General features: G+C 34.4%; 10 protein-coding genes, 3 long non-coding RNA genes and 5 pseudogenes across 15 annotated transcripts; 10 read left to right on the top strand and 8 right to left on the bottom strand.

Annotated features, from left to right (window-relative positions):
* Window positions 1-8,751: 8,751 nt before the first annotated feature.
* Window positions 8,752-9,851, top strand: LOC145564530 (ethylene-responsive transcription factor ERF017 pseudogene; annotated as a pseudogene).
* Window positions 9,852-13,301: 3,450 nt separating this feature from the next.
* Window positions 13,302-14,933, bottom strand: LOC145564529 (uncharacterized). The gene is made up of 2 exons (XR_014094849.1): window positions 14,608-14,933; window positions 13,302-13,805 (listed from the first exon to the last, which is right to left on the bottom strand). It is a non-coding gene; the product is annotated as an uncharacterized LOC145564529 (long non-coding RNA).
* Window positions 14,934-16,612: 1,679 nt separating this feature from the next.
* Window positions 16,613-20,509, top strand: LOC145564528 (uncharacterized). Its single transcript, XM_081624815.1, has 4 exons — window positions 16,613-16,749; window positions 16,990-17,133; window positions 17,953-18,068; window positions 19,845-20,509. The coding sequence occupies exons 2-4, from the start codon at window positions 17,026-17,028 to the stop codon at window positions 20,149-20,151; spliced, it is 531 nt and encodes a 176-aa protein (XP_081480941.1). The 5' UTR covers window positions 16,613-16,749; window positions 16,990-17,025; the 3' UTR covers window positions 20,152-20,509.
* Window positions 20,510-27,809: 7,300 nt separating this feature from the next.
* Window positions 27,810-28,301, top strand: LOC145565679 (bZIP transcription factor 53-like). Its single transcript, XM_081625602.1, has one exon. The coding sequence runs from the start codon at window positions 27,810-27,812 to the stop codon at window positions 28,299-28,301; it is 492 nt and encodes a 163-aa protein (XP_081481728.1).
* A 9,164-nt stretch (window positions 28,302-37,465) lies between these two features.
* On the top strand, window positions 37,466-40,613 carry LOC145562849 (uncharacterized). Its single transcript, XR_014094462.1, has 2 exons — window positions 37,466-37,645; window positions 40,106-40,613. It is a non-coding gene; the product is annotated as an uncharacterized LOC145562849 (long non-coding RNA).
* Window positions 40,614-41,581: 968 nt separating this feature from the next.
* LOC145562847 (putative ubiquitin-like-specific protease 2B) lies at window positions 41,582-44,729 on the top strand. Its single transcript, XM_081623257.1, has 7 exons — window positions 41,582-41,732; window positions 43,017-43,263; window positions 43,346-43,513; window positions 43,640-43,771; window positions 43,939-44,020; window positions 44,121-44,231; window positions 44,316-44,729. The coding sequence occupies exons 1-7, from the start codon at window positions 41,678-41,680 to the stop codon at window positions 44,472-44,474; spliced, it is 954 nt and encodes a 317-aa protein (XP_081479383.1). The 5' UTR covers window positions 41,582-41,677; the 3' UTR covers window positions 44,475-44,729.
* Window positions 44,730-44,807: 78 nt separating this feature from the next.
* On the bottom strand, window positions 44,808-46,686 carry LOC145562848 (bifunctional TENA-E protein-like; annotated as a pseudogene). The gene is made up of 3 exons (XR_014094461.1): window positions 46,291-46,686; window positions 45,516-45,733; window positions 44,808-45,278 (listed from the first exon to the last, which is right to left on the bottom strand). The product of XR_014094461.1 is annotated as a bifunctional TENA-E protein-like (transcript).
* A 9,725-nt stretch (window positions 46,687-56,411) lies between these two features.
* Window positions 56,412-60,637, top strand: LOC145564526 (ubiquitin-conjugating enzyme E2 32-like). The gene is made up of 5 exons (XM_081624814.1): window positions 56,412-56,643; window positions 59,021-59,152; window positions 59,236-59,320; window positions 59,739-59,902; window positions 59,991-60,637. The coding sequence occupies exons 1-5, from the start codon at window positions 56,530-56,532 to the stop codon at window positions 60,402-60,404; spliced, it is 909 nt and encodes a 302-aa protein (XP_081480940.1). The 5' UTR covers window positions 56,412-56,529; the 3' UTR covers window positions 60,405-60,637.
* Window positions 60,638-61,396: 759 nt separating this feature from the next.
* Window positions 61,397-63,934, bottom strand: LOC145565678 (pentatricopeptide repeat-containing protein At4g39530 pseudogene; annotated as a pseudogene).
* A 1,867-nt stretch (window positions 63,935-65,801) lies between these two features.
* LOC145564525 (uncharacterized) lies at window positions 65,802-72,497 on the bottom strand. Its single transcript, XM_081624813.1, has 7 exons — window positions 72,372-72,497; window positions 67,979-68,476; window positions 67,213-67,717; window positions 66,802-66,896; window positions 66,623-66,709; window positions 66,423-66,550; window positions 65,802-66,268 (listed from the first exon to the last, which is right to left on the bottom strand). The coding sequence occupies exons 2-7, from the start codon at window positions 68,381-68,383 to the stop codon at window positions 66,124-66,126; spliced, it is 1,365 nt and encodes a 454-aa protein (XP_081480939.1). The 5' UTR covers window positions 68,384-68,476; window positions 72,372-72,497; the 3' UTR covers window positions 65,802-66,123.
* Window positions 72,498-74,513: 2,016 nt separating this feature from the next.
* On the top strand, window positions 74,514-76,126 carry LOC145564524 (albumin-2-like). Its single transcript, XM_081624812.1, has 2 exons — window positions 74,514-74,806; window positions 75,089-76,126. Exon 2 carries the CDS (start codon window positions 75,118-75,120, stop codon window positions 75,838-75,840), a length of 723 nt encoding a protein of 240 aa, XP_081480938.1. The 5' UTR covers window positions 74,514-74,806; window positions 75,089-75,117; the 3' UTR covers window positions 75,841-76,126.
* Window positions 76,127-76,269: 143 nt separating this feature from the next.
* LOC145564523 (putative carboxylesterase 7) lies at window positions 76,270-77,593 on the top strand. Its single transcript, XM_081624811.1, has one exon. It carries the CDS (start codon window positions 76,546-76,548, stop codon window positions 77,488-77,490), a length of 945 nt encoding a protein of 314 aa, XP_081480937.1. The 5' UTR covers window positions 76,270-76,545; the 3' UTR covers window positions 77,491-77,593.
* A 608-nt stretch (window positions 77,594-78,201) lies between these two features.
* LOC145565677 (putative carboxylesterase 5) lies at window positions 78,202-79,120 on the top strand (annotated as a pseudogene).
* Window positions 79,121-81,462: 2,342 nt separating this feature from the next.
* Window positions 81,463-82,709, top strand: LOC145564522 (uncharacterized). The gene is made up of 2 exons (XR_014094848.1): window positions 81,463-81,719; window positions 82,413-82,709. It is a non-coding gene; the product is annotated as an uncharacterized LOC145564522 (long non-coding RNA).
* Window positions 82,710-88,722: 6,013 nt separating this feature from the next.
* LOC145564521 (protein EXORDIUM-like 3 pseudogene) lies at window positions 88,723-90,047 on the bottom strand (annotated as a pseudogene).
* Window positions 90,048-116,505: 26,458 nt separating this feature from the next.
* LOC145562846 (putative disease resistance protein RGA1) lies at window positions 116,506-120,971 on the bottom strand. Of its 2 annotated transcripts, XM_081623254.1 has the most exons (3): window positions 118,111-120,971; window positions 117,315-117,913; window positions 116,506-117,069 (listed from the first exon to the last, which is right to left on the bottom strand). In XM_081623254.1, the coding sequence occupies exons 1-2, from the start codon at window positions 120,756-120,758 to the stop codon at window positions 117,850-117,852; spliced, it is 2,712 nt and encodes a 903-aa protein (XP_081479380.1). In that variant the 5' UTR covers window positions 120,759-120,971; the 3' UTR covers window positions 116,506-117,069; window positions 117,315-117,849. The 2 variants fall into 2 exon arrangements, with proteins under 2 accessions (XP_081479380.1, XP_081479382.1); XM_081623256.1 differs by lacking the exon at window positions 116,506-117,069 and having other exon boundaries at window positions 117,875-117,979; window positions 118,111-120,970.
* A 1,166-nt stretch (window positions 120,972-122,137) lies between these two features.
* Window positions 122,138-126,095, bottom strand: LOC145562845 (transketolase, chloroplastic-like). Its single transcript, XM_081623253.1, has 7 exons — window positions 125,588-126,095; window positions 124,739-124,829; window positions 124,455-124,560; window positions 124,071-124,353; window positions 123,699-123,847; window positions 123,470-123,623; window positions 122,138-123,392 (listed from the first exon to the last, which is right to left on the bottom strand). The coding sequence occupies exons 1-7, from the start codon at window positions 126,059-126,061 to the stop codon at window positions 122,433-122,435; spliced, it is 2,217 nt and encodes a 738-aa protein (XP_081479379.1). The 5' UTR covers window positions 126,062-126,095; the 3' UTR covers window positions 122,138-122,432.
* Window positions 126,096-127,311: 1,216 nt separating this feature from the next.
* On the bottom strand, window positions 127,312-129,422 carry LOC145562844 (small ribosomal subunit protein uS10y). The gene is made up of 4 exons (XM_081623252.1): window positions 129,269-129,422; window positions 129,054-129,187; window positions 128,133-128,246; window positions 127,312-127,703 (listed from the first exon to the last, which is right to left on the bottom strand). Exons 2-4 carry the CDS (start codon window positions 129,160-129,162, stop codon window positions 127,561-127,563), a joined length of 366 nt encoding a protein of 121 aa, XP_081479378.1. The 5' UTR covers window positions 129,163-129,187; window positions 129,269-129,422; the 3' UTR covers window positions 127,312-127,560.
* Between the last annotated feature and the right edge of the window lie 8,458 nt (window positions 129,423-137,880).

Here is a 137,880-nt window from a genome sequence, read left to right as displayed (position 1 = left end):
ATATAATTACTCCCGATTAAAGAGTACTTCGTATTGCATAATTTATTTAAATTTATATTCTTCTTCAAAATTAGTTAGATCTAAATAGCATTGCAATTAATGGTTATGTTTTTATAATTTATCTCATACGATAGACATATGTAAAATAAATATATATTTCAAAGAAATTTTTTATGTCGTGCATAACACGAGGCTTATCTTGTATATCATATATGCACTACCGCCAGCCTTTTGGTTGATGGTAAGCCTTTTTTTTTTACCAGTTTGTACTTCTTATTTACAACAAAACTCCATTCTCTCTCCATTCAAAAGTCTACCTATTCTTAAGTTATATTAATGATTACTCCTCCATGTTATGTTTTGTGCTTTCTTTGATAAATGATAAAATTAGTAGGAATTTAAGGGCTTGTTTGGCATTGTTTGGTTTTCAGTTTTTTTTTATTATTATTTTTTTTTAACAAAAAACCAAAAACAGGAAACAAGAAAAAGGTGTTTCCACTTTTTAGTTTTTAGTTTTCAAATTTATCATGATTTTAATAATTTTGATTGATTACGGGCAAATTTGTCAAAAAAAACCTTTCAAAAGCACCATTTTGAAAAAAAACCACCACGTTCATTTTTTTTGCGAGAGGAAACCTATTTCTTTAATTAGACTCTAATTTCCTCCCATTTCTTCTAATTAACCACTAACCCACCCAATTACTTAATAATTATATTTAATTTACACATAAAATAAAATTAAAAAAAAAAAAAACCACCACCCCAACCACCCTTCCCCTTCTTCCTCCCTTTCCCCCTCCCGTTGAAGCAAACCCCTCACCCACCAGACCCGCCGCCTAGATCCCCCCACCTCCGGCGACCTACCTCCACTGCCAGTGGACCATTCCTTTCCCCCCTTATCCTCGTTGGCGACCACCACCTCCCTTCGAATTTTTGGATCTTATATACTCAAACATGCTCAAATCAGGTCCAAATCAATTCCAATTTGTTTCTAAATCACCCTAGCATCACATACATACATAATCAAAGCCAGAACAAGCATCAATTGCAAGAAAGGTGCACAAATTTAAAAACCCTCAAATCAATTTTCTAGGGTTTTTCAAAATCAAGGAGATGGTTGTTGGGATGTGATTAGGGGAAAAGGGAGGGTCGTCTGGCGGTGAAGGAGGTCGCCGGAGGTGGGGGGATCCGGACAGCGGGTCCTGTGGGGGAGGGGTTGATTCCATGGGAGGAGGAAGGAGGAAGGGAGAAGGAAGGAGGGGGTGGTGGTTTTTTTTATATACGTTAATTAAATCTAATTATTAGTAATTTGGTGGATTAGAGGTTAAATAGAAGAATTTAGAGTTTAATAAAGTTAATTAGAGGGTAATTAGGGGAATAGGTTTCCTCTCGCAAAAAAAGTGAATGTGGTGGTTTTTTTAACCAAAAAACTTTTAAAAGGTTTTTTTTGACAAAATGGTGCTTTTAAAAGGTTTTTTTTTTTTTTTTACAAATTTGTCTTCATTATAAGACATATATCATATGATTTTCAAAAACAAAAAACCAAAAAAATAGAAAAGTACAGTAATGCCAAAACGAACCCTAAGATATTACTTCTGTGGATTATGGTGGTAAATCCAACTGTATTAAGTGGTTTTGTTTAAGGCTAATCCTCAGTTTTAAAGGTCAATTATAACACAATTTATATCATGCACTTCATATAATTTATTGATTGGTATTTACCGATGCAGAGAAAATTTGAATTCATACAAGTTGCAAATAATGTAAACGAAATTTGATTAATTTTTAAATATTGTCCATTAAGAGTATAATCAATCAAGACAATTGGCATCCACACCAATTGGTTTTTTAAGGTAAACAATAAACGATAAATATTGGAAATGATAATAGTATTATAAGAGCTAAAATCTAATTTGATGATCAATGAACAGCTTTGCTCACCAGTTTACTATGATAATTCATAACTAGGAGTGTTCTATGTTATGGTAACATCATCCTCATGCATTGCTCAAAGATGATAAAATCCAAAAATGTTCCATATTCATATATGTTTAACCCGTGTTTTGGGCATGTTTTGCAAGCTAATTAACTCTTCACATTTAGATATTGGTTGAAACTAGTAGTTGAAATTTAATAGACAATCAATCAATTAAAAGCTAACGAGTGCCCCGCAAGGTATAAGGTAGTTAGAAGTGAAAATAATTAATTAGAAACTAGTTTAATTTTTGGGTTCGGGCGATGCCCTGAATTATTACATGGAACTGATCAGTAATATATGTTGTAATTTATGATTCAATTTTCTTCTAATTAAATTTGTTGTTCATATGTCATATGTCATATGTTATATATTAATATTTTTTATTCAAAAGATCACATAAAAAATCACATACCTTTGTGGTAAAAATAATTAGTTCTAGAATAAGAGGTTTTGAGTTCAAATCTTGTGGTGAGCTATTTTTTTTATGGAAGGGAGAGTCACATGACATTATGAGTAGTTGCATGGGTGACGTGGCGTAATGAGGAGAGTTTACATGACACGTAGACGTTGTTAGAAACGCCTTTTAATACATTAGTATAGATTAACGCGTATTAATTACATTGATCGAATCATGAATTTTTCATGCATTCTAAAGTTTATATCATTTTGGTTGGGGTAAATATGACGGGGTGGATGTGTATACACTAAACATCAAGCCTAACATGAAAACTACCTCCAATGAACATGTATGTACTCCGATGAAGATAAAGCTATAAGTAAGATGATATTATTTTTATTAGAGCTTATGTTCATTGGCATTTATGTTCTTTGAAGTTACGCTAGATATACAACGTATGCGCAATGAGTATAGTGTATACCCCTAAACCATTCAATATTCCAATTATTAATATATTGCATGCTAATCTAAAATTTTTGGACATTTGTTAGCAAGATCCAATTTAATATTGGTACATTAGATTAAAAGGTTATCGCCAACCTTTCAAGGTACAGAAGCCCAATTATTTTGTTTTTTGATACAATTTGTGTGTGTGTGTTTTCCAATCTCTCTCTATGAAATAGTCTTTCTATTCAATGAGTGCGGTTTTGAAAAAGGCAAGATGTTGTTATAAAATTATACACAAATACTCAGAGCTAGTAATGGCTTTTGTTTCAATCCATTACTTTGACAAACCTTTATCTTAACCCTGCTCTCTAGCATGAGGTTTTTCATAGTTTTCAAACCGGATACTTATTCTAAAGAGGTTGTACTAGTGTTTCTTTTGTACTAAAGCTTCTTTGTATAGTTCACCAAATCCTCCATAGCTTGTAGTAGACTCGTTTTCATCTATAAACATATGTTAAAAGATTAATTGAACTTCTTTTTCTTCTACGAACAAATACATAAGATTTTTTTTTTTTTTTTTTTTTTTTTTTGACATCATAATCCATGCTTACTTACCATAAAAAAATACGAAGCAAGTGAGTGTAAAATAGACAACATGAGTCTTTTATAAATGAGTTGACCTACTTTTAATAATATGTGCATAGATAGATATGCGACTTTTCAAAACAAGTTCACCTAAGTTTTAAAATAATACACGGGTGTATATGATTTACATGACATGGTGTATAATATACTAATAATAATAATAATACATGTATTAGGGGCATGTTCTCATTGATTGAAATGAGCTGAACTGAACTGAACTGAACTTATTAGAGCTGAATTGAATTGAACTGAACTTATTAGAGCTGAATTGAACTGAACTGAACTGAACTTACTAGAGCTGAACTGAACTGAACTGAAATAAAATGAATATTTATAAGAGAAGGAAATTAGGAGCTGAACTAAACTAAACTTATTAGAGTTGAGCTGAACTGAACTTATTAAACCTGAACTGAAGTGAACTGAACTTATTAGAACTGAATTGAATTGAACTGAAAATAATTGTATCAAAACAGGCCCTAAGTAAAGTCTTGACAAAAGTATGCGAGTACTCTATATTATATGCCAAAAGGCGGCGTTAAGTTGGAACAAGAAAGCAAAATTCCACGTTTATTATTGCTTGGGTCATAATGTCATATTATCATGCCACAATTCAATTATTTTTGATGCATGATTATATTATATGCAACATGTGTGTTGTGGTCTTGAGGGTCATTTTCTCAAGACATTGTAGAGTAGTACATTATTTTTTACTCCACTATTTTTGACTTATTGTTTGATGTCATGGGATGTATTTAATATTTATGTATCCACTATTCAGGGGAATCCGTGGTCCAACAAACCGTGTAAGCCTTTAGTGCACCATATTTAAAATTTTCACTTCACTCGATCTTCTTCTAGCTCTTTATACTTCACTCCTCTTTAATGTTTTTGTCATAGTATATCCAGTCGTTAGGATTGAAAATAAGAATTAATTATATATACTTCTCAGTATTTTTGTAAAGTAAAATGTTGTGACTTTTTGCACTATTATTATCACAAATGGAGATCTTTTATCTAGGCCATTTGGAGCCCGATCTTTGGTATAATATTGTAATTAATTAATTAATTAAATAATCTTATTTTACTTATAAAATATTTAGACATAGTGATTAATTTTGAGCGAGAGGTAAAATATTTAAATCCCAGCCCCTCTTATACTTTCGGCCAAGATTAGCCATTGATTTACCTAATTGATCACTTTGACTAATTGATACTCGTATAGGTGATTTATTACATTAGATAAAATATAATCTTATGCCCTACGGGTACTTATTAGAATCGTTTCAATGAGTAATTTATTGAAATTCAATTATTACGTTGATGATTAAAGGTATTAAATTTTGCATCGACATAAGTGCCTGTGAAAAATGTTTCACTTATTAAAAAAAAAGGTATTTTCTAAAATTGTAAAAAAAAATTGAAACACGTGTATGATGTATAATAATCGTTATTATTTTGTTTTTTTAGCTTCTTATATACATGGCTATATGCCTATATGTATCATTATTTTTTTTTCACAATACATACAATAATAAAAGAAAAAAGAGATCTCTTGGAGCAAGCAAGTTTATAAGTGACTCATACTAAGGATGGATAATCCTACACAAAAAACATACAGATGACATAGAAGTATGGTTTATTACTCAACAATGATATAAGGACGTTGACACATGACACATGACACATACGAAGTACTTGGTATCTATGATGCGATCATTTGCAATGACGTAAGGGGGTTTTGCATGGCTATATACTCATGTTTCATGTACGGGTTGAATTTCAACCAACCACGCGTTAACGAGAAACGACTTCACCTTTTGACTTAAACTCTTTCTCCATATTTAATTTGTCTTATAAATTAACTCTTTATTTTACTCAACATTTGAACTATAATTAAAAAAAAAACCTAAAGTTTGAGGGTAGAAAATATGCGAGTAGTATGTATTTTTCTTCCTTCAAAAAAATGTAGTAGTTGATGAAAAAATGGCTGAATTAATTTGACAATAACGCAACTATGTTTTGGCGGCGTTCCTTAGTTTACACCAATGAGTGCGTGGTAGTGGTCAAGGAGGTAATTATTAAAAGGAACATTCTCTTACTATTAATTGTGTGTCGAGTTACATGAGTTAATTTGATGTTGAATAATATTTGACTCTTTTTATTCTTGATGGTCTACGGTCTTTGCCACTAACCGTGTAAGAAAAGGGTACATATGGGTACACCGTACCATCTCACATTCTCACTAGTTCATAAATAAAAAAGACACTATGCTATATTAAAGTAAAAGTCTATATTTTTATTAATTACGATAGTAATATGAGGATCAATCCATGCCAAACCTCAATATGTCAATGTATAAGTCACTATGCTAAAGTATATATGTGACATGTACAATTCATGTGGTAAGTTTATCATGTATGTGTACAATGTACGCAAGATTTTATGTTTTGCTTTATGAGTTCGAAATAGAATTTGAACTAAAAAAGAGTACGTGGAAAATTCTTAATGTATGTTATGTGAAAGGCTGAAAGCCCATGAATGATTTTCTCATTCTAATCTAACAAATTCCATATATATGAAGTGCGCATTAGGTATAACTCTTTGGGCTTGTTCTGATTTACTGAAATGAGATGAACTGAACTGAATTGAGCTGAAATGAATTGTTTATGAGAGAAGGAAATTAGGAACTTGACTGAACTGAACTGATTGGAGTTGAAGTAAACTGAACTGAAATTAAGCTAAAGAGAACAGGCCCTTATTTGGGTAGTAATATTTTTTAAAATTTCTAAAATTATTTAAATAAAACCTTTTTTCAGTACACTTTTAAAATATATATACTTTTTACTAAACAATAAATTAAACAAAGTTAAGTAGAATAAACATATTCTTAATCACGTTCTAGGAAGAGGGAACATTTGACCACTTGTTATGTTCTTAACAATTGTTCTATGTCAATACCGTACCGTACCATGAATGTAACAAGAGTCGTTATAAAAAATAAAAAAATAAATAAATAAATAAATAAAAAGGGTATGGTGGATGTCATAAAGTAAAAGGGAACCAAATAAACTGACTTGAAAAAGGGTTTGACATACATGAATCACATGAATAGAATAATGGTGAAGCTACTTACGAAGCAGAGGTCATCTTTATTTATCTACAAAGGACAAATAATAAGGTACATAAATTTTGACGTAAAGCCATGATATCATTAAACTAAGCATCTAATTAGTCGTTAAAACGTGCTTGAATATATTCTTCATTCGTACAATGCCAATACTAAATTACTAATGTAATATGGAGTAGTAGAAAGTGGGAACATGTTGCTGACATACAGAGTTTTATAATACTGTAATATGGTATAACTCTTACAAGTATGTAATTGTGATTATTTTTTTTATTATGAAGTGGGAACAAGGTATACTTTTAAGAAAAAAAATATGTGAAATAAAGTGACTAATATAAATTAATGAATAATGATATCTATGTTACATAGTGTATGTATGGGCAAAGTATACTTTGTACGTATGGATTATATAGTCCTCAAATTTAGTATGATTTTCTATGGTTCTGACTTATACGGACTATATATAGGAGTACCTAAGACAAGTCGACAACAAGATATATAAATACCAAATACATTAAAGTGTATTAAAAAAATATTGTGGAAGTTCTTAAATTTATTTGATGATTAATTTTTTTTATGAACTATGTATTAGATCGGGACTCCTGAATAAAAAGAAAGGTAATTGAAATTACTAATCCTCAAAATGTTCAAATTATATGCATATGATTCTTTGTAAAATGTACTCATAATATACATATTACCACTTATCTGATTTTAGGAGGCCGAGGCCAGAGCCACTTTAAATTATATACTATGTATATGTTCATTTCTATTGGGTAATAAACTCAATTTGGTTTTGAGAAAAAAACAAATACTTGTATATTGGACAGTTATGATTTGTCCAAATCACCTGGTCCATTAAGGTCCTTAGTAAAAGAGAGCAATATATACTTTCACAAACAAAAAACAAATATATTGTGGGGCAAAAACAACGAAGATAACACGTACTCCTTGCCAAAACCGGTTTTAATTTGCTAGCTAGCAAAATAGTAAGGTCATATAAAACTATGCTTTGGAGGATAGGATAAGCACAAAAAAAAAAATAATAAAAAAAAAAAATCTACCGAGTACATCCGTTTCTTATTAGTTGCAACAAAGTAATATTTCATGTCTCACAGTTAATACCTATTTTGTGCAACTAATTAGAAACAAAGGTAACATATATACAAGCTGATTAACAATGAGTAAAACCATGATAAACTTGTTCATCCATGTTTTTTAATCTAATACAGTATATGACTTTGAAACTCGAGCACTCAACTTAGTATAAGAACTCTAATATAATCTACGCTCTTCTTCAACAATCGTTTCTCACTTTTTCACCGTTTGAAAAAGATGAAAGTTTGCTACGAAGAAATTGCACTAGTAGGTTGTTAGTTGTAACTAAAGATACAAACCATGCTATATTGACTCATGTGTCGCGCTAGCGCGTCTCATAGTCAAAATAAGTTATGTATAGAACGGGATAAGAATGAAATACTTCGTAGTTTGTATCGACGGGCCACCTAATAAACATATACAAAGTTTATCTTTTGATAAATTGGTAAGATAGATTAGAAAGCCAAAATAATGGTCATTTCATCGTGCTCGTGCCAAATTTTCCTAAAAATAAAGTTCATACACAACCCAAACCTACTTACGTGGCATCTCATAGACCCATACCGTATCAGATCGGGCCATTTTTCGTTCCGACCTGGCTCATTTTCATATTGTTGTATATCATCACCAGTGAAAAAAAATAAAATAAAATGTACAAGTAGTTTTCTATGGTGTTTCTCGTACTCTTTAGAGAATTTGCTGCGTGCAGTCCCTCACCCCTTTCAAGTGGGGTCCACTTTACGGCTTTACGGCCCTTTCCAAGATAGTGCTACTTGATTATTCTATACACGTGGCAAATGTATAATATTTTAGTGATTATTTTAACAAAAAAATCACTATCACGTGGTTCTTATTTATTTTAGCACAATCACAAATTCAAATCAACCGCGTAATATTTCCCTTATTCACTAATCCCTTGTCCACGTGCGACTCTTCTCCCCCCATTGACCAACACGCTTCTTTTTAATGTGTTGACTTATCTCACCTCAAAAAAACACACATATATATAACCACCTCAATTGCATCACTCTCTTCATCCAACTTAAAATACGTTACACTCTCAATTCTCAACTCAATTCTGCCAACTCGATCATTTCAAAATGGTAAAGAAATCGCCGGAGTACCAACCAAACGATAATAGTAGCAACGTAAACTCGATAAAATATAAGGGTGTACGCAAGAGGAAGTGGGGTAAGTGGGTGTCCGAAATCCGTCTCCCTAACAGTAGGGAGAGGATTTGGCTAGGGTCGTATGATACGGCTGAGAAGGCAGCACGTGCATTTGACGCGGCACAATTTTGTTTACGTGGCAAATCCGCTAACTTTAATTTTCCTGATAATCCACCTGAAATTGTTGGAGGACTATCGATGACTCCGTCTGAGATCCAAGTTGCGGCCTCTAGGTTCGCTAATAACTTGACAAATGAGGATGATCGAGGCGGATTAGTGGAGAATCCTATGGTGGAAGAGTCGGGTGAGGCGTTGTCATACTCACCATCTATCTCGGATGGAACAACAACAACAACAGCAACAACTCAAATAGATGGTTATACGTATAGTAGTTTTGAGGTTGCAGGGGTAGAAGCGTCATTTCAAGATCAATTAAGTTTGAGTAATGCACTCGGGTCGGGTAATTACGTGTCAGATTTCGGGTACTTAACCGGGTTTGATGATTTTACCGGGGGTGATTATTTTGCAACGCAACATGAGTCTAATAATAATTTTGATTACGCTAGTCAAGTGGCCGAGGACACTTATGATGCTTCACTTTACCAAGACTCTTACCTTTGGAACTTCTAGTTGATTGAACATACGACTAGTAAATTACGGAGTATGGGGTAGTAAAATACGGAGGGAGTAGTAAATAGAGTAAAGATGTGGGAATTTGGAATCATTTTTTTTCAAGTTTCAAATTCTGATAATCGGTCCATAATTATTAGATTAATTACTTGGACAAATAAGTAACTTTTTAGGACACAAATTGTAATACAAGTATGAGATTTTTTAGCATTTTTGTTGACCTTCTCAATCTTTTTTTCTTTTTAGAGTTTTTATATTGGAATTTTTTGTGAGGCAATGGCTTCATTAACATACCAATTACAAACATCCATATTCTATTTCCCAATTTATAATTAATTATGTAATTATTTATTTTCTGCATTTATATTATTGTTTAATACTGTATTAACTATTTACCACAATAGTTATTTTATTTATTTATTTATTTTTATTTTTTATATATCATCTTCAATTCAAGCTCACTCTCTATTTCGAGAAATTCCCTATTTCTCATGGTGAGAAACGAAATTTGTTTCTCATGAGGGTATTTTCGTGAATAAATCAACAACTTTTTCAATATTGTGGGCTCCACAGTTGAATAAAGTTGAAAAAGTTGTTGATTTATTCACAAAAATGCCACCATGAGAAACGAATTCGTTTCTCACCGTGAGAAACTGGGGCATCCTCCTCTATTTCAATGGTGATAAGTGAAACTGTATAGTATTTTGGAAGAATTTCTTAATTAGTCCATATTTACATTATTTTGCTTCACATATGAAAGTCTCAATTCAATTTGCTACGTTCAATATAATATAGGAATGAATAATTAATATTAATCCCAGATCATATTTACGGAGTACTGTATAAGATTATAGTTTTCAGAGTTTTGAAAACAAAAGTTAAAATGAGTGGTTATTTTAAGGAAAAGTTAAAATGAGTAGTTGAGTACAGTACTTTAGAATTTTTAATGATAATAATTTGTTACTTAAAACTGTGTTTTTATTTGCCTTATCTTAATTTTTTTGGTTGAATTATGTTGTTGGTGGCGCCACCTTATAGTAGTTGTGCAATCGTTTTCGACTCCAATGGCCCCACCTTCTATTATCGCTTTCCGTTGATAAATTAATATCTTAATTAACGATAAAAATATTTTTCAAAAGTAAAAAAGTCGATAGTATTTAAAATAAGTCCGATTTAGAATTAGATAAATATATATTACGGAGTATTAAATTCAAAGATTGAAATGATCGAGTAAAGTAACCCTCTACTCTTCCCATTTGCTTCTGCTTTTGGTGTTATCTCAAAATAGAAAACTTTTTATAAAGGGTTTATCTCAACTGAAAAAACGAAAAAAGAGAAAAAAAAAGGTGTGGAGAAGAAGGGATTAGCATTAACTCGTTATAAATAAATAAAAGTATATGAGAATATAGACATGTGATGAAATAGGGAGAATGGTAGGGGTAATGGAGACCCATCAAACATAGCGACCAAAGTGCAACAATGATGTGTTAAGGACAAACATAAACAAAAATTAATACGAGTAGATAATTTGGAGTACCGTGATGTGATGCACCACAAGAAAGCGACTTTTACAAACGCTTTATTTTTTACCACCTGTAAAACTCTCGGTAATTTTAAAATTATCAACAATTTAAAGTTTTAAACATTTAGTGTTATTTACCAATGACAATAAATTTATACCGATAATTTACCATCATTGGGAAAATTCTATCTTTGTATATACTAGAGTGCCTCCATGCTAACGTACGGGATGTATGTAGTATGTATAGTTAGAAAGAAGAAAATAATAAAGTGAAAGTTATAGAAGTTTTGGAGTTTTGGAGGAATTTGGTGAGTATACAGACATGTAATGATTTATATAAAAGATGCTCGCATTATTGTTAGGAGCTTAAATTATTTTTTACTCTGTAATTAAGAACTCAATTTTATCTTAGATTTAAAGAGTGAGAGAGAGAGGAGAGAAAATTCAAATTTCTTAAACATTTTAAGATGAATGATATAATAAAATATGAACAAAATTGGATTTAAAAATTAAGTACCGTGAACTACAGGATGGATGCAACCAACGCTCTGAATTTTGACTAGTCACTGACACACCATCAACTATGCATTTGGGTGTAACTCGCACCATTAGTGAGTATTTGAGATGACATTTCTCATGATTTAAGGGTAATTAATGGCACATATTGTACCCCCACTTAATAATTGGTGCTATTCCAACGACTAGTCAAATTTCAAAGTGTTGGGTGTTGATATTTTTGCCCAAAAAGGAAAAATTGTCATGATTAATTCCAATTTTGCCTCATCCGCCAATATTAATCCCAATTTTAGTTTATTGTTTATTAATCCGAACTTTGTACCCTTTCCGCCAATAACACACCCAGGTGACCTGCTGAGTAGATAGTTTTTTATTTTTTATTTTTTATTTTTTTTTATTTTTTTTTATTTTAAATTTAATATATACATGTCAACTTGTAATAGGTCGAAAAATATATAAAAAGATTAAAAACAAAAAAAAAAAAAAAAACCCAAAACCAGTAACCCACCAACCCAATCACCCACAGCAGCCCGTTGCCACCAACGGCCACCCCGCAGCAACCCACGCCACCGCTGCCCGCCACCCAATCCTCCTTTCCCTCCCCCGGTGCCGGCGCTGCCAACCACCATCCCTTTTCCCCTTAAAACCTCTTGTAACCCCTCCCCTCTAAAAACCATTAAATATCCTCCCCGACCACCGAAAAGTCGAAAACATCCAGCAGCATCTCCCCATCGCCGCTCTAGCCTTTTGCGCGCTCCTTTTCTTTTTCTCTCTCTCCGCCCTAGCTTTCCGCTGCCGGAAGGCTATGTATGTTAGGGTTTGGGATTTGGGGGATTTTTCTAGACTTCGTGGTGATCAAGGGGGAAAGGGGAGGTGGTCGGGGAAGCACCGACACCGGGGGAAAGGAAGGAGGCTGACGGCTGCCAGCGCTCCGGGGGGAAGGGGGTTGGGCTGGCCGTGGTGGCAGCGGGTTGGGCATGGATGATTTTTTTTTATTTTTTTTAAGCCAATCATACGCTGACACATGTCTTGTAGCCTGTAATATTAGATTGGATGACCGGTTGGGGGTGATAAAAATTAATAGGGTACAAAGTTAAGAGTGATAAGAAATAAACTGAAGTTGGGATTAATATTGACGGATGAGACAAAGTTGGGATTAATGGTGAATTTTTTTCCAAAATATAATCATTTATGGAAATTTGTCTAGCAGAAACAAGTCAGCTAGAAAAAGATTTGTTCCAGTAATAAAGATGATAATACATTGGTTCTGAAAGATGATAACAGATTTCAGCTCATCCTTCTCCAATTTCTGATGGAAAGAAACTGGGGTTAAATCAAACTAAGAAACTGGCCAGTCCCCAGGAAGTGTAAAACTGGGGTTAATAGGGGAGACCGGGAGAGAAATAGTAAAAGAAAAATAAAATAATACTACGTAAATAAATAAAAATAGTGGGTTCTTATCAAATAAGGTGCAATTATTACGAAACAGATGAAAAGGGAATGTGTTGCAATTATTACACAACGAAGGAGTAATATCATCCTGGAATCACACAAATGTATATTCTGACATTGATTACTCCATCTCACATCTCTAACATTGAGAATTTGAAGTTTACCAAAACCAAAGTATGAAAATAGCTGTCAATATCTTCCAAAAGACAAGCAAGAGGCTGGAAGCTCTAGTGTAAGCATTAATGAATTTGCACAAAATATACTCTCCAAAAGAGCATTGACAGCAGGATACGGATGATGAAGGCAAAACACTGATGGCATTAGACCACAAACCTGAAGTTCCAGTGCCTTTGACATAAAAATAGATGAATGATAGATAGTTGATTATTGCCAAAAGTTAACACAGAACAGATTCGTCAAGTTTTGTACCTACAATGCTCTCCGAAAAAGAACCCATAAAGAGTAGAGATAGCCTGATCAGTACAAGCACATGAGCTCTGTTTCTGCATTAACGCATCAAGCATGGCAGTCATACAATTATACTCCCCTTATCATAGCCATTGAACTAAAATGTCCACAACACTTTATATCGACCAAACCTTCATCAACTAGGCAGTGTGAGTCAGACAAGAAATCAATCAGCAAATAGAATGAAAGAAAACAAAAAAAAAGCCTTTTCAAAGCAAAATTTTAAAAAATTTATGCACAACCCGTTCCGAGTTAGGAACCATTCAGAGATAAAGAAAAGGCCAACATAAATGTGATGGAGACAATCGATTCTCTTGTGCTTCATTTGTTGAACTCCCAGATAATACCTCCATCCTCTGCAATCATTTCAAAGAAGTCAACTTCAGATGTAAAAAATCACTTTATAGAGAAAATAAAGAGCACCACAAAAGACAAAAGTGAAATTCTAGCAGCAATTTACGAGTTCCAGTAATAACATCAGTTTCATATTTTTATGCCAAACAAATTTTCATAATTTGTCTATGAGAGTGCAGCAATATACAAGGAGTATCTGCAGAGGTGAACAAACTAAACAATCCAAGACTTGTAGGGTCTAGGATAAAAGTCACAACTCACAAGGAAGCAAACTCGTAGAATTTATAATCATATTCATCTCATTGCAGGTTCAACATCTACATCAACATTACTCCAATGCCACAAAGAGCCACCCGAGATAAGATAAAGGGAGTCGTCAGTTAAATTACATAACCTTACCAATCAGCAATGAAGAAGCATTACCCTTGATACCAAAAGCAACAAGCCAACAACAAAGTGCTACTTCATAAGGAGTAATTAAGAATCTTAACTACCATTTTGATTTAACCCATTATTCTTATTACCCAAACAAACCATTCAGCTCAACTGGAATTCACAACAATTTCTTCTCATTTACCAAACTTATAAAGAGCAAAAGCAAATGAGTGGTTCCATCATACAATATCGAGTGATAGAACAATACCATAATATCAACCGTGCATTCATTAGACGACCATCAACCACAGTCACAATCAAATTCGCTTTTACTATGTAACTAATTATTGCAATGTAATCTATAAAAAAACACAAAGATAAGCACTCATAGTCTCATACATTGCAAGCTAATCTTAACAAACCCCATACCTTTAACTTTCTTGTTGATCCAAACTTCCCAAAGCATGCCAGCACCAACTCCAGCTACAATAAAGGATCCATAAAATGCAATTGCAGAGGGTATAGATTTCCTGGGAAGGAAATAACATTCTGGGATCTGCCTAATTTTCTTCGGAAGCCGTTTTTTCGTAACTGGTTGGCCATTTTCCACCTTATCATTGGTAGTACTCATGTTTTTCCACTCCACATCTCTCAATGGGTCCTTCGCCTCTTCGGCGAAGGCCCGTCCCTGAGCCGGGGCAGGAGTGGCGCCTGCCCTGGGCTCAGGTCCATTTTCAGAGTTCCGCTCTAACATTAAAGGGAAGGCCTGCAACATATTCGCAACCAAATTTGATTCAATTATCAAAGTAGGCTCACAAAAAAATTCTGCTTGCATTGGTATGTTGAGTGTACATATCAAAATTCTACCAACAAAATTGTGTATTCTAATCTAACCTAACTTTAGTGATTGTAATTGTTAGTTCAATAATCCACAAGAACCCTAATTTGACTATTTGACGATAAACCCTAGATTGTGAACCTGATTTCAATGATCTGAAAAAATAAAAAGAAAAAACATCTTACCTCAAAAGTTGCTTCAATTGAGAAAAGAAAGCAGAGAGGCCGGGTCAATCGATGAGAGAAATCTCAGAAGCCGCTTCAATGGAGGATTCAGAGTACGGTTCAATGGAGGTGGAGCTGTAGAGGAGAGAAGTTGCAAGCGTAAAAGAAATGAGCTCCAAAAGGAAAGCACAAGACTTATTTTTTTTTTCAAAACTAGAATTTTTTTCCCTTTATTTTTGAAATAGTACTCAATATGAAGTACGCAATACATGACAAAATTACGATTAGTATAATAATGTTAATTTTTCTTTAACTAGAGAGTATCTGGAATAATGTACGGAATATGTTTATTCACAAAAGAAAACAACACACTGTTTTGGAGGATTGTGGTAAAGTGTAGTAAAATGACTTAAATTATATGAAGTACTTTGTTCAAAGTATAATACAAGTAGATACGGAGTAGTATTTCAGCTATCTCCACACTTCTTCAAGCTCAACTTTAACAAATTGATTCGTAACAACTCCGCACTAGCAGGTGTTATCGTTAGAAATAGCAGCGGAGCACTCATCAAGGTATCTACGTTCAACCTCGACAACACCGAAATATTTGTAGCGGAAGCTACGATTCTTCATAAAGGAGTGTAACTAGCTCTTCAATGTGGCATTCTTGACATTGAAATTGAAGGCGATAACTTACTAGTCATTAACTCAATAAAAAGCATTTGGGGCAGCACCTTGGCAGATCGAACATATTATCGAAGACACTCGTTCTTTCCTTTTTCGGTTTCGCAATTGGAGTATCTAGAACATTTAGTGAGAGACAAATTGTGCAGCGGGTTGGATAGCTGATGTAGGTCATTTAATGTATAGTAGTATGGATATTAATGGTTGTAATATCTTTAGTTTGTTTTCTATTCTTTCTTCTGACACATTAGGAATTTCCTTCGCGAGGAGGGCTTCCTAGTGTTTATTTGTTCTTACCTTTTAAAAAAAATAAAAAATAGTTCTCTTATTAAACACTCTGTGGCTAAAGATGGCACTGGGCCGGGCCGAAACCTGGCACACCCAGCACGAAAAAAGCACGACACGACACGATCTCGTGCGTGTGGGCCGTGGGTCACCTTTATTTGGGAGAAACACGATAAGGCACGGCACGACCGGCTTCGACAGGACAAAACATGTTAAAATCAATGCAATTTTGCTTAGGCAAGCAAGCCCAACACGGACCAGCACAATGGCACGTGGGCCTGAACCGTGTACGGGCCAACTTTTTGAAAATTTCAAGCCAGCATAGCTTGACACAAAACTTATGAATCGGGCCTAACCCCAAAAACACGCGGGTCTGACACGAGGCACAACCCGGCACGGCTCAAAGCCATCTTTACCTGCGGTGGTCGTTATCTTTTGCCATTCCTAAAAATAAAATACTACGTAAAAAAAATTGCACCTTCAGCGCGAGCATTAAAAAGGGAAAGAGCACTCCTTTTGCTTGGTTTCTTCGGGCTGACCTGCAATCTCCTCCGGCGTACGGCAGCAGCAATTTCCCAGTTTTTTCTCTCCTCTTCAAAGGTAACCCTAATTTCTTTTACAATTAATTCCAAATTTCAAAAAACTAAACTAATTTATCTTCAGTTTTAGAATTTAGGGTTAAAATTCGAATCGTATAAATTAGACAGGATTTTATGTTTGCACTTGAACTATCATATTCTTAACCCAGATAAAGAAATTATACAGGTACAAAAATAAATAAACTTTGTGTAAATTTATGAATTTTATTTTGATCAATTGTATTTTATGTATCAATTTCAGGTGTGCTAATTAAAGATTCAGCTGAAAATTAAGATAATGGAATCATCTTCTGTAATCAGCCCGAATGATGTTTTGGAGTCTTTGATGAATGATGGTACTATTGACGCTTTGCGGTTGAAGATTATCAATCAGCTAAAAGCTAATGTAAGTGAACCTTTAATTTTCAAGAACCCTTTATTTATTTATTTTTTTTTTTTTTTATTCATGGGGTTGGGTTTACATTAAGCTTAATGATTTCGCTGCACGGTTGTTTTTCGAAAGGTTTATGTATACTAGGATATTATTATGAGCTTATTGTTGGATTGGTGGCTTCTATGATCATGTTAGGTTTTCTGTGTTAGAAGCTAGATGATCATTGATTCATTTCTATGTTAGACTTAGTAATGCCATGTGTTAAAATTACAATTTGGCATGGTTTGATCTGCGGAAAGTAATTAAAGGAGGGAGTGAATGGCTGCATGACCCTGTAGATGGATTGTTTGACATTCCATTTAGGCATTTTGAAAGATTGAGTTGTGGCTAAGCTAATAAAGTGTGTATCCGAAAACCACCATTTGTTGTCTGCCTTTTTTTTAACCCTCTTTTTAAGTGTTCTTGGTTTTGCTTTGCTTGAGATGATTGGATGGTGGTGCCTTGGCTTTGCCATCTAATAACCCGCCAAATGTTGTCAGGCTCTATGCCTCCTTGCTGTTATTGTGAAGTAATACACTCTGTGGACCCCGACTTAGTTTCCCTTTCCAATGGTTGTAATACTTGTAAATCTTGTGGTTTAGATGATAGCTTATATGCTTCATGAGTCATGACTCTTTGCTCTTGATCTTATCATCATTATTAAAGCTTCCCTTCTATATGGAGGTTATCATCATTATTAATGCTTCCCTTCTATATGGGGGTTATCATCATTATTATTGCTTCCCTTCTCTATGGGGTAATGGGGATTGATGAATGTATATTCTCTTATAGGAGGAGTTAAAGAAAACAACAATAACAATGGTGGAACAAAGCAAGGTTCTCAACACACCTGGAGCAGAAAAACAGACCAAAAGGGAGCTTTTTGATTCTCTTCGGCAGGAGCTTGAGTAAGTTGTAATGCTAATCCTGATGGTCTACTTAAGTCGTAGCTCAGCTTTTAAGTTGCTTTTCAGTTTTTTATGAGCAGCCTTGGTTATGGGGAAAGGTAGTTACTTCTATGAGGATGTCTACTTTCACAAGTCCTAATAGCTCAGCTTCACCTGAATTGGAATTAAAATTTTGAGTTTTGTGTGTAATTAGGTTTAGCTTTATAAGCTGTTGGCAAGCTTGATGATTTTTTACTCTACAAATTGGACTTGATCAAGATAGTGTCAAGCTGTCAACTAATCAATGTGATGAGTTGTTTCTTCTTTTGTGGGCTTCAAAATTATATGACTTTTAGTCTCACCATGAACCATAACTTTACTTTCTTTGAGAGCTAGTGTTATGTTTCTCACTCATCCTTTTAGTCAGTCTTTGTTTCCTTTCATGTAGTCAGTCTAGTATGTGCTTCTTCTGCAGAGTTGGTACAGTGTGTATTTATCTGAGTACCTTTGCTGACGTCCTACACAAGGTACCCATTACCTACTAGTCCTTCTACTTGGAGTGCCACTAAAATTTATATGCATATGAAATTTTGAATTTTTTTTTTCCTTTCTCTTTTAGGCAGTCAAATTTCCTAGGGCTGTAATACATATTGGAAACTTAGGAGAGCTAACTTGTTTGCCGTTGATTGAAGTGGAAGAAATGGGAAAGAAATTAATACCTCCCCATTATTAATTTTGTTTAGTTTGAAGGTGGAAAGAAATTTTAAATTCCTTTATAATACCAAGGTTCCAACCATTCCAATCTTTTTCACCTCCCTTCCTGGATTTCAACACACTTGTTCATCCTCTCCATCAATGTCACAGCCTCTTCTTGGCTTCAGTTCTTTCTCATCTGTAAACCACCATTTTCCTCACTCTTCCTGCCACAGCTGACAATGCTGCTCCTCTGCTGCTTATCTATCTTCAATAGTTGCTACAGTCAATTAGTCATTGCATCTGTTTGTCACAGTGGCTTGCTGCCACCCAACTGCCTTCCCTTGTTGTCTCCTTACTCTTTTGATCTGCCTTAAACTTGACCTTAGTAATGGATGGGAGTTATTTATTTGTAGTAGTATGGGAAATTGTATCGGATGGGGCCTATGGGTGAGAGAGAGGTTTTGGTTGTGGTTCTGGACTTCTGGTGGGTGATTCAGGATTTCAGGGTGAAAGAGGGGTATGGTTACTGTTGTGTGTTTAACGAAGAGTAGGGTGATGCAAATGTGGGACAAGGCAATAGAGACCAGAATAGCGGAGTGGTGGTTCTGGTGAGGGCCTGAGGGGTAACAATGGTCTTAGTTGTAAGGAAAGCTGGTGAAAAGTGTAAAATGGAGGGCAAAACCAAACAACCTACGTGGAAGACCATTGACACAAAAATCTCCTCTTGCAATCCTGTAACCAAACAGTCCCTAGGAATAATAAGGTTCAGCTTCAAATAGCTTGAATACTAGTGAAGTAACTGTTGACATGTAATTTTTACAATGATCAAGGCTATGTGAGCATTCTGTCCTATGCGACATGGGCTTATGAGCTTTTAAAGTATTTGGTGTTTCTAATATGGTAATTGGTTTCCTTAGAAATTTTGTTGGCAACATATTCTATTGTCAAAATATTGCAGAGCAGAAATTTTTTGCTCTGTTAGTGATGATCTCTTTGCTCTTGTATTTTGATGAATGCTGGTTGTCTTAACCTGTTGATGTTATTCCATCTTGTGCCGGCAGTGTGTAATTGTGTAAACATTGTGTCTCCTTGTTTTGGCAGAGCCCCTGTGCTTGAGAAGGCCTCTAAATCAGTGTGGGACTTAATTTTAGATGATAATGGTTTGGGGAAGGAAATTAGCGAAACCGTTGAGAAAGTCTTTTGCCGATTAAGTGGCCGTGAACCTCCTTTGTATCCTGCTTCAACCAGTGAGGCCCCGCAACAGGAGAGAGAACAGGATGAGAATCCGGCCTCTTCTTCGAAGAAAAGAAGTTTCAATGAGATAAATGGAGTAGAGAAAGTAGAGAGATCTGATGATGCCCCACCTGCATCTGAGGATAGAAATCCTGTTACTGACATAAAAACTTAATCAGGGTATGATTCGGATTAGTGTTTCAGCTTCTAATTGTTAGAAAATGGTTAGGCATGTAATATTTACTTGGTCTGGTGTATACTGTCTTATTGTAATTGAAGAGGGTTATTCCTCTAAGGGATGATCAGCAATTCAGCATTGTTTGATATAATAAATCTGATAGCTACATTTGTAACTTGATCTTTTTATCATAGTGCCACTACTGGATTGTATATGTAGGAAAATTTATACGTACATAACCCGTGAGGTAGGCTTATTACTGTATTGCTAGGTTGATCTGGATTTAAATTGATTTCAGGGTTAGCCGGATTGGTGCATTCAAGATACTGAATATAAACGACTCAGCCAATCTGGCCATTTGCTCATGGAAATTGAACTCTAATCTTGGGCCTATCATTTCAAACTTGGTTTAAGGCCAGTTTCGGGTCAAGTTGCAACTGAACATTAAGCAGATATGACCAGACTTGAATGGAGTTTATTCTAGGCCTTCTAGCCTCTAGGCAAGCTACCTCATAGTCCATAGATCAGATTTATCATCACTCATCATTGAGGCTTAAAAGCCAACATAGAACCTTTGCCATTTTTGAGCTTTTATCAAACATAGTGTTGAAGGTTTGATCTCATTTTCCCTCATCAACCCTCACGGTTTTTTGATTCAGTATTTGCAGGCCAAACATTAGTAACGGATTGTGAAATCATCGTCTTATGTTAAATAACAACCTTCAAGAAATCAAGAGATGAGATCATATAGTCCTCTGTGCTGGTAATGGCATAAAATGGTTAAAAGGGGCATAGAATAATGTAGTTTTTGACTTGACAAGCCAACTTAAAAGATGTTATCAAATAGTTTGATCTAGTGGTGATAACCTTAAGGTTGTGAAATTAAATCCCACTAAAGGCACTTTATAATTGAAGAGTCTTTTACTCTCTAACATTCCTCCCTAAGGGATCTTGCAAATCTAACAAAATATTTCAAGAATTTTTTTTTCCTTATATACGAATAATATAAATTACTGCATCAAACATGGTAAAAATTTCTAAATTTGATCATCAGTAAACATGGTAAGAATTTCTTGATCAAAAATTCACAATATTAAAATTTCATCACTAAAGGTAATGTCGGCTTGTTTTCCAAAACATAATTTTAGTGCACGATTAAGACCACGTCCAAAACTTTTTAATTAAGGAACTTTTACAAGAATTGCAACTCAAGTGACGATGGAATCGCACAAACTCGTAACATTTTGTTGATTCTTTGATTTTGTTAAATTACGGTACATGTCTCCCTTATATACCTTTTGACATTGGGTCGTCACTGACCATATGTAAACTTTTTTAATGTTTGAATGTATCATCTATTTGTATTTTCACCAAGCAAGGAGTAGTAGAAGTTCCAATCCCCTTGTTCACTTAATGGTCTAAAATTTCGAGAATAAATTATTAATCAGTTTATGTAAGCTTAGAGTATAAAATATATTTATGACCTTTAACCATCAAGTTAAACTTTTGGTTGAGATGATCTACTAATATGGTATCAGAGACACCGTGACACAAAAGTCATGGATTTGAATCCCATACATCCCTCCCAATATAAAACATATTTTTAGACCTTAACCATCAGCTTAATTCTACAAATGTCACGGATTCGAATCCCATCCATCCCTCCCAGTGTAAAACATAGTTTTGGACCTTAAGCATCAGCTTACCCTTTTGGTTGAGATGGTCCATTAACATAAGCCATAATTTTAGCTTACTGATAGAGTTTGTCGTTATGTTACAAGGAAACAAGAGGTAGGATTAGTGGATTACTCTCCTTTCAACTCTCACCTATAATAAGTAAAAGACTTATTTGTGAAAAAAAAAATACACCAACGTTTCTCCTCATACTGAACACAACCAAACAACGAGGAACAAAAAATAAAAATTACTATTTGTGAAAAAAAGCAGTAAATCTGACATAAATGACCTAATTCTACAAATGATGTAAGCTTTTACCTTAAAAATGAACATATATTTTTCCAAATAAAAGTGGAACAAAAACAAGCATAGTCATTCAACCATTGTGATCACGGAACTATCTCTTGTATTATTGTATATTAAAATGATTGCTAGTAGAAAGAGAAAGTAGTAAATTAGTAATGTGACGTTTTTGAGGAAAACTTTCCAATTTTTCAATGGATTGACTGTGTTGAAGTTGACAACTTGTAGTTATAATTTTAAAATAAGCTTTTTGTATAAGAATATATTCTTTCTAGAATTTATATAGGTGAATAAGGGAGTGTATGTACGTAGACAAGAAGAATCCATGGTTTTGATTGTTCTTATCCCATCACTTTTTAGTACATCATTCAATGGATTTGATGCAAGTTATTATTTAATTAACGGTTCAGATAAGAAGATATAGTAAAATACTATCATAATGTTCTTAATCAACTATACTAGTGCTAATCATTAGCCAAATTAAACATTTTGTAATTCACATAATGGAATTAGTTTGATGATGTTTACGTACAATATATTGTATTTTAATGAATTGGGTGAATGTCAACTAAATCTGTTAATAAAGTTGTATAGAAGTTATGTTAAAATTTTCGATATCAATTAAGCAGCCTAAAGAATAAAATAAAAAAGAATGAAATTTCTTGTGAGTGTCCTGAAGCCTGATAGATTAGAATGATGTTAAATTTATATATATTTATAATCTATGTTATAAATGTTATCGATAATCTATTTGTTTCTTATCTTCTAAACAATATAAGAAATGTGGACATCTATCTACACTAAACTAAATTATGAAAATAGCTAGACATGGTAACTTAATAATATTTATTCAAAGAAAGCAGATAAATAGTGTATAAGTCAAAGTTAAAGTGATGTAAATATTAGAAACAGAGGGAGTAATCGACAATAGTGAACGTGGGCAATTTTTGTTTGCATCATGCTTCTATTATAAAATGCAAAGTAGCTAGGTACATCACTCGAACTATCGATCTTCATCTCTTAGGAAATCATCGGGTTAAGATAAAATTATTCTAAATTTTTATCTATATACTGTTGTAGTCTTAGGCTGCTCCTAATTGAGAGGACTAATAAGTCTTTAATGTATCACGGTCTTTAATTTGTGCATAATGTACTATTATACTCCTGGAATTGTTGTCCACTTGTAATCATCACAAATACTTATTAGAATGTTAACTTGTTTTAATTTTCTTAATTACACCTACTTGTATACTATAATTTTCATTATTGTATGATTTTTCTCTAGCGTATTTAAATCTACCATATGTGTTTAATTTCAATTTAAGTACTTAAACTAATAGTATACTCATAATTTGAATAGGGTAAGTCTGAGAGATTGAGACCAACAATTGCTTATATGAAGAGTGAAAAAACAACGGTAAAAAAATTAAAAAACTAATTTAAGAAAAACATGAACTAGTCATAAAAAAATTACAAGACTAAAAAACTTAAAAGATAGTAGAGATACCAACTCAAATTTCTCTAAGTTGGGGTGAGCTTTTTTTTGAACTAATTTTTTGTCAATTTGCTACTCCACAAGGTACTGATTACTAGACAACAATATTTTGTTACAATATAACAATAACTTAACAATTTTATGGTTTCAAAGTTTCCAACGATTTTGTCTTTGTTTTCCTCACATCCTCAAAGAATGAGTAGTTGTTGTCTTGTTGAACACTGACGGAAAATAATTAATTAAAACAATAGTATGAATGGTATTTCACATACATATATGTATACTGAGAGGGGGGGGGGGGGGATAACACACAACAAGGTACACAAGCACATATCAACATATATAATTAATAAATTAAGTTTTAAAATAACTGTAAGCTTAGATAAAAAAAAAATAGCAAAAAGTAGAAAGATTAAAATATGATAATTGCCGCTTGGTTTCAAAAAAAATGAGGAAGGGGTGTAGAGGTTTTTCAATTCTTTCCAAATGCAATGGTCAACATGTTTATGTAACTTAACAAGTGTCTACGAATAGTCGTGACTTGTGAACACTTGTTAGATTATACAGTGTTCTGGTCAAAGTATTTTATAACTTAACAAGTGTATAAATTAATAAATTTGTTTTTTGAAATCCAAGGAATTCTTTTTAGACAAATGTAAAATCAGATTAAATTTTGTATATAAAAAGATAAATAAAATATTTGGCAAATTAGAAGACTTAAAGTGGTTATCCTTTCTTTGCATTGTAAGTTACGAGTAGTAATTCTTGTAACTCTTATGTTTATGTATGAACTTATCTAATCATGCTACTCACGCAACTATGAAGCTAAGTAACAATTTGTTTGTTGGATTGGTATATTAACATTAAACAATACAAAATTGTCACAATTTACATGAACAAAAAGTCAATTTATTAATTAGATTAGGATACAGACAAAATAGGTCGTCTCTACTAGTATAATCCACACTTTGCGTTTTAAAATTGGTTGTTAATCATCATGATGCACAACGTCAGATCTTAATTTTCTAAAATTGTCTCTATATTATTATTTTTAATTTTTTTTTAGGAATTCTTAATATTGTCCTTGTTAGTAGTCTATTACTACCATTAATTAAGATGTACTCTGTATTACTAGTTACTACGTATTAAACAACACAAATCCTAGAGAAACAAAATTAACAAAGTCTAACCAATCATTGTCATTGAACTAACAAGATATACCGTACAATATTGTACGTCAAAAGTTTAAAATTAACAATTAGGAAGTTTGTTGACAATAATCATTTTATTTTAGTATGGTAAAAGTAAATAGTTACTAGCTAGGAGCTCGGGGTATCAATGAATAAGATATTCTATTTAGAACTAGGTGGTTAAGGGCAATCAATCATTAATAATAACAATATACTAAAAGACACACATCAATGACACGTGTCATATTCTGGTGTGTCTTTAGATTTTTTTTTTGAAAAAAAAATTCTATTTATAAAACAAATTAAATCTTTCTACAATTGCATACAAATTAAAACAAAAGATTTTGATACAAATTTTTTTTTTTTGGAAAAAGATTTGACATAACTTTCCACAAAAAACATATTGACAACTATGACTAAAGCAAAAAAAAATAATATTCTTAACATAATTTGTGACATATGGGCGATATGGCCTTTTTTTTTGGAAAGACATATTATATACTACATATGTTTATTACAACAAGATTATATATTATTTTCCTGATTTTTTTGTAAAATTATGTAATAGAAGCTACAAGCTTAAGTAATGAAATACGAATATCAAATCAACAAATGATACTTTTGTCATTTCTTTGAATAATTTATGATTAAAATTTCAATCAATTAATACTCTAAAGATACTTTAATAAGATTTGCCAAAAAAGACACATATTGATTATTCTTAGTGTGATATTTTCCTATCATTTTTGTTGTTCTTTAGCATTTAATTGATATGAATATAGCATATGAAAGTCAAAAGAATTAATAGTGTTAATTTTAAAAATATTTATTAAAAATTACCGTGCATGGCAGAGGACCTAATCTAGTTAGCTGTTTAAGAGCTTGCCCAAGTTACTCAATTTAAGTAACAAATTGTGTTACTTAAATTAAATGACATTTTATGTAAATATTGCTTATTCTTCCTCCTCCTTCGCTCATTTCTCATTTATAAACACAGGCCCCAACCACCATAATTCCCGGCAGATCTATCTAACCATCACCATCATTTCGCTGCCACTACCGTCACCATCATCTCGCCGCCACCACCATCATCTCAGTCTTCTTCTTCCCGTCTTCTTTCCTCAACAACGACCCCAACGCCGCTCACAAGCCTCGACTCCATCATTTTTAGCGTCCTTGCCGATCGATCAAACCACAACGACCCTAGTTGTAAAGGTGTAAATTAGGGCCATATCAACCCCTTAGGGAAAGCTTATACTTTGCAGTAGCACTTTTCAGCCACCATAGGTGGTGGTGGTGGTATGCAATTATGTTCAGCGGCGACAAAAGTGTGATGATGGTGGTGGTTGTGATGACGACGGTGGTGGTTGGATGGTTGAGGTAGAAAAGGAGTGAGGAGAGAGAAAGTTGAATGGGTTTTATGAAAAAGTCAAAAGTACCCTTAATAATGCTAATACAAATTACCAACTTGCCCTTTGAGTAACAAATCATGTTACTCAAATTGAGTAACTTGAATTTCATCGTCGTTTAAGGAATGAGAAATGATAGAGTTAGACAGAGTGAGAACTAGGGGTGCTAATTGCCTAATCGAGTTGGGCAGCTCGCGAGAACTCGAACTCGACTCGAGTTTGCTCGTGCTCGCTTGAAACAGCTTGAAACTCGATAAGTGTACAAGAAATTCATTAATTTTCTATTCTTCTATCTTTAAAAACAAAAAATTACATTGGCACTTAATAAATTTAAATTAATACACTTTAATTGAAAAAAAAAAATTATATAAAGAGAAGAAAATATATAGTCAACAAAATGCTTGAAATTCAAGTGACCTAAACCTTTTAACGAGTAGAACAACTCGTGATCGGCTTGAAACTTAACGAGCACGAGTCGAGCATCCCTCTGCTTGTGATCAATTCACTCGATTTGCACCCACTAGTGAGGACCATTGATGGGTACACTTATATTGTATTATAAAAATTTAAGAGATTTCCAAAAATAAAAGGAAGTTTTTCATTAATAAAAAAGGTTAATAAGGCATTTGTAGCATTTAAGGAGGGATTATAACAAACATATTCTCATAAATCAAGGTTTCACGGTTCTTGAAATGTCACGTGTGCTCAATCATGCGCAATAAATTAAATAGTTACCGAGGAAATGTTAGCTTGTTAGGAAACATAATAAAAAATATCTATAGTTGTCTCATTTGGAAAGCCATATTAGTTCCAAATGAAAGATATTCACAAATCAGCCTTACATTTGTCCAAAAATGAATCCCTAATATCTAAGAACTGAGATCAATAATAAAAATGTACATACGTACATGAAATTACTAGTAAAGAATATCTAAAACCATCTAAGTGTAAAGTCGATAGTAAACCTTTGAAACATTTTGGGAATTAACTTTGATCATACAACTTCTATCCATTCATAATTCGCCTTACACCATTTAATGGTACTCCGTATTATTTATTTATTTATTATTATTTTTTTTAAGAATATTATTTACCTATTATAGAACCCTTTTTTTTTTTAAAGGATAAGGAAAAAAAAACAAGGGGGCAAAAACGTCATATTATTGTTCCTAAGAACACCTAAGGACTTGCCCATGGACGATTTTTTACCATTCTCATCCATTTTGTTTCTCCTATTTATACCCCTTTTTCAAGATAACTTCTCACCAACTCTCCCATTTTTCCTTCCTTCTTTCTCTCTCCTATCTCATCCATTTTCTCTCTCCTATCTCTTTCGCTCTCTCTCTCTAAAAAAAATAAAGTCCCATGAATATTAACAAAACCCATGAAATAATCATCTAAAAATCTCTCTATATGAAACACATAACCTTATTACGACGTGTTCGTCTTGCTCAATCTTTCTCCGTTGTTTTTCTCTACTGGTTTTACGTTTTCTCAGAGATAAACTCGTTTTAAAACCCCATTTTTTAAAATAATTTTTTTAGATTTTTAAAACTTTTTTGTGATTTCTTTTTTTAAAAAATGAGAGCGTCGAAAACCAACATAAAAAGCGACGGGAAAAGCTCGTCGAAAGCAGTGGTAAGTTCAGGATCGTCAGGAGGGTGTAACAGCATCGACGAAAAAAAGCGTCGAAGATTGGATTCAAACCGCGAATCGGCTCGAAGATCAAGGGAGAAAAAGCAGAAACATTTGGACAATCTGCTGAAAGAGGTTAGCGGATTGGAATTACAAAACAAAGAGATAATCAACAAAATTGATGGGATATCTAACGTTTTAGGTGGGTTGGATGATCAAAACAATGAGCTGAATACGCTGAAAGATAAGCTCGAAACGCGATTGGATGCATTGGAATCAATCATAGAGATTGGAAAGGTTGTCAGAGGATCGTCTTCTAATATTAATTCAGCAGAAGAAATTAATAATTGTCATCCAATGATGAAGCCTTGGCAATTGCCTTGCCATTACCCTTCTCTCCCAATTTTTGCAACTTCTTTTAAGAATTTTAATGTTTAAGGGTACTTTTGGGATTTCGTTGTTGTTATCTTAGTTTTATCATTTTAGGGGGTTAAGTTTTTTTTTTGGTTGTTTTTTTAGGTCTTGGACCGTTTTTATGTGTTTTTTTTTTTAATTAATGTACTTTTTATTTAGTCAAAGTTTTTGTTAAATGAAGTTATCTAATTTTCTAGTTATATTTTGTGTTTTTTTCCTTTCTTTAGTTGCTTTATTTTACAATTTACTCCGATTCGTATTAATTTGACTATTAAATTGTTCTCAAACTAGTCACGTTGTATACTCATACCACCAATTTATAATACTCGTATATGTTCTCACCTTTTGAATTCAAATTGATAAAAAAAAATATAAATAATGATTATCTTCAAAACAATGTCCATAAGTTTATTTGTAGCCTCTTAGGTCACACTCTTTTCATTTCATTTTGAACTATTTTAAATTAATATATGATCCTAATACAATGAAAATTAGTTCAGACTCACTTTTTAACAAATTTATCAATTTAGTGATAACATAAATTCATATTATATATAAGAAAAGTTCTATTTTTTTTTTTCAAAAATGTCAAATACTATATTTTGTACGATAGTAGAAACTCTAGAAAGAGGTACGTGAAAAGAGAGGGAAGAATCCTCGAACACTATCAAGGGATCGCAGAGATAGAGAGAGAACATACAACCAATTGGTTCAATTCATTAGTTCATCTAAAATCTCGTGTGTCATATTAGAGGAAGAAAAAATGGCAGCTTAAAATATGAAAGCTAGCTCATCGTATAGTTTAATAAGTTGATTATATTAAAGCTGTCAAAACATATTATGTGAGGTGAAATACTCTTGAACAATTTACAATCTTTTTTTTGGTGAGGACGCAATTTACAACCTAAGATATTATTGCTGGCATGCTTGTGAAGATAGAGAATTTAATGTAGGTTGATTTGATTTTAGAATATATTTAGGTAACAATCTTGCAGAAATAGAAAAGAAATAAAAAGCACAAAAGAAGAAAGCTGAGTAGGCTAATTATTATTAAATATTAATAGTATTAATCTTAAGAAAGGTTGTTTTTAATTAAATTTTTATGATAATGTAATCCTAGAAAAATGAGGTAAGAGGCCGAAATTCTACGAAGTATGTCATATAATTTAACCAACCTCTAAAGCATTATTTATCGATCTAAAATTAAACATTTTAAAGTATTTAATTTTAGGCCAATCTATTTACCTTGATTTCACTCTTGTTATAGGATTAATAAGTTTGGAATAGCAGATAGGTTAAGGAAAATGAGTTTTTGATACAAGTAATTAAGTTAACTTTAGTAAACGTAAAGCTATTTAAGGTTAATTTTAACTGAAATACGAAGTAAGATCTAATAAGTTTTGTTACATTGAGATAAATTTAAATTAACTAAAGTAATCACACCTTAGATAGCCTAGCTGTGTTGGATACTTGTATGAGAACAAAAGGCCCAAAATGTATTGATGCAAAGTAGGTCAATATAACTAAGCAAAGCTTTGCTGGAGAATTTTACTTGTGTGGACGGATTTGGTCGAAACTTATCTTGTGACTTTTCGAACCTCACCAATTACACTTGTTTGGGGAGTTGGGGTAGGGGGATTCACTTAACTCCCCTCCTTTACGCTAAAACGTTGACCTACGAAGTTGGACTGACTTAACGTGAGAAAGGTGCTGGTTAATACGTAGGGTCTTTCATCTTACTTTTTTTATAAAAAAAGTAGGCAAATAAAAATTACTAGGTCACAATCCTCATAGACAGAGGAGGACTGGGCCTGATTCTTGGTAAACTATTATAATTAATTAGTTAATAAACTTAAATAACCTTGTATTACTTATAAAATATTAGAACATAGTGATAGTTTAAAGTGAGAGGCAAAAGATTCAAATTCCAGCCCCTTTAATATCTTTGGTCAAGATCCGCCACTGCTCATAGATACCACCAGTCCACCACGGCAAAAGTTTTAAATTGGGTGGTAATAATTTCCCTTATTATTTTTAAAAAGATAGTTTTGACAAAATTTTCTATTTTATTTAAAAGTGGAAGATGTGGGATTTATTACTATAAATCGAGATTAATTGTGAGGCCCAGAAATATGTCTTATACTCTATTATTAATCAAAGCAACTATAGAAAATCAATCCATTAATTTTACAAATTTGAATCACTCCATATTCTGTATCATAAGATCATAACTATGCCTCATGCGCACACATGCAATAATAAAAAAATGGGAAATTATCAATGGTACACCCGAGCTTTTGACTTTTCTCAATGGTACCATTACTATATTTTTTATTATCAACGGTACACCCGAGGTTTCGACTTCTTAACTAGTGTGATTAGGCTGTTAATGAAACGTTAATAACATTCTAATTATACAGATTTAGGTCATTAAATGCATAAAATGTCTAAAATACCCCTTTTTTTTTAAATATATCCCACCAACTTTTCCCTCACAAATTCAAAATCTAAGCACTATTACCCACCAAAACAGGTAATTCTCCATCTTTTATATAAGCATCCGTCACAGTACATCTTCATTCTCAACACCTCCCTTATTTTTTATTTAATTTTTTGGTTTTGATTATATGGGGGGTTCTTCTGGTTTGGCTTTTCTTCTTTTGGCAGCAAGATTGGAAGGGGCATGTGGATTAGGAATTGTTGTTGTTATGTATTTGATTTTGATAGTTGTTGCATTAAAGTGAAGTAATCTGTGTTGGCATTTTATGATATGTAATGGAGTTTCGGTTAAAGTACTGAAATAGAATAAATTTGGTTAAAGTATTGTTACATGTTGCTGCACTCCCAACAATGCCTTCTAACAGAGTGTTACCTACTGGCCGCTGCTATGAATGCAAGAAAATCTCCCAATCCTGTTCTTAGATAAGCAAATGAACCACCTGCAACAGGAATTTCTACTGCAAATTCTGTGTAGCTGAAAACATAAAGCATTGCGGAGAAACCTGAAACCAAATAATAAGACATGACAGTAGCAGGTCCATCATCATCATGAGCTTCTTTGCCTGTTAGATCAAAAATTAATGATATAAATTTCATTTAATTTGAACATATTTCCACCTGTAATAAGGCAAAATTGAAAGAAAATTTCTTTGAAACCCAAACATTGTCATTTCCATACCAATATCAATCCAAGTACTAGGCTTACATAAAATTCTGACAGCAAACTAAACATAGTTTTAGCAAAAAAAAAAAAAAAAAAAAAAAAAAAAAAAGTTATAAAAGCTAACAGAAATGTTGAAGGTGGTAATAGTATTTTAAATAACAAAAAAACTTGCTAGAAGTTCAAACATTTCGGAGCTATTCAAACTTGAGATTCTGACTGAGATAAGCTAACTGGCTGACTCTGCAATTGTGAGGCTGTTAGAATTGTCTGAGTAGCTTCCTTAGCTGACTTTGATGCATTGGATTGATCTCTTACCCTTGGATTCTGTATCACAACAGGCTCACTTGCCTTTAACTCCTTCCCAGTGAGCCCCCCTTTACATGTTCTTAAGTTGTGTCCAAAGCACCCACAGTTAGAACATTTCACGGTCTTTGATCTTTTTCCTGGTTGTTCCTCACCTTCTTCTCTTCTTCTGTTCCTACTAGGTCTTCCAATCCCCCTCTTCATCTTTGGTGGCTCTATAATTCTCCCATCTTCACTTTCTGGCCACTGGTCTTGATCAGGAACAGGGTTTATTCCAACACTGTAAGCTTGCTTGTATGTTTTAACTGAGTACCATGAACTTACGTACTCATGTGGATCTAACTTTCCATCCACTAGTGCTCTAATTGCATGCCGACATGGGATTCCTGATAGTTGCCAAGCCCCACATGAACATATTCTCTGGTTAAGACTTAGGGGGAATTGAGACTTTCCCTCATGTATTTCATATTCCCCGGGCTTTGACTTATAAGCCTTGCAAGTTGAGCTAGCTTTGCCAATTGCCTTCACTAATTTTGCAATCTTCGGGCATATGTCATCATTTTTCCAACTCATGGCATTTTCATGTCTTGTTGCAAGCCTAACCATGCATACTCTTCTGATCCCTACATTGGAAAATAAGAAATTGGTTTAGTTAAGATCAAAATAATTGGTAACTACAAGAATAGAGAAGTATTTTGACATACCTTCAAGTAGAGTTAACACAGGTCTGCACCTGTCTATCCCAAGTGTTGAGTTGAAGCTTTCAAAAAAATTTGAAGTATTTGAGTCATTGCACACATTGGGATCAAACTTGTGCTTGCTCCACTTTGATTGCTGACCCAAGTCTGCAAACCATTTCATCAAATCATCCCCTCCTTCCTTTTGAAGCCTTTCCATGGCCTTCCTAAAGGTGAAAAATGAAGTGGCATTGCAAGCCCTCCAGAATAATATGTACTTAAGTGGACCAGGGAAAGCCTTTTTGTAATTCCTACTCAAATGCCTACAGCAGTATCTCCTGTCTGCTTCAGGCCACACTTGAGTCAAAGCCAAGTCCACTCCCTAAGACCAAAAAAAAAAAAAAGTGATCAAAACACTTGTGTGATAACAATGAATAAAATGAAATTAAATGTTAGGCTAAATTTTTACCTTCTGCCTATCTGAAATTATTGTCCAATCCTCCCTTGAAGACTCTTTGACAATGTTTAGCAAATGCCAGAAGAAAAATGACCAGGTCTCTTTATCTTCTTGGCCCACTATGGCATAAGCTATTGGAAATATCTCATTATTTCCATCTAATCCAACAGCTGTCAGAAGGATACCTCCATAGTTTCCTTTCAAATGTGTTCCATCAACACCAATCAAAGGTCTGCAACCCCTAAGAAAGCCCTTCCATTGTCCAGTGAATGAGATGAATATGCTACTGAATAACAGCCTCCTATCTATGCATTCTGTCTGAGTCCAGGCAACAAATGCTTTTGACTCTGGGTTAGTATATTTCACAACTACAGCATACATTGGCAGCTTAGCATAGGACTCATCATGTCCCCCAAACAACATATTAATGACATAATTCTTCAACCTGTATAGAGTAGCCTGCTTCATATAAACACCAAATCTCAGAAACAACAATTCATTTAAAGCCTTTCCTGGAATGTTAGGATTAGCTCTAATGTCCTCCATCACTTTATTAGCTGCCCATTTCACATTACATATAGGGTTATATGTCTCTAACCCCCTGCAAGTATGAACATTGGGCCATATCTTCTTAATAGCCCAGGTTCTACCATCAGGCAACTTGCTAGCATGCAACCGCCAACCACAAGCCTCAGAGTAGCAAATAATAGTGTATCTTTTGTTGTCCGCAGCCTCAACATTAATAGCAAACCCCTCCTGAATAGCATAATCCTTAATAGTGTCCTTCAAATGTATCTTGTCAGTGAATATCATCCAAGGCCTTAACTCTATTTTGCCGAAATCCCTTTCTTCATACAGCTCTCCATTTTTATACAAATGCTGGAAATAATCATCATCATTATCATCATCTATGAAACCGTACCATTGAGAAGGTTTCCAGTTATCCTTCACCTTAGGAACTTTCTTTACTCCCTCCAATTCATCTGCAGGAACTGGACCTGTAGGTATTACCTCACCATAAGAATCTGAACCCTCATTTACCCCTGATGCAACATAGTCATCACCACTCTCATCATCATCATCATCCTCCCCACCAGAATTAAAACACACCTTCCTCCTAACACTGACATTAGTAGGCTGAACCTCACTCAATGTATTAACAGGTTGCTTCTTAATACCCTTCCTGAAGGCAGTGCTTCTAGGAAGTCTTCTATTAAATACAGAGGATGAAGTTGGTTTTTTAGCATTAGGGTCAATCTCAGTAGGTTGGGAAGCAGAATCGTTTTGCTGAATTGTTTCAATGGGGGAGAATCTAGGGCTTCTCCTAAAGGGTAAGGATTTAAATGCTGTGTTTGGTGAGATAGGAGAAGGGGGTAATTTCTCTCCGGCCCTTGCGTTACATGGTGCCTTCCCCTTACTTGATTGCCCCTTACTAGACTTCCCCTTTTTCCCTTTAGAGCTATATATCTTCTCTAAAGACTTTTCAAAGGCTTTTCTACCTTTAGTGTACTCCTTACTAGTTTGCTTAGCACTCTGATCCTAAAATTCTGCTTGTAGTTCTGACCAAGTATAATCGGTGCTAATGTAAGGATCATCTTCCTCTGTTGGTAGGTCATCAAGAGAAGTGGATTTAGGATTGCTATTCCTCCTAGGTGTTAGTTTATAAACTACAGATTCTGGTACTGAAGGTGGTACTTGATGTTGATTACCAGGTGATGATGGAGGTGGTGGTGGGGGAGGAAGATGAGGAGGAGGAGCTGGGTGACCACCTGCAACAGCTTGTTTGTTCCTGAACTCAATTACTAAGTCATTGATAAAATCTGGTTCCTTAGCAGTGCCAACCAAGATGCATATTATGGGGTCGTTAGGGAAAGTTCTAAACAACCTAATTAAGCCATCATCATCTCTAATAGGCCAATGTTTCTTTTTATAGGCATAATTAAAGGTTGGGTTCACAATATCTACTGGAGGATCCAAACTACGTAATCGATCTTCAAATTCAATACACAAATCCATTATGTTACACATATCAACATCTACTTCAATGTCAACATCATGACCCTTATACTGAAATCTCAACACTTTTTTATCATCACTCATTCTGCAAAATCACAAAAAAAAAACCTATAATCTTTCAACATGCACCAAAATTCAAACAAAAGTAGCAACATGCAGTTAACTAAAACACCTAACACATCCACAATACCTCCGGCAGCAATCAAGCATTGTAATTCCAACAAAATACTCATCACTTATACCAAAATTCAACCAAATTGCATAATCCATACCACAATTCAACCAATTCGCATAATTATACCAAAATTAAACAAAAATCGCATGATCCTACCTAAAATTCAACCAAATCGCATAATTCATGCACATAATTACACTAAATATTGCAAGATAATCAAAATAGTTGAATATAATTTGCATAATCATGAAATTCACATAATTTTGCAAATATGTAAAACAATTACTCAACATATTCACTCGAAACATGAAAAACATACAACCTTTTTGCTTTTATTTAATAGTGGAAGTGATACATACCTGATGATCCACACTTATCCCCTTTTCTTTGCTTGTAATTGAAAGATTTCTTGCCAAAACACCCTAACTATCTTCTTCTTTAATTCAACGCAAGAGAGCTGATTGAAACAGAGGTGAATGCAGAAGATGGGAAGTCCAATCAACATAAATACCAAAGGAAGGGATTAATTATGGCAGGAGGATATATGAGGTGTTTTTAAAAAAAAGGGGGTATTTTAGACATTTTATGCATTTAATGACCTAAATCTGTATAGTTAGAATGTTATTAACGTTTCATTAACAGCCTAATCACACTAGTTAAGAAGTCGGAACCTCGGGTGTACCGTTGATAATAAAAAATATAGTAATGGTACCATTGAGAAAAGTCAAAAGCTCGGGTGTACCATTGATAATTTCCCTAAAAAAAATTAAGAAACTTTAAGTTTTGAGTTCCTCCTGTTTAGTGAAGTCGAACAAATGTATTAGCATTCATAATCAAAATCTCATAATTATATGCAAGTATATATTATAATTATAATTATGATCTCGTACCATTTTGTACTCGGCCGGTCCAAAATTTTGACTTAAAAATAGTAACACCGTATTAATATTCGATTGCATGCTAAAAATACGGCGTACCATATAACTTTTCTAAGCTGTTTTTACTATAAAAAGAACACCAAATGTTAAACCTACTACCCATAAAATTTATAATCTCATTTGATTTAAACCTTTGTTAATTACCCTACTTCAAAAATGGTGAGACTAAGCAATAAGAAGTTGATTATAGTCTTTTCTTTAGCTATGCTCTTGATAGCTAACACCCTTATAGCCCATGCTGATGATGAAGACAACGATGATGGTAAGAAGCATCATAAAAAACACAAGAAGAAGCAAGATGACGACGACGACTGTAAAAAGAAGAAGAAGTCGGCTTCTTCATTAATCACACCTTTCTCTCCGACGAAGACGGTTTTTTACGGAGTATTGACTTTTGCTACTGGAGCTATGCTAATTTAATTAGTTATCTATATATTCTTAGGGTTCGAGATTATGTCATTTAGATACCATGTTTTTAACCATATAAACTATTTCAATCAAAAGTTTAAATTGATGGTTATATGTTATATAATTTATTACGTATTTATACATATTTACAAATTACAATTGTGTTTTTCCTTACCAATTTTTTAAATTAAAAATCATACTAGTATTTTCCTTGAACTATCTTCATTTTTTTGCAGTATTGCTTATTTGCTTTTTTCATAATCCAAATGTCTAATTTGCACTTTTGACTAATATTATCATTGATGAAGTTAATTTCATTACACTATTAAAAAAGCTAAACATTGATATCACTCAAAAGCACATTGAAACTTATGTAACAAACTAGCAACTTTTTCTGAAAAGTCCAACACAAAATATAGCAAATAAAACGAGACTAGCAAGTAGCAAATTCCATTGTTCCAAACTTCCAAATTTCCAATGCAAATGAACTACTTGAACATTGGGCCCCGTTCAGCCAGATTGTTGGGCTGCACACTCATCCTAATTCCCTCATTATTATGATATTGTTCCATTTGAGCTTGTGGCTTGTTCCGATTTATTGAAAATAACTAAACTGATTGTAGGCTTAGAGCTGAACTGAAATTAAACTGAATAGAACAAACTCTTAGGCCTTGTTCACTTCACCTAAAAGAATAATATTAAGTAAAAATTATTTCAGTTCAGTAAGAATAAGTTCAGTTCAGTAAAATTAATTTCAATTTAGTAAAATTCATAGAAAATCAGTAAAAATAATTTCAGTTCAACAAAATAATTTTAGTTCAATAAAATTAATTTAAGTTCAGTAAAAATAATTTAAATTCAACAAATATAATTTTATTTCATTAAAAATAATTTCAGTTTAGCAAAAATAAGATGAAGTGAACGGAGCCTTGTTGTGTTCAAACAAGTTGAAATTCGATTTTGGTGTTTTTTCGGATTGGTGTTTGACACTTGCCTACCCAACTATAAATCCAAGCAAATTTTCCAATAAAAATAAGAATTGGATAAAAAAAATTGGTTAAGTGGACCCAGTTAGATTTTCGGGAAGCATCTCCATTAGTCCTCTATAGTCTATCCTCAAATCAATCAGTCTACAATAAAGGGCTCTTACATCTCATATTCCTTCTTATCCTACAAACTACCCTTCTCATTTTCATTTCTCTTCGCCTTTCAGATCTCTCTTCAATTTCAGGTACCCACTTTTCCACTTAATCAATTTCTCCTATTAATTCTGTTTCTGCATTTTCGATTTCAATAATGCTCATATTTTTATTTATCCACCATATTTCTGGGTGATTTAAGCTTTGTTATTGTATTTTTGGTTTTGTTTTGGAAACTTTAAATATTATTTAAAGGGTCTTTGTTTGAATCTACCTATCTCTGAAATCATTTATTTTACATGAAAGTTTAATGGGTAGCTGTTAGATTAATCTTGTTAAAATGAACTTTATTCTGAAGCTCGAATCGGCTAATAGTAGTTGAATTGGATTATATGATATGTATACTAATAGTCAAAATTGTATGTTGTCAAATGTGAAAGTGTTAACGATTCGTAAATACTGTGTTACAGGACGAGTAACATGATTTTACTAGGATAGAACATACCCTTAAGATGTGCAAATGTGGAACTTTGTAGTTCTTGCTATTTGCTATTAGGATAAAAGAAGACATAGTTGATCAATGTGGATCCGCATGGTGCATCCCTTTTAAAAAAAAGCGGAAAGAACATTGCATAGAAATGTAAAGAACATTTAGTTAAAGTGAAAAGAAAATGTTATAGGATTGTAAAGAACATTGTATAGAAATGTGAGGAACATTCTTTTAAAGTGTAAAAAACATGTTATAGAATGTTAAATAATGTTTATTATCTTCATTTTCTTTGATTGTGTATATAATGTACTTTTATTTATGACATAATGTTAATTGTTTATTTTGAAATATTCTTTTAATTTTGTCATTAGATTATGTTGGTTGAATAAAAATAATGTTCATTACATTAAATTATCATTATAGGAGATCAAAAATTAGGGTCGGGCCGAGCCTTAACATAATATCTCGTGCCCAAACCCGGAAAATATAGCGGGCTTTTCGGGCTTTTTCGGGTCGGGTTTGGATTTTTAACTAAAAATACATTTTTAGGCTTGCCTAAACCCGCCTTATTTTCGAGCCGGGCTGAAGTTGACCACCTCTAATTATCATGTTCTTTATTAATATTACGAATGTTCTTTAGATATATATAAAGAACATAAAGTTTGATTTTTTTTTTTTTTTTACAATAACTATATGTTTTTTACAAAACTTTTATATGTTCATTACAATACAACTATACGTGATGTTCTTTATAAAATAGTTAGATGTTGTTTGTAAAATAATTATATGTTCTTTACTGAACAACTAAATGTTCATTCCGCCATTTTAAAAAGAAAACGGATGCACGGAGCATTGTGCATCCGCCTCCATGAAAAAATTTCAATAGTTTATCGCATTATAAGCTTAATGGGTTACTTCCCTTATTGTCATATGGTTTTACGGGGATTTTTTTTTTTTTTTTTAATCGTCGAGTGGGTATTTTTGCGTGAATCATTTGGATGATACTCTAATTCATTGATATCGGTGGTGTGCTTATTTAAGCAGGATATATACATATGGAGTAGTTGATAACTTGATACAAACGTTGCTTGAACTTATTTCCTTGGAACAGACTATTGTCGTGTTAGATTTGTTACCTTGCCTTTGGTTGTCTAGGAATGAAAATTCACAATTTTTGCTAATGTTGATAGCAAAAATCGGGTTTAAGTCACTTTTTAAGTAAGTTAAATCTCGTCTTTTGGTCATAGCTGTAACTCAGTAAGGTAGAGTGTTCTGTAGTCATGTAGAAAATTAGGATTGTGAGTTGATTATAGGTTCTCTTTTAGCCAAATGGAAAGGAAATAGTAGTGGTAAAAGATACGAAGTATATGTATTCAGTGATCTTATACTTGTTCCTTTTGGCACTCCTGGTGTATTATGGTTTTGACTTTTGATATGATTGTGGATTTCTAAATTTTGTTTATGTTGCTGATTACAAGTGATTATTTTCCTTTTGGCATTCCTGATGCATTATGTTCATACATTTGAAACTACAATCGCTTCATAATTACTTAGGCTGTAGTGTACTCCAACTTTCCTTTAAATGAGTTTAACTGTTAGATAGATTTGCCTTGGCCAGTGTCATTGATGTCTGATTGTTAATCTCTGACCTATTTGATTGCTACCTTACTATATGTGTGATTGGATGGATTGCTGAAAGTCACCTCTCTAGGGAGGAAGCGCCGATTAGATGGAGGCTTACTGCACTACTCTTAACGAAATTAGTTGTCACATTGCATAAACCCCTCACAGTAAAGCTTAAGGCATGATTTGCTGCATACTCTTTATGGAAGTAGTTGTCACATTGCATTAACCCTCACAGTGAAGGATATGGCAAGATTTACTGCACTACTCTCTTTCATCTAAGTTATTGTTGGCATATTAGAAATTCTGATAATTTACTATTGCATGAAATTTGTGAATTTTATTTTGTATTTCTAGAGAGAGAGTATTATAATTCCTCTTAATTTGGTTTATGATTGGCTCTGCTATATGCTTCTAAATAACATTATTCTTTCCTCAGGAGGATTCAGTAACATTTTATGGCTATAAAATCCTCGGGTCAAGTGGTTTCGTTGGATCTATTCAGGGAGTTGCTCATTGCTATTTCGCAGTCTGAACCTGAAAAGCTGTCTAGTTCAAGGTCACTGTATGAGCATTGTAAAGGCTTAAATGGTGCTAATAAGGTGAGGGACGAGGACATAACTGAAGAGTTAAGGTCAAAATTGATCTCGATTTCTTGTGAATTGTCTGCAGATAACATCATTCCACCATCAGTGGGCATGCAGGAGGTTTAATGTTGATGTCTTTAGGAGTCATTAGGTCTGCTGATACTCTGTAATTTGTAATTTGTTGTTGTAACATTGCCATTTTAGCAGGGATGTATGGCTCAAATGTAAACATTTTCCTGCCGTTTCATTTAGTTCTCTTCAACTCTATGGCAGTCGTGAAGTTCAAAAGCATAGAGTGATGACGTATAGACTATCACCTTTAAAAATTAAATCGAAGAAATTTGATGCCTTACTGCCAAAGCTTTTGCAATAAAAAGACCTGAAGTGGAAATTTGGAATCAAGGTAGTAACAATCAAACCCCAAAGTCGAGCTTCCATTGGATGCATTGAACTTTGAACCATCAAATTCAATCTAAAATGAGTTTGTAAAGGAAAATCCTTCAAGGCTATTACTACTTGCTTATCAACTTTATGTTTTCACAAGGAATGCTAAATAAGCAATTAAAAAAAAATTCTACATATATTACAAACTTAAGTTTTTATTCTCTTCTTTATGAACATCAAAGCACTTTTGGATTTCAAACAAGATTGTTTTTGATACACCCATTATCTCGTTAAGGTTATGCTCATTTCACTTAAATTAGAAATCTAATGTGTATCTTTTTATGGTTATTGAATGTATAAAATTGCTTTTACACCCCCTCAAGTATAACGATTGTACATGTTCCTAAAAAAAAAAAAAGCATTGATACGTGTATACTCATTTCTTGGGAGCATATGGAGTGTCATATAGTTAGTGGGCTTGAATTCGTAACCTTAAAATTACAAAGTGAATTCCTCATCAACTTCACTAAACTTACTTAGTTATATAATTTTAAATATTAATAAACAAACTTAATTGGTTAAATATTACTAATACGAGTATGATTTTTTTGCAATTATTAGAAGGATTTGAAACGAAATTCGGAGTAAAAATTTTGCAATATTGATAAAAGGGAGGAAATAATAACGTATATGCATTTTTCTCTTCCTATGGAGAAAATTCGGACTATGGATAGAAGATAGAACCAGTGAACCACTCTACGTGAACTCAACAGAGAAATGATTAAAGTCCACCACAAGTGACCTTTCAAAAAAAAAAAAAAAAGTCCACCACAAGTGAAATTACCAAAATACCCCGCTTCCATAAAACGGTTCATTTTTAAAAAAAACAAAAACGGTTCACCTTTCTCCACTTAACTTATTTATTGAAGATATATAAATAGAGTTGTGAAGTACGAAGTATTTCTCAAGTACAAATTGGCAAAATTGCATAAATTAAAGAGGGAAAAACAGTGAAAGAGTTGAGCAGAGCAATTTTTGTGATGAGACGACGAACGAGAAAGCCTCCTTCCAATGAATTCGACTTTACAATTGCTGGTATCTTTCTATTTCCTCAGCTTTCATCTTTTTGCCCAATTTTCAATTTATGTGCTACTATATTTTATTAAAAATGTATTCTTTTTGGGGTGGGTATTTAATTTTGGGTTGTTGGGGTTCGTTAAAGTTATAATTTATTATGTTTTTTAATGTTTAAATTCTGGGTTTTGATTGATTTGTTGTGACTTCTTATGTTTATGCATGATGCAGGAAATCTATAATTACATGAAAATAAATTATATTATATGAATTTCTTGAATTAAAAAAAGGTGTGAAATTGTTTTGCATTTATGAAATTGGTGTTAAATTCTTGCAAATGGGTAGTTCTCCTTGAAATTTGAGCAAGTTAGTTTGCATTTATGAAATTGATATTACTTTTTTACAGGTGAATAGGGATAGATCTGTAAAATTAAAAAGAAAATGAAAGAAAAGAAAACTCTGTTGATGTTGATTAATTCTGGTAATTCAGAGAAAGTGGTTGAAAAAAAATGTGTTTTTGTAAATATAATACTATATTTTATTTATTTTTTGTTGTTGTGATTAATTCAGGACATTTTAGGTCTTGATATCTTAAAACAATGTTATTGATAGAGATTTTTATAGAGTATCATCTTTCGGGTTTTTTTGGCAATTACTGTGTTGGAGTTTTGGACTTTGGAAGCTTAGAACAATTACCTGTTCTATAATTATACAAATAGAATTTCAAAATTGGCACTTGATATGGACTGCTTGTCCCCTTTTTACTTTCACCTTTGGATCTAAAGGTCTTAATTATGCAAATTGTCGAGATTTTTAATCATGATGTGCTCAAATTATCTAAATCTATAATCGTATTTAACCAAGAAACTGTCCTTAAAATTTTAAGCTTCAAAGTCTGTTTTTTTTAATAACTAAAGTAATGATTTTGATCAACTTATTGTTTTACTTTGTATTAGTGAATTTTAATGAGTTAGTTTAAAGATACAATGTTTTCAGCTGTGGCATTCTAGTTCTATAAAAGTTTTTGGTATATTAGGATATTATGTTTTATCTTTGATTTGATATTATTGTTTGTAATCTTTCGCACCATTTCATGTATCATTGTAAGCCTTTAATACTCTTTCATGAATATATTCAAAGCTTTTCCACATTCTCATTCTCATAACTCTATCCGATGGTAGTTTGTTACTATGATTCATTTCAAAAGTAATGCTTTACATGATATATTCAAATCTTTCGCACCATTTCATGTATCAATGATCTTTTTTTTTTTTTTTTTTTTTTTTTTTTTTTTTTTACTGGTAGGATTCTTTGGAGATAGCATATCTAAACATCGCTCCTGCTGGCTACACATAGCTGCAACTCAGTATAAAATTGAAAAGAAAATAACTTTGACAGAATTTAAGGAGATAAAGAAGAAGTTTAAGCACACTTCACCTTGTTTTCTTGATACTTGTCCCCGTGCTAAGCGCTCCAAGTTGATGGGTGGCCATCATGTTATCCCCAGGATAAGAAAGAAGCTAGACACTGAAACATTTGAGCATTACATGGAGTAAGATTAACTTCTGAATACTCCATTTATAATAATGTTTCCCTTATTTTTGGCCCATTTAGCATTCTTATTCTACTTTCAGGGTTGTTTGGAAGAGCTTTTCAGAAGAGAAGAGGATGTCATTTACATATCTTGATAGTCTGTGGTTTTCATTGTACCGAAAAGCTTCTACTAGAACTAAAGTTCTGACATGGATTAAAAAGAAAAGCATTTTCTCCAAGGACTACGTGTTTGTTCCTGTTTGTTGTTGGTAATTGCTGCTGTCTATTGAAATTTGCTGCTATACCATGCTATATCTGGGTTCTTTTCATTGACTCCATCTCTCACTTGATTTCTTCTTCTTATTCTTTTTGTATTTATTTTTTTATTTCACTAGGAGTCACTGGAGCCTCTTGATATTTGTCCACTTTGGTGATAGTTCTGACTCGAAAACTAGAACCCCATGCATGTTGCTGCTGGACTCACTTGAGAATGCAGAGCCAAAGAGACTTGAACCTGAGATTAGAAAGTATGATACTTCATTTTTGTTTCTGTAATTACTGCATTTTACTTCAAAATTTGCTCTCCCTACTTGTTTGTTCTGTTTTTCCAGAAAAGAATTCTGACCTTAATACACTTTTGGTGGTTTGCTTACCCAGTTAATCACATTACGTTCATTGGTTGTCTTTGGTTCAGGTTTGTTCAGGACATCTATAGGGTAGAGGGCAGGGAAGAAGATAGGAATGTGGTTTCTAAAATTCCTCTCCTGATACCTAAGGTGATCTTAGTCCTGATTGAAGTAAATGAACCTTGTACAGATTTATCTATATTAAGGAACAACCCTAATCTGCTTTACGCATATATGATGCCATTTTCAGGTGCCTCAACAAAGGGATGATGAGGAATGTGGAAGCTACGTTCTCTATTTCATCAACTTATTTATGCAATTTGCTCCGGAAAACTTTTGTGATTCTGATTTCCCGTACTTTGTATGTACATGAATCTTAATTCCTTCATTCTTTACTCCACGTATTTCTTTTCACCTTAAATGTAATTTTATCGTCATACTGCAGATGCAAAAAGAGTGGTTTGATCTTGAGAGCTTGGAGTATTTCCGCAACAGGCTTGAGAAGGAACTGTCTAGTAAAGTAGCTGTGAAAAGCACACACTCTTCCAGTGTATCTCAGCAGAAGCTGTGTAAAAATGATGGTGTTATATTGTTGGATGACTGACCTTCATCCTTCTCTTGATGGGTGGCTAATGTATTTTTTGTAGCATAACAAACACTAGGGAAGAACCGCAAAAGCAAACCAATCAATTTGTATATACTTAAGCTAATGCAAAAATGTGTCAGAAGCTATGTTAGTCCTCTGTATTTTTGTGCTTCTGCATCTGTAAGTGTCACAGCTTGTACATAAAACTTGGATGGATTGACAAGCTAAATCTCTAACTTTTGCAGCACAATTGTTTTATGGAGTAGCATTGTACAAGTTGACCTTGATGTATTTGTTTATACTTGTGTCAAGGTTATAAGCTGATAATATGGTAATACGATAGTATTCCTTTATATCGTATGTAACATTATCGTTGCCTGCCAAACTAGCTTTTACGAGCACTTTTCATATTAAAAAAAAGTCTTTATGATTCAAAACCAACTTTAAGCTGTAAAACATACAAGCACAACCGAAACACAATCACAAGCACGTTCTTTTAGCTCCTAATTCATCCGCCCCTCACTCATATTCCAGAACTCGACTTCTAACTCAAGAACTTGCAAGAGCATTGCTTCAGCTTTATTTTGCACATCCTGTGATCCCTTTGATACACATCGATCAGCAATCTTCTGCAGAGATTCACAATACTTGCCAAACCCTTCACTCCCTCACCTCTCACAAGCTTCTTTGAGTTCTGACGGAGTTTTGGCATCAGCTTCAAGACAGTGGGCAAAGCTCACTTGGTAAACAGCCTCAATAGCCCAGAAGGCTGTCATTGCCACTGCATAACTGACGTCTGGTTGCATCAAGCTTTCTAAAAACCTAAAGATTGAGCACGTACGTGAGCACATTACAATCAGCATAAGGTAATACTGAAAAAAAATGATTTCTGTTATGATTAATCAACTATCTTAGAAACTTTGAGTACATCCCCTAAGCTGAAAATCTGAGTCTTCATAATATCGAATTGTGTTATCTTTCTATATTCATCGATATTCTCAATTTAACCCCTGTGTTAGAGACCCGATCAGAGTATAATTAGACAGTTGAGCATGTCACCTGCAGTAATTCTGGTTTGTTTTCAGAGGAGTGATCTCACTGAGATGTACATCCCATTTTGCAGCTTCATTCTTAAACCAAGAAATTTCATCATTCAGAGAAGCCAAACCAGCTAAAATAACTTCCATATCCGATTCATCATCTGATTCGTTACAAGCTTTCACCAGAACACAAGCAACAAAAGGAACAAATTTCCTGACAAATATGTAATCCTGACCCTGAATTCGACACAGAGAAGATACATACTGAGTATTTCCGATATTGATGCCATAACATAAACACAGAAATACAGACTAACCAATGCGAACATCAGTATAAGATAAACCAGACAGTTTACAGAAACTATGATGAGGCCTTATTCTTCTCACATTGAAAAAACAGTCAAATCTGAGGGCAAGGGCGAATACAGTAATAGGGTATCTGAGTTCAATTCCTTAAATACAAACATTCTTAAGTAGAATTTGTTTAAATCTGTTCTGGGAAAATGGGATTTTCTCACCATCTAAACACATGGTTTAAACTCTAATAATATCAAAATAATCTTCAACAGAATCAATTTATGCCCAATTTCAACAAGAGTAAACCAATTCAAACCTGAATTATATAAAAAAATTACAAGTAAAAAAAATCTCTGAATATTGTAAAATGAACCACAAGCCTACATTGTTACAACTTACAAATTATTTTCTTCATGTTTAGAGGGCGATTATCTAAACAAAAAAAAAAAAAAAAGTCAAAACAGGAAGAGCTTTTAGAGACAAAGAATGGAACAAACCAGCCAGCGTTTGAAAGAGGAGAGATCAACGGAGCCATCGCGGATGGAGCGTGCGTATAAAAGCGTGGCGAGTTGCTGCAGTGTAGACTGTATCATGGTTGTTTATCCATGTTTCTATGGTTGCCATCTTTCCCCTCTCTTTCTCGCTCCTTTGACTTTACCTTTTGACCTTTTGTCTCTCTTGCTTGCTATTCAGAGATGGCAGTGTGGCAGTAGTTTAGACGTGCGCTAAGCTAGTGGCATTGGAAATTTTGTTGAAGAGTATTCGGATTTTAAGCCATTAGATGAGGCCTAATTTGACTTGGTTGGGTGGTTCGAGTCGGGTTAATTTGGGTGAAAAGGTCACTTAATAAGTAAGAAACACAAAAGTGGGTTGGGTCAATATGTTGCAGAGAGAAAAATGTTTTAAGTTAAGAGGATCAAAGAAGTTAGGTTTTAATGAAACGTTAATGAAAGAAAGTTTAGAACTAATAGTCTCATATAAAGTATATCTGTATATCTATAGGATGTATAGAAGGAAAAAAAATAGCATCACTGAAAAAGGACACTTAATCTAAACTTAATTGGAAAAAAAATTCATCCATGTCAGTGTTATGCAAAAGTAACCTATGATTGTTACATCATTAATATCTCCTAATTAGGGTCTATAACCAAATATACTACTCTCTCCGCCCTCAATTCAAAATATAATTTATCATTTGCACAAGTTAAGATAGAGAATAAAATAATATTAGTGGAACTTGGATGATTAGGTGAATATAACATAAGAAGTACAACATAATAAGATTTTGGAAAGTTAAAAGTAAATATAGAGTAATAAAATAAAATTATAAAGTTTAGTTTATAAAAATTGAACAAAGATATAGAATACTAAGGTGGAAAAAGACATTAGGAGTTTAGAGACAAGTTTTTTAAGGCCGAAACAAGAATTTTATTTAGGGACAAGGAAAATATTTATTATTAGTATGTTGGCTTGTGGTTCTTGTCTATCCCTCTCTCGCGTCTTGGTCTTATGGTTAGAATTGTAATTAATCATACAAGTATAGCTCTTACACAGAGTAATGTTCAACACATGCACTATGCCTTTCAATGGCTTACAAACAGTAAGATTAACATCAAAGAATAGATAAGAATTTAATTATAGACGGTGATAACCTATTGACAATAGTTTTTTTAAGTAAGCCAATAACTAAAATTACTGATACAGTGATCAGGGTAATAAAACGCCGGTTGACTGTAGGTAAAACGGAGTCATAATGTTTTTATAAAAGGTGAAAAAGCTAGTGCCTTTAAAGTGCACCAATTGATGCTAATTGCTAAATTGGTGTTGAAAAAAGTGTTTTTGCTGTTCGAAGATTGAAATAGGTTGGTAGATAGGTGGGTTTAATGCTGAGTAGTAATGACTGGATGGGCAACCTAAATTCAATCATATCAAAATATTAAATTCTACTATACTTAAGCGTACAATGCATTCTTTCGAGTTTCGAGGTATAGATATGCCCGAGTGTATAATAGACGCTCTTAAGACCCCTAATGTACAACCCATGTGGACCATTAGGTATCGTTGCAGAAGTTAATCTGCAAAATAAAGTGTAGTTTATGGTGATTCCCTGCTTGATATAATTAAGCTAAAAAACAAACATGATCGAGATTAATGTCCTTATTGTAGATGTATACTATAAACGCAGTCTTGTTAAGTAAATTATTGTTCGTTTTGGCAGGCAAAGTTCCGAAATCAGTGATCAACAACAGAGTCAGGATAGTTGCTAGCGACAGCATTACTAACAAAAGGCAGAGTCCTTCCACTGAACTCTAAAGATAGTGATGGTTTATAGCATCCGTCGCCAGTATTTTTACCTGTTATCGACTTTGGGCTCTATATAAGTGAAGGACAAGGCATGTGTTGTTTGTGTACAAGGGCCCTTCGCAGTTGTACAACTCTTGTTCATAGTACAAATCGCAATCCTAAAAGTTAACTAATCCAATAAACAACAAAACAAATTATGCTAAAATTTGAATGCTAGTTTTTATTGACAGGAAGTGGGGAAGGATGGTGTCAATTCTCATTTTACATTGTCTAAAAATGAAGTATTCCCTTATACTATTACCGAGGAAACGATAAAAATAGCATAAATTTGAAACAAAAACTAGTGTTTGGCCCGGGCGTTGCTCCGGGTGTTACTTTGAGTATTTTATCATTATTATTATTAAAGAGCTTGAAAGAATTTTTTTATTGTCGAAAATTATAATATTATAATAACAATAATAAATAGTTTTGAATAATTTTGCTTTTATTTCTAATATGTATTTATATATTTATGTGCATAGATGGAACAACATTAGCTTATAGCTTGGATGGTAATAAGTTGATCTTTGTTCAATGAGGTCTTGTGTTCAAACCTTATTGGATACATTTTTGGTTAACCATGATATGAAACAAAAATGTGCTAGAAGTACACGTGGCATATTGAATGATGACGTGTCATTATGCTGGTGCAAGAATGAGATACATGTGACACATTGACACTTTTAGGAACGCTTTTTAATATATAAAATAAGTATAGATGAATAATATATAGGTATATAGCTAAGTATCTCACACAGTTCTGTTTACAGCCATTTATCTCATCTTTTTTATTGCCCTCCTCGGTTGGTGCTTCCGCGATTGATGGCCGTTTCCAGTTTCCACCACCGATATGTTCTAAAGAGTGTGCCGTAGAGAGCTTGAATTATACCAAAAAAAATTCTGCCAAGGATCCTTTTCCATAAAGTAGTCGAGTGTGACACTTGGACACATACATTTGTACTCGATTCGTACCACAATTTTTGACATATCTTGCAGCTTCCACACCTGGGTGTCTAGACTGTCATTCTTGAAATTAAGGTATTACTGTACCTATACGGGCTACATGTGTGATCGGTTGTATACTTGTATTCAAAGGCATGTTGAGCCCTCCTTAGGCATTGAATCAATACTTCAATCCATCATACTCAAAACTTTACATTTCACCTCAAGTGTCAATGCCAAAACTTGGACATTTTTTTTTTCAGGCCAATACCAAAACACGGAAAATTATCACAAAATAATCGAGCATGACACTTGGACATGTACCCGAATGCGAGGAATGAATGTATCCACAAGTCACAGAGTAGAAAAACCCAGGTTTCTGAATTGGCCACGAATTTCAAAGCACTATACTCCCAAAACAGTAGCAGATGAACAACAAATCAATGAGGCAACTTCACTTGAAATCAAACACAAGAACACGAAACACTTACAAACCAAACAAAACCCACCATTGAAAATCAAGCAGGTATCGGACCCGGAGTCGACCCAACAAACCGACTCGGCGGATTCAAACTCGGCGGAGGAGCAGAAATCACCGGCATTGGAAGATCAGCAGGCGGCGGCGGAACAGGAACCACCACCGGCGCCGGCGGTGGAGGTGGCGGCGGCATTACCGGGATAGAACCCGAGCCCGAACCCGAACTTGGAGGTGGATATAGGTTCGGGTTCGGAGGCGGGCTTAAGGTTGGGTTAACGTTAGGAGGTGGGTAAAGGGATGGATTCGGGTTGGGGTTAGGAGTAGTGCTAATCAAAGGAGCTGGAATTGGATTTGGAAATTGTTGAATAGTAGGTGAACAAGAAGAATCAGAAGAAGATTCAGAGCATTTATGAGATTTTCTAAGGCCATGTTTGATGAGAGTGAAGCCCAGAATAAGGCCCATAAAAGCAAGAACAATGACAATGAAGATGAAGATCTTGGTTGCTTTACCAACATAACACATTTTGAGGAAAAATGGGAGGAGAGAGAAAATAAGTGAGTGAGGAAGAAGAAGATGGAAGAAGGATTTGGGATGTGGTGATGTGGTGTGGTTTATGGTAATTGGGTGGGGAGTGTGGTGTGGCACGTGAGTGGCATATTGACAAGTGGTGGGTTACATGTGAAATTACAGCTCAGTAAACAAACATAGCTTGGTTTTAGTAGCTTCATATGTGGCTTGCTTTTAGTAGTCTGGTACAGTAGCCTTTTAATGGCGTTGTTTCCAACTATACCTGTATTACAGGTTGAGTTGTTTTGGTCAACTCAACCATTCTGTCCGTAAAGTTAACGAATGCTTTCAGAGTGTTAGATAAAGAAATTCCTGTTCCCTTATTGATACGGAGATACGGAGTAATATTTTATTTTAAGTTTTAAAATGTTAGTCTCATTTATTTTTTAAAGTATCATTAATATTAATTTTTATCAAATTTTAAAATAAAATATTAATTTTTATCAAATTTTTCTTCAATTTGCAATAATATTTGTGCAAATTTAAGTTTTTCATATGAAATTTACTTTTTTATGTACTTTTATTACTTTCTCTCTCTAAGTTTTTGCATGTCAAATGTAAATCTACCTTTTCAATGTATTTTTACTACTTATTTATGTTTTATTAATTCCCGTAAAAATTGTCCATAAGAGACTATTAATAAGAGACGAAGGGAGTAATACGTAGTACGGAGTATATCGATTAGCACATATGAAGTACAGAGAACAAAGTAATTTTTAGAATGCATTTGTTAGTAAAATCCTTTTAAAAGTTCATTTTTGATATGGAGAAAACGACTTTATCTTTGTATTGATATTAATCACATATATATACACAATACAAAACATAACTTAACTTGCCTAAAACTCTTTATAAGATAAACTTGCCAAATCAATCAATAATCAATAAATTTATACTAAAAGCAAAACCAGAAATGACACATGTCATTTACTGGTTAAAAATTTTCCCTCCATTTTTCCTTTTTTTTTTCTTTCCAAAAACTTCAAGAAAACTATTTATAACCCATAATAATTCTTTCCCGATTGACAACAATATTCTTTCCATTATCAAAATAATACCACTATCGAAAATTCATATAATATTATCATTTTTTTTTTTTTTTGTTTCACTTTACTATTTTTGAACTTTATTTCAATTTAAAAGAGAAAATTCATTTTAGAACCTTATATATGTATATACTATTTATATTCGTATTAATATATAATAGCACAAATATTAATCAAAATTTTCATTTTTTTTTAATAAAAAAATTTATAGACCTTAAACTTTATTTTAAAAAAAAATAAATTGTATACCTTTATTTACGTAAAGTATTATTGAATTAGCATTGCAATTTGTTACAATATGAAGTTAGTAACAACCGTGCGTTGCACGGAACTTAAGCTAGTATACAATATTAACAAATACTTCCTCCGTTTTTAAGTACTTGCTCTACTTTCCTTTTACAGCCGTTTTTAAATATTTGCTCCATTTTCTTATTTGGAAACATTTAATAATAGTTGGTTCATTTCTCTCAATAAGTAGGACCAATTTTATTACTTTTAGATTCTCTCTCCTCTAATTTACCTTCCACTAATCTCACTACCTCTATATTTAATTACTTTTTCCAATTTATCCTAAAACTCAGCGCATGGAGAAATGGAGCAAGTATTTAAAAACGGAGGGAGTATAACCAAACCAACTCTTTTTTTTTTTTCAAACCAAACCAACTCTAATACAGTTGCATTTGTTTTAAAAAGTTTTGACTTAGGACCTATTCTGATTGACCGAACATAACTGATTGGAGTTGAACTGAATTAAATTGAATATTTTCTGAGAGAATGGAATTTAGATAAGAACTGAACTGAACTTTTAAAGCTGAATTGAATTGAAAATAAGCAGAAGAAAGCAGGCCCTTAGTTTTATAGATTTACATACTCCATTTTATAATTGTCTACAAAGCACTATTCTCTTCATTTCATTATAAGTATAAAGTACGTTATTGACAAGCCACTTTGTCCAGTTTTGATTTATTGCATATACTTGTTGTAATCGTCTTAGATAATAGGAGTACCCCGAATTATCCTTTTTAGTTTTATGCTACTCCCTCCGTCCCTTTTTGATAGTCATTTTTGGTAGAAAATCACGGGAATTAATAAACATAAATAAGAAGTAATAAAAGTACATTGAAAAGGTAAATTTACATTGGGTATGCAAAAAAGTAAAGAGAGAAAGTAATTAAACTACACGGGAAAGTTAAATTTGCACAAATATTTTTGCAAATGGGAGAGAATTTTTGTAAAAGAATAATGTTAATGGTACTTGAAAAAAACAAATATGACTAACACTTTACGTCACCAAAAATGACATAAGTGACTATTAAAAGGGAACGGAGGGAATAGTATTCATCGGGTGATTCGAGTCAATATCAAGGATCTAAAGAAAATAAATGAGGTGTTTTTGCACTCAGGTGCTTGATTAAGGGCATAATGATAATTTCGTCGTTAAAAAGATGATTTTCTCTGTACTCCGTATCTTGTACTCAGTGCTCGTATGATTGTTTGGGTGGGTCACCCACTTGATCACCCTACCTTAACCTTTTAAACATGGGAGATGAAAAACTGAAAACTGCTTTCTCAATTCCTAGTCCCTAGGATCACAACCAAATATTCTCATATAGTCGTATATACAATTGTTGTAAATGTTAAGAGGTGAGTAAAAAATTCTAATCTCTGAAATGGGTAATGTGAAAAATATAATATACTTTGTATAAAGATGAGATTGTATAAAAGAAGCATTTTTATTTAGCTAGTAGAGTACGGAGTAACATGCAAGGGCAATTAAGTAAATATGTAGTAACATCATAGTAACATATGTAGTACAAGTACATATTTTCAAATCTTACTCTGTATAAGTTACTGTTCCACATATCATAATTACGTTTATTTAATTTATTATAACAACTTAGGTTATATTATACTCCGTAAGCCTTAAATTCTTAATCATCTAGTTGAACGATGCGATAGTAATTCCATCGCTGTCTGATTTCACCGGATGATCCATGGAAAGTATGCGAGCATGAATAGAAGTCTGAGTGGATGTATCACTGTGGCTGGAGTTACTATTAGATTTGTTCAGCTCACTCTCAATGTTTTCCCAATTTATATTGTTGTATTTCGCAATCGGCCCACACTCCACATAAACCCGCAAATTGACAATTACAGAGTAGTATACTTGTATCTAACAATTAACACTATGTCGAACACTGTTTCAATTTTCTTTTTAAGTTGTCTTTATAAGTCTTATTTAGTTAGGTGACTTAGGTCCAAAAGTTGTGCACTATCATACCTTCTTAGCATTTATATCCCTTGGGTTGGACCAAGCGACGAGCCATCCACATTGAAGTCCACTTTTGCCTCTGCCACTATAGACCACGGCCTCCTTGATGCCATCTTGAATATTGGCTAGTATGCTGAACCCAATAGTGACACCACTAGGTATAACATCCTTGTACTTTTGAAAAAAGCTTCCGGACCACATTTTTTCGGCATGAAGGTTCACGGCTCCAGTAGTGAGATTCTTCAAGTTTCCAATGAGAGCTACTTGTTGCTGTTGCAAGTCACTGACCATCCTTGGAACGATGTCGTTTTGTGCTTGCTTCACCAACTCATCCAGAACGGCTTGATGATCTTGAGTTGAAGCCATTGCTCACGTACGTATTCTAAGCTAGTCTGCTCAATTAATAACTTGTCATCATCACTTTCTATGTTTTGATGATAATTAAAAAAAAAAAAAAAAAAAAAAAAACCCAAAAGATATACAAAACTGCCATTAAAATAAAACTACTCAGAACATTCAATGATTTATAGGACAAATAATAAGACATACATGAAAGGAGTAATATTATACCTTGGCAAGCAATGAAGAACCTCTGATCTTTACTTACTTAACTGCACAATTGCTAGAGAAGTTGGCATATTATTCGTATTTATAGACCATATATAGTGAAAAAAATGCATCCCTAAAGAATGAGATGCTTATCATCATATTGTTTATAAATTATTCGTGTATGTGTTTCAATCATGTTTATAAATTATTTTTATGGACAGTTTTGCAATAGCTACAATAAGATTGTGGCCATTATAATTGAGAAAAAAATCAACCCTTCAATTAACAAGACTTATCTTATCCGTTCATGTAGTTGACTTTTAAGATGTAAAAAAAACAATATAAAATCAGTAAATTCTTCACTTTAATTCTGAAACATCTATTTAAGATGGATCGATTTTTTTTTGATGAAATAGCTTATCTACAATATATAATTTGTTTATCTATATTTTAAGATGATTATTGTAAGATTTGTAACTTGAAAATTAAAAAACCTATCGCACTGCTTTCAATTGCTTTTACGAAGTACATTTCTCTGTTTTTGCCGGGATGATCTAATACTCTAATCACACAAGACCACATACAAACAAATACTCTAATCACACAAGACCACATACAAACACATTACACATGTATGATACTATGATCTGATGAACATTTCTTATTTTTGAATTCGTTTGGGTTTTGCAGGTATGGCGACTAGCATCCTTTTTTACTGTAAAAAAAAATAAGGAAACCGTTTTTTATGCGTAAGTGTATATGAAAGCAGTTTTTTTTTTTTTTTTTTTTTTTAAAAAAAAAAAATTAAGAAAATTGGATAAATAGACAAGATTGATCCAAAAATAAAGAGACGAGATTAAAACCAATTACAATGGCTACAATTGTAGCCATTGAAAAGCCTTCCTTATTTTTATTAGTGTTTTTTTCCCCGCTTATTTACAACTATGTCATTAGATAAGCAACATTTGTTTATTTGAAATAATAGTGGGTGCCCTCTTTAAAAAGTATGTGTTCATGAATTTTCAAATTTAGTCAAGATAAACAACTAAACAAGTGTAACAACTTCTTGATAAATACTTACTATTTCGATGTACAGACTACAAGTATTATATTTACATCTATAATTTGCTTATATATAATTGACAATGCTAGTACAATTCTCTTTTTTTACATTTAGGTTTTTTAAAAAAGATCTAAAACTTAAACACATGTCTAATTGTCTAAATGTGAATCTAGAAAGAGTAGAATCCAATTCTTGCCATTTGTATTTGATTCGTCTTTTAAATTTCAACAAGTGTCATTTCAACGAATGTATTCCTTTAGGTGTGCAGTAAGAGTGATATTCACGATTTCGCCAACAACTTTTATTGTGAAACCGTTATATAAATTGAATTGTGCATGCAATCAAGATTTTTTTTTCTTTTCTCAATTCATCATTTTGAGAGATTTATGTTATACAATGAACATTGTCAACTTCACCTTTTTTTGTTCAACTATTACATACTTTCTCCGTTTCTTTATAGTTGCAATACACTTTATCACAGTATTTAAAAAAAGTGAACCTCATATGATATAATACACTTAAATGGGGTTAAGAGCTAGTTAGAAGTATAATCAAGTGACTCATGAGCTTTAAATTAAGGTAATAGTACAACTTGCACCATATAAACCTTCTTTTTTTTTTTTTATTTAATACTGTATTACAACTATTATAACATTTTCAATTTAAGAAGATATTGCAACTATAAAGAAACGGAAAAAAATATTATATACTCCCTCTGTCCCTTTTTTACATTCTTATTTGTAAAATTACACGAGAATTAAGGAACTTGGAATAAAACAAAGAACAATAAAACAAAGTACAATGAGAATTACAAGACATTAATTGATGTCTTTGAGTAAAACAAAGATTGAATAATATTTAATGCTGCACATGTCATCAATCTTTTGAAAAGGAAAAGGATCAATTAACTTTTTTTGGTGGAAAAAAAAGGACTAATCATATTCATCTAAATTGATGCACATGGATTATGAAAATAAGAGTGAGAATTAGAAAATAAGAGTGAGAAAATAGAGAAGCATTACTTACAAAACAGAAAAATAGAGATAATTTGGGATATTAAAGACGGAGGGACTATCAATTTTTCAAAATAAAATACTAATCACATTTTCAATTAGGAAAAACAATGCAATAATCTAGAACATTGCCCGAAATGCTAGTAAATCCATTGTAAAGAGTGGAGTAGAAAATTAAGAAACCAAATCTAAATTTTCAACACAAAAAAAAAAAAAAAAAAAAAAAAAAAGTAAGACCCACATAAAAACCACCCAATGATAAAACGACACATCAGCAAACTTGTTGTTCATGACGTGTCAAGCAACTACCATACCAAAACCGTGTCATTTTCTTTCTCCTCTGTCACCCCATTAATAATTTAACATCCTCTCTCTCTTTCCTCTTAATCAACCGGAGCAAATCAAAATATCAAGCATACTCCGGCGATCTCGTCGGAAAATTCACCGGAAAACCTCTAAATTATGGCGACCACCGAAAAATACAACCTCAAGAATCCGGCTGTCAAGCGGATCCTCATGGAAGTTAAGGAGATGCAATCCAATCCTTCTGAAGATTTCATGAGTCTTCCTCTTGAGGTTTCTCTCTCCTCTTTTTCAAAAAATTTTCCTTTTATGTTTCCGATTTGATGCCTCTGATTGTTTTCTAGCTTTGTCAATTCTTCTAATCTCTATATTTCTTCGTTCTAGTTTTTTTTTTTTTTTTTTTTTTTTTTTTTTTTTTTTTTTTTTTTGTGTGTGTGTGTGTGTGTGTGTGTGTGTGTTGAATTTATTTTGAATTGTTTTTTTTGGTAATTATTGGCATTTTGTGGATCTGATTCTGGTTAATTTTGTGTTATTTCGTCTAATTGTGGATTTGTTGAGCTTGAAATTTGATCTCGATTGCATTTTCTAGGGTTTTCATTGGGAAATTTTTTGGGGACATGTTTATTTGAAACATTATTTGCTAAATTAAAATTGATTATTTGCTTATTTACGAGTAATAATTTATCTGGCAGTGAAAATATAGGTTTTTGATGGATTAGCATGATGAATTTGTTGATTTTGTGCTGAAATAGTTTGGATACATACCTAGGTTTCTGGTGTTACTTTTCAAATTTGGTAATTCCTCACTAAATTATAGAAATTGTAAATTTCCGGCAGCTTTATTTCAAAATTTCGCTGCTAAATTAACAATTAGAGTATGTATAAAGTGTTTTGTGCTCTATTAATCGATTATCATGAGTTGCCTTTTAATGTTGATATAGACTTTAGAAGAGGATTACAGAGCAAATTACGGAATATTTATCTCGTTGCCTGGGTTTGAACTTGCAATTGTATTGGAATTTAGATCTTTGGTTGCTTTAATAGGCAATCAATCAATCAATCAATCAATCAAAGCCTTAATCCCAAAAGTGGGGTCGGCTAACATGAACCAAATTTGATTATTCCGTGTAGTCATCAACATAAATCTTTCTCCTCCATCCCTTACGATCCAAAACTTCATCCTCACGTAAATCCATGCACTTCATATCCTTCCTCACTCCTTCCAACCAAGTCATCTTTGGTCTCCCTCTTCCTCGTTTAATCCCTCCATGGTCCCACTCTTCCACTCTTCGCACCGGTGCACCCTCGGGTCTCCGTCTTACATGTCCAAACCAACGCAGACGATTTTCCCTTAGTTTATCTACAATGCCCGCCACACCTACTTTCTTGCGAATAACCTCATTTCTGATTCTATCTCTTAAAGTGTTTCCACACATCCACCTTAACATGCGCATTTCCGTAACCTCCATCTTTTTAATATGCTCTTTCTTAGAAGCCCAACATTCTGTACCATAGAGCAACACTGGTCGTATGGCAGTCCTGTAGAATTTTCCCTTCAACTTTAAGGGAATGCTGCGGTCGCATAACACTCCCGTGGCCGCTCTCCATTTAAGCCACCCTGACTTAATCCTGTGGGTCACGTCTTGATCAATGTCACCATTCTTCTGGATGATCGACCCTAGGTACTTAAAACATTCACTCATGGTCAAATCCTTTCCATCCAAACTCACCACTTCATTGCGTGTCCCCCTCTGAGTGCCAAAACGACATACCAAATATTCAGTCTTACTCCGACTTAGCTTAAACCCTCTAGATTCCAACCTTTGCCTCCATTGCTCCAACTTGACATTAACCCCATCCTTAGTCTCATCCACCAAAACGATATCATCTGCGAACAGCATACACCATGGAACCTCATCTTGAATTGGTCTAGTTAATTCATCTAGAACCGTTGCAAAAAGAAAAGGGCTTAATGCAGACCCTTGATGCAATCCGATTGTAATAGGGAAATCTTTTGTCAACCCTCCGCATGTCCTCACATTTGTTGACACATCCCGATACATATCCTTAACTAGGTCTACATACCTTCGTGGGATACCTTTCTTCAACATTGCCCACCAAAGTATCTCTCTTGGCACCTTGTCATATGCCTTCTCTAAATCAATAAAGACCATATGAAGATCTTTCTTCTTTACCCTATAAAACTCCATCATTTGTCTTATCAAATGGATTGCCTCCATAGTAGATCTCCCAGGCATAAAACCAAATTGGTTATCTGAAATGCTTGTGCATGCCCTCAACCTTTGTTCAATCACCCTTTCCCACAACTTCATAGTATGGCTCATAAGCTTAATTCCTCGATAGTTAGAACAATCTTGAGCGTCTCCTTTGTTTTTATAAACCGGGACCAAGGTGCTCTTCCTCCAATCTTGTGGGATCCTTGTAGCCGTCCATATCTTGTTGAAAAGGTTTGTTAACCAATCAATACCAATCTTACCCAAACACCTCCACACCTCTATCGGTACCCCATCAGGGCCAACCGCCTTCTTAGGTTTCATCAGGGCCAACCGCCTTCTTAGGTTGCTTTAATAGGCAATTCGGAAAAAAATTTCTTGTTGATGATTGAGTTTTGATGGTCTGGTTCATTCAGGAGAACATATTTGAATGGCAATTTGCGATAAGGGGACCCCAAGATACTGAGTTTGAAGGGGGAATCTATCATGGAAGGATTCAGCTACCATCAGAGTATCCATTCAAGCCTCCTTCTTTCATGTTGTTGACGGTAATTACTTTTGCTCAATCACTTCTTACAATTTTCCTGTTCTAAACAATGTGATGATATCTGTATTCTGCGAATCTTTGCAGCCCAATGGTCGTTTTGAGACCCAGACTAAAATATGTTTGAGCATATCAAACCATCATCCAGAGCATTGGCAACCATCTTGGAGTGGTAAGCTGGACTTTGTTTGCTTCTCATATTTCAAACTCCATATTATAGCTGTAAGTTATGCTTATGTGCCATCGTTGTATGGATAGGTTTAAGTGTGCCTTTCTTTGTGTCTATGCTGCATGATTCTCAATTGCTATAGAATTTGCTGCTAGGTTAGTGTTATTTAATGCACTGTGTGAACTGTGAAGCATAGAGTTCTTGGGGCAGTGTTTGTTTTTTTTAGTTCTTAATTAGCATTTGATAGGGGAATGAACATATGTGTACTTGAGACTATGATAATGGTGGGGTTTGATCTGGCAGCTTTGGAGTGAAATTTTAAAGTTGGCTTTTGAAATAGTTAGAAGAAATAATAAGATGTGTGCATGTATTTCTCTACATTTCATGGTTAATATTCATGTTTTAATGGTGCTGGTGGCAGTTCGTACGGCGTTGGTGGCACTCATCGCTTTCATGCCAACAGCTCCTAATGGTGCTTTAGGATCTTTAGACTACAAGAAGGAAGAGCGACGTGAACTAGCTATTAAATCTCGTGAAGCATCACCAAAGTTTGGAACTCCTGACCGGCAAAAGGTGATTGATGAGGTTAGTTCTTGCTCTTCAGTGACCTGTCTCCCCTCTTATTATGCTGCATACTTGTGCTACTGAATGTTAATACCTATCGACTTAACAGATACATGAATACATGCTTAGTAAGGCTCCACCAGTTCCTGAAAACCTGAAGCAGGCTTCTGAAGAGAACGCAGGTGAAAAGGAGGCTGAAGCAGAGGGAAGTGAGAATGCTGGAAGATCAGCTAATTCTGTAGACTCTGCAAATGCAGGAGGTGAGAGAGCTGTCGAGGAACCTCAAGCAGCTGTTGACAATGCTAATGCTGTGGATCAAAGGGAAGCAGTTCCTAGACAAGTCAGAGCTGGAATTTCAAACCAACAGGTTCAACAGAGGCTCGCACCAAGGAATCCAAGGCCCAGTGATGATCGTTTTCTCACATGGGCAGCCGTGGGGTTGGCTGTTGCCATTGTTTTTCTTGTACTGAAGAAGCTTGTGAAATCCAGTGGTTATGACGCTATTTTTTTGAGCGAATCGTAGATACTAGATATGATTGATTTTGTGTGCAAAGATGGCAGGCAGATCAACAAGTGTTGCATTTGTAAGAAAATATTGAAAGTATATGGTGTAGTGTATATTGTGTAGGCCTTAATCAAGCTATTTGATTATAGCATTATCATGTAAACATTTATATTGTGACGAGGTTATACCTCGTCTGGAATAGTAGTATCCAACATTATAAAGATGCTTAGTAAACTGTGGTTTTGACCTCATTGATAAAGTTCGGTCTACTGATGGTAGACTTCAACTATACGTGGAACTTATGTAAGCAACATCCGCTGATGAAAATTGGTGTGAGCAAGCTTCTGTCTATATTTTGTTTAGAGAACCTAGTCTCATAAGTCATAACTTTGGCTTAGAACGGTCAAGGTATAGTCATAACAACATTAGACCAGAAGAAATTAAGAATTTGGGCAATGTATTACAAAGCAACATTAAATAGGGGAGACGAAAGAGGAACTTGAACCAAAAATATTGTATTTATTAATTTCAACTCCTTGTGAATGTAAATTACTATGGAGTAACATTTTTTAATCACTTACCTAGCTTTGAAACGTATAAAACTACATCTATTCATTGGGTAAATTACTTGGTACTAATAGACAATTAAAAAAAATAAGTAGTGTTGAGTTCGATTTCACTATCATCTTTTAATCACAGATGCCACCATTAATCATGTCTTACCCTCCCCTCACATCTCTATGTTAATTGTCTTAAAAGACAAGGAAAAAGAACAAATTCCATCACAAAAGAGGATGCAAGTAGGTAGTAGAAAGGTAGTTGGTTTTGAAATTGGACTCTGCATCAGTATTCCAAATATCTATAAGCAGTAATTGCACCAGAGACGTATGAATTTCCTACCTAAGCAATTGGCGAACTATGGAGTATCTTTAGCTATCAAAATCAGATGAGTAGATAAACCTGACGAATCATCCGAATGCTGTCAATAGAACAATCGTTATTCAGTTTCTTCATGAATAATCAATTAGTGTTCGAGCCGTGTCAACTACATGACCGACTCCTTTCATCTCTTTGATCAAGTTATGCAAGACTGAGAAGACCTCATCAGTTCTGCAGTGTGATATGTCTCTTGACACAAAAGTATTCACTTTATCATCTATTTCAATCCAACTGCAGCCTGGCTCTTTGATCACTAGATTCGATTCCATTCTTTCCCGGATCTCCTTCACCTCTGTCCACATACCTTTGGATGCATATATATTTGAAAGCAAAATGTACGATCCACTATCTTCTGGGTCAGAGGATATAGCCATCTCTGCAGCATAAGCACCTAATTCATAATTTCCAGTGGCTCGACAGGCACTGAGCAAGCTTCTCCATACTATAGCAGCAGGTTTAACTGGCATTTTCTCAATAAATTCTTTTGCATCATTCAGCTTACCAGCTCGTCCATAGAGAGACACCATGCAGGCATAATGCTCCATACCTGGTTCAATTCCGTAGCTGAGCATTGTGTCAAAATGGTTAAGCCCGGCTTCTACCAGCCCTGCATGACTGCATGCCGAGAGAAGCCCTATAAATGTCACATAGTTTGGTTGCAACCCATCTTGGAGCATCTTCTCATACAAGGAAAGAGCTTCTTCAGCTACTCCATGATTTGCATAAGTGGAAATCATAGAATTCCAACAGGCAATATCCTTCCACGTTGTGGTATTAAATAATTTGTATGCATCTTGTAAGCATCCACACTTAGCATACATATCCAACAGGGCATTTGTGACAAAAGCATCACTGTCTAAGCCAGATTTCATTAGCTGACAATGAAACTGTTGACCATGGCGAAGACTAGCAAGATTACTTGCCGCAGTGAGCATTGCAACAAAAGTGAACTCATTAGCCTTTTGTCCAGCCACTTGAAATTGACTGTAAAGATTAAGAGCCTCTTCATTTTCCAGCTGTTGAGTATAGCCAAAGAGCAAAGCATTCCACACTACCACATCTTTCTCACTGATCTCATTAAACACCAGTCTACCTCCTCGAGAAAATTGCATTTACAATAAACATCTATCAAGGCACTGCTTGCAAACAAGTTGCTAGACCCACCTACCTTGATGATAAGGCCATGAATTTGTTTGCTCAATTCCAAAAAAGAAAGTGATGCTGCTACCCCAAGAATGCTAACGTATGTTAAGAGACTGGGATGTAGCAGCTTAATCCTCATATCATGGAACAAAATTAATGCTTCAGATATCATTCCCAATCTTGAGTATCCCTCGATCATTGCATTATAAGATATCACATCGTTCTGAATCACTGAATCAAAAGCCATTCTTGCATCTGCAAGGGAATTACACTTGGAATACATATCAATTAGTCCATTTCTCACAAATTCATCAGACTCGAGATTTGCTTTAATAATATAAGCATGGACCTGTTTTCCTGGCAAAAGAGCTTCAAGTGAACCACATGAATTGAGAACGCTTGAGCACACAAAATCATCAAGCTTCCTACCACATCTATTCATTCGATGAAACAATTGTAAGGCATCAACATGAAACGAATTTTGCATATATCCAGCAATCACAGTGGTCCAAGAAATAGCATCTTTTGCATCAATCTGGTCGAATAACTTCCTTCCACTTTTTACTCTACCACATTTCACATAAGAATCTAACAGCACATTCATTACAGAAACATCCAGTTCCATTCGTCTTCTCAATACATAAGCATGAATTTGCTTCCCCCCCTCAAAATACTCAAGCACTGAGCAGGCATTTAGTACACTAGAAAGAACATATCTATCAGGGACAACATCATGATCCCTCATCAACTGATGAAACAGCATCACTGAAACATCACTTCTTCCACTCTTAGCATATCCTGTTATCATTATAGTCCAAGTAAACAAACTTTTCTCATTTAGCTCATCAAAAACCAATCTAGCATCATCGCCTATCTTCGCATAAAAATCAGTCAATGCAGTACCCACATACACATGTTCACTCAAACCACACTTTACAACAAAACCATGCACTTGAGTTCCCTGTGCCAGAACACCCATCTGCACACAAGCGCGCACCACGCTTGCTAATACATACTCATTAGGGTTCTCATTGCAACTCCACCTACATTCTGAAAAGACCATTAAACCCTCTTCATCAAAACCATGCTGCACATAAATTTTAACCATGGTTGACCAAGATATCAAGTTTCTCTTAGGCATTTTATCAAACACTTTCTGTGCATAACTAATACAACCCAGTTTAGAGTATAAATGCATAAGAATGTTTCCCAGATAAACATCGTACCCAAGACCAGAGACAAGAAGGTAGCCATGAATTTGTTTATAGTACAAAATGGGTTTTTCTGAAAAGCTTGGTAATTGTAAAAGATAGGCAAATTCTCGACGAACACTTTGGAGTTTTCGAGCAGAAATCTGGGTTTTTGGGATTATTTCAGATGACAAGGTTGATAAAGATGAAGATTGAATCCCAGTGATTTTATAGCACAATCTTAAGCATGTATTTGTATAGTGTTTTCTCATTCTAATTATGACATTATTTAAAAATATAGAACTAACTCTATTCTGACCTTTGAGAGAAATATTTTGTATGTAGATAATACTTCGTAGTAATCACATTACAAAACTTTTTGCAGTCTTTAAAAAGAGTAGATTTCAGTTTTCTAATTCAATAGAGTACAAATTACAAAGTACAAGTACATACTAGAAGAGTTTCGTACTCCTATATGATTATTTGAGGGATAGATTATTCACAAACACAAATAATGTACTCTATATATAAAGATATTTAGATCCGGTTTACTTAGAGCACTCACATCAGTGAACGAAAAAAAAAATTGCTAATTCTCTCTGTAACCACTTTCTCTCTCTTCCCACCTTAATTTGCTCATGAGCATTTTTGGTGAGCATATTTTATCCCACTAGTGATAAAAAAAAAAAATGCTCATCATTCTCTCTCTTACTTTTTCACATACCCTACCAACATTTTTCTCTCTTACACATCACCATATTATTATTAATTATGTTTTGGTTAATGAAGTTTTAGTGCTACTAATTACAATTATATTATTATTTAAATTTTACAATTATTAAATATTAATTAATAATATTGTTAATAACGTTTTAAAAAATATTAGAGTATTAAAAAAATTAATTTTCTAAACACAAAAAATAACCTTTTAGAACTTTATATTATTAGAAAATAAAATTTAAATCTTACTAGAATTGGGAGTAAAAATAATATAGAGAATTTTTGTGATTTTTGAAAGTATACCAAAATATGTCAAAAATGGGTCTCTATTTGTAGAGGAAAAAAAATTATAACCGTTGATGATTTTTTTTTTTTTTAATTTATAAATCGGCCAAAATAGTCGTTTAGATTTATTACCGTTTTAAAACGGTAACAAATCAGTGATTGGGTGTTGGGCTGACAGGGACGCGTGTCAGCTTCTCATTCGCTGTCTGACGCGCCCCTGTCAGCAGGGTGAGGATAATTTTTTTTTTTTTTTTGCTTTTCACACATCAAAACGACGCGTTTTGATGTTGGGGTGTGCTGTGCGCTTCCCAAAACACGTCGTTTTGGGGTGTGAGGAGCAAAAAAAAAGACGTCAGTTTTGATGATGAGTGGGGCCCACACTTTTACTGGTCATTCATAAATTTGCTCATCCTATGAGCATTTTCTAAGTTGCTCATGATCATTTTCTAATTTGTTCATTGATGTAGTACCAATTGACCAATTTTTGCTCATCAAATTTGCTCATGAGCAAAAAAATGCTCACTGATGTGAGTGCTCTTATACCTTTTTTTTTTTTTTTTTGACAAGACCCGGTTTACTTCACCTTTTACTAAATTGTACGGAATAATTATTTTTATTGAATTGAAATTATTTTTTTGAAATTAAATTATATTTACTAAACTAAATTTAATTTTATTGAACTGAAATTATATTTTACTACGTATATTGAAATTAACTTTAATGAATTGAATTTATTTTTGCTTACGTCTTATTCTAGTAATTTGTGTTCACGAATTTGAAGACAATAGATTTTGCTAAACAAAGCCCTAAATATATTTTCAAAATGATACATGAAACTTAGAAGTCAAAATATAGAACTATAGAAGTGCAAAAAAATCATAGATTTTAAAATAAATTTTAATTCTTACCGCTTTGTTATTTACTTACTCGTATTTGTATTATATATTTAGCTAGTAAAACCAAGTCATGATTAGAAAAAAATTATTCTAGATACGAGTATATGACAATGGAAAGTGCCATCAGGAACTGAAACCCTACATGAGTTAACTCAACACGACTAGCACACAACACCCCTTCAGAAGAAGGGGACATAGGCAAGGTTGATCCCATGAGATACAAATCATTACGCACCCAAGTACGTACTAGGTAAAATTAGAAGATACCATATGGTAGCACATTCATGTTCTAAATTACACATTCTCATTTCAGTTACTACGCTACAGCATCTGTTACTGTTAATCTATTACATTTACATAACAATAGAATTTCAGGTTACACTACCAAAAAATATCGTCTGCCTGATTTCTATTCCCTACATCATCTTGTCACAAGTTCTAATCTAAGCCAACATAGAGATTAATCCTTGCAGCCGGTAGGATTTCCGAGGTCATATTACTATGAACATCATCTACAGTAAAATGAGGTCATCCTGGACAAAAAAGGGCACCACACTGTTAAGATCAGCAAGCAGGCAGAAGTTCCACATTTCCTTGCACTGCTTTGTAGCAATGCAGGCTGCACAGAGGGAGTTTCGATTTAGAATCCCGATACTTGTATTCATTAGTACAATTTGGTCCAACACATTTTTCACGTGGTGGAGGATATCTGGAAAATTTCAGGTCAAATATCAATGTTAGATTTTCCTAGACGGCAAAGGAAGAGTATCCCAAATAAGATCCACTACCACAATAACTATGTTAAAGAGTTTTCCAAAGAATGTCAATATATGGAATAGTAAAAGCGCTGCATAGCCTCCTACCTGCAGGGCAAGGGATCAAGTATCTTCGGTAGCCCCATATCAACAGAGAAAGTAACAACTGTTCCATGTGGACCTATGATCCATCTCACTGTATTGGGTCCAAGTGCTGCAGTCTTGCCAAGCCTCTCCTGCATAGGTATACTTTTATGACATGGTTCTACAGGAGTATGCATACAGCACAAGTATACATCTTAGATTACCTGAGCCAATTCTTCCTGTTGCTTCTTCAGCTTCTCTCCTTTCTTCCGGTTAGAGTCTTGTCCGAGTATTTTTCTGATTGCTTCATCCTATGACATGTATAATAGGGTATTTCCCAATAAGGCAAAGCAAGAAAACAAATAAAAATAACAGTTAAGGACTAAAAGAGCAAATGGTGAACCTCAGCTTCCTTAGCTGCCTTCTCAGCCAGAAATCGACGCCTTTGTGCAATTTCAGCTTTCCTCAGTTGTTGCTCTACTTCAGAAAGCTTTTGCTCTGGCATGATCAACTAGCAGGTCAAAAATGCCCAGACATAGATAAAAAGTGCATAAAATGTGATCAAATGCCACACTAATCTCTTGTTTATTGGAGGGGGCAGGCTAGTCAATGTATTTTCAATCAAGAATTTGGCAGAAAGACCATCAGCAATATCAAGGTAATAGGCTGTGTAAATCTTATACTTCCAGACCCTACCACAACTCCACATGTGGGAGCCATAAGCATAGATTGATTTATTAAAATCTCAAATCACGTTTTAATTAAAAGCATGGAGATACATAACTAATAAAATAAATAAATAAATAATGTTTACTTTTGAAAGGGGCATTGGGTAAGCCATTTGGGTATTCCACCAGACCGCCAGATTCAGGACACTCAAGAGCTCTTTTACGTGTAGTAATGGTCAACTCTTGCCCATTAGGATCAATAGATTCTCTAGTAAGCCTTTTCCTCTTGCTCTTGAGCTCATCGTCTGAAGTCAGCTCCACTTCAAAGTCATTATCCTTGTGCATTCTCAGCTTCTTTCTACCATCTTTTGTATCACTATGAGCTAAACCCATAAGATTTACTATCCCTTTACTTTTCCTGCCAATTTCCTCTTGCCTGTCTCCATAGCCAGAAGAAGCCCTGGATGCTCTGAGTTTCTTCAGGTAACGAATTTCCTCATCATCTTCATCATCGAATCCCTCTTCCACATCAACTTTCTTGGAAGCTTGCTTGCTCTTATGACCTGATTTATACACTGCATCCCTGTTTTGAATCACGTATCTCCTTGAAAAGTTCTCTTTTACATCGAAAGCACTGTTCCCGGGGAAGTCCTGCAACCAGTGAATATTCACACAGTTACTACAAAACAGTTGCTGAGTGAAGTCGCTTGGTTAGTGACTTGAAAAGAAAAAGAAGTTTTTTATTTTATTTATTTATGTATTTATTCATTTTTTTTCATTTTTTTTTCTTCTAATATCAGATCCAAAAGCACCATCCACAAACGAAGTCATGTACTGTATAACAATATACTCCACAGTTATTAATGATCACTTATCTATAAAAAAAGTACTTCACAAAAGCAACTGAGATACCTGTTTTAGGTGAGCACCAGAGACGTCATGTGAATCAAAAGATCTTATACCAAGTGGTTCACCCCCTAATGCAATCTCCGTCATGGGTTTGGTATGAAGTGTACGGGTGATGCCACCAAGCTTTAGCTTCACTTTCTTCAGCTTCTTTATGTCAGACCTGTTGTGATCACCAGGAGGAGAATGGTAAGTTTCAAAATCATTCCCCGTCCCTGAGTTGCCATTTGAGCAATGCAAGCTAATGGCTTCATGCCCTTCATACTCTGTTGGTGAGTTAGGCACAGAGAAATCATTAAGGAAATTGGTAATTGTCTTTAAATCATGATGAGGTCGCCTATTAAAGTTACTTCTCTTTTTCCTTGCACCAGGAAAGCAGGGACTGGTTGCAGGGCCACCGAGCAATTCCATTTGCAGAACTTACTCAGCCAACTTAGTTTAGAAGCTCTTTTCGTTGAAGAGAAAACTGATCGAATATGCCATATTAAGCATATGTCTGAAATACTGCATTGATCAAACAATAGTATTAAAAATTGACAAATGAAAAACAAATAAAAATAAAAGAGAAAAGCATAGAGGACTAGAGGTGGAACCACCAAAATCAATCAATCAATCAATCAATCAAAGCCTTAATCCCAAAAGTGGGGTCGGCTAACATGAACCAAATTTGATTATTCCGTGTAGTCATCAACATAAATCTTTCTCCTCCATCCCTTACGATCCAAAACTTCATCCTCACGTAAATCCATGCACTTCATATCCTTCCTCACTCCTTCCAACCAAGTCATCTTTGGTCTCCCTCTTCCTCGTTTAATCCCTCCATGGTCCCACTCTTCCACTCTTCGCACCGGTGCACCCTCGGGTCTCCGTCTTACATGTCCAAACCAACGCAGACGATTTTCCCTTAATTTATCTACAATGCCCGCCACACCTACTTTCTTGCGAATAACCTCATTTCTGATTCTATCTCTTAAAGTGTTTCCACACATCCACCTTAACATGCGCATTTCCGTAACCTCCATCTTTTTAATATGCTCTTTCTTAGAAGCCCAACATTCTGTACCATAGAGCAACACTGGTCTTATGGCAGTCCTGTAGAATTTTCCCTTCAACTTTAAGGGAATGCTGCGGTCGCATAACACTCCCGTGGCCGCTCTCCATTTAAGCCACCCTGACTTAATCCTGTGGGTCACGTCTTGATCAATGTCACCATTCTTCTGGATGATCGACCCTAGGTACTTAAAACATTCACTCATGGTCAAATCCTTTCCATCCAAACTCACCACTTCATTGCTTGTCCCCCTCTGAGTGCCAAAACGACATACCAAATATTCAGTCTTACTCCGACTTAGCTTAAACCCTCTAGATTCCAACCTTTGCCTCCATTGCTCCAACTTGACATTAACCCCATCCTTAGTCTCATCCACCAAAACGATATCATCTGCGAACAACATACACCATGGAACCTCATCTTGAATTGGTCTAGTTACTTCATCTAGAACCGTTGCAAAAAGAAAAGGGCTTAATGCAGACCCTTGATGCAATCCGATTGTAATAGGGAAATCTTTTGTCAACCCTCCGCATGTCCTCACATTTGTTGACACATCCCGATACATATCCTTAACTAGGTCTACATACCTTCGTGGGATACCTTTCTTCAACATTGCCCACCAAAGTATCTCTCTTGGCACCTTGTCATATGCCTTCTCTAAATCAATAAAGACCATATGAAGATCTTTCTTCTTTACCCTATAAAACTCCATCATTTGTCTTATCAAATGGATTGCCTCCATAGTAGATCTCCCAGGCATAAAACCAAATTGGTTATCTGAAATGCTTGTGCATGCCCTCAACCTTTGTTCAATCACCCTTTCCCACAACTTCATAGTATGGCTCATAAGCTTAATTCCTCGATAGTTAGAACAATCTTGAGCGTCTCCTTTGTTTTTATAAACCGGGACCAAGGTGCTCTTCCTCCAATCTTGTGGGATCCTTGTAGCCGTCCATATCTTGTTGAAAAGGTTTGTTAACCAATCAATACCAATCTTACCCAAACACCTCCACACCTCTATCGGTACCCCATCAGGGCCAACCGCCTTCTTAGGTTTCATCTTCCTCAGTGCAATCTCCACCTCTACTCTCCTAATCCTTCGCACATACTCCATGTTGATTTCTTCATCACTCATAGAGGTATCTCCTATCACAACTCCATTACTTCCATTAAATAATTCATCGAAGTACCCCTTCCACCTGTCCTTGATGCCCTCCTCTTGCACTAGGACCATTTGGTTCTTATCTTTGACACACTTCACCATGCCAATATCCTTCCTTGCCTCTTGTCTTCTCTTTGCCATCTTATAAATGATCCTTTCTCCCTCCTTGGAATCAAGCTTTTCATAAACCTCCTGATATGCCTTTTCTTTTGCTTGGCGAACAGCTGCCTTTGCCTTACTCTTAGCCTCCTTATACGCTGCAAAGGTTTCATCACTCCTACATTTTCCTAAGGCTTGATAGCATTCCCTTTTTTGCTTAATTACTGCTTTCACCTCTTCATTCCACCACGAAGTATCTCTCTGTACCGAAGTTCTTCCCCTTACTTCCCCTAAGACCTCTTTGGCCACTCTTAGGAAACAGTTCTTCATTCGTAACCAAGTCATGTCCGGATCCACCTCTCCAACCCAATCCGCTTCTTCAATTACCTTTTCTGTAAAAACCTTAGCTTTTGCATCCCTTAGGGTCCACCATCTTATCCTTGGAACCACCAAAATCATATTTTAGATTTTAGACCCTTTCCAAATTTTAGCATCAAAAAATGAAATTCGGAACACGTACTTCTATAATATTTTCATATTAGGAACTTCAACTTTAAAACCAACATGCTCGATAGAGCACTGTAGATGTTAACCAGTGCACAGTTATATCTTCGGATAGCCAAGATAAAATATAGGTCAAAAGGCTATGTTCACCGCATGGGGCAATCAGACTTTATAACCCAGATAGCTGCATAGCTATTGCAAAGTTTTCATACTCTCAAGGCAGAGAACATTGCTCCCCAAACATGTCACTCCTTTCCTTTAATTCTGTCCAAATTAAAAGCCATTTCACTTATTTTCATAACAAAGATTTATTTAGCTCTACCTACATTGAGTTAATACAATCATGGTCAAGCAAAACTTGCTCCCATAATAGTATTTCTTGCTATACATATTCAAAATCAGCCTCACACATCAGTTTTTTAGGTTATCTACTTGTCTTAAAAAGTTGAAGTAAAGGACAAGGGTCAGCCACAAATTCACAAGTTAGGCTTATAAGATTAAACATGACCATCTATTTCACATCATGTCAGTGTGAAGCATAGCATGTTATTTGTTACATGTCTTACATGTGACAATCAGGCACCAATGGAGAGAAAGTGTATATTAATTATAACACAATTCTTTATCATCAATAACATCAAACAACATCAGACAATAACCATGGACATGGGATAGCATTTAATCACTACCAGCAAAAGTGCTGTAGCAGATCATTCAGTAAAGGAATGAGTTTACGGAACAAATACTACCATTAGTGCACCAAAAATGAGGAACTTAATCTATAGAACCATATTCTGATATTCAACATAACTAAACTTTAGTACTTATCTTTACCAAGTGAAGAAATCAAACAAAAGAAAAAAGTGTTAGTACCGCTATCTTCTTATTTCACTTGATAAAAATAAGTTCGGACATGATAAATTTAGGGCTAAAAAATCCACTCAAGTGAAATGCCAATAAGTCGAAACAAGTTCATATAGGTTAAGTTCAAGGCTACCCGGTTATACTTGTAATACGTTCGTTAAGAAAAGTGAAATTCAAGTGAAAAAAAACCAACCCCTAGTTCAAAGAAGATGCAATACAGAATACCCAAGTTAAATTCACAACTGAAAGTTCTAATAAATTCAAGAATTACCAAACTCTACAGACTACACAACTCGAATCGACAAAGGGCAATGCAGCAGTTCTAGTATCATACAATAGTTCAATTAGCCCAATTTAAGTCAGCATCTTACTTAAAGCCATACTTACAAGATATTTATGACAATCAACTTGAAGAAGGGTGTACTCAACAAAAAACAAGCTTTTCAGTTCTCAGAAATACACAAAATGCAATAAAAAATAAGATAATTCTGGTCAAATTACGCAAATTTGCTATCAATTAGTACCCATTACAAAGCAAGAAACAATCTAAAATTTGAACTAAGCATAGTTAAGCTTAAAAAATTGCATGCAGAAGCTGAATTATCAGTGTAAACAAGTATATTCGAAATTGCGCACCATAATAATGCGCTAACAAAATGAGAGACAATAACTTCAATTTACAAGAGAAATTAATCAAATTCAAAGAGAATTGCAGTTACCTTGAAGAAGCATTGAAGAAAGATCGGAAACCCTAGCTCAATTTTGGGGATTTCTAGAGAGAGAAAGAAGTAAAAAAAATAAAATAAAATAAATAAATAATTGAGGGCAATTGGATTAGCCTAAACAAGGTTCGAATTCAGGTGTTTCACAGGAGTTTAGTTGGCAGAAAAATTAAACTTTGTTTAATGATACTCCACAGTTGGTAATCCGTAATATTTTGACTTTTATGCTCGTTAATATACAATCTTTATTTATTTGTTTTTTTTTTCTTATAATTTTGTGATATGTATTTTGAGAAAGAGATTAAGAATTTCACTTCAACTTAATTTCAGTTCAGCTCTAATCAGTTCAGTTTAGTTTACTCCAATCAATTCAGTTCAGTTCAGTTTATCCAATCAGTTCACTTCAGCTCCTAATTTCCTTCTCTCATAAAATATTCATTTCAATTTAGTTCAGTTAAGCTTCAATCAGTTCAGTTCAGTTCAACTCCAATCAATTCAGTTCACTTCACTTCAGCTCAGCTCAGTTAAGTAAATGTGAACAGAGCCCTAAATAATGTAAATAAATAAAATAATCAAAGTAATTTATACACATAGTATCTGATCCTTCTCCATTACTAGTGTAATGGTGTAAAAATCAAAGTAATTTGTTTGTATGTGTCTTGAGCCTGATATTAAAGGAAAACGGATGATGTACTACAATTTACAATAGACATAAAATTGATTTTGAAAATGTAATAACACAATAATAATAGATTAATGACGCTTGTTTTATCCAGAAATACTTGCGTGGACCTGGTCCACAATAATATTATTGTGGACCCGAGGTTTATACACACGCAATTGACATTATATTGAACATAGTGACCCTTATTTTTATCATAGTAATCTTATTTTTAACATAGTAACCTTTATTAAAAGTTGTATAACGTTTAATACTATCGTGAATTTCAAGTGCACGTTATAACCCTAATTTTAACATAGTGACCTTTATTATTTATATTGACCTTATATAATATTTCATTAAAAAAAATTAACCTCTTATAGCTTATATATTACCAAAATGACTTTTATTTTCAACATAGTGACCTTCGTTTTATTATAGTGACCTTTTTTTTTTATATTAATAAAATAACCATAGTTTTCCTAATATTAGTGGTCCACAATAAATTAGTGTGAACCAGGTCCATTTAAGAATTTGTATGTTTTATCATGAAGTATCACTCTTCTTCTATACGGAGTACATTATTTACAATATTGTTCATAATTCGTATGTTTAATCACACTCTTCTGCCGGATTTTCTCAAATAGAGATTAAGGATGTATTATATTTATCTTATTTTTACTTATCTGAACTTATTAGACCTTATTAAAATTTATACTTCCTCCGTTATTTTTTTATTGCACCATATATAAGGGATTTCACGCTTGCCAATGCATTACTTTAGCTATCAATATCTTAAATTATACTTTTGTAAAAATTATAAAAATTTGATATTTGAAAAGTTGAGTTCGATACGAATCTAACTAGATCCCACATGACTATATTTTTCCTAATGTATAAATCACAAATGATGGTCAAAGAAGATTAAGTGAATAGTGTAAAAGTCCTAATGGTGAAATAAAATAAAAACGGAGGAAGTATTAATTGTAATTTGTATTTGGGCATCCCTTATAAGAAGTTATCAAACATGAACTGAACTTATCTGAACTTAGTACACCGAAAATAAGTTAAAATAAGGTGAACAAAACGGGCTCTAAATCTACAAAATTCAACCTCATGGTGAAATGGTCTTCTCTAGTCTCTATTCTACTACTACGTATGTTATTTCATGATTGATAATTTAAGATGAATCCATATCTCCAGAAAGTGATTTTGACACACCCTAGTATGAGAGTATAATTATCTATACTTTTTTCACATAGGGATGTGCTAAAATTAATTTTGATGTGTCAAAATTATTTCCCGTAGCTTCCTTATGGATCATTCATCTCTGGTCCAATTACCCAAGCCACTAGCTATAGTCGAATAAAACATTACCACTATCCATAAATATAATAAAAAGTCATCATCCACTAACAATAATTATTTGTATATAAAAATAAAAACATGACAACTTTAGAAGATAGCAATTCGATATAGCATAAAGATACGTATAATGTGATCATGCAAGCTTTTTTTTGAAGAGCGTAAATAAAACGCCTTTCAGGATTCCTTGGGCTAGAGTTGATAATGGTGTTCTGAATTTACGAAAATGCTCCTTTGTCATCCATAAAAAGCAGAGCAACGACCCTATCTAACTAATCTAAGTATCTATCATGTATGCTCGCATGAGTTACATCTCAAACTCATCTCTCTTCAAATCTCTATAGGCATTATAGTATTATACTATACTAGAGAGGATAATTATTTAGAGCAACAAATTAAATTATCGGTAACTTCCACTTCTCTAATTTTTTTTTTCTATTTGTTTTTGTTTATGCAATCTTAGTCATTTCATGTTTTTGTAGTACTCTGTATAAAATAGCGGAGGATATAATATTAAAAACTCCATATATAAGAGGTCACTCTAAGACATGGTTGAAATTGAGGATGTAATTTATCATCATGCGTACATCTGATTGTTTTGTACTTTTACATATGCAGTACGTGGTTCATAAATTGACTTAATGAATTGATGGTTGTGATTAATTAGTCCTTGTCATTCAATGATCAGGTGATTGTCAAGCAAGTCAAGATCGAACGATGTCGTTGACTGATCACATCTACATCACTGCGGCATTCAAGTCGGTTCGTCAAAATGAAGTCTACATATTCATGCAAAATGAGTACGTTTTATGTGACTATGCACCCGGTAAGAAGTATGACAAAATATTGTATGGACCAGCTCATATAGGTGCCGTGTTTTCATCCCTCGAGTGTACAATTTTTGGGGAGCTAGGAATAACTTGTGCATTCGCGTCTCATGACCTTGGAATTGCCTACATATTCTCTGGTAACATTTGTGCCAAATGGTACTACGGTCTGTACTCTCCTAACAACAAAATCCTCGAAGGCCCAAAGCTCATCGTAGAAATGTTCCCCTTCTTGAATGGGACAGTGTTCGCCAACGGTATAGATGCTGCGTTTGAATCATCGCGTCCTTTTGAGGCTTACCTCTTTAAGGGCGATCAATGTGCTCGTATCAACTATAGTGCTAATGGTCAGCTTATAAATAACGCTCCAATACGTCAAAATTGGCCTTGTTTTAAAGGCACGATATTTGAGCACGGAATTGATGCTTGTTTTGCTTCACATAATCCACATCAAGCGTACGTGTTCAAAGGTGATTCGTACGCACGTATAAGATTTATTCCTGGTGTGAGATTTGATGTGTTAATTAGCACAGGAAAAATCAAAGACTATTGGATGGGTTTACAAAGGATCTTGCCTCGCAAAAATACTGTTTACTGTAGTAATTACAACTAATTAATTGAAATGATAGCATGCTCTTTCCCCCACTTAATACAATAATAAGAAAGAACATGTACAAATAATGTCATACATATACTAGAATGTTAAGTATGTACTATGCCTAAATGGCCTTCATTTGTTGGGGTTATGTAAAATTTCATAGTAATAAACCAAGAGAGCTTAGCTTAATCGGTACGTATTTCACCTTCATTCCTTAGGTATTATCTTGGTACACAGAAGCTTATTAATTACTGCATTTGATTGGTAATATCTAATGATTTTTATAGTTAATTTTCGAAAATTTACTTGCAAATGGCAAAGTCTTATATGAGACGGGGTTAAATTAATTTGTTGGGATAATTAGTGGGCATTGTTCGATTGTTGATTATTGTATGTGATAGTAAAATGTGAAAGATGAATACTCTGGTCTAGTCATAGCTCATGTATGCTTCATCTTGTTACAGATTAAATTTTGTTAATGTGATTTATGAGCCACTTTTTATTATATGACCGCTGCACTTATTGAGGTAGTCTTTTTATAATATTAGATTATGCGACACATTTTACCAACTGCTACACGCAAGCCTGAATTAGTTAGTTGTCGAACCATAAGGGTAGATTTTATAAAAAAAAATTGTAAAAAGTCAACGGGAATATCAATATAAGACATAACATTGATATCATCCTGAAGAACTTTGAATTTACTTGCAATTCTTAATCATGTCTTTGAACACCAACAAATCTGAATCTGAGTGGAACTACTCAGAATCAGACATTGCTCAAAAATTCCTCTTCTTCAACGTTCTTAAAGACGGTCGTATCCATGTCTTGACTCCCCCTGATGAGAGTGTCCTTCCTTCCTTTGGTACCACCCCTGATGTCTTAACCAAAGACGTCGAAATCTCTATTGATGTCTTTGCCCGAATCTCCATCCCTTCCTCTGCATTCACCAACGCGTGCACCACACAAAAACTCCCTGTCGTGTTTCACCTCCAAGGAGGAGGCTTCTGCAAGCAGTACGCCTTTTCTGAGGATTCTACACGCTTCGGTTCTGATATAGCCGCTGAAGCCAATGTCATTTTCGTCACAGTTAAGTACGGCATTTTCCCTGCATGCCCTCTTCCTGCGTGTTACGACGATTCATGGGCTGCACTCCAGTGGTTGTCATCTCACAGTGAGGGCACCGGACCTGAATCTTGGATCAATGATTACGCTGATCTTGGCCGGATCTTCGTGGGTGGAAACTCTGCAGGAGGAAACATAGCTCACACATTATTAGCTAAAGCAGGGTCCATGGGACTACCTGGGGATGCAAAGGTTGAAGGGATGATATTGATTCATCCTTATTTTGGAGAAGATGATAAGATGTGGATGTACATGTGTCCTACAAATGAAGGGCCTCAGGATCCTAGGATGAAGCCTGCTGTAGAGGATCTAGCTCGGATCGCGTGTGGCCGGGTATTGGTTGTGTTGGCTGAGAAAGATGTGCTGTATGGTGCAGGAAAGATGTATGCAGAGGAGTTGATCAAGAGTGGATGGAAAGGTACAGTGGAGGTCATGGAGAACAAAGATAAGGATCACTGCTTCAATTTCTCTAATTTTATGGATCTTGAGGCTATTGTTATTCGTCAACGGATTAATTCCTTTATCCATAATCGGAGTTAATTAGCTAAGGTTATCTGTATCTATCAGATCTTATTTAATTCCGTAATCTTGTATGAGGTGGACTTATTATAATAAGTAATTTATATGAGAAGATCCTTTGGTTAATTTATATTAAAATGATCATCGACATTGGTCAATTGTTATTGTTTGTGATTGGTTTTTATTTGTATATGATTGTAATGAACTAAATAGATGATAACTTTGATTTAGTCCTGGCTGAAAAATATGTGATTTATGGGCCAATCTAAAGCTGGGGAGATTGGTCAAAGTACATATGTGTGCATGCTTTTTCTTTATTTATTTTTATATATATATATATATATATTATAAGAATTTGATTTTGTGACACATTTCAGTCACTTACTGCATGCTTACATATGAGCATATATTATATAGGACAATAAATACAACATATAATGAACAATGCTACTGCCATTGTATGTAATTTTGATAGTGTATTGCTGTAATTTTCAGATGTTACAGCAAATTAGGCGCCTCTGAATTTGCCTTCTCCTATTCATACAGTTGTTCATATATTTCTCCCATTTGGCTAAACACCAGAGATTGCTCAAAACGTCACCTCTAGCCTTAATTATACTATATGGCCATGTCTTATTGAGAAATTTTCTTATCTAAACCTCAAACGATTCACTTTATCTTGCTGGTTTAATATATAATTTGTATGGAATTAAAGTGAGAAAATTGATCAAGATGAATTATTTTAGCAGCATCAGTAGTAGTAAGTCTGAGTGGAACTACTCAGAATCAGACATAGCTAAAAAATTCCTTTTCTTCAATGTCCTCAAAGATGGCCGTGTCCATGTTTTCACATCAATATTCGAGAAAGCTCCTCCATCTGACCACCCCGTCTCCGCCCCTGGTGTCGAAACCAAAGATGTAAACATATCCCCTGATATCTCTGCTCGAATCTTCCTGCCAACTTCTGCTGTCAATTCCACAGGTAAAAAACTTCCTCTTCTTTGTTTCACTCGTCGTAGCAGAAGCCAATGTTATAGCTGTGTCTGTTGAGTACAGCCTCTTCCCTAAGCGCTATATCCCTGCTTGTTATGATGACTGCTGGGATGCACTCCAGTGGGTTGCCTCGCATTGTGAGGGGTTAGGGCCGGAACCATGGATCAATGATCACGCTGATCTAGGGAGGATATTTGTTGGTGGAGATTCTGCAGGAGGAAATATTTCTCATAACTTGTTAGCTAAGGCGGGTGTAGTGCAACTCCTTGGAGATGTTAAGGTACTAGGGATGATTTTGATTCATCCCTTTTTTTGTGAAGGTGAACCAATGTGGATGTACATGTGTCCTACGAATCAAGGTCCGAGGGATCCTAGGTTGAGCCCTTCTGTAGAGGATTTGGCTAGGATTGGGTGTGACCTTGTGCTGGTGGTGGTGGCCGGGATGGATAGTAAGACCTTGTACGATGCAGGGAAAAATTACGTCGTTGATTTGATCAAGAGTGGGTGGAAAGGGACAATGGCGGATACTATGGAGAACAAAGGTAAGGAGCATTGTTTTCATATTTATGATCCTTTGGATCCTGAGGCTGCTGCTATATGGCGGCGAATTTCTTCCTTTATACATCATCCAGACCATGCTCATGGCCAAATTATATAGAGTGATAATGGACAGTACATCTAGTTTGGATTTTTGAATAACGATGTAGTGTCTTCTAAAAACTTTATAAATAAGTACTTTGTAAGATTGTAGTAATGATAAAATTTAATATGAAAAACACCTCTAAACTAGAGAAGTGAATTTTCAGATCCTTGTGTTCTTCATGAACTATGTATGTTCTCTTCTTTATCACAATCTGTTTGGTTGCTAGAAAACAATGGAAGTAATGAGAAAATAAATTTTCTATCCTTTTTCTTCTTTTAATTTGCCTATATTTCCTTAACTCAAACCAAACTAAACACTGAATTGGTTAAATAGAGTAGTACTGGTTCCATTGAAGCCTTGTCATTCTTTCTATTCCTATTGAGGCCCATATAACCTTCCCTTATGGGCCAAAAATTCCTTAACTGGCCCAATTACTACCTTCATACTATTATTCTTTTTTTTTTTTTTTTTTTTGAAACGTTTATACTACGTAGTTAAGCAAAGCATAAGATTCTCTCTACTATAATGCTGGTTCCAAATCATCAAATATGCTTCCAATATTTATGGAGTTTTAACACTGGATCCAAACAATTCACATGAATTCGTGTTAGAGATTTGTATTCATTATCAGAAATATATTTGTTTCATATATTTTCTGATATTGATCATATAGCATATATATAACAATTAACGATGCATATTGATCATATAGCATACGATGCATTATATTCTCATACCACGCTTTAGTTTATAAGCAATGCACACAAAACAATTTCAATTAATTCAATCTATCTCTTATTCTATTATACAAGCATATCGACATTCCATAATTAAGTAGTTTATGTATAACTTTACTACGAAGTATTTAAGGTCCTATCATCAATTGTCTGTAAAATCACACGCATATTTGTCAAAAATTGTCAAACACATGAAAACTCATAGCATAGAAATGTAGCCTTCCATTACACAATACACATTATTGGGAAAAAGGCCAAAGACTAAACCAAAATTATTGAGCTCAAAAGTGGTCCCTTTAATATAATGTTCTGTTTCATATATACATTTTCTGTGAATATAGTCATATACATACATTTAGACAATGTATGGCCGTATGAATCAGTCAATATTAGCAGCTTCCAATCTTCCAAAACTGTAAGAATTCATATGCAGTTAGAATTTTTATTGCATTAAATATCTTTTTTGTTCATTTGTTAAACCTTTTTGCTTAATTTATGTTTTTGTAGATTTTAATTCATGACATCTTGGCTTCATTGAATTTAAAAATGAACTTTCTATGATCTTATAAGCCATTTCTGCTCAATATCGTTCGATCTGTTATGAAATTCATATGTTGTAATGCGATTCAGAAACAAATAAAGTGTTTAATTTGTTACTCCGTACGTAGACGATTGTGGTTAATTAAGTAATGGTCTTTTGGTCGATCGTCATATGGTTCTTACTCTAGTATTTGCTTCATATTGCAATTTAGGTCTTTATATTTAGAAAATTTGCCTAATAAAAGCTACGGAGTAATTAAAAAGGTCTATTGCCCAAGTGTGCAACTAGTTTATCCTTTTTAGGACACCAATCATTAGATAATCCCCTGAAATTTAAATCAACCAAAACTAGCAGCACCCTCTCATTAAAGAAATTTTAGCCCTTTATAGGACTTTTTTGGCCCCAATGATGACCTCCTACAATGATTATTTCATCTTTCATTATTGTTCTTTTATCCTCGTTATCTAGAGTAATTCAATAGCATATTCTTTTGCTTCGCTTTCTTTTATTTTTTAATAAAGAAAATAATTCATTTGGGATTTCTTTTTCAAGAGGAAAAAATTTTGAAGGTGGTTTGGAGATCCCCTTACCTTTTCCTTCACTCTCAAATTATTTCGTTTATTAGTATAAATAGGGTTGATATGTGAAAGGTATCGATCACTAGGATAGTTTTTCCTACTTAAAACAAAAACCCTTAGGAACGGAGATAGTAGTATCATTGCATATATATAGGTACATACCCGTATATATTAAAGCAACTCATCATAAATATATAATCGACATCCATGTATATATTATATCCCAAATTCCCAAGCGACCAATTCAATAGCAAGTTAGAGTTACACTAGTAGAAAAATACAAAAAAACACCGCTCTATGGCCACCGGTTTTTGAAAACCGGTGGCTTAAAAAATGGGCGGGTTAGGCTAATTCACATTGCCACCGGTTCAAACCGAACCGGTGGCCTTTACCATTTATGCCACCGGTTTGAACCCGTGGCAATTAGCAATTAAAAAAAAAAAAAAAACGCCCCCTTAAATACCCCAAACCCTACCTCATTTCCCTCTCAGCCGTCCCTCTCCTCTTTCTCTCTCCTGCTCTCCCCTCTCTTCTTTCTCTTTCTCTTTCATTTCTCATCTGATCTCCTCCGATCTTCCTTCTCTTTCTCATCTAATCTCCTCCTTCTCTTTCCTTCTCTTTCGATCTCCTCCTTCTCATCTCCTTCTCCTTATCATCTCCTTCGTCTCCTTCTCCCTCTTCTCCTTCTCCTTGGTTTTGAGTTCGTGCACCATCATCAAGACCACCATGAAAACATGCACAACGAAGACATGCACAAGGTTTGTGATTAATCAATTAATTCTTGGTTTTTGATTTTAAATTCTGGGGTTTTGTTTTTTGATTCTGGGTTTTTGTTTAATCAATTCATTCTGGGTTTTTACTCGATTTTAATCAATTAATTCTGGGTTTGTGTTTTGGGTATTTGTTTCATTACTAGTTATTGATTTTTTTGGGTTAATTAGTCGATTTTGGATTTTTTTTGAGTGGTTTCGTCGATTTAATTCGATTTTTAATTGATTTTAATCGATTCTAAGTGGATCTCCTTTTGGGTCCTATTCGATTTAATTCTGGGTTTTTTCTTTTTTTTTTTTTTTTTAGTTCGTGAAAATCAGTTTATTTTTTTGAGTTCGATTTAATTCTCATTTTGTTTTTAGTTCTCGTTTTGAAAATCAATTTGATTTTTTTTAGTTCGATTTAACTCTCGGGTTTTCACTAATTCCTGGGATTTTTATTTAATTTTTTTCTGGGTTTTTTTTTTCTTTTTTTTTCTGGGTTTTAGTTTTCTGGGTTAATTTTCTGGGTTTTTGTTTAATTTTTGGGTTTTGTTTATATTTTGTGTGTTTTTTCTGGGTTTATTTAACCGATTTAAATCGATTTATGGGTTTTTTTTTGTTCGCAGCTTATACGGTTCTTGTTTTTATCTTTTTTTCGCAGTTTATTTTTTTTATTTAATCGAATTTTTTTTGATGCAGGTGTATTGATTTGGATGTAGATGTTAAATCGAAGAAAAAAGATGCAGGATTATTGATTTAGGTGTTATATGGTTGTTTTTTAATTTTAATGTTGTAATTTTTTTTGGTTTTTATTGTAAATTTGTTTTTTTGGTTTTTAATGTTGGAATTTTAGTTTTGTGTAATTTGATTAATTTAGTTGTTTTAAATTGGAATTGTTGTATGAGTAATTTAGTTGTAGTTATTAATTTGGTTTTTTCACTCTTAAAAAGTGTACAATTATTAGATAATGATGAATATATATGTGTTTTTATATAATTTACATATATATATAATTTCTGCTACAATTTAAGTGAAATAAATGCAAAAAAAAAAAAATTTTTTTTTTTGTTTTTTATGGACATTAACCGGTGGCAATACTTTTTAATACCATTAAAAAAAAATTGCGGGAAGCGTAATTGCCACCGGTTAACCGGTGGCAATAATTGTTTTTGCCACCGGTTTTGAACCGGTGGCTTTTTAATAATATTATTGCCACCCCCCAACTGGCCACCGGTTCAAAACCGGTGGCATAGGGGGTTTTGAACCGGTGGCCAATTCATATTTTCGTCTAGTGTTAGTAAAGTTAAAGTCTTAAAGCACACTTACTCATTTATTAATTGCTTGAATGACGGATTAGATTGTAATTAAACAATATTGGCTTTAACTTGATTATTAGCTAGTTAAAACCATTAGGAAAATATGTCTATTATATATGTATATGGGGACCATTTGAGCAAGTTGTAACCTGCTTTGGTCCAATTCCTAGTTACTTTTTATGGGTTGCACGTCAATCACATACTATGTATTTCCCTAAACAATAACCCTTAATCATGAAATTAACCAACATTTTATCCATTCAATGTTTTCCTAAACTATAAAGTTTATGTTAGCTAACAACGAACTGTATTTCTCATCCCAATCTCCAACATCAAAAACCTTCCTAAGCTATAAAACGTTTCTTTATACTACCTCCGATTACTTCTATATGCAAGTTGCAAATTAGTAGCATGTACTCCGACCCATATGAACGACTGCATAGTTGTTTCGATCTTTAGCTTTAGCGGAAAGAGTATCAGTCTTGTAAACAATTATTTTTCGATTGTAAGAGCTAAGTTCCTAGGGACGCAATGGAGAAAATAAAGGATGTTTGGAATAAATTGTTACAAAAGTGTCGTGTTTGAATTTACAAAATAGCAATAACAATAACTATGTATCAAATTAATAACACCACGTTAATAGTCGGTTAGAAGACCATTGCAAAAACCCCTTAAGTATCAATGGACTAAAGCTTGAGTCAAGGTGACAAGGTGTGAAGGCCTTTCGATATTACGGAGTAATTAAAACTTGTTCTATAAGGCTTTAGAACTCTATCAAAATTAAAGACTTGATCATCTAGGTGTACTGTTATCGGGTGCATCATAATACAAACTTTATTTGACCTTTTCATAAATTAATTATATAATTGAATATTTATACGGACTAAATAAGTGAATCTTATAGATCTTTGGGAGCATATATATAAGTATATTCTCCATAATTCAATAAATTTATATTTTGCTCAAAAAAAAATTCAATAAATTTATATGCGTAGTAGTAGCAACATAAAAAAAAAACGATCATTGATTATAGTGTATAAATAAATCCCACGCGTGCAACCAAATTAACGTATTTGGTATATTTTACACTAGAAGTAAGGTAGAAAGTAAAAGACACAAAGAAATGAACTAAAAAAACAAACTTAATGGAGTAAATTATGATTATACGTACAAAGAGTAGCCAAATATGTCAACGACAATTCACTGATGAGGCGCCGCTCCCAACTCTTTAGCTTTTGTTTATTTGATGAAGCATGTATATAAACTCTTAGTATCTTATTACTAAAAAAAGTATATGAGAACATATTTCAATGATGGCGGTTTGTTCTCCTTCCAAAAGCATCATTTGGTTGCTCCCTTAATGGGGCTTCCACTACTTCTAACCCATGCACACGCTTATGCACATCTATACGTTTTTTTTAGCTAATATAATACCCTACGCGGCTGCACCTACATCCTCGGATAGGCAGCTACATATATATATATATGCTCCATATATAGATGATCGGGACAAATAAAAAGTTTGGGGGTCTTTCTCTGTAAAGTCGTACTAAATAAATCATGGACTAACATAATGAAAGAAGTAATTATAATTGAGCCTGGTATATCAGTATATCTCATGGACTTATATTGCCAAGATATTTTGGGCGGGCATATATAATGGCACCAAAATGCATTATATGTAGTCAAACGTGATTAATTGACTATATGTGCATATAGAGTCTTTGTTTATACGGTAATTTACTGAATATGGCTACTTTTTGGCCTTTTGCTTTACCGCATTAATGAAACAAATTGTTCAAAGGGAAAAAAAAAAAAAAAAGAAAGCCTTTTGTCTTAATGATGATTCCTAAAAAATATGTATATGGGTCAATGCTATGAGCTGTAAATGGTGATAATTAACACCTTGGGGGCCCTAGATTTTTCACCTTGATTAGCGATCATATTGGGCCTTTTCTTTAAGCCGCTTTGGTAAAAATAATTAATAGTCATCATAGATTCATATCCCAATTGATCATTTGTACATTGTATGTCAATAAGAGTATATATACACACTCTCCTTATTATTTAATGTTAATCAATAGCAAAATCTTTAATTTTTTGAGAGTTAGGCAAAATTTTGTGATTTATCTGTGTGGGATAATATTTTTTTTTTTAATCTTTTCTCAATCTTAAAGTATATTACTTCCTTTTCCTTTTTATGTGTCTATAGTGTGTCAAAATTAGTACTCTGTACTCCGTATCCTTTATAACTTAGGGGAACATTTGCTAATTTAGCCACTTGTATGTGTACAATCACTTATCATGTTTGCTGCTACGTTTACTATATATACATGTGTAAATGTGTTGTACTTAGAGAGTTAGAGCACACTAGTTATTGATGAGATGAAAATTAGTAGCAAGAGCAGTTAGGGTAGGGTGCAAGTGGAAATTAAAAATTTACCAATAAATTCGTATACGAAAGATTGAAACAATCAAAACACCCACATTTGATTATTTGATGCTTTAAAAACGCAAGAGTACGTACATGCATTGAACAACCAATGGAAAGCAATAGCATTTGCATTTGCATGCATTGTAATGTGTGAAGAATTCAAATTTGGGAGTCATTTCATTGACATAAAGATTTCCTAAAAGATGATTCAGAATTTTGGTTATCAAAACTTTAAAAGGAATAAAAGTAAAAGGGGTAAAAATGATTAAAATTAAAAACAATGAAAAGCAAAAGTTAATTTACTTTAGTACTCGTACATCATAAGCTTACAAGCTCAAATCCCAATAAAGTTTATAGTGTCACCTAAATGAAAGCGAATTTGGGAAAATAATGACATTGAGATTAACATTATGCCAAACATAAAGCAGCACTATTTGGTAGAAACGACGTAGCTTTTGTCACATTGCTTTGATTCGGTGAATGTGTCATTTTAGTCAAAGTTTTTACAGAAATACGACTATTCATCCTGCTAATAGCGCAACAAGTACGTTACCAATAGTCCATATTAAAATTTCACAAGGGTGTTTGCTAAATTACTTTCAAAATTGTGTTAAATAACTTTAATTACTCCGTTAATTGGGTTTAAATCTCTTTATCCTAAATTCCTAGCTAATATAATTATGTAATCTCCTACACTAATCAAATTTGCTAATGTAATTATTTAATACTGATAAATTATTGCATAGTATATCTCAATTGAACAATTCAATAATTATGGTGGTTAATCCCATCTCTCATAAATCGATTCTCAAGATTATCCTTAAACTGTTGTAAATCATCATAAGATTCCATAGACATCATTTTACTTCAGTACCATCGATTAGACTAAAAGGATAAAAGCAATCATGATTTTATTACAAAGACGATATTTACGGGTTTAAACTTTTAAGAATAATTAAAATGTATACTTTACATGTCTCAAAATATTTGACATAGTTAACTTTGCACACATGTCTATTTTGATTTTATTTTTTATATAATTAACTATAAAAAATTAATTTAAAAATAATATTATGAAACTTTATATTAATACCCATCTAAAAATATATTTTATGATAAAATATATTTTTATTATGCTAGTATAAAATTATGGTTTAATACATGAATAGTGAAAAAAAAACGTTTCAATTATTTTGGGACAGATGGAGTACTATCCCTCGATTTTATTAGCTTGTTTTTATGCATTTTTTTTGGGGGGGGGGGGGTAATTAAACTTATTTTAATAAAGTAAAAAGATCAAATCCTACAAATTTACCGACTTGCCAAATTGAATCTATTACTCCGTACTCAACAACATATAACAATATTACAAAGACTAGAGAGCTACTTGAATTATATCACTTTCTACTAGTAGGCTAATATATGTACTCGTAAAACGTCTAATTTTGTCGAACACAACTTAGCTTAGCTTATAGGAGAGTGTAGTTGGTAGTTGATAGTTGTAGACTTGTAGTGGTACATACATAAACTGCAGAAACTAGAAAAAGAGGTGTTTATTGTTTAATATCAAGGAGTCAATAATCTGCAAGAAGAGCAGAAAAAAGTGTGAAATGTGAGTGTTGCATAAAACATAGGGACCATGTAATGGCATGCAATTAAGGAAAGAGGAAGAATTCCTTGTCTTGCACTTCGTCTTCGTGTTTCCATTGCCCATACTCAGTCCTAAACTGTCATTGTTGTTTCAAATGACAATAACGTATTCCCATGTTCAAACCATAAATATTTAATGATTTTAATTTTTTGAATAATATTAAAGTTTGGACATACATTCTCTCACTAAAAATTAAATATAAAAAATGATCATTCAAATTTAATTTGTTCCTAGACCAAAGATTGAAACCTTTTTTTTTTTTACTCTTATCAATACGAGTACAAGATTGAACGGTTTTAAAATTATAAATAATTACGAGTAATAGAATATTTCTTAGCTCCACGTTGAACATATAAAAGCCTTTAGATTTTGCTATCTATTAACTTTCATCTCTTCATACTTTAACATAATTGACTAATTCTCATATATATCATGTTTTTTAATGAAGTTGCTTGCAAGCCTAATTAACAAGATTAATATGTTGAGTAAAACTTAAATTGTATTCCTAGCTAGAGGTATCATCAATTAATACCTACGTTTATACATTATGAAAAATAAAGGGGAAAAGAAATACTGCAGCAACCATAAATTGCAGTAGTCACAATCCCAATAAAAAAAAATATGGAAGAAATCAGAGAAGTAGAAGTTAATGGTGGAATAATTGAACATAGGTATTAGGCACGTACAACATTTACACCAATCCACCGTATCAGTAATAATAATAACTCATGGAGACCCACTGTAGTTTTGCCTTCATCATATGCTTGTAACAATGGTTCTCGTAATTGGTAATAGTGCTTGTCGAGATGCATAACGATTAATTAATTTTAAGATATCGAGCTTTAATTAATTAGTGAAAATGATTAGTAAATTGACAAGTATAGAAATAGTTTTATCAATTAAAAACCAATTCAATAAGTAAAAAGCATCTAATCATTCATTGAATTCGTTGATAATTAATTGATCAAATACAATTGATGATCGGACGATGTACTCATTTGCTTATGTAGTTATTCAATCTAGTACTCTCTCCATTTTAATTTACTACGAATATGCAACAACTACATCCCGCTCTTATTAACGTTGTAGGTAGAAGACTTCATCTAGCTAAAACCTCACATTGGGCAACCCGATGCGAGTTATCCAGCAAAACTTCTTGGAACGAACACAATTCTAACTTAAAGAGAACAGGAGTAAAAAATATAGAAGAGTACACTTGGTTGAGTAATTAAAGAGGTATACTTAAAATTGAGTCGCAAATATCATAACAAAAAAATCGTGAGGGTTGAGGTTCGATCATGATCCTTTTCTTTACTTTTGAAAAAAATAATAAAAAAGTAAAAATAAAATTGGGTATTTAAGTCAATCTATGATTGTATATTTGTATACACACCTTCAGTTATTCATGGTCTCATGGATTATGTCACAAAAGCAAGCCAAAAAAGTATATAGAACGGCTTGAACAGTTGAACCCATTGCTACACCTTTAACAAATTATTGAGTCTTTGAATCAAACATGAATGCTCATAATAATATTTTGCTATTTACTGTGGCCATATTTTTGGACTATAATTTTTGTCATTTCATAAGACCATAAAATTACACCAATTATATAAATATAACCTGAATTTACTAAATTACCAATATCTTATTTTTCTTATGGTATACAAAAGATAGTATACATACAACTACAATACCATACACTTTTTTTCTTTTTCATCAAACTTCCCTCCAAAAAAAAAAAAAAAAAAATCTACCCAAACTAATGGTCCAAAATCTAACCCAAAAACACCCAAAAATCACATTTAAAAAAATAAAATAAAAATTACCAAACTAGTACTAGTAGTACTACTCAGTGGTCAAGGGCGTTGGGTCCAGTACAATAATTGACGACATGGTTCCAAACCCACTGAATCAAAAACCGCCGTCGAATTCCATTCACATTAAACGTGGCACCATCTCGACCCTCCAACATTTGTCCAGTATAGGACCCACCACCTCCTGTCCCATAAATCCCTTCACAAAGATCCGCAATTTCCACAGGCGCAATTGGGTCAGGCCCCGCATACCAAGCATTGACAAGCGGGTTGGTTACCAACTCCGCTATCTCGTGAGCAATGACACTTATCATCCCCTCGACGCCAACGTCTCCATTGGGGCTTTTAACCACTTTAAGCCCGGGAATGTACGTGGGTACCGCAAACGGGTACGCACACACCCCCGGGCACAGCTTCGCGCTGTTGCCCACCCAAGCGTAGGGTAAAGTATACCCTACGATTGAGGGGAAAGTAAAATAGTGAAACCCACACACTTGCTGACAGAAATCCTGAACGTAGACGTCAGGTGACGTCAGCAAGAGGTAAATCCCGTTCTTTGGTGTGATTGGTAGAGGTTTAGTTCTCGCGGTAATAAATGATTTTATTACCGACTGAACTGATAACCGAGTCAGTGATTTACCGTGTGAGTAAAATCTGTCGTTCTTCTCCGAACCAATTCGGACGGTTCTAGAAATATTGGACCCGGTTTGATCGGTGTATAGCTGAACCGTCTTCCACCACCCCGAGACCGAGGGTGGTGGGACGGACTCATCTGAGATCGAGTTTATAAACTCTCGGATTATCCGCTTTTGGGATGGCTGCCATTTGCCGTACCAGATAATGTGGACGGTGATGTTGGTAGTCATTACCGGCCCCATATGGTACTTAAGGTCTACAAACTCGGATGACCCCTCGAATTTTTTCGAGGGGCCGAACTCTAAATCAGCTGTAGTTTGATGACTACGGCTGATGTTGAGATCGGCATTGGGCCAAGGGCGCCAAGAGAAGGCTGGTTGGGAGGTGAAGAGGAGGAGGAGAGAGAGTGAGATTAGGCGGAGCATTGTGAGGTGAGGAGGAGGAGGAAGTGGGGAGTGAAGAGTGAGAGTGAGTGAGACAAAGAGAAGGTATTTATATTGGGTAATTTTTGAAGGGAAAAAATGGGATATAAATAAATGAAAATGAATTTGAATAATAATTGAGAAAATAGTGTGAGATTAAATTTATGAAAATGTGAAAGAATTGAAGGGGTAGAGGATGGGTTTAATGGATGACAGATGGGTAGTATAAAGTAAGAGGGGGACCTACAGAAATATGATGAATCATAAACATTGTCGTTATTTTATGAGATGATAATCTCTCTATTTTTATTTTATTATTGCTGGTTTTGAGCGGGAAATGTGGACGAAATGGATAAGGGTAGTTTCGGAATGTCACGTACTTGATTTTTTATGCTGTGCTTAAGGCAGTATGGCTGTACTAGGCACTTCTAAGTAGAGGTGTCAATTCGGATAACCGGATGGAGTTTGGGTCGGATCTGTTCGGGTCGGGTCTGCTCGGGTCGGATATGTTCGGATCAAAATTATCCTTTTAACTCGGATCGGGTCGGATCGGGTCAAATTCGGGTCGGGTCAAATTCAGGTCATGGTCTATCGAGTCCGGGTCGGATATGGGTCGGGTCAACTCCAGATCGGTTCACTTTCGGTTCGGATAAATTTGGATCGGGTTTAAAACGGGTTTAACCGGATAACTTCGGGTCGGATGAATTTGGGTCGGGTTGATTTCGGTTCAGATGATTTCGGTTCGGTCAAGTTCGGTTTGATTAAGATAAGGTTAATCCGTTGATTCATTAAATGGTCAGTTTCGATTCAATTCCTTTTTGTGTTTGGCTGGATTTTGGTCGAGCTGACCAAATTCATATCCAAATAAGGTTATTTTTAATCTAGATATATTATTGAGTTTTTACCTTATTATTGGTTCAATATGATTATTAATTATGAAGCATGAAGTTTTAGTTTTCTCATTTGATCAAGTTATGTATAATTTTTATCTTAAAGAAAAATTGAGATTGAATAATTATCGATAACTTATCATACCTATATAAGTGAGACCGAGCTAGTGATATATTGATGAGTAATAATAGTTACATATGGTGATATATACAAAATAGAATATCAATTTTTTAAGGTTATTACAAGGTTACAACTCTTCATTAATTGTACAATCTTGCGAGGTTATGAGTTCTGTACTATTAGTTTAGTTTATTACTAATTCAATTTGTATAAGATATTTGTTAGAGTTGTTAGAATTACTTTATTACTAATTCAATTTTTATATTAAAAACTTGACATTATACATAGTGATAGTTAATTGTTACTATGTACATTCTTTTTATTTGAGCATAAATTATTGCATATGTACGTAGTGTGTGTATAACCGTACGATGTATAATGCCTATAATTCTAGGATAATGCACAGTTGTAGAGGAAGTAGTAATGAAGGAATGTTATGTATTTGTAAATACATAACAACGATTAAAATATTCTAAAAACACATGGTAGAGAGAGAAAAAAGGAGAGAGGGGAAGAGAAAGCTCTTTATATGGACCCCGCCTACTTTTTAGTCAGATTGTCTCACGTGATGGGTTTGTAGTAAACTTAAGACTCCAAACTATTTCTTTGTAGTAAAAAAGTTAACTTATTAATAATTAGTAAATATATAGTATAAGAACTTGAATAAAAAGGTCAATAATCAATTATGGTCGGGTTAAATTCGGATCGGGTAAAAATCAAATCGAGTTAAAATCGGATCGGGTTAATATCAGTTCGGGTCAAAACAGATCGGATCTGATCGGTTATTTGTCGGGTCAATTTCGGATCGGGTTGAGCTCGAGTCGGGTCAAATCGGTTCGGTTTGAGTTCAGGTCGGGTCAAATCGGATTCGGGTTGAGTTCAGGTCGGATCAAATCGGTGCCGGATTAAGTTCAGATCGGGTCAAGTTCGGATTCGGGTTGAGTTCGGTTCGGTTACAGATCGGGTTTGGGTCTTGAATTTCTCGGATCAAATCGGATCGGTTACAGTTCAAAACGGATAATTTTTTTCGGGTCGGTTCGGGTTTGACACCTCTACTTCTAAGTGTCTTGAGACAATATGCCAAATTAAAATACGTAGTACTTCAGTCGTTTTACATTACTCTTCTAGTCTCAATTTAATTGCTTCATTGGATTAATTTTTATGAGAGATTTTTATAAAAAGGGGAAGTAAATTTAAAAGAAAATACAACGTTAAATATGTTAATTTCAACTAGCCTTCTGGCCCGTGCAATGCACGGATTATTTATAGGTATATAATATAATTTTTAATTTTATAATATATTTTTCATTGAAAAATGAATAGTTTATAAAAGATAAAAAGGGGTGAAAATTGAATGTAATTGTAGGAGATACTAAGGGCCTGTTCATATTTACTGAATTGAGCTGAACTGAACTGAACTGAACTGAACTGATTGGAGCTGAACTGAACTGAACTGAACTGATTGGAACTGAACTGAACTGAACTGAACTGAATTGAGCTGAAATGAATATTTTATGTGAGAGGGAAATTAAGAGTTGAACTGAACTGAACTGAACTGATTGGAGCTGAACTGAACTGAACTGAACTGAAATTAAGTAAATATGAACAGGCCCTAAGTTGGGGGAAAGTGAACCAAACATTCATTTATGTATTGAATTAAAGTTAGTGTATTTTTTTTTAATACGAGAAAGGTTAAATGAGATGACATGTGTCATTGGTGAAAAATGTAATTTACACGTGGCCTGATGAAGATGATGGTTTGTGTTTTTAAATACTAACTAAGTATAGAGTATAGATATAGATATAGATTTCTTTTACTCGTTTCAGTGTTAATTATCGAAAGCATTCACTCATTGCTTTGTATAATTTATATTTTATTTATACAGGAATAAAATAGTACTATATTGTAGCAATTACTCGTAAAAGAGTTAATTGCTCCCTCTAAATACTTATTATCCCCTCCAATCTTAATCTAATTTTTAATTAATTGTAAAAACAAGTTAATAAGTCCCTCTTATCTTTAATGCTCAACATTTGCTTCTCTTGACCATTACTTGCAAATTGCTTCAATTTTTATTTGGCAATGGAACATTATTTTGTTGTTGCTTCTCTTTACTCAAGCCCTATTTACACTTTTCTCTAAAAAAAAAAGGCCTATTTACACAATAATGTATCACTTTTCATGTACAACACACCTAATCTTCTAAAATTATGCACAAATACAAGTGTTATACGTATTTAAGAATAGAGGTATACTTTATATAGCTTCACTCGCTCTGATCGTAAACAAATCCTTTGATATATCCACTAGTTTTATATTCAAGCTCAACGATTTGGAGTTAATAGGGAATGCATTGGGCTCTTTGTATATACATGTTAACATGTATTCTCGTAAACTCTAAGCAAGCAACAAATAGGGCCTCTTACAAGGATTATTGGCTTTATAAAGGCATGACATTCCTTAAAATAAGGGTAGCCCTTAAAAGTTAAAAGTACTTGTGTTTAATATTTTCAAAGATTCCTCTAAGTTTAAGAAGAAAATAATAAGCTAGGGGTCCATTACCATTAATCAAGAGGCCATGCAAAATTACATATTACCATTAATCAAGAGGCCATGCAAAATTACATGCACAAGTTAAAGTTACCCCACTTACATTAACATTGGGTCTCTCCTCTCCTACGCTACACCTCTCCTTACTTCCCGCCAAATGCAATTTAAGTTCATTAATTCCAACTAGTCCGTATTATCAAATCAAATCCGACACATTTTCCATGGTGTAACGCAAATTCTAAGGCCTATAAATGTTCCTCGCTTTTCTTCTTTTCATTTATTAATCAACTTAAAGGTTATTGACTTCAAATTTCTAGTTCTTGTTTGGGAACGAAGAACGGTTTCGTGGTTAAGTATGTATAACTAGATTAGCACTCGTGCGATGTACGAATTAGAATAAAAAATTCAATGTAATTATAAAATAATTAATTCACAAAATGTGGGTTTTTGGAAAGAGAAATATCATTAATATGCTTTTGGTTAATTGATGTTCACACTTTAATTTATTTATTAAAAATTATTTTCCTAATATTGAATTTGGAAGGAAAAAAATATGATAAAAATGATGTCATAAGCAATTTTGGAAGGAAAATTTTTCATGAGAAATTGACATGTGTACAGTGGTGATGTAAGCGATTTTTATTTTAGTTATAGTTATAGATTCTGATATATACTTGTGTATGATCAAAATTATATTACAAATATGTATAAATCTATACTATCGGTGTACCTGCTACCTATATATGTACAATGATATGTTGATGAATGAGAGATACTATCGATGTACCTACTACCTATATATGTACAATGATATGTTGATGAATGAGAAATAATAATGATAAGAATATTCCTTGGTCATTTTTCATTTATTTTACAAAGTTTGAAAGACATGAATGTTTGTGACTAGTGAGAATTTCAAACTTTTTATGGGATGTTGAAAGCTCATGGTTTTATCTTTTATGATATAGGATAAATCAGCCAAGAAGCATGATGTCGGGGTATTGAGGGCTCTTGGTTCAGATGGAGATAAGCTATGGGATAAAAAGGCCAATGTAAAAGTCTATTTAAACAATGTTTGAAATAGCATTGTCACATTTTAATCCAAACATTACATAATACTTTGTATATTACAATGATGTATGTATTAACAAATAACAATATTGAGTTTTGGATACTTAAATCTAGCATCTAGATTTAATTTAAGTTTCATTTTTAGGTGATAATGTGATATATGTACACCAAATTGAAGATGACTTAGTAAAACAACAAAGAAAATGAGTGATAACGAATTTGGTAGTCACTATCGTCTAGTTGAAAAAAAAACATGAAAAGTTGAAATCTTTGGGAATTAATTGTTTTTATGTGTTGTTAGATTGATATATTCATGGGAATTTTTCACAAATTGGTGAAATTTAATTACTTAGGGAGACCTAGGAAAGAGGATAAGAATTTCAACTTTTCATGTTTTTTTTTCAACTCAACGATAGTGACTACTAAATTCATATTCCCATCAATCTCATGTTTTTTAAATTATCTCAAACCCAACTTTAGGTCTTCTGCTAAAACCAGTCTCACCTTAGTGTTGTATATATCTTTTTCCTATCATTAATCACACCATACAACATAGTATATTTTAATCATTAAACGTAGTATTAATTACCAATTGTGATGCATTTTAATTATTATTTGTAACAATCAAATTGAATATTGTAGTTTAATGGGGAGGACCGGCGGAGTATATAATTTGTGATGCATGTTATTTAATTGTTAGCTCTTGTCTCAGGTGTTTTATTTTTGGTGAATATTTATTCGAAATAAAATTTCTAATTAATATACTACATTCTCTCTAATCATATTGCATGCAACATGCATTATTAGTCCAAGTTCTTTTAGTCAGTTTAGAATTCTTTATTTATAGCTTTCTTAAGTAACATATGCACGAAATCAAATATAATAAGTAATTTAATGGTGATATCTTAGTTTATTTATCTTTTGTCCATGTTCGTTCGTTGTCATCATAAGAGAAATGATAAGAGACTATGATTGATTTTAATATAATATCTTAACTCATTAACCATGACAAATGGTCACTAATATATAAAAGGGAGTAAAGGGTGATACAAAACTCTACAAATGTATACATTAGTCTCTCAAAATTAAACAAATATGGGTCTTTTTAAGTGTATGTTAATTTTATAATTATTATCAACCATCTACTTTAATTTAGAAATGGATGGAATAAGAGTGAAAAAAGAAAATCAAGACACAATTTTCAACAATGATTATAAGACAACAAAATAAGCTTTGTTAGTTGCCGGTTCAAACAGTTACAATAATCATAGGTATCTAGTAATTCTTTTAATATTCTGTTTAATGTTCATTATTCTTTAATTATTTTTAAATTAACAAATTACATAAAACTATACTATGTATATATTATATTGCAAATTATTGACACATTTAATTATTGGTATTGATAGATAAATCATAATTTTATATCACTTTACTCATATTTAATAATTTAATGTTAAATAATTTGTTATTTCTTCATCTTTCAAATATTTATAATAACATTTTTTTTTTACATAAATAAGTAGGTTAATTGACCCAATTACCTTGAACATAGATCAACCCCTGCTGTCAATGTATATTCATATACTTTTTATTTATTTATTTATTTTTTATTTTACAAATGTATTTTAACAAGTATTCCTTAAAAAAAATTCATAAAAAATATATACTTCGTAATATGATACTCCATTTCTAAAAATATTTGTTTCTTTGACTAGTCAATTAACAATATATTTTGTATTATTCAAGATAGCTAAATAATATTTGCGTATTTATCTATTTACAAAATGATATATCCATAAAATAAACCAAAGATAATAAAGTATCCGTTAAATTAAATATACACTAATATAGATATGGTAATGTTGGGTTATTAGGTAGATTATACTCAATTACTTTTGTGGTGCAAATAAATTAAGGTACAATATTATATTTCCTTTGCTATTCTAGAAATATGTTTGACTACTCAATTAACAATATTATTCAAGTTAGCTAAATTAGGTAAGCTTACTTGTTTACCTATATAGGATAAATCAGCCAAGAAGCATGATGTCGGGTATTAAAAGCTCTTGATTCAGATGGAGATAAGGGATAAAAAAATAAAATAAAAAAGACCAATGTAAATGTCTAATTTATTTCAACAATGTTAAAAATAGCATTGTCACATTACAATCCAAAAATTACGTAGTATTGTACTCTGTATATTGCAGCAATGTATTAATAAATACAATATTGAGTTTTGGGTACTTAAATCTAGCATTTAGATTTAATTTATACGTAGTATTTCATTTATAGGTGAGAATGTGATATATGTACACGTACACCAAATTAAACAACCAAGGAAGATGAGTGATAACAAATTTGGTAGTCACTATCAATTAGTTAACAAACAGAACATGAAAAGGAAGGTGAGTGATATATGTAATTTTGATAAATTTTTGTAATACGCAATTAATGATATTTAGTAATAAGTAAATGATAATTAAAAAATCTAATCTGAATATTTCTGGTATAATATGTTCTGATCTGAATTTATTAAAGAATAAGTATTTAAAACAAGTTGAAGAAAACATGTCCTTCATGTGAACATACTTGATAGCCTCATTGACATATATGTCAGTTGACAACATCGTTTGATATTGATTGTGATAATAACCTATAGATCAATGTAAGTAATCTATAGCCTTAATTAGAATGACAAGCACTAATTAATTCATAACATCAAATCAATTTTCTTTTTATAAACATATGAAAATGAACGAACCCTCCCTAAAAAATAACATAAAAAATGAACGTTATTGCAATTATAAGAGTGCATCTAGACGCATAGAGCTAATGTATTTCGCATGTGTATAGGGGGGAAATTTGGGGTTCGATGGTACATTTTTTCTATCTTAATAGTACAATAGTACACTTTTGTGTACTATTATGCATATATAATGTACCATTATAAGTTATTTGAATAGTACTTTTTGTGTACTATTATGTATGTAGTGATACTTTTTGCCATCATATTTTCCACCAATATTTTTTCTCAGGTTCCCATTATTTACAAAAATGTCATCTTATTTATATGCGAAAGGCATAGGGCCTATGCGCAATACTACCTCTCTTGCAAATGATATACTCCGTATGGCAAGAGAAAAGAAAAATTGATTTTAATGATCCCAACTTTAGGCTAAGTCATCCGCAAAAAACAGTCCCATCTTTTAATTATCCCACAGTGGACCCAACTTTGGGGAATTATTTCCAAAACGGTCCTTAATCTTAAATGACCAGGTCAATCGCTTACTAATCACATGTATCACAATTCCATTCATTTTTTTTTTAAAAAAAGATAAACTCTTCTCTCACACCGGGGTCGATGTGGCCAACCGAGAAGAAAGATAGAGATAAGGTGTGATGCTCGTGTTAGAGAAAGAAAGAGATAAAAGACAGTGGTTATGGTAGTTTTACAAAGGTGGTAGGTGGTTTGTCATGCTGATAAAAAAAAGAGATGATTTGACGGTGGCCGAAAAGGTGGCTAGAGGGTCGTGGTTAAGGAGTGTATGGGAGGTGGTTGGTTAGGCTACAAGAAGGTGATGAAATAGGGTGAAGGTGGGTGGAGAGAAGGTGGTGGAGTTTTTAGCCTTAATGATCACCTCCTACAATAATGAAAGATGAAATAATATAATTATTGTAGGAGGTGATCATTAAGGCTAAAAATTCCTCCTTATACTTTTAACACAATGGTAATTAATGTCTGTTTAATTTATTATTATTTTATTAAAACCTAATAATTATTTATTATTAAATTTAATACAAATTTTACAATTGATCTTTGTTGAATTGTTGATGCCTGTTTTGCCGGTAGCATGTTTTGAAAACTCCCGACAAATTTGACAATATATGTAACTAATGCGTCAAATCCATACGAAAGTAGTTATGCATAGTATTGTTACAAGGAAGTGGATAAGCGAACAACATGTTTAGGCAACGAATACTCTGTTGTTTGGATGGGAGATAGGTAATATATTAGTATTGAGTATATTATTGATTCTATACGTATATTTATTTTATTATTTGTTTGATGAAAAAGTTTATTTATTACTTTACTTATTATTATTATTATTATTATTATTATTATTATTATTATTATTATTATTATTATTATTATTATTATATAGTGAACAAGCGATATAATTAAGAAACTCTTGACTAACAATATATAAAGGTAAGATTAAATAAATTAAATTTTGATTAACAAATATACAGAGTAATTTTATATAACAAACTTTTCCATTTAGTGACAATGCAAGGAACGAAAAAGAACCACATTTTCTCATGTTACAAAATACAACAATGTTGAAATGGATAGGAAAGTAGTTGTGTAATCTTTTAATCCTGAATACGTCGACGACACAATTAGGCCTCAGCAACACAATTATCTTGTGACTGATGACCCATAAATCACCCATACGGATGTTTACAGTCAACAAGATGTTTCTAATATCCCTATGATATATAATGAATTAACCACACAGATGTTACAGTCAACATGATGCGCCTATGTTATACTTTTTCAAAGCGGTATTAAATATCTAATTCCATTCATACTACAACTTAATCTATTTCTCATATCTAATTAGAACGAATTTTGTTTTATATGATGAGTAGGTTTCATTAACATCTAAAGGCTCTTCAAAGTAAGCACAAACTCAAAAACCATTGTATGATGCATGAGATAGCACGACAAATGCATATTGATTGTATCATAATTGAGGGATGTGATGTTATACTAATTTTTTGGGCGACTGGAATTGTTACAAATCAATGATAATTAAATATGCAAATTTTAAATAATGTAACAATACAAATAATTATATGAGTTAGCTATGTGCAATATATATGCAATACAAATAATTATATGAGTTAACTAGTCACACGTAATTTGTTATTTTATAAATTATATCACATAATTTGTTAATATAAAAGTAATTATAATATTATTTGTTTTTAATTATTTTTTTTTCAACAATAATATCGATGAATTACACAAGCTTAAATTCAATATATATACTAGATAAAGCCCGTGCGATGCACTGTTTGTACTTTTTTTTTACAACTTATAATTTTTTAGTATGTTTGTGATAAAATTTGATACTTTATTTATTTGTTGTATGTATTATATCACATTATCATTTAATAATATTATTTTATTTATTTTAAAATAAATTGTAAATTTTCTCTCATTCGCTATATATTTAGATAAAATTCCTAATGTAAAAAGATAATAATTTATATTTAATTAATTTAAACTTTAAAATCTCATTCGCTTATTTTAACATTTGAATTATTTAATTTTAAAAGAAATTACAAATATTTTATTTAATTGTAATTAATGCCTATAATTCATAATAAAGTTTATTATTAGATTTGATAAATTTTGTTAACATAGAATTTAGACGAATAAATGATGAGTGTTTTTTAAAAAAATTTCAATGATATTTTTATTTTTACTTTTTATATCTAACTTAAAACTGTTTTTTTTTTAGAAAAAACTGATTTTTTTTAATTGTTCGTGATTTCATTTTTTTATTAGCATATTTTTATAAAATATTTTATTATAATCCATTGTCATATTTTCATTATTGTTTTTTATCTAATCCAATTTTTTAAAATATTGAATTTTATTTTATTTTAAATTTTAATAGTATTTTTTTTATATATGAAATAATATAAATTGTTTCTTTTTTCTTTGATAAAATTTCCAATTTAAAAAGTTAGTATTTTAATTTTATAATAAATTTAAAATTTTAATTTTAGTCTTACATGGGCATACATAACAATTCCATGTGCCATAAATGCATAATCCTATGCGTGACGCTCTAAACATACTAATTCTATATGGCGCTCTAATATTTTTTTAATAATCAAAATCCTAGGTGGTTTTCTAAAATCTTGGGAAAAAACTCCCCTTTATATGTATACTAGTACGTGCCCCGGGCGTTGCCCTGAATACCCATTTTCGAGAGTTTACTTGTTTGTGGTCATGTTTTGTATTATTATCAATAATTATATATTTTTTTTTTAAATGTAAAATTATAGATACTTGGCCATATCATATAACTACTATTACCTTTGTTTCATATTTTTTTGCAACTTTGGGTTACTATTTGTGAGATATAAAATATTCCAAAGTTGCAAAAAATATGAAACGGAGGTAGTATGTGGTTCGGTGCTATAAGTAAAATTCTATTGTTAATAAAAAGATAATTTTTTTTCAAAAGAATTATAAATTATTTTATGTGTACTTTTTTATCCTAAATAAATCCATCCAATCTAATCTAATCTAACGTGACATTTAATCTAATCACAATAATATCGATTTGTCGCCTACGTGACTCGACACTTGGTGGAAAACTGAAATGCCAAGTGTCGCTGTCTCGTTGTCTGGCTGCGAGACCGGCTTTATTTATTAGTGATATGATGGATCTTATTTTACAGAACTTTTTAAAACGAATTAAATGATGGAAATAAATTGAGTTTTATAGGATATTTATTAAAAAATATGATTAATTTTGTATATATATATGATAAATTGTATTTTGGTATGGTTTTAGGGTGTCTTTGAACCTTGTTTACTTGATTAAATCGGTGTTTTGGTTCACTTCCACTCCATTATTATACAATTTTTGTGCATCCTATGCTTCACGGGTTGTTCGTGTTTTTGTTGAGTTTTTAGGCCTAAAGACGACCAAGTGAAGCCTATGGATGATGAACCAAGTTTAATAGCAAGAAGGTGATGGGAAGAAGTCAAGGCAAAGAAGCCAAGTCAAGAAAAAGAAGAGACTGCAGTGGAGCGGCCTCTCCAAAGAGTGGCGTGGCCTCTCCTTAGGCGCGACCTCTCTAGGTCAGTGGAGAGGCCTCTCCACCCTGTTGCTGTAGCTACTGTCTCCCTTGGCAGATTTGAAAGAGGAAATGAGGAGAGGCCTCTCCAACATTGTGCTGCGGCCTCTCCACCTTTTTGAAGAGCCCTCTCCACCCTGCTACGGAGCATTCTGCCCCTTTAGTCTCCCAGTTTGGAGCGGCCTCTCCAGTCCTTGGAGCGGCCTCTCCAGTCCTTGGAGCGGCCTCTCTAAGCCTTGGAGAGGCCGCGCCCGATAGGTTTTGCGAACTTTTTATTGCGGAGTTTACTATGTAATTGGGGGTATAAACAGCTTTTGGGGGGCTCATTTGTACGGACCTTCTTCCTCCTGAACTCTTCTAGACTTATTCTCTTAATTAGTTCATAGTTTTCCTCACCCTTAGTTTAGTTTCTCAAAAACTCAATAATTTGTAAGAATTATTGGAAGTTTGTTCCATCAATTTCATCAATTTCTCAACCTTGAAGTTTATTAAGTAATCTCTTTCCTCTATCTCTTGCTCTTAATTTTCAGTTTTTAATTATTTCGAGTTGATAATTTCTCCCTTGATCTTGTTTAATTGTTCTTGCATGTTTAATCCATTCTTGTTCTATCTCTTTCCTAGTTTATTTGAATTCATGAAAACCCTAGAGTTAATTGTTAGAGTAATTTTCACCATGTTTAGTGAGTAGTCTCTTAGTTAGGGGCTGGGTGAAGACCCAACCAAACTATGGTTGATTAACTTGGAATTGTTCGTGTTCTACCTTGGATTGATGGTTGTTTTTGCTTGAATTGATTATTGCATGTGTATTTTGATGGCCACTTCATGCTCATGTATTCATCCCTCTTCTCACATTGAAAGATGGGGTTTTGGGGTGAGTCCTTTCTTGTGCAATTGGATTATGCTACTTTCATTATTGTGGATGTTTGGTTTCATTGAGTAGGATGCTTTAGTGTGGTAATTAGGTGAGAAATCCCAATTATTTGTGCCTCATACTAGTTCGGAACGATCGAGAGACAAACTCGAGCTAGAAACCCACTTCCTATCCTTGAGACTTAATCCTTGTTATGTTAGTGCTTAATCTAAGGACTACTTATGTTGTGACTTTGAAAGAAGACAATGTTAAGTCCCTTTTTTATCTTCCATGTGTACTCATGATTTATCCTTGTTGTTGATTCCTTGGTTTTGGTTGGTGTTGAATCCCGTTTCCCCTAGCGTTCCTTTATACAGTAGTTAACCAATCAAAACCCAATTTGTGACCGAATTAGCTTACAACCGTTTCATATTCTTGGTGTTCTTTACCCATTCCCTGTGGATACGATCCTTTACTTACGCTAGACTTGTCTTAGGTTGGTTTAGGTAGAAATATTGTTTGGTTTTAGGGTGATTATACAACAACCGATCTTTTCCTCTACCAATATATATATGAATTATTAGAATTTTATTGATAATAAAACTCTATACAACAATTTTATCTTAAAAAATCTATCAAAAAATCGCTTACTTAGCATCATATGTGTCACAATAATACCTATTTATTTCCTACGTGGTGCGACACTTGGCGAAAAACTAAAATGCCAAGTGCTGTTGTCTCGTGGCCTGACTGCGAGACCGACTTTATCTATTAGTGATATGATATCTTTGATTATATAAATATATTTAGTAATGGTTCATCCTAAAGACACAAGCTAAGGCACAAAACCAATTCAAGCAGCGAAGTGAACTTACATATGAAGATTATCAAAAATGATATTCGACATCTTGAACAAAGGGCGATCAAGTCGAATCAAACCCGATTCCGGCAATGTCATCCCAATAAATTAAAATTTACAGATTCATTGCCAATTGCGCAAGAGTTATCAAGAAATCTCGTGGGTTCGACCAAAACCCTAGGTACCCCATCATCACATACATTCACATATACACTTCGTAACTCATAACAATCAAACACATTACGGTTTAATACTTAAACCTACATTAAACTCAATTGTTAATTTTTGATTAATTGCAACTTGTTTGTATAAAATCTCAAACCGTAACAACATTAAATTAATAGAGATTAAGGAGGTATTGAATTTTGCAGAAAACTTGCTTAACAAGAAGTTTAGAGAGAGAAAGAGGAGAGAATTATATTGAGAAAGTAGAAAGAGGAAAATATTATATTATGAGCATTACAAAATGCATGAGCTAAGAATAGAAACTTATATACAAACTATTACAAGGTGAATGATGTCAGCACTCATAACAAACTCGTGCCTAAGGATAACCACAGCAGGAAGCTTCCAGAATAGTTAGTTAAAACTAACTTGGTGAGGTGGCACATTCTGTTGTCTTAGGGAGGAAATAATTGAGCATACTCTCCATCTTCAATAGGAAGCTAAGAAAGAACACTTACCAAATGACCACCGTCCATCACTGCCACTGAAGATTATAAGTTTTACTTTGATTTGGTAAGATCGGTATAACTTATGAAAGTAAATATGTGTATGTGTGTTTTTTTTAAGGAAACTTAAACTTCCATAATTTAGAAAACTAAAGAATATGTGTATGTATTTTTATTTTTTTTTGAAAACTTGCATGCCAATAATTTTTTTTTTTTTTTTTTTGAAAGAAGATAAGTAATTATTTGATTGAGAACAAAAAAAGAGAGACGTGACAATTCAAATAAGTTTGTGTGAATAATATAAAATTTACTACGTTGCAAACTTGCAATTAATAACAATCCAACTCAAACTTTAACATTTTGTGTAGTCAATTTCTTGCGCCTTACAAATAATGAAGAGAGTAGTATGTTAAACAAATAAAAGCATTGTTGTGAATTGTGACTGTTGTGAGTATGTTGTTGTGAACTCTAAAAATGACTAGGTGAAACAACAAACACAAGATGAGTGGTAACTATTAACTAAGGCCTTGTTTAGTTCACTTGATTTTTGCCTATCTGATCTGATCTTATTCTCTGAATTGACCAATCTTTGACCTTAAGTGTACAATAATCTGTAAGGTAAAAAATATATCAAGTGGGATCTTGTTAGTTTCATAATAATGTGTATTTTATTAATATGTAATTTTTATAATTTTTTTCATTACGAAATTAGAGATATTTTTTAACGATAAAAAATTACACATAAACGATGATCTGATCTAACTTATTTTTTCTGATCTGATCTGGACTTATTTTTTCTGAAATAAGTAAAAATGAGATGAACTAAACAAGACCTTATTAGATAATTAATCACTCAATGAATTGCGCAGCTTTAGGCTAAACAAAGTCTTTGACAAGTGAAAATGAGTCACTTTTGAAAGTAGGCCCACTAGTCTTTACCTAAACAAACTGAAGTGAGTAGGGCCCAATTCTTTTGCTACTCCCTAATTTAAGAGTGGCCTTTGACAAAGTGTTGCTATTTTGCTATGAATAGAGTGAACAAATCAATAAGAGTTCATTCAAGTGGTAAGTAACTTGATGTCGTTTAAGGGAGGTCTTGGATTCGAGCCGCACCGTATGCAGAAATTTTTGTTAAGAGACTCACCCACCATAAGCCAGGTGTGCTACCTAAGTTGGATCCGGATATAGTCGGAGCTAAGCTCCAGTGAATCGGATGAACATCCTAAAAAAAAGAGAGTGAACAAAGTTGTCCAGAGATGATTTAAAGTACTTTTTACCATATCATACAATGTCAAATTGGTAAGTAGGTAACCCTCTCAAGGATGAACAACACGTGTCCCATCCAATAAGTTTATATGGGACGTAGTTTAAAAGAAAATAGAAATAAACAATCAAATGAAATTCAGAACAATAGAGCTAACAATGTTAAGATAAAGAAAAAGAGGACAATGTTATTCTACAGAGTATATCAAATTATCAATGCGACATCATCATTACAATTTATTACTCCATAATAAGAGGAAATTACTGTGATTGCAATACTATATATGAGAAATTATAGAGAATCAAGAAGAATTAGAATAGAATTGCTTGAGTTTTCATTAAAACAACTCCCCCAATATATAAGCCTTACATATTTCCTTAACCTAGAACTATAAGATATCCTAGAATAATAAGGAATACATAAGATAAACATAGGGAATAAATATCTTCCTAAAATATAATATGTGATATATCTCAATACCCCCCCTCAAGTTGGAGCATGCGGATTCAAAATGCCCAACTTGGAGAGAAGATAATCAAACTGTGACTTTCCAAGAGCTTTAGTGAAGATATCAGCTAGTTGTTCCTTCGTAGGAACATGAGATGGAGAAATTAAGCCTTCATTAATCGCATCACGAACAAAGTTACAATCAACCTCGATGTGCTTCGTTCGTTCATGAAAAACTGGATTCTGTGCAATGTGCAAAGCAGACTGACTGTTGCAAAACAATTTAATTGCTTTTGGATGTTGAATGCCCATACTTAGCAGCAAGGCCTTTAGCCATTTGAGCTCACAAGTAGCACCAGACATAGACCTATATTCGGCCTCAGATGAAGAGAAAGAAACCGTAGGTTGCTTTTTCGTTTTCCATGAAATAGGAGATTTTCCAAGAAACACTAGCCAACCTGTGAGAGAACGCCGAGTCAAAGGGCAAGCCGCCCAATCGGAGTCACACCACCCTTCCAAAGTCAAGTCACTAGCCGAGCTTAATAGAATTCCCTGACCCGGTGTGCCTTTTAAATATCGTACCACTCTCAAAGCAGCATCCCAATGCTCAGTACGAGGAGCCTGCATAAATTGAGCTAGTATATGAACAGAATAAGCAAGATCAGGCCGAGTGATAGCAAGATATATCAGCCGGCCAACCAGCCTTCGGTACGACTCAGGGTCCGGTAGAAGATCACCGGTAGCCGTACCCAATTTGTGATTTTGCTCCATTGGAAATCCACTAGGCTTTGCACCTAACAACCCTGCCTCAGAAATAATATCCAACGTATATTTACGTTGACAGAGAAACAAACCTGCAGAGCTACGTGCAACTTCGATGCCTAAAAAATATTTTAAAGGACCAAGGTCCTTCATCTTGAAACAATCACTAAGATAGGCTTTAAAAACAGTAAGTGCAGCGGAATCATTCCCAGAAATAATGATATCATCAACATAAACCAAGACATTAATTTGCACATTAGTCTTAGAGTATGTAAATAAGGAATAATCAGAGTAAGATTGTTTAAAACCATACCGTTTCAAAGCCTTGGTAAGCTTAGCAAACCAACATCTGGGAGCCTGTTTCAAGCCATACAAAGACTTGCGCAATCTGCACACCAAGTTAGGATCTGAACTTTCAAACCCAGGAGGAAGTTTCATGTAGACCTCCTCGACTAAGTCACCATGTGGTCATCTTAGCCACCGGTGCAAAAGTCTCATCATAATCAATTCCTGCTTTCTGATGATTGCCAAACACAACCAAACGAGATTTGAGGCGTTCTACCTCACCATTAGACAAAAACTTGGTCTTATAGACCTATTGACTACCTAGAGCTTTCTTACCAGGAGGAAGAGGCTCCAAAGTCCAAGTTCCATTATCTTCCAGAGCTTGGATCTCTTCTTTCATCGACGTTCGCCACCCATCATACTTCATAGCTTCTCTAAAAGATGTCGGATCTTTATTGAACCACGGCTGCAATAAATTTCTGATATTTCATAGAAAATGTGTTACAATTTATATAATGTGCTAGGGGATACGGAGTACCTGGAGTCTGATTGGAAGAAGGAGACGGACTCTTAGCAACAACGGTGTGTGTAACAAAATCACGGAGCAAAACCGAGGAATATTTTTCCCGAAATCCACGACCCAACTCAGGAGGGGCCTGCTGCCCCGGAAAAGCTGCCTGAGAAGTGCCCTGCCCGGACTGGTGGTGCTGGTCCATGGCAGTGGCTGGAGTGTGGGTGGTGCCCTGCCCGGACTGGTGGTGCTGTTCCGTGGCAGGGGCGTGAGTCTGAGACTACTGTCCGGACTGCTGTGGCTGGGCAGTAGCTGCCTCGCCTAGTTGCTGCAAGTCCGTGGCAGCAGTTGCTGGAGCAGGGGACTCCGCAGCCCCCCTGCGGTCAGCAGCCATATGCCGCGGGGTGGCTGCGGAGTGGGCTGTTTCCCTTCCATCAAACCTTGTATTCACATCATCAATTTCAACAGTGTCGTTCTCAACATATCCCAAGTCAAAAACAGCAAAATCAGCATGAACATTATCCTCCGTATCACTGAAATTAGCTTCGATATTGACCTCATCCGGGCTATCAAAAGGGAACATTTCTTCGACAAATTTCACATCACGAGAGACAAAAAATTCCTTTGTTTCAAGATCATAAAGCTTCCATCCTTTCTTCCCAAAAGGATATCCCACAAACACACATTTACGACTCCTACTAGCAAACTTATCTCCCCTAGTCCTTTGATTGTGAGCAAAACATAGGCAACCAAAGGTACGAATAGCATCAAAGGAGGGTGATTTATGAAAAAGAATTTCAAAGGGAGTTTTATTGTGTAATATAGGAGTAGGAGTTCGATTAATCAAATGAGCCGAAGCTAAAACACACTCTCCCCAAAAATAAATAGGTAATTTGGCCTGAAATCTCAAAGCTCTAGCAACATTAAGAATGTGTTTATGTTTTCTCTCTACCCTCCCATTTTGTTGAGGAGTCCCTACACACGAGGTTTGAAAAATAATACCAGTTGCAACAAAGTAGTCATGTAAACAATTAAATTCGGTTCCATTATCACTTTGCACAACTTTAATGGTTTGATTAAATTGTCTATCTACCATAGAAACAAACGCCATAAACATTTGAAACACTTCCGTCTTATCAACCAACAAATAAATCCAAACGGCTCTTGAATAATCATCAACAATAGTCAAAAAATAACGAGCACCACATGACGAAACATGTCTATATGGACCCCATAAATCACAATGTATTTTTTCAAAAATTCTAGAAGCTTTATTGTCACTTAAAGGGAATTTGTCTCTATGATGTTGAGCGCGAAAACACACTTCGCAATGTTTTATTAAACTACTCTTATTACTAATTTGAGGAAGCAACTTAACTACTTTCTCCGAAGGATGCCCCATTCTTCTATGCCAAAGATCCACATCTGATGATGCCTCAACCATAGACACACGTTGCACCACATCCGGTTTGCTAAGATAATAGAGTCCGTCTCGCCTAAGACCCGTTCCAATCAGCTCCTTCAGTCGGTCCTGTATAGCACACATATGTGAATTAAATTGTACAACAACATTTAATTGATCACTGAGTTGAGAAACAGAAATTAAATTGCAATTCAAATTAGGAACAAAAAGAACTCCGGAGATAGTAATTTTATCAGAGAGAACAACCGAGCCGGCCAATGTTGCGAGTACATTGTCACCATTAGGCAAGCCAACGTGACATTCAATACTATGAGTGTCAAATAACCAATTTTTATTACCGGTGACATGATGCGTTGCTCCGGTGTCAATAATCCAACTAGTATCATCGAACTTACCACTTAGACGATGTTCGGGAATATTAGAGTTACCCAAAAGACCCGCAATTGCCTTCCACTGTTTGGTGGTGAAGGCCTGCCCATTAGAAGCAGGGGATTCTGCCACAGTAGCATTCGCACGAGCCCCCCCTCGATTGTTGCGGGGTTGCCAGCCTTCAGGGTATCCAACACTTCAAAACACTTCGTGGGATCATGACCTTTCTTCTGACAATGTGGGCAGGGAGACTTGAACCAACAGCTTGTAAATTCATGGCCCTGTTTTTTACAGTGAGAACAAGTCTTGACGCCACGCGTACCGGTAGATGATGCACGAACAACAAATCCAAGTGCCTCGGCAGGTTGCTTCTCGTCAGGTTCTTGCTTTACTTGCCGCACTCGTTCTTCTTGAGTCACAAGTTGATAGGCTCTGTCGAGGCTTGGCAAGGGATCCTGCGAGAGTATGTTGGTGCGTAAGGATGAATAATAGCCGCTGTACAAACCCATTAGAAAATCATGGAGCTTGGTTTGTTCTCGTCTTTCTTCATGTAATTGACCTGCTGTACACTTTGAGCAGCAGCTACACGAAATTAAGGGTTCATGATGATCAAGTTCTTGCCATAGAGCGTGAAGCTTGCCGTAATACACCGAGACAGACATTGATTTGTCTTGCTCGCACTTGGCTAGGGAAGTCCGAATCTGCTGCACCCTAGGACCATTAGTTTGAGCGAAACGCTTCTTGAGATGATCCCAAAAGGGTTTCACCTCACGAAATTTAGAAAGAGAGGTCTTAACCTCGGCAGAAATAGTGTTTGTGATCCATGAAATAAGCATGGCATTAAGGGCTGTCCAATCGGACTTTGAACATGGAGGAAATGGTTTAGTGATGGTACCGTCCAAGAAGTCAAAGTTTCGCCTAGCTTCGAGGGCGGTTTGAATGTCTGCTGCCCACTCCTCATAATTATCCCCGTTGAGACGAGTGGGGGTGATAAAATCGCTTGGTCTGTCTTGAGGACCAAGGAAATAAGGGGAATTGGGTTCAATCTTTGGTGGTGGCGGCGGTGGTGGTGTATCATTGCCATCACCGACCATTGTAATGGTTTGTGTAATTAAAAAAATCAACCTGCTCTTGATACCATGAGAAATTATAGAGAATCAAGAAGAATTAGAATAGAATTGCTTGAGTTTTCATTAAAACAACTCCCCCAATATATAAGCCTTACATATTTCCTTAACCTAGAAATATAAGATATCCTAGAATAATAAGGAATACATAAGATAAACATAGGGAATAAATATCTTCCTAAAATATAATATGTGATATATCTCAATAATATAGTAACTCTATAACTAATTACTTATAATGATCCTCTATAATTTTTTTATAAAACAAAACGAAGAACCATTATATAACAACTAGATGAGGAAAGTCATCTACGAACGCTTTTTTAGTTTAATGTTTTATGTCTTTCATGCTTTGGGTTGGATCCTCTATAATTTAACTTCATTTGATCGTATTGTTTTGTTTTCCAAATTCACCTATTCTTCTGCGAGCATATATCATTATCTTCGCCCCTTATAATAAATTAGAACTCTATTATTGTACACCATCCGAAGAAAAGTCAAAGTGAAAAAAACATATTTTAGAAAAATATTTAAAAAATTAATTAATTAGACCTTGTAATTTGTAGCCAAAAGTTATTCAATACTACGTGTGTGTGTAAATATATATATATATATATATATATATATATATATATATATATATATATATATATATATATATATATATATATATATATATATATAGGGGGAGGTTCAAGTGAGAACCTCTCTTAAAATAAGAACTCAATTTAAAGTAGAAACTTTTAATACTATCCATTGGATTAAAATGTACGGCCCAGATTAAAGGGTTTACCCCATACAAAAACTTAAAAAAAATCAGCCCCTTCCCCTTCTTCTTTCTCTCTTAAAATCAATACTTAGGTAAGGAAGACAAGTAAGAATTTATTAAAACAACAAAAGTACAAAAATGATACAAGACAAACCCGATGTTTCAAAGAATAAAAGGTCACTTCACTTTGAGAAAGTCTTGTAGGTATGTTGATGCCCCCTTTGTCGTGGTGCTCAGAGTTGAAGTAGAGTGACCAAAGGTTCATACTGATGTAGGCAATAACATGTAGCAAATGGAAAAATGTGAGATCAATATTGTAGTTCTTGTGACTCTTCATATTGATAGCAATATTGTAGTTCTCAAATGTCTCAGCAATAAAAACACAACAAATATACAATCTCCATTAAATTTGTTTTGCATACTCCATATCAATGTATAAATTCCTACAAAGTATAGTTGTACCATAGGAAATACTTGGATTAAGATTGATGAAAGTACATTTTTGACAAATATAATCAACTAAAAAGTGGTTGCAATCACAAGAACTGTTTGGTAAATGCATAGGAAGCAGTCGTACTATTATTCTTTCGAGTTGATCTCTAAATAGATAACAGACCTATTTAGCACTCGTAAGACAAAAGACACATAATCAAGCAGGAAAGTAGACTTACATAGGAAGTTTGAAAAAGATGTTAATAGGACGATGAAGCTGAATCATAGTGGAATCCGGCAATGTCATCAATCCATACACTACCGTTGCAAGTCCAGCAAGAGTAAACAGTAATTCTCGTGGTTTTTCCATCATCACCTACATCAATTTCAATGATTAATTGTTTATAAATCTCAAACATTATCACAAATTCATCAAAAAGAACCTAGGGTTGCGCAATATATTAGCAGCCTTGATTCAATTATCAAACAAGTCACATAGTTTCAGGGATATTTGATTCAATTATCAAACAAATCACATAATTTCAGATATGTTTAATTCAATTATCAAATTATACTCGCAATTTTCTTTCCATAATCTTAGTATTCAGAAATTAGAACCAATAGTTGAGATTGTCGAACTCTACACTTACCGCATTGACAACTAAATTGAAAAGATAAACCCTACATTGTGAAATTGATTACAAAAAGAAACAACAGCTTTACCTCAGAAGCTGCTTCAATGGGAGATGATTCGATGGAGGGCGTGAAGTGCGATTTAACGGAGAACTTTGACTCACTTGAGTGCGCTTCAAGGTAGAACTGAGACAGACAGGGGAGAAAGAGGAGGGGAAGCAGGGCTATTGCTATTTTAATCCGTGTTTTTTTTTTTTACAAAACTTGAAGCTACCAAAACTCTTGCAGTTACCAAAACTCTTGCATAGACAAACAAAGTAAGTTACCAAAGCTCACTTTAAAACTATACAAAAGTGCTGCTTTTTTTGGTTTTTGTCCAATTGAGAGGTGCTAGTGCCACCCAGGCACCCATCATATCAATAGTATAAAATTTAATTTGCAAGTAACATTATAAATATTTAACCAAAAAAAAAAAGTAAAATTATAAATAATTTAATGTTAATATTTTTTTTCGCAAGGTAAGTGAATCTAGAGTGATTATAACGTGTGAATTAAAGAGATTTGATATGAATCTGAATAATAAATAAAATTAATGAGTTGGATTAATAGAAGCCCTAACCCGGCCTTAGGTCAGATCCGCCCGATAAATAATTGGGGCATATTTCTATAATTATGGGTTCTTAATGAAGTAGGTCAGACCTTATAAGAATTAGAAATTAGTTAGGGGTGATCAAAGATAGCCCGACCCGACCCAATTTTGGGCGGGTTTTGAGCAGAATTTTTCGGCCCGAAATTGGGTTGGGCCCAACCCGATTTTTTTTTGGGTGGGTTCGAAAATGCATATTTAGTTGATTTTTTAGACTCGGCCTGAAATGGCCCGAAAAGCCCACATGGCCCGACCATTTTGGGCGGGTTTGGGCACAAAATTCCGGCCCGAAGCTTGGCTCGACCCGAGATGTGGGCTTATTTTTTTGCTTCGGCCCGGACCGCCCAATGATCACCTCTAAAATTAGTAGAGCTAATTAAAGTCAGTTCGACTCGATTTTGGGCGGGTTTTTCCAACCCGAACTAGGGTCTGGCCCGACATGGCCCGATTTTTAAATTTTTTGGTCAGACTTGGAAAAGTGCTTCTATGCCATTTTAGTTGAATTTTTTTTGGCCCACCTCGAAAAGGCCGCACAGCCCGACCATTTTGGGCACACAATTTTCGGCTTGATTTGAGAAGCGGGCTGATTTTTTTAGCCTTGGCCCAACCCGCCCGATGATCACCTCTAGAAATTAGAAATTATACTTTGTTTTTTGTATGCAGTATATTTTTTTTCTTTACTCTTCTATTTTCTCAAAAATAGTTACCATACACCAAATTTTATATCAATTTTACCCTTCTATTTTCTAGTTGTCTCGGCTTTGGAGGATTGTTTGTTCTTGCTCCTTGGTTTGCTACTCGTGGGCTAATGGAGGTGTTTTCGGGTTTATTTGTTAGGTCTAGGGAGATGCTTGTTCTTTAGTTTAATTCATAGAAAGTATTTGTTATTTAATATGTGGTTTTGAGGTTGGGTTGTGTTATCCTCTGTAGTGCTAGATTTTTAGGTTTTCTTGTTTGCCTATTTCATTCTGCATAGATTGAGCGTTTGGATAGCAGGGTGTCTATAGGTAAGGGTCTAGCAGTTGTTTGTGGAAGAACGAAGGACTGTGTTTCTTGGTCTATGATTGAGTATTGGAGGGTCATGAGGGAATTATCAAGGAAAGGTAATTCCCTTTATTGGGTAGCAATGATGTTCAAAATCATTGCTTTCAAAAGTTTCTATCTGAAAGAGGTTGTACCAATTCTACAGGAGTAAGACATTCACCCCATCATTAGGCGATGCGATGTCTAAGGCTCAAGATATCTATTGGGCTCTTACACATGGTTTGGGGGTTCATAGTGCTCTAATAAAGTTGTGTCTCATCCTTTTTGAGAAGGATAGACCAAATGTTCCCTTTTGTATGGGTACCGAGTCACAAGGAAATGTGACTCCAGTTGTGATAAAAAGCCAAAAATCGCACTTGAGAAATCTTACTTTATTTGGGTCATTGGGATTGCTCTTACTGTGAGCATCAAGCTTTGCTCATAAGTTTGTCTCAATCAGACTGCAGATTTTTGTTCTTTTCACTACTCCCTTCCTTCGTTGACTTCTATTGGTGGTTAATGGTTCCTTTCTAAGTTTTCTACCCTAGCTTCTACACTTTCTCCTACAATAGTGCAACCAACAAATGTTTTGGGTTCATGTTATCGTATAGCACAGGTATAGTTTGTGTTGACAGGTTTCACCGCTATTAGTTGTGGATTCAGTCTACTAATCAAGTCTCCAGCAAGCACAAGTTACCAACTTTTAATGCTTTGGGTCATTCTGGTTAGTATGAACTAGTTTATAGTGTGTGCCTCTTGTATTTTACTTTCTTTTACAATTTTAGTTTTCTTAGGTTGTAATTTGCTTTTATTTATATAGTTCTCATTGTGAAAAAAAAAACCTACATATAGAGTACAATAATGTAAGCACCGGTAAAAAAAAAAAACATGTATGTAAGCGGATTATTCTTCGAGAGATTGTTATATACACCAGGGTGTACCGTACACTCATTAGTATTTGTTCTCATTTTAATGATTGTTTTTCATTTTATCATCAAATAAAGAGCTAAAACTAATTTTAGGTTAGTTGGGTGTATGGTACACCTGGATGTATATAACAAATTATTGTTTTACGAGCATATACTACTTACCTTTTAAAAGTATGAGAAAACGCTCATAAATAGTGTGAAGATAATTTTATCCCTAAAATGTTTGTTACCTAAATACCCCTATTCATATAATGTTAATTGTTTCAAAGCTAAACCTTGTGTGATTTAATAATTTAACACTTATAAATGTGGTTGGATAATTATACCCTCTAAAATATTTATTTACTTATTTTCCTTATATATGTTAATTTTTTTTATTAAACTTTTAAAAAAAGTGTGCATAAATTATTAATACCCCTAAATTTTTTGTTCACGTATTTTCTCTTATTAATATTGTCAACTGAAAAAGCTCTACATACATAACTAAATACGGCGCGTATCGCGTGCATTAGACACCCTAGATTACTGAGTTATTAAACTAGAACTCTATTATTGCATACTACTCCGTATCCACCTCTAGTCACCTTTTTAGGGACAAAAAAAGTCAAAGTGGAAAGAAGTCAAGAACACAGTTAAGATAAATACGGAGTAGCATTTATACTTAAAAATCATTAATTGATTAATTATTTAGACTTAATAATTTGTAGCCAAAAGTTATTCATAAACTTACTACGTATATACTTATTACGTTATTATTTGATACCATCTTTAACTTCATGGAAAGCAAATCTAAATAAAATGTCACATTTTAAATCTTCCTCTAATTGAGCTTGAGCATATAGCTAATGTTCCACACAAAATTCACCAAGGTTCTCCCAAGCATGAAAATGTCGGTCTCGACGATAAACCCCAGTACTATTAACAAAAACAGTGAAACATTTCTCCGGTGTACATTTCTTTGCATCACCATTTTCAACGTACAAGACCGACTCACAATACCCATTGTCTCGCCTACCCCAACAGACCGTGGGATGTCCAGGAGATGGTGTAGACAATGGCACTGGAATCCTCACCCATTTCATAGGAGGAACTACTTTGATGTTACCTAAATCATGAGAACATTCTACCTTAATAGGCTTTACATCATGATTTCGAACCACAATGAAGGTAAATCTTTGAGGAATATTAAAGGTACTACTTTCAGCAATGCTCAAATTCATGTTGCATAGTTCAGAGAATATGAGTATTGTAGTTGCTATTTTGAGAAGTTGGTAAAAATTTGCCATCTTTTTTAGCTTGTTGATGGTTGAGATAGATTCAACCAGCTTCTTTATATAATGTAGCTTGTACAAACTTAATTAATATGGTTTTATTATTTAATTAAGAGATAGTTCAGCAATAACATGTTGAGTTATAGGTGTAACTTACCCTATAAATTAATGTTTTTGCATAGAAGATGCAGTTTAGACTTAGGTTGGAAACTTCGATTTTCACAAAAGTACAAACACAACAAGCATTTCAAGTAAATTATAAGCACTTTTTGAAGTAATATTATAGAAATGGTTTAGCAGCCATAAATTTTTGTAAGCAACAAACAACTTTCCTATTCCGGCGATTACTAGTACGTCACTAGAACCATTATTGCTGAACTTTTGTGGTTAGTTTCTTCTTAGATTACACACTCATGGCAGTGAGGATGGGAAGGTGGGTATGAAATACACTGTCCAACACACGGCCAGTAGATGCATTGGCAAGTGTTACATAAATAGACAGTTGGAAACCTTGGAAGCCCTGATGATCAACTTTCAAATGGTTTTATTTGATTGATTTAATCAGAAAAAAAATATGGGTTGTCATTAATATTGGGAATCAAATAATATATATCAGAGCAGGTTCACAGCAAAGAAGTAGACGCGCCTGATCCTATACATTACAGTCACTCATCAGTTGCCTATAATAATTCAAAAGATGAACATATATATATAATGATCTAAATGAAACAAACCATAGCTGTTTTATTTTTATTATTCATAAAAGAGAAAATTGAATTAAGAATCTTACAAAAGATTTAATGGTTACAATTCCCACAAGAGCCAAGATACAGAGAAAAATGTGAAAACCTCTCAATTTCCTAAAGAAATAGACATACAAGGGAAAACCAATGATGCTTTTTCCCAAAAAAAGCTGCAGATAAGAGATCATCGATGCAGTAACTAACAGAAACAATGCTACAATGCCTTAAGCAGTTAAGCGTATTAGCTCAGGCCTGAAATGATAATTTTCAGCTTGTCTGTATATATACATTTGAAGAATGACACTGCAAGTTCTGTTTGAATGACAAAGAATTGGTGATTGCTATCTTCAGTAGTACAGCTGCATTTGTGTACTGTTATATCAAGTCACTGCAGAAATTGGCTACAAATGGAATGTGATTCAGAACAGCAACCCCTCGGGGAATTCAAGTCGTGTTTTTTTTTTTTTTTCGCAGATAATCAACATCTGGTCATCTCAGACTGTTATCAGCAAGACTCAGAAGTCAGAACCTTATAACCTTAGTTCCTGAGACACAGAAATCTTATGTTAAGTGAAAGAAATTTAGGGGCTGCATCTAGTTAAACAAACAGCTTGTTATTTTCTGAAAGAAATAAAACAAAACTTAAACACAGTATTGGAAGATCAACACTTGGTGTTTTTAAATTAGCTGTAATTTTGTGAAGGGACAGAAAACCAAAGAACGATAGCTTTATGTCTGTTAGGCATAAAAATGAATATAAATACAGTAAATAGTCGGTGCAATGACTTACAATTTGAGGGATGTGTTGAATTTTGGGACGGTCCTCTCCATCAGGTTCTTTGCATCTTTTAAATAGGTTCGGGCAATGTTTTATGGAAAGTCTCTGGAGGGAGGTGAGTGTCCGCATTGCTTCTGGTATTGATTTGAGGGCACCACAGTCACGTATGTGCAGGCTTTGAAGAGAAGACAAACTGCTTATCCATTCTGGGAGGGCTGTCAATTTGCCACAATCATAAATGTTGAGGGCTTTGAGGGAGGTCAAATACTGCATCCCCTTTGGCAAACTAGTCCATTTGAAGAAACCTAAATGCAAGGAGCGGAGGCTTTGAGGAAAAGATTTCCAAAGCATCATGTTGTCATCTTCTTCTTCATACAAGTCCGAGCTGTAGAGAAGGTTGCTGCTGCCTACTAATGTGATTTTCTCCAGAGCACTGAAATGCTGCAAACCTGTTCCTCCAGCCAGTCTGTTCAGTCTATTTATATCTTTAATAAATAGATCTTGCAAAGAAGATGCGCATCTCTGAAATGCCTCTCCAACTTCTGATTCATTCTCCCTCTCTTGAACTCCTCCTCCTGTTATGCTGAGATGAGTAAGACTTTTTGTGGGCACTGATTTAATAATGCTCACATTGTCAGTACGCAGGAACCAGAATTTGACACTGACAGAAGTATCATCTGCTGTTTTTAATATTTGAAATTTTTTACTATTGTTCAATTTCAGCTTTTCAAGGTTTGGACAATGAGGAATTAACGTCAGGTTTGGGCAATCGTAGATATTTAATTCGGATACAGAGGGAAATCTCCACCTGGAATTCAAGCCGTGATTATCATCAGCTGATGGCTCCTCCTTCCACCAACCCTTCAATTTATCCATTTTGTGAAAACGAAGTATTTTAAGGGAAGGGAAGAATGTTGCTAATTCTGCATTTGTTGCTTCATTGTCATTTCTTATGCTTGTATTCTCCATGTACTCCAAGCTATCCAAATATTCAAGTACCAGTAATTTCAGATGAGGCAGTTTACTTAGCACTGGCATCTCCATCAAGTTTCTACATCGATGAAACCAGATATTGACAAGACGCGATAGGGAGACTGCCCAGTTACTCTCTGTTCTCCCCCACTTTGGAATTGTTGTACCCTGGTAATCGCGCATGTAAAATCCCTTGAGATTTGAAGGTGGCTCCAGAACTTCCAACACAGCTTCATGTCTCATACATCCACCCTGTTTCTTACTAAAAATGATTTCGATGCTGGTGAGATATTTCATGCTCTTCAGATACCCTCCCTCTACCCCGTTATTCATGCCCTCCACTTTTCTATTAGTATAATATTCACCGATTATAATATTGATGGATTCCTTTAAGTTGATGAGAGGTTTTAGGGCTTTCAGCTCGTCAACATCACTTGAATTTCTGTTACCCACCACAAAGTATGTAAGCACTCTAAGACTACTTAGCTTATCCAAGCCTGAAGGCATACCACTTATGCTAGAAGGATAAGAAAATACATCAAAATGCCAAAGGTTAACCAGTTTGCTAAAATCTTTTGGCAACTCCCTTAAATTACAGCAATCGCGTAAATTTAAAGTCTGCAAATTATGCAGCCTTGTAATTGCATCAGGAAGTATCTCCAAACTACTATTATGAGACAGGTCAAGAAACCTTAAATGCAACAGATTACCTATTGAATCGGGCAAGATTTCAAAGTGCAATTTTGACAAATCAAGCGCCCTTAGGCACAACCACTTGTCAGTAAGAGTATCCACTGGAGGTTTATTAAAACTCGCATTGATGTATGAACGAATCTTATTGCTACATGAAGAGATCATTTTTGGACATAATATACCATGACCAACATATCGTATATGACGTATTTTATCACCGATTTTATCCGTCATAGCAGTCACTACACGGGCCTCCTCCTTCCCCACTTCTTGAGCAACATCATGCATCAAGTCATGGATCTTAATTGAATAAATATCACCACATTCATTTGTCATGACATCTTGAAAGAAACATCTCCGTAACAAAATTACAAAATGTTCCTCCGCAGCATCATCTATACTTTGACCTCCTTCTAATGGCACAATGTATCCTTGTGCCATCCAAAGTTCAATTAATACACGCTTCTTTATTACATAATCCTTTGGAAACACTGCACAATAACTGAAACAACTCTTCAACGAGGATTCTAGATTGTGGTAGCTGAGCATTAATATAGACATAATCCTATTATTGCCTTCACCATTTGTGGCTAGTCCGCTCTGTTCAAACGACTCCCACTTTCGTATGTCTTGCCCAAACAAAAGACTTCCTACCACCTTTATAGCTAAAGGAACGTTATGACACTTTGCAACAATCTTCTTCCCAATCTCAACCAACTCACCATGACTTTCTTGCTGACATCCACTGCTAAATGCCGACATCTTAAACAACTCCCACGAATCCTCTTGAGATAACCCTTGTAATTTATAGGCATTCTCATCCCCTATTATAGCTGCTGTAGTCTCTGAACGTGTAGTTATCACAATCCTACTCCCCCCTTGACCCAACATCAAGAACTTCTTCAAAGCAAGCCAATTCTCACGGTCCTCATTCCATACATCATCAAGAACAAGGAAGAACTTTTTTCCTCGCAATTGATCTTGAAATCGGTTTTGCACCAATTCCATTGTAGAGCTACCATCAATCTTACAATGAGTAACCAATTCAATAATCTTACAAAGGATTGCTTTCACATCAAATATCTCCCCATCTTGATCAGAGACACAAACCCATAACCTCAAATCCGGAAACTCACTCTTTACCTTATCATCATTAAACACAAGTTGAGCAAGAGCGATTTTTCCCAACCCTCCCATTCCCACAATAGTCAGGAAACAAAAATCTTCCTTCATACTAGGATTTAGCAACATATCTATGATCGTCTCCTTATCCTTATCCCTCCCAATAATATCATTCACGTGTAAATACGAACAAGTTTCCTCCCTTCTCCTACAAATAGGCTTATAGTCAACTTTAAACCCAAACTTAGTGTGCCTATCAACTATCTCATCTAACTGCTTCTTAATCTCCTTAACCTTACTAGACATCTTGTAAGCTTGACCCATCTTCTTTTTCTTAGAAGAAAAGAAACGATGCAGCTTTTCAGAGAACTTACCACCCTTGTTGGCATTGCCATCGATCTGTTTCAGCTCAGCAAGAGTGAGAAACTCATCGAACAAGTCGTCGGCATCATAAACAACATCCTTGTGGTCCTCGATGTAGCCTCGTTCTGCCTTGGTGAGCTCTCGCTTGGACTCGGCATCAAGGAGCACATTCTTGATGGTGGTTACAGTTTTGTGAAGGTCTTCAAGCTGAGATTTGTAACCCCACATATCGCATATCTCTTTAATGATCTCACTGCTAATCACTTCTATGAGTTTCTCAGCAAGCGAGATTCCGAGTTCAGCCATTGGGTTTTTGGTAAAGATTTCAGAGTGAAGAACAGATGATGGAGTGGACAGTGGAGAAAGATAGTAAGAGTAATGGTGACCACAGCTTGATTGATTACTCCCTATATTTTGGATGAGTTTTGAGTGGCCATAATTTTATTGTGGCCATTGTATCGTAGCCCTTCAGTTTTATTAACAATCGTAAACCGTTGATATGGTTTATTTTGTATTTTATTTTTTTTAAAAAAATGTTAAACAAAAAAAAATTAAAAAGTTATCACATTCTTATCAGTTTTCTGTTTTATATCCTTTTTTGTTTATCAAGTTTTTTTCCTTTACTTCTTTTCAATTGTTTCCTTTTATTTATATGAATTTATGATTTAATACCGTATCACTAAGCGCAAAAGGCAAATAAAAATAGTGGATCCACAATAACATTGTGACAAACTGACAATTAAGTTATCCCATTGTAAAAATGGAACTTGCAAATGGACCTAAATGATAAAATTGGTCCAAAACCCAGAGTGGACCAGTTTGGAAAATTTTTAAATGTTTTTAAACATTATGCAAAAAAAAAAAAAAAAAAGGGTATTATTTGTAATATTTTAAAATTTTCTTTGTTGTAGCTTTTCAAAAATTAAAAAAAAAAAAAATCTTTGTTGTAAATAATACTTTCTTTATCCTTTATATTACTTGCAACATTTAGACATTTTCTACTCATATTTTATGTTACATTGTTGTAAATAATATGAAACGGAGGTAGTATATGGAGTTTATCATACTCGTAGTTGAGATTATTTACTCACCGACATCCTAATTGTTGTTTAGAAATAAGTACCCCCTCCGTTTTTAAATACTTGCTCTACTTTTCTTTTCCGGCCGTTTTTAAATAGTTGCTCCATTTCCTTTTTTAAAAAGCTTTTACAATATTTAATTCATTTCTCACATTTAGTGAACCCAACATAATACTCTCTCTCATCCTATTCTTTCACTACTTTTGATTTTTATAATTTTTTATTCTCTCAACTACCTCACTACCTCCATATGAAAAATTGAACAAGTATTTAAAAACGGAGGGAGTACACAGTAATTTGTATGTAGAAACTACGAGTACTGATTAAGACTTCTCCAAAATTACTCCGTATTAGTGAAGAGTCTGAAGACCTTGTCAAAACTCAGAAGTCACTGCAAAAACCAGAAGTTCTTGGCACAAGAAGTTTCTTAAGTACGAGGCAAAATAAAAGAGCATAAGATTCTAACATTAACATGAAGTACTTTTAATAAGGAATTACTGTGATGCACATCAACAAACCACACATATATCATAGAAAGAAACGAGGTTGAATAAGCAGCCATATCTCAAGAAAACAAGTCCTAATTGAATGGGAAGAGAAAACTGCTTCACATAATCAGCATCACTGTCATTGTTCCTTATTAGAAAATATGCTGTCCATACTTTAACATTGAATGCAAGATTTTAAATACAAATCAACAAACACTCTTACTGTAAGAAGCCTTAGAAATTCATCTTGACAAATGGAACGATCAAATCCGCTTTCTTTACAGTAACTAATTTTTTCTTTTTTCGGATTTACTGTAATACAGTACTCACTAGATTGACCAGGGAGCCTTGTCTACTTGATCAGTTAACAAAAATGGAAAACAGGAGGCAAAAAGAATCTGCAGCACCGTGGCCTAACAAACTGATTTTGCCGCTTCAATAACTGCCTCGGCTGTGATTCCATACTCCTTGTATATTATTCCTGCTGGTGCACTAGCTCCAAACTTGTCAATACCGATGGCCTTCCCCTTTGATCCCACAATCTTGTGCCATCCGAAGGTTGATCCTGCCTCAATGCTTACTCTTGCTGTAACATCTGCAGGAAGGACACTCTCCTTGTATTCATCAGATTGCTGTTCAAACAACTCCCAAGACACAAACGATACAACTCTGACAGATTTTCCTTCTTTTCTTAGCTCGTCACCAGCTTTGGCAGCAATTTCCAGCTCTGAACCAGTTCCAATCAGAATAACATCAGGCTTGTTGCCTGAAGAGTTGTCTGAGATGGTGTACCCTCCCTTTGCAACTCCTTCAATGGATGTTCCTGGCAAGTTAGGAAGCTTTTGCCTAGAAAGAGCAAGAATGGATGGTGTCTTTCTATTTTCAACAGCAACCTTGTATGAACCAGCAGTCTCGTTACCATCAGCTGGGCGGAGCATTAGGATGTTGGGCATGGCACGGAAACTTGCCAAGTGCTCGATGGGTTGATGGGTGGGTCCATCTTCTCCAAGCCCAATAGAGTCATGGGTCATAACATAGATGACTCCAGATTCTGACAAGGCAGAGATCCTCATTGCTCCTCTCATGTAGTCAGTGAACACAAAGAAGGTAGCACAGTAAGGGATTAGCCCTGGACTGTGAAGGGCAATTCCATTGCAAATGGCTCCCATTCCATGCTCTCTAACACCAAAACGAACATTTCTTTCTTCCGGTGTGTCCTTTTGGAAGTCTCCGAACATTTTTAGTAAGGTCATGTTTGAAGATGCAAGATCTGCACTACCACCAAGAAGTCCTGGAAGAACCTTTGCAAGGGCGTTTAAGCATTGCTGCGACAGGTTTCTGGTTGCATCACCTGGGGTCTCAGGTGTGTAAGTCTGCGAAAAGAAAGTAAACAATTCTATGAGTCTAGCAATTTGAGCTAGGAATAAAAGATAATTAAGTAGCTACTCACAGGAAGAGCTTTCTCCCAACCAGCAGGCAATTCACCGGTAATGATTGACTTGAACTCAGCTGCTTCTGTAGGATACTTCTTCTCATACTCTGCAAACTTGGAAGTCCACTCAGCTTCCAAGGAGGCTCCCTCAGGGGTATGGCGGCTCCAGTGCCTGCGGAATCAGGAAATTATAAGTTGGATAGCAATAATTAAATCAAAAGGTGTGAAATGCAATCGTGTTGCTTACTTCTTCACTTCCTCTGGAACGTGGAATGGCTCGTAAGGCCAGCCAAGATTCTGCCTTGTAGCCTCAACTTCCTTAGAACCCAATGCACTTCCGTGCACACTGTATGAGTTTGACTTGTTGGGAGACCCAAAACCAATAGTGGTAGTAACCTGCATTAACAAAATGGTTAAATCATCTGTCTCAGGTATCTCTACAAAACATAAAAATATAAAATATACACTCATTGTCTTGAAAAATAAGCTGGTAGTTTTCATTCCAACAGCTAAAACACTAATGTTCACATAAGAATGAATGTAGAATAATGCAATAAACCAAATATAGAATACAATAAAAGAGCAAAGCCTTAAAAGTTGCAATTAATATAATGGAGACCTTGATCAAAGTGGGTTTGTCCTTGACAGACTGAGCTTCCTTGATAGCAGCACGAATTTCATCGTAACCAGTGTTACCATTCTTCACCCAAATAACATGCCAGCCAAGGGCCTCAAACCTCAAATCAACACTCTCAGTGAATGCAATGGCAGTGTCGCCATCAATAGAAATGTGATTATCATCATACAGGGCAATCAATTTTCCAAGCCCCCAGTGACCAGCAAGCGAGCAAGCTTCCTGGGCAATTCCTTCCATCTGGCAACCATCACCAAGAATGCAGTATCTGAAAGTTCAAAGATTATAAGTAAAATTATACATGCAGAAGTAATCTGAACAGAATCAAAAGCACAAATTAGCAGAGCAAAAAAAAAAGAAAGGCTTTACGTGTAATGATCAACGATTTCAGCATCAGGTTTGTTGAATCGAGCAGCCAGATGCTTCTCTGCAAGAGCCAAACCAACAGCATTGGCTATACCCTGACCAAGTGGCCCTGCATAATGTGAAATGCAATGAGTTTACCAACAGCATTAACATTAACCAATTCATTGTATTGAGACTATTCGTAAAAGTTAATAACAGCAAACAACAAGATCTGTTCATCGGTGTTATAAACATGAGTTTCACTCATTGATAGTATATTACATTAAACAAATTAACAAGAGGCCAACCAGTTGTAACTTCAACTCCAGGTGTCTCGAAATTCTCTGGATGTCCGGGAATTCTGCTTCCCCATTGGCGGAAAGTCTTCAAATCCTCTTCCTGTTACAGAGTTCATATAATGTACTAACAGTCAGAAAACACTTGTACATGACTATATGAATCATAGGTTTATGGGGCTGATTAAAAACATACTTTCTCTGTTCCATATAAACTATCATGTAATACACACAAGTTTACAGAGTAAATTTCAGACAAATAATAATGCATATACAACCATATAATCTAAACTAATAAATAATGGTGAATTGATATTATCAAGGGAGCATCAATTAGGCAAAATGACCCTTCCGACTTTCTAATGATAGACAAATTACTGGTAATTAAACTGATTATTCTAATTGAGTAAATTCCCACATCCCAGCAAGCTTATGGTTTAGCCTTTCACTAATTTATCAATTAAATGGGCTACTTCATCAGTGTAAAATTACTAAATTTATGGTTGAAATTCCAAGATTAAAAAATTAAAAGCAATTTAAGATAAACCAAAATACAAGTACATGATCATAACCCCAAACCTCTCAAGGAGGTCATGATGTAAAGTTTTTTCACTTAGGCAAGCTTAGCTAGATTTTAGTCACATCATCCCAACTCTATGATTAAGGATATGACATAATTTTACAAACGACCCTTCATAGTACTTGTTACATTTCTATCATCAGATCACATAATTAGTAGCATGATGGAAAATTAATTATGAAACAATCATTTTAAAAGTACATACAGCTTCTTATACAAATAATTAGCAAAATTAACATTATAAGAGAAAAATCAAATTAAATCATAGGCAGAGGACTAACCAAGACACTGTCATAGCCAGCAAGATGAAGAAGAGCATACTGAAGCATACAACCATGACCAGCAGAGAGAACAAAGCGGTCACGGTTAAACCAATACGGGTTCTTCGGGTTATACCTCATGATCTCATCATACAATATATGTCCCATGGGAGCACATCCCATAGGCAAACCCGGGTGACCAGAGTTAGCCTTTTCAACAGCATCAATAGCCAAGAACCTTATGGTGTTGACAGACTTTTCGATAAGTTGATCAGTGTCTGTTGACTCCAACGCTTCCACAGCTGCAGCCCTCACAACGGTTGCACGAGGCGCAGCACGCCTCCTCCTAGAGGAGGATGACTTAAGGAGCACTCCATTGACCTTAGAGGATGTAGGGACAATAAGGGATGAAGTAGGGGTGGTTGTAAGGTGTGTTTTTGGGTGCGAAAGGAGTGTTTGATGAGATAGTGTGCTAAGAGAAGAAGAAGCTGCCATTGATATTGGTTTTGGATAATGAAAATGGCAATCTTACTTCTTTCTCTCTTGAAAGAAGATAGGATAAAAGAGTGGAAGATGAGAGTGTTAGTTTGTTGGAGAGGAGAGTATTATGAGAGGATGAGGAGAAAGAAGTGGGGTCCAATAAATCTTGTTTTGAAATATGTATGGCCGTTGATAGGAGGAGGAATGATGGCCGTTGGATTAGGGAAGGGGTGAATCTTGGACGTTGGTTGTGGGTAGGAAATGATAGGCTTGGTTTTTATTTTAGAAAAGTTTTAAGAAAAAATCTTTATTTTCACAAGGGAAAGAACAAAAAAAAATCAAGGCAAGAGAAATAGCCAACCACGAATAGTTGATCATAAAAAGGAATCATAAAGGTGAATATGCCTCATCCCATACCATTTTACAAGTGGAATATCTATAATTCATGGTATATTGGTATGTTAATGTCGTATTTGTGTCAAAACATACGGATTTTATGCATAGGATGATACGAAATTTAACCTGACCCTGTAACAAGGGTGACAAACAGACATCTTTGCGATTCAAACATGATAAAACGTATTAGTTCATTTCAATCTTTGTATGTTGGATTTATGAGAGGGGAGCCACAAACATTAGAGACAAATCTTTATACTAGTTTAAATTCACGGTTTTCAGTTAGTATTCGTTACTACTGTTTGTGTGTGTGTGAGGGGGGGGGGGGGGGGGGGGGGGGGGGGGGAGGGGAACGGCAGACTTCAATCCCATAATATGCGCAATAGCAAACTCTCTTCAGTGCAATAACTCTATAAATGGATGGACTTGAACTGTTGCTAAATCATCAATCTTTAGGATTCTAGAATCTGTGCTTGCTAATAAAACATTACAGTTTTTTACTGTCAGACTAATACTACCGATTTCAAGTCAATTCAGTTCTATCTTTCGATCAAAACATTAACAATTATATCATGTATCATTTGTTGATTCTTATCTCCGATGTACTGCCAAAAGCCTAAACAAAGTTCTTCAATGTTTTTAAACTTCACAATCGCTCAAGAGTAGCACGAGTAGAACAGTAACATTAAAAAAAAATTATGTAACAATGAAGTTATCCCATCCAAAACAGAGGCCGCTCCTACAGCATCATATAATCATCTTAGTCTTACAAGAAGTAAATGAAAATCCAACTCATTTGATATCTCAGCTCCTCAGAACACAAACAACTGAACAAGTGCTTACATTAGATATCATACAACACAAGCCACTTCAGAGTAACCAACAAAATTTTGATATTGATAATGTAGCCATACTTAAATGGGAGAGTTCTATAGATAAAGCATTACCAAATAACGCATGTTCAATGCCTTCAAAAACATGATAAGATTGATAACATTAATAACTAAATGAAAATATCTCTTCAAACAAACAATTCAGTTATCTCCAAAATCCCGAGTAAGATGGCACCACTATATATGAAGACAACTAACAAAAGCCCTAAAGCATAAGCAGAACATCTAAGAGTCTGCAATTGTAACCTCAACCTCAACACCAGGTTCAATGGTGATAGATGTAATCTGCTTGACCACATCTGGGGAGCTGAAGAGGTCGATGACTCTCTTGTGGACACGCAACTCAAATCGGTCCCAGGTGTTGGTTCCTGCAAGATAAGAACAAGGCAAAATTGAAATTATAGACAGAAAATGTGCTAAAAAGAACATCCTACAAGGACTCAACAGGTATATAGACAGCATCACACTAAAATTCCCTCAACACATCTACCTTACAATTGCCAAGTCATATGTAGTATTTTAAGAAGAATCTATGTGTAACAAACACAAAAGTTTAATTGTTTCACAGACTGAATTAAAATCACAGGTTACAAGAAGATTTCAACTAAACAAGAAACTAGAATGATGTTATCAAGGGAGAGTAAGCAGAGAAAGACCTCTTATATTCAATAATGTAAGCAAGAATTTTCCAAAACATTCCAACAACATCAAAAATATCAAATCATCCATTACAATAATTATCTATGAAGTCCTGAAAGTAAAAATTATAGGATTTAGTTATAAGATTTGATACATACCTTCACCACAAGGGGTTTTCCTTGTTGTAATCTTCAGAACCTTGGTGGGCATCCTTACTGGTCCCTTGACTCTAAGACGCTTGTCCTTGGCACCACGTACAAGATCAGCACACACTGTTCAACATATCAAGCCATGCAAAATCAAATTTAGATAAAATTAACTCAAGGTAAGCATTTCTAATACTGAAAGTGAACTCAACAATCATAGAACGGCAATGCCTCAAACACACAGCTGCAACTAATTCACAGCTTAAGAGCACTAGCAAGTTACAATTCAAATGTAAATACATCACTATAGCCAAGTCTAGGGTAAGAATGTCCTGTCTCAAGTAGACATCAAATGCCTCACTTCTAAAGTTGTTTCAGTTCCCTCTAAAAAAGTTTGTTCAATTACAATTTCCAAATATCAGGTTAATCAATGAAAGCCCATCTACAAAAGACTAGTGCTAAATTAAGCGTGACAATAAACATATTATACCCAAATCTGAAGTAAACATACAAAACTAGTCGACCGAGTTAATCCATAGATGCATTGCTGCTAATTCTTCGTACTCATTTCACACGTTATGGCAATACCGACTTCAGATCATCTGTTTACCCAAAGATAATACCAACATTCCTTCGACAACTACTTACTACCCATAAATATTCAAAATTTCATCATTACATTATCACCCAAATGAACAATCTCATCAAATTCATCTAAATAACATACTACTATAAAACCCATAAAATTCAACTACTACCCAATTAATAAATGACATCAAATTCATTCAATTATACAAGCAATCAAAACCATAAGCTAAACCCTAAATCACCGCAGCTTAAACACTGATAATAATCAACAAAGCAATAAACTTGATAACAATAATTAGAACAAATTCATACAACCCAAATCAAAAACAAAAAAAAAAAGAATACCTTTCTCGAGATTCTTAACATTCTTAGAAGAAAGAGTGATTCTGATCTTGTGGGTAGGCTCAGGGGCTTCCTCCAAACCAGGCTTCGTGGGTTTCATTGGGTACGCCATTTTTGCTGCAACCTTTGCTGTTAACCTACATATAATTAGCATAAATTAGGATGAATTTTCCATTGAAATACGATGATTAGCTCATAGAAGAGAGAGAGAAGAGTACCTGAGTGAGGCTGAGAGAGGAGAGAGAAAGAGGAAGACCTAGGTTGTGCGACGGCAAAGGCAAATGGAGAGCAAAGTAAAGAAGAAAGGGTTTGTATAAATGTCACTACCAATAAAACCCTAGGTTTTCTAGTTTGGGCCTTTTTTTTTTTATTCTGGTTAATGGAGGGATGTCTATTGGGCTTTCCTAACGAAAGGGCTTCTACTATCTTTGGGTTAAGGTGAGAATCTATACTTACGGAGTATATATTAAAACCGTTCCTAAAAACGTGAATGACACTTGTTGATTTATACATAACACTTGTTGATTTATTACTAGTTTGCTTAATTATTTTATTTTAGCTTTAAAATAAAATGTGAAAATCTCATTGTCCCACATCGATGGGAGAGAATTTCATACTCTCATCATTCCCAATGGGAATGATGCTTGAGTAAGAGTTGAATAGGGCAGTACCATTGTAAAAACCCTTGAACTCATATAATTACTCGGTCGACTCATTAATTCTTTTCGTTGGTTGCTTGGGTGAAGGGTCCAGTCAAGATTAAGCTGTAATATTAATTATGCATTAACATTACTTATTGTAATATTAATTATGCATTAACATTACTGATCATAAGCGGCCTCCACCCAGGCATTCCGATCACTTGACCATACTGAATATATTAGCAATCTAATAATTTCTGAACCCACTATCAGAATAACACACTTGTTCGAAGGACACTATTCCTTTTCACATATATGATTCCTTACGTCATTATATGACCCTAAGATGTATCCCCTACAGTCTCAAGACTTTTTCCCACTAGGTCCCGTAACATCAAAACTTCCTCAAAAAGCGTGGATAATAGCCTTCAATTTTGGATTTTTTTTTTTACCTTTTTTCGCCCGGAAATAAAATTTGTCGAGATGTTTACCATGGTCCATCATATCCTCCGGGAGTCCGTTTGGGTGGGTGAAACCATCCAATTTGCCTTAAAACGGTCAATTTACCCGTTTGAAACTTGCACCGATTTCGTGAACTGAAGCCTACCACGGACATTTTTGACAACCTATGATGGTCATTATGGTTCCAAACGTCATTATATGACTCTAAGATGTATCCCCTCGGGTGTCAAGACTTTTCGCTACCAAGCCCCGTAACATAAAAAATTCCTCAAAAAGCATGGATAATTTATTCATTCGGAACTACGATATGCAATTGTATTATCAAGTTAAATGGCTCATGATAGAATTGTCTAGTGATATAAATTCTGACAAAAAAGAAAAGGTACTAGCCCTTTCACAATGAAACCCCAATATTACATCTCACTTAAAACCAGAATAAAAAAAAATAAAAATAAAAATAAAAAATAAAAACTTGCCCTAAAGCAAAAGAAATTCTAGGGTTTTGGTAGTGATACAAGCCGACCCTTGTGTCAACCTAACCCATGTCCAACTCTATTTTTTTTTTCTTAAAAAGTCAATACATTACATTATATTTTTTTTTCTTTAATTCTACATACATGAAAGACAAGAAAATTTTTACGAATTTTAATTACTACGTACTATTTATTCATTCGGAACCACGATACGTAATTGTATTATCAAGTTAAATCCATGATTTGGCTCATGGTATAAATTCTAAATAGTGTGTCACCCGGGCGTTGCCCCGGGATGATACTTTGAGTAATTTTTTTTAATTAAGTGTTTGAAGTATTAATAATTTGGAATGTAAAGTTGAATATTGAAGAGAATACAAAGAATAATTATGTGTCTCTTTGTTTTTGAGTTTAGATGCAATTTTGTATTCTACATTTAAATACATTTATGTGGAAGAATTAAGCATAATTTATTGGTAGTTAAGATGGTACGACATGTAGTGTAATTCCATGAGGTAAGAAGTTCAAACCTCTTTATATGCGTTTTTAATTAACATTGTCGGTGGCGAAAAGTTCTAGGGCTGGTGGCGAAAAGTCTTGAAACCCTAGGGGATACATCTTAGGGTCGTATAATGACGTTTGAAACCATATATAACTAATATATAGGTTGTCAAAAATGGTCGTGGTAGGCTTCAGTTCACGAAATCATTGCAAGTTTCTATGGTTCTGCGGTTCCATCCATCCAATTGGACTCTCGGAGGTTATTAGGAACCATAATAAAAATCTCAACAATTTTTATATCTGGGTTAAAAAAGGTAAAAAAAAAATCCAAAATTAAAGGCTATTTATCCACGTTTTTTGAGGAATTTTTTATGTTACGGGCCTAGTGGCGAAAAGTCTTGAAACCCTAGGGGATACATCTTACGATCTTAGGGTCATATAAAGACGTTTGGAACCATATATGACCATTATAGGTTGTCAAAATTGCCCGTGGTAGGCTTCAATTCACGAAATTGGTGCAAGTTTCGAACGACTAAATTAACCGTTTTAAGACAAATTGGATGGTTCTACCAACCCAATTGAACTCCCGGAGGATATTAGGGACCGTGGTGAACAATTTGGAAATTTTTATTTCTGGGCGAAAAAAGGTAAAAAAATTCCAAAATTGAAGGCTATTATCCACGATTTTTAAGGAATTTTTGATGTTCTAGGGCTGGTGGAGAAAAGTCTTTAAACCCTAGGGGATACATCTTAGGGTCGTATAATGACGTTTGAAACCAAATATGACAATTATAGGTTGTTAAAAATGTCCGTGGTAGGCTTCAGTTCACGAAATCGATGCAAGTTTCGAACGTGTAAATTAACCGTTTTAAGGCAAATTGGATGGTTCCACCCACCCAGTTTAACTCCCGTAGGATATTAGGGACCTTGGTGAACAATTCGGCAATTTTAATTTCGGGGCGAAAAAAGGTCAAAAAATTCCAAAATTGAAGGCTATTATCTACGCTTTTTGAGGAATTTTTGATGTTACGAGCCCGGTGGCGAAAAGTCTTGAAACCCTAGGTGATACATCTTAGGGTCATATAATGACGTTTGGAACCATATATGACCATTATAGATTGTCAAAATTGTCCGTGGTAGGCTTTAGTTCACGAAATCGATGCAAGTTTCAAACGGGTAAATTGACCGTTTTAAGGCAAATTGAATGGTTCCACCCACCCCATTGGACTCCAAGAGGGTATTAGGGACCATGATAAACATCTCGGAAATTTTTATTTTTGGGCGAAAAAAGGTAAAAAACATTCCAAAATTGAAGGCTATTATCCACGCTTTTTGAGGAATTTTTGATGTTCTAGGGCCTGGTGGCGAAAAGTCTTGAAACCCTAGTGGATACACCTTGGGGTCATATAATGACGTTTGGAACCATATATGACCATAATAGGTTGCCAAAATTGTCTGTGGTAGGCTTCAGTTCACAAAATCGGTGCAAGTTTCGAACGACTTAATTAACCGTTTTAAGACAAATTGGATGGTAATTGAACTCCCGGAGGATATTAAGGACCGTGGTGAACAATTCGGAAAATTTTATTTCCGGACGAAAAAAGGTCAAAAAATTCCAAAATTGAAGGCTATTATCCACGATTTTTAAGGAATTTTTGATGTTTTAGGGCTGGTGGCGAAAAGTCTTCAAACCCTAGGGGATACATCTTAGGGTCGTATAATGACGTTTGGAACCAAATATGACCATTATAGGTTGTTAAAAATGTTCGTGGTAGGCTTCAATTCACGAAATCGATGCAAGTTTCGAACGGGTAAATTAACCATTTTAAGGCAAATTGGATGGTTCCACCCACCCAGTTGAACTCCCGTAGGATATTAGGGACTGTGGTAAAAAATTCGACTATTTTTATTTCGGGGCGAAAAAAGGTCAAAAAATTCCAAAATTGAAGGCTATTATCTACGCTTTTTGAGAAATTTTTGATGTTACGGGCCCGGTGGCGAAAAGTTTTGAAACCCTGGTGGATACATTTTAGGGTCATATAATGACGTTTGGAACCATATATGACCATTATAGGTTGTCAAAATTGTCCATGGTGGGCTTTAGTTTACGAAATCGGTGCAAGTTTTGAACGGGTAAATTGCCGTTTTAAGGCAAATTGGATGGTTCCACCCACCCAATTGGACTCCCGGAGGGTATTAGGGACCATGGTAAACATCTCGGCAATTTTTATTTACGGGCGAAAAAAGGTGAAAAAAATTCCAAAATTGAAGGCTATTATCCACGCTTTTTGAGGAATTTTTTATGTTCTAGGGCCTGGTGGCGAAAAGTCTTGAAACCCTAGGGGATACACCTTAGGGTCATATAATGACGTTTGGAACCATATATGACCATTATAGATTGTCAAAATTGTCCATGGTAGGCTTCAGTTCACGAAATCGGTGATAGTTTCGAACGGCTAAATTAACCGTTTTAAGACAAATTGGATGGTTGTACCCACCCAATTGAACTCCCGGAGGATATTAGGGACCGTGGTGAACAATTCGGAAATTTTTATTTCCGGACGAGAAAAGGTCAAAAAATTCCAAAATTGAAGGCTATTATCCACGATTTTTGAGGAATTTTTGATGTTCTAGGGCTGGTGGCGAAAAGTATGAAAACCCTAGGGGATACATATTAGGGTCGTATACTGACGTTTGGAACCAAATATGACCATTATAGGTTGTTAAAAATGTCCGTGGTAGGCTTTAGTTCACGAAATCGATGCAAGTTTCGAACGGGTAAATTAACTGTTTTAAGGCAAATTGGATGGTTCCACCCACCCAGTTTAACTCCCGTAGGATATTAGGGACCTTGGTGAACAATTCGGCAATTTTTATTTCGTGGCGAAAAGAGGTTCAAAAATTTCAAAATTGAAGGCTATTATCCACGATTTTTGAGGAATTTTTTATGTTCTAGGGCTGGTGGCGAAAAGTCTTCAAACCTTAGGGGATACATCTTAGAGTTGTATAATGACGTTTGGAACCAAATATGACCATTATAGGTTGCTAAAAATGTCCGTGGTAGGCTTCAGTTTACGAAATCGATGCAAGTTTCGAACGGGTAATTAACCGTTTTAAGGCAAATTGGATGGTTCCACCACCCTGTTGAACTCCCGTAGGTTATTAGGGACCGTGATGAACAATTCGGCAATTTTTATTTCGGGGCTAAAAAAGGTCAAAAAATTCCAAAATTGAAGACTATTATCTACACTTTTTGAGGAATTTTTTATGTTACGGGCCCGGTGGCGAAAAGTCTTGAAACCCTAGGGGTAGGGGTGAAACAAACTCGGTTTAAAACCGAACCAAACCGAAAACCAAACCGAATAACAAATATGGTTCGGTTTTTTTTAAAAGTGGTTTGGTTTCGGTTTGCAAAATCAAGAAACCGAAATTTTGTGGTTCGGTTTCGGTTTCGGAAAATGAAAAACCGAAACCAAACCGAAATTTCGGCCCAACCCCAAAAAACCATAGTATATAAAGGGAAAAAAAACCCTAATCCTTCTTCAGCCACTTTCCGCCCTTTCTCTCTGCTTTCCTCCTCTTCTTTGCTCCTTTCTCTGTCCTCTTCGATCTCTTCTTTCACTCTCTTCTTCGATCACCTCTTTTCTTTTCCTCTTTCTTGTCTTTCTCCTTGCCTCTACTCCTCTTTGTCTTCAAAATTAGCACGAAATTTGCGATTTTTCATTTTAAAGCAAAGATTTTTCATGGTCAAAACGAAGGTTTTCGACTTTTCGTAACAAAATTCACGAAATTTGGCCAAAACGAAGGTTTTAATGGCCAAATTCGACAATGAAAACTCTAGATCTAGAGTTTTCATGGTTGAATTTGACCATTTGAAACCAAATTCGAGATGAAATTTAAGGGCAATTTTTGGTTTAAAAGGTATGTTTTCTTGTTTTTAATTTTCTTATTTTTTTTTGAAAATTTAATAAATCCATTAATATGATTTGATTTTTGGTAAGTTTTGTGCTAAAATTGTTTTGGAAAAAATCTGGTGGTGGTGGTTTCGGTTTGGTGTGGGTGGGGGTGGGTTGTCAGTTCGTTGTGGCTTTGGTTTGGTTTGGTTTGATTTTGTTTGGTTCGGTTTTGATTGGTGCGGTTTGGTTCGTTTTTTTTGCAAAATTTGATGTCTATGATAATTGATAGGAAAATTCGGTGCGGTTTGGTTTTTTTTAATGAAAACCTAAATTTAGGTGGTTTGGTTTGGTACAGTTTCAGAGCCAAAGTGGTGCGGTATGGTTTGCAAAATCAAGAAACCGAAATAGGGTGGTTCGGTTTCGGTTTGGGCAAAAAACCAAACCGAAAACCGAACTTTCACCCCTACCTGGGGGATACATCTCTGGGTCATATAATGACGTTTGGAACCATATATGACCATTATAGGTTGTCAAAATTGTCCGTGGTAGGCATCAGTTCACGAAATCGGTGCAAGTTTCGAACGGGTAAATTGACCGTTTCAAGGCAAATTGGATGGTTCCACCCACCCAATTGGACTCCCGGAGGGTATTAGAGACCATGGTAAACATCTCGGCAATTTTTATTTACGGGCGAAAAAAGGTAAAAAAAATTCCAAAATTATCCACGCTTTTTTAGGAATTTTTAATGTTCTAGGGCCTGGTGGCGAAAAGTCTTGAAACCTTAGGGAATACACCTTAGGGTCATATAATGACGTTTGGAACCATAAATGACCATTATTATAGGTTGTCAAAATTGTCCATGGTAGGCTTCAGTTCACGAAATCGATGCAAGTTTCGAACGGCTAAATTAACCGTTTTAAGACAAATTGGATGGTTCTACCCACCCAATTGAACTCCCGGAGGATATTAGGGACCGTGGTAAACAATTCGGAAATTTTTATTTCCGAACGAAAAAGGTCAAAAATTCCAAAATTGAAGGCTATTATCCACGATTTTTAAGGAATTTTTGATGTTCTAGGGCTGGTGGCGAAAAGTCTTCAAACCCTAGGGGATACATCTTAGGGTCGTATAATGACGTTTGGAACCAAATATGACCATTATAGGTTGTTAAAAATGTCCGTGGTAGGCTTCAGTTCACGAAATCGATGCAAGTTTCGAACGGGTAAATTAACCGTTTTAAGGCAAATTGGATGGTTCCACCCACCCAGTTGAACTCCCGAAGGATATTAGGGACCGTGGTGAACAATTCGGCAATTTTTATTTCGGGGCGAAAAAAGGTCAAAAAATTCCAAAATTGAAGGCTATTATCTACGGTTTTTGAGGAATTTTTGATGTAACGGGCCCGGTGGCGAAAAGTCTTGAAACCCTAGGGGATACATCTTAGGGTCATATAATGACGTTTGGAACCATATATGACCATTATAGGTTGTCAAAATTGTCCGTGGTAGGCTTCAGTTCACGAAATCGGTGCAAGTTTCGAACGGGTAAATTGACCGTTTTAAGGCAAATTGGATGGTTCCACCCACCCCATTGGACTCCAAAAGGGTATTAGGGACCATGGTAAACATCTCGGCAATTTTTAATTCCGGGCGAAAAAAGGTAAAAAAATTCCAAAATTGAAGGCTATTATCCACGTTTTTTGAGGAATTTTTGATGTTCTAGGGCCTAGTGGCGAAAAGTCTTGAAACCCTAGGGGATACACTTTAGGGTCATATAATGACGTTTGGAACCATATATGACCATTATAGGTTGTCAAAATTGTCCGTGGTAGGCTTTAGTTCACGAAATCGGTGCAAGTTTCGAACGGCTAAATTTACCGTTTTAAGACAAATTGGATGGTTCTACCCACCCAATCGAACTCCCGGAGGATATTAGGGACCGTGGTGAACAATTCGAAAATTTTTATTTCCGGACGAAAAATGGTCAAAAAATTCCATAATTGAAGGCTATTATCCATGATTTTTAAGGAATTCTTGATGTTCTAGGGCTGGTGGCGAAAAGTCTTTAAACCCTAGGGAATACATCTTAGGGTCTTATAATGACGTTTAGAACCAAATATGACTATTATAGGTTGTTAAAAATGTCCGTGGTAGGCTTCAGTTCACGAAATCGATGCAAGTTTCGAACGGGTAAATTAACCGTTTTAAGGCAAATTGGATGGCCCACCCACCCAGTTGAACTCGCGTAGGATATTAGGGACCGTGGTAAAAAATTCGGCAATTTTTATTTCGGGGCGAAAAAAGGTTAAAAAATTCCAAAATTGAAGGCTATTATCTACGCTTTTTGAGGAATTTTTGATGTTACGGGCCCGGTGGCGAAAAGTCTTGAACCCTAGGGGATACATCTTAGGGTCATATAATGACGTTTGGAACCATATATGACCATTATAGGTTGTCAAAATTGTCCGTGGTAGGCTTCAGTTCACGAAATCGGTGCAAGTTTCGAACGGGTAAATTGACCGTTTTAAGGCAAATTGGATGGTTCCACCCACCCCATTGGACTCCAAAAGGGTATTAGGGACCATGGTAAACATCTCGGCAATTTTTAATTCCGGGCGAAAAAAGGTAAAAAAATTCCAAAATTGAAGGCTATTATCCACGTTTTTTGAGGAATTTTTGATGTTCTAGGGCCTAGTGGCGAAAAGTCTTGAAACCCTAGGGGATACACTTTAGGGTCATATAATGACGTTTGGAACCATATATGACCATTATAGGTTGTCAAAATTGTCCGTGGTAGGCTTTAGTTCACGAAATCGGTGCAAGTTTCGAACGGCTAAATTTACCGTTTTAAGACAAAT

Source organism: Chenopodium album, chromosome 10 (assembly GCF_948465745.1).
Source record: "Chenopodium album chromosome 10, dcCheAlbu1.1, whole genome shotgun sequence".
Taxonomy (NCBI): Eukaryota; Viridiplantae; Streptophyta; class Magnoliopsida; order Caryophyllales; family Amaranthaceae; genus Chenopodium; species Chenopodium album.
Note: the sequence above shows the minus strand (reverse complement) of the source record. Positions and strands in the feature narration are given on the sequence as shown.

What these genes read in the sequence shown, in the direction of transcription:
- LOC145564528 (XM_081624815.1), top strand. Translation starts at nt 17,026, where the DNA reads ATGGAATCATCTTCTGTAATCAGCCCGAATGATGTTTTGGAGTCTTTG. An exon ending in TCAATCAGCTAAAAGCTAAT is followed by an intron (nt 17,134 to 17,952) that starts GTAAGTGAACCT and finishes ATTCTCTTATAG; the next exon opens with GAGGAGTTAAAGAAAACAAC. An exon ending in TCTCTTCGGCAGGAGCTTGA is followed by an intron (nt 18,069 to 19,844) that starts GTAAGTTGTAAT and finishes TTGTTTTGGCAG; the next exon opens with AGCCCCTGTGCTTGAGAAGG.
- LOC145565679 (XM_081625602.1), top strand. Translation starts at nt 27,810, where the DNA reads ATGAGAGCGTCGAAAACCAACATAAAAAGCGACGGGAAAAGCTCGTCG.
- LOC145562847 (XM_081623257.1), top strand. Translation starts at nt 41,678, where the DNA reads ATGAGACGACGAACGAGAAAGCCTCCTTCCAATGAATTCGACTTTACA. An exon ending in ACATTTGAGCATTACATGGA is followed by an intron (nt 43,264 to 43,345) that starts GTAAGATTAACT and finishes TTCTACTTTCAG; the next exon opens with GGTTGTTTGGAAGAGCTTTT. An exon ending in TTTGTTCCTGTTTGTTGTTG is followed by an intron (nt 43,514 to 43,639) that starts GTAATTGCTGCT and finishes TTATTTCACTAG; the next exon opens with GAGTCACTGGAGCCTCTTGA.
- LOC145564526 (XM_081624814.1), top strand. Translation starts at nt 56,530, where the DNA reads ATGGCGACCACCGAAAAATACAACCTCAAGAATCCGGCTGTCAAGCGG. An exon ending in TTGGCAACCATCTTGGAGTG is followed by an intron (nt 59,321 to 59,738) that starts GTAAGCTGGACT and finishes TGCTGGTGGCAG; the next exon opens with TTCGTACGGCGTTGGTGGCA. An exon ending in GGCAAAAGGTGATTGATGAG is followed by an intron (nt 59,903 to 59,990) that starts GTTAGTTCTTGC and finishes TCGACTTAACAG; the next exon opens with ATACATGAATACATGCTTAG.
- LOC145564525 (XM_081624813.1), bottom strand. Translation starts at nt 68,383, where the DNA reads ATGGAATTGCTCGGTGGCCCTGCAACCAGTCCCTGCTTTCCTGGTGCA. An exon ending in ACCCAATGCCCCTTTCAAAA is followed by an intron (nt 66,897 to 67,212) that starts GTAAACATTATT and finishes TGATCATGCCAG; the next exon opens with AGCAAAAGCTTTCTGAAGTA. An exon ending in CTTGATCCCTTGCCCTGCAG is followed by an intron (nt 66,269 to 66,422) that starts GTAGGAGGCTAT and finishes GAAATTTTCCAG; the next exon opens with ATATCCTCCACCACGTGAAA.
- LOC145564524 (XM_081624812.1), top strand. Translation starts at nt 75,118, where the DNA reads ATGTCGTTGACTGATCACATCTACATCACTGCGGCATTCAAGTCGGTT.
- LOC145564523 (XM_081624811.1), top strand. Translation starts at nt 76,546, where the DNA reads ATGTCTTTGAACACCAACAAATCTGAATCTGAGTGGAACTACTCAGAA.
- LOC145562846 (XM_081623254.1), bottom strand. Translation starts at nt 120,758, where the DNA reads ATGGCTGAACTCGGAATCTCGCTTGCTGAGAAACTCATAGAAGTGATT. An exon ending in AATCACGGCTTGAATTCCAG is followed by an intron (nt 117,914 to 118,110) that starts GTGGAGATTTCC and finishes TTATTAAATCAG; the next exon opens with TGCCCACAAAAAGTCTTACT.
- LOC145562845 (XM_081623253.1), bottom strand. Translation starts at nt 126,061, where the DNA reads ATGGCAGCTTCTTCTTCTCTTAGCACACTATCTCATCAAACACTCCTT. An exon ending in CTGGCTATGACAGTGTCTTG is followed by an intron (nt 124,830 to 125,587) that starts GTTAGTCCTCTG and finishes ACTCTGTAACAG; the next exon opens with GAAGAGGATTTGAAGACTTT. An exon ending in GTTCCAGAGGAAGTGAAGAA is followed by an intron (nt 123,624 to 123,698) that starts GTAAGCAACACG and finishes CTGATTCCGCAG; the next exon opens with GCACTGGAGCCGCCATACCC.
- LOC145562844 (XM_081623252.1), bottom strand. Translation starts at nt 129,162, where the DNA reads ATGGCGTACCCAATGAAACCCACGAAGCCTGGTTTGGAGGAAGCCCCT. An exon ending in TGTTAAGAATCTCGAGAAAG is followed by an intron (nt 128,247 to 129,053) that starts GTATTCTTTTTT and finishes TATGTTGAACAG; the next exon opens with TGTGTGCTGATCTTGTACGT. An exon ending in GAAAACCCCTTGTGGTGAAG is followed by an intron (nt 127,704 to 128,132) that starts GTATGTATCAAA and finishes CTTATCTTGCAG; the next exon opens with GAACCAACACCTGGGACCGA.